Raw genomic sequence first — 144,179 nt, 5'->3', positions numbered from 1 at the left:
TTTGCTTCTAGATTACTGTTTTTTCTCCTACTGTTTCCCACCCTGTACCCAGAATGATGTTTTGCAATTAAAGTGAGATTATGGCACTCCCCTGATTAAGATTTTTGCCTGGTTTCTCATTATTTTCAGAATAAAATCCAACTCTGTTATTTGGTCTACAGAACCCTACTTTGTTAGACACTGGCACGGTCTTTTTCTAACACTTTTCCCTGCACACTGTCTTCTAGATTGGCCTTCTATTTTCCTTTAAGCTTCCAAAGGTGTTCTCATCTTAGCACCTTACACATTTTATCCCTTCTCTCCCGCTCTTGGAATATTCTTTCTTGCTACACCCAAGGCATGCTTCTCTCCCTTTTTGTGGCTTCCCTCTAAGTGTTACCTCTAAGAGAGGCTTTTACTGGCCACACTCTGATGGAACCTCTAGGATTTTCTCTGTCTTCTGTGCTTATTTTCTATCTGATTCCTAGAATTTTTAAAATGATTTATATATCTCATAAAATATACATTTAAATATAAAATACAAAAGATAAATATACATACACTAAGTGAATAGTTCAAAAATGGAAGATCATCTTGAACATTATCTTGAGGCGAAGATACCAATTTACTTATTGTTCAGTTCATGGTACAGGATATCACAACCTGCCTAGAATAGCTCTCTTTTTCTGAACCATTTAGTCACCACTTTTGTCCACCAACTAAAGATTAGCCTGACTGAATAGCAGCACTAGTTTTGCTTGTTTATGTAATTGAATTATATAATATGTACTCCTTAGTGTCTGTTTTTTTTTAATATAGCAGTTCTTGGGTAATTCCATTGCTGTGTAATATTTTGTTGATTGATAAAGCACAAACTATGTCTTCATTCTATGTTGAATAGATATTTCTGTTGCTAACAATTTTTGGACACCGTTGATAATTCTGTCATGAACACTCTTCCATATACCATTAGATTTATATATTTATACATATCTGTTGTGTATATAATTGAGAGTAGAATTGCTGAGATAAAATTGCATGCATAATTATGATTTACTTCTTGACTTTAAATTTTTTTGAAGTGTATTTTGTTAATTTCCAAAATTTAAAGATATTTTAGTAATAGTATTTATAACATCCCTTACTTCCACTATGGCTGGATCATATAGTCTTTATGATATTGAATCTTTTTATATTTCCTAAGTCTTGATTTATTTCCCACCACATGTCACTTCAAACGACTATTAACTATTCGACATGCTCTAGGAAAATGTGTCTTCCAGTTGGTATATATGATACATATATGTGTATTGTATATGTACATATGTGTGTGTATATCATTTTACATTATAAGATTCCATTTGTTAATTGTGTTCTTCAAATGTTTTATGTCCTTACTCATTATTTGCTCTTTTTTTAAAAGTCTGTTTAGATTGAGTGAAAGTATTTGTATAATCACATTTAAATCTACCACTTTGTTTTATATTTCTTTTCTATTTGTCCAAGCTGGTTTGTGTTTCTTTTCAATTATTTCCCATCTTCTTTAAAGGTATTTTGATCATTCATTATCCTTCTATTCTCTTTGTGATAAAATATTTTTAAAGTATTCCCTTAGATGATACCCTCCTTACACAAAAACTTTATTGAGAGTAGTTATAAATGCTGAATTGATGGTAGCTGGACTCCACAAGGAGTTTTGCACATTGTTATCTTTGGGGTGTGAATAAAATCAGTTATTAAAAATTAACTTAAAATTATATTTTTTTTGTGCTTCAAAGACCATCATCAAAAAGTAAAAAGTTTGGTCACCCAGAATGGGACAAAATATTTAAAAACTATATATCTGATTTGACCCATAATATATAAATAGTTCTTAAAACTTAATAGTAAGACAAATAGCAAAGTTAAAAATGTTCCAAGGATTGGAGTAGACATATTTTCTAAGAAGATATATGAATGATCAATAAGCACATATAAAGATTCTCAACATCTTTAGCAGTAATGAAAATGCTATCCAAGACCAGGATGAGAGATCATTTTATATGCACTAAGAAGTCTGTAAGAAAAAGACAGATAATAAGAGGTTTGGCAACAGTGTGGAGGAATTGGAACCACGTTATACTGCTGACGGTAGTGATGAATGGAACAAGTAATTTGGAAAAGAGTTTAGCAGTTCTTCATAAACATACAGTTCTCACATGAGCCAGCAATTCCACTTATAGTATCAACCCAAAAGAAAGGAAAACTTATTTATGCAAAAACATGTGTAGCAATATTCACAGTAGCCTCAATTGGAAACAATCAAAAGGCCAATGAACTGATAAATGAACAACTAAATTATGATGTATCCATATTACAAAATATTATACAAGTGTAAAAGGAAATTAAATATTAAAACACACAACAACATGAATTAAACTAAAAACCATAAAAAAAAAACAAAAAATTAGGCTAGGTGAAATGTCATTTACACAGTACCCTAGACTGTATGATTCCATTTATATGAAATATCTAGAGAGAATAATCTATAGAGAAAAAAAACAAATTGGTGTTAGACTATGACTAGGCAGTCATGGGAGGTGATTTTGGTGTCATTGCAGTTTCTTTCATGTTGATAAAAATGTTCCAAACTTATATACTGGTGATGACTTCATGACTCTGTAAACATAGTAAAAATATTTGGAATTTTTGCCATAAATAGGTGGGTTTTATGCTATCAAAATTAAATCTCATTTTCAAGTCTGTTACAATAATGATAATAAAAATTAATTTTTCAGCAAGAAAATAGTTATATTCTGAGACATTTTAGATATTTAATTAAAACAGTTCATTATATTATTTCAAGTTTGTTCTTCCTTTCTACTACGGATTCATTATGTCAAATTTTTAAGAAATTTTTTTTATATTATCTATATCATTTTAAAATTATTTTTGTTTAGAAAATTGTTTCACTAACTGGTTACTCACTAGATGTATGGGGTTCAAATACAATTTTTAAATAACAGATAAAAAATAAAAGCAGATTTTGGATTGGTTAAATCATTTAAATGCTTTCAAAATTACTCTCATAAAAAGGATGAAACTTATGCTATTGACAAAAAAACTATCTATTAATACCACCTAGTGAAAAATATTGTTCTACTCACAAAGGATCATTAATTACTGTCTTCAGTGCATTCAGCAGGTCTGTACTCGACATTGTGTTGAAGTCCACTCTAACAGCTGCTCCCTTGGCCTTCATGTGAGCAATGTTATCAGATTGATCAAAAAACAATGGAATGCCCACCATAGGGATCCCATGGTAGATTGCCTCGTAGATGCCATTGGCTCCACCATGAGTTATAAAAGCTCTGGTTTTTGGATGACCTAGGATTGGATGAATTTTAGCAAAATTATTCATAGGAATAAAATGAGATGCACAATGAAAGGCTCTGAAAGTGACAGTGTTTTCTAGATAACACATTGAACTAATTTGCTATTACTTTTCAGACTTCAGAGGAAAAAACAGGTACTTGTGTTGGAGATGTAACTGAAGGCTATATGGTGTGTGTGACTTCAGACTGCAAAACTTAATACAAGATTTTCAGTTGGACTAATGAAAAAGGGCATTCTAGATTTTAAAAATGTGCACAAAAGAGGACAGCAAAGAGATGGGCATGAAATGAAGTGTTATTTTAAATACAGTCACAGAGTGTGATATGTGGGGTGTGCAAGGCAGCAGGCAGTGGGTTGGTGGTGGTGCTAGGATTGAGGAGAGACAGGTCACACTTCGTCATGAAATGTGTCATTACTTTAAGATTAAGATTAGGAATTTAGTCCTCCAGAAAATACAGAGTCACTGGTGATAGAAGAGCTATTATGTTTAGTGGTATTTGAAATAACCCTGCAGGAGAGGAGAAAACAAGTGTAAAGCTGTAGAAATAGGAGACAGAGGGACAGCCCAGGAAGATATTGAAAAATTCTGTGAGATATAATAACACCTGAAATAAAGATTCTCTCTGATTCTGACCGTGAAGAATGTGAGTGTATATCATAAAATGCCAACAATTATAGCAAATTTCTCCCCCTAGGACTGGAAAATACATATAAAGAAGTTACATTTTGTTTTCCTTAACAAATATTCAATAAGCTTGTTTCATGATGAACTATTAACACTCTAATATGCCGTTACTAATATATCCATTATTTGTTCAACAGAGTTTTACCTAGAAGGTCATTCTGGGGTATCCACTTGTACAGCCGAGTATTGAGACCTAAGGCATCTGGTTTATTCCCATCAAATCTCCAAAGAACCTGTTACAGTAAAGAGAATATCTTATTCCATGAGTGGAACTCAAAAGCTGTAAAATGTTAGAACTGTAAAAAGAGTAGAAATGAGATCAAGGGATGATAGTAAATAAATCTATTCAAAGGCCAATGTAAAAAGAATACCCACATTTTATTTTCTGAACTTTAATGATTTAGGTATATAAGAAACCATTATTTTCCAAAATAATACCTTAGAAAAATAAGATTATCAATGAAAAGTTCAAGTATTTAAAAAATTGTTACGTTTTTTAAAAGAAGAACTACCTGCGGCCAACCATCATATGAAGAAAAAAAGTTGAACATAACACATCATTAGAGAAATTCAAATCAAAACCATAATGAGATAACATCTCACACCGGTCAGAATGGCCATTATTAAAAACTCAAAAAATATCATGATGTTGGCAAGGTTGTATGGAAAAGGGATTCTTATACTCTGTTGGTTGGAATGTAAGTTAGTTCAATCATTGTGGAAGATAGTGTGGTGATTCCTCAAAACCCTAGAGGCAAAAATACCATGAAACCCAGCAATCCCATTACTAGGTATATAACCAAAGGACTATAACTTGTTCTTTCATAAAGATCCATGAAAGTATATGTTAGTTGCACTACTATTCACAATAGCAAGGACATGAAATCAACCTAAATGACCATTATGGACTGAATAAAGAAAATATGGCATATATGCACTACAGAATATTATGCAGCCATAAAAAGAACAAAAATATGTATTTTGCAGGGATAAGGATTGAGCTGGTGGCCATTAGCCTTAGCAAACTAACATAGGAATTGAAATCCAAGTGTAACATGTCCTCACTTATGAGTGGAAGCTAAAAGATGAGAACACATGTACACATAGACGGCAACAACATACACTGAGATGTGTTGGAGGGTGGAGGATGGGAGGAAAGAGAGGATCAGGAAAAATAATAAACGAATATTAGTCTTAATACCTGGGTGATGAAACAATCAGTACAACAAACCCCCATGACACAAGTTTACCTATGTAAAAAACCTGCACATGTACTCCTGAACTTAAAATAGAAGTTAAAAATAAAGGTTAAATTAATTTAACTTAAAAAATAAAAATATTCTTAAAAAAGTATAAAAAATTATAGGGAGTCATTGCAATTCTGGTGTAAAAAAACAGTAACAATTTAGTAATGACCTATATGTTTATTTTGTTTTATGTATTTTATATTAGTTTTCATCTCCAAATTTAATTGTAATGTATTTGTTTCTTTTTGAGTAATATGAGTAGTTTCAATATATCTACTTGTCTGGAGGTTATTATATTAGAGCCTGTTGTCCTTTGATTGACAAAATAGCAAGTCTATAAAATAAGCTACTTACAAGAAATAAATAAATGCTGCAAGGGTTTTATGTATAACTTCATTGGAATTACAAATTATCAAGCACTACTTCCAAGAAAAATTTCAAGTGACAATTTTTGACACAAATTCAGAGTATTACCAACCAGTATTGCTAATTTTGGATTTTTTTGGCATAGAAATGAGGAACATGTTGGTATCATGAATAAAAATAAAGCTTTTCAATAACCTCAAAACTGTATTTTGCTGAATTTGGTCAACAGATTATTAACACTCAGACAAGGTGCTACAAAGCTTTGACAACAGTGATTAATATGTTCTTCTATAGCCAAGACATTTTTATGTTTAAGTTACTAATTTTGAAACTTCAAAGCAATCCTCATAAACTGAACAATAATTTTCAGTGTTTAATTTAATTTGCTACATCAGTGTTAAAGCAACTCAGGTTTCAGCAAAATTTAGAGGCCATTACAAGAAAGCTTTATCAGATAAGAAATTATAAAGCAATTGACAAATACACAAAGGTCCCTGGTTTATTCTATATAGAAGAAAATATATTCCTACTATGTTCTATGGAGGGGGCATCTGAACCTGTTCCCCTGCCTGGCTTCCTTCTGTTTGTCTCCTTCCTATATTTCCTTCTGCTGCCTCTATTGGGAGGGGTTGTTAATCTGGTAGTTAGTGCTGAGTCCTTGTGGGGCCACATTTTATACCGGACAGGATCCACCTTCAGGTCAGGATCCATCTGTACCCTTTCCCTTTCATCTTCCTGCTTCAGATATTGGCTGGGCCCAGTCCAGCAGGGCAAGCTGCTTTTTCTCTTTCTCTAAATCTACCTGGCTGTGAGGGTACTTGGACTAGTTGTCTGTTGGCCTAGGCCACTCTTTCTCTGAATAGTAACCTGAACATCATTCAGATAGGCCTATTCCAAAATGTAAAGGAAGTACCTGAAGCTGGATAACACGGCAAGCCTCAACTGCATGATGCATGTCAGACTTTTTGAAATACCTGCTATTGTTATTGTGCTACTGAAGTCACCCAATAAAACCTAACTTTTTCTGATAACATCTGTAGTGTGTACAGTGCAGTGCCCTCAGGAATCCTTAAACAAAAGGGTCAAATGACAGGGGCAGAATTTGGTGATAACTCTTACCTGACCCCAATAACATGACAATATCAATACTTCACCTACATTTCTTAAATAAATGTATTCCTGGTCATATTATTAATGCCAAATTTATTATCAATGGAAAACAGCCTCTATTATTATAGCATCATCCATCTATATTTTTGATTTTGAACTAATATCTGAGATAATTAGTTCTTTCCCAAAAGCTAAATTTTTAGGCCTGAACTTTCTTTTTTATTTGTCATATTCATAAAGTTTATTTTAAAAAATTGTTAAAAACTTACCATACAGGAATATTTATTAATATACTTAAAAAGTTTGTTCCCTATGCTGAAGTAAAATACATTAGTGACATCTTCCAGGCACCATGTTTATAAAAGTAAAACTTCTAGGTCCTGAAATATACGACAGTAGAGTCTATAGTTTACTAGTTTACTTTTTTTGAGACAGAGTCTGGCCCTGTAGCCCAGGCTGGAGTGCAATGGTGTGATCTTGCCTCATTGCAACCTCCGCCTCCTCGGTTCAAGCGATTCTCCTGCCTCAGTCTCCTGAATAGCTGGGGTTACAGGCACACACCACCACTCCTGCCTAATTTTTTGTATCTTTAGTAGAGATGGGGTTTCACCATATCGTTCAGGGTGATCTCGACCTCCTGACCTCGTGATCCGCCCGCCTTGGCCTCCTAAAGTGCTGGGATTACAGGTGCGAACCACCGTGCCCAGCCTATAGTTTACACTTTTAATCACAGGATTAGAATTCATTCTTTTTACTCCCCTACTCTCCACATGTGCCAGTTATTATTCCTATATTAATGACATTCGATCATGCTATACTACCACAGATCCTTAAATACAGTATACGCTGCATAATGACCAACAGAGCCAGTCTTCTCTATTTGTTGCCATGTATTTCATATAAGCATTTGACTTAAAGTACAAACAGAAATACTACATTCCTTAATTGTAAACATTCACTAAGGGCTTCCAGAGTACAACAAGCAATAGAGGTGGCCCAAGAGTTAGTCAAGTGTTCTTCACCCATTGGATACTGCTGAGATTAGGAAAACTCTTTTGAAGAAAATTATCATAATTCTTACTTGTATTTCTACAAGGATGCAGTTGTGGATATATATTTTTAGTTGAAAATACCTGAAAGTCATTTTAAAGACTACATTAAGTACCATTTTCACTTAACTGAAATATATTGAGTTAAATTCAGCAGTAGGTATGACTGTTAATATCAGAAATTAAAAATAACTGTGGGTCTCAAGTTGCCTTTTGTGGATACATATGGAGTACTGAGTTCCCACTGATGCTAATAGGAACCACTCATGCATTCCAAAGGTAGTAACTCCCCCAGGGCCACATGCAACCCCTAAGTCTGAGGCACAACTATTACTTCTGTCAGTGGATGCTATACAAGCATATTTAAGGCTGTATTTGGCTATAAAGAGTTCAATCTACTCTTTAATATTCTTTCTATGTAGATCACAAATTTTAACAGCCTCTTTCAGTAGTTTTCCACACCAGTAAGGCACTTTATCTTACCTTTTGTGGGATCTTGGCAAGGGCTGTTGCAATTACATTGGCCCTTTCTGCTGTCATGTTACTGACCATTGACCCCAGAGAAAACACCACAACACCATATTCTCCAGAGCTCTGTACAAACTCCTCCATTTGCTGTGGAAAAAAAATGTTTCATCACAAAAGAGTATCACCACAGCAGGCACTACTGAAAGAATTGGTACAAAATATCAAAGAGAGAAAATCCAGTATTTTGAGGAATTATTGGAGTAAATAATATTTTTTGACTGACTCAATCACTGTTTCGTTGCAAGAAGATGTATGAGATATTTGGCCTGTGTTAAGGATATTTGTGTAAATATGTGTGTGTATGTAGGTATGTGTCTGTATGTGTGTAATGGAGAAAAGAAATGGAGCTATTACATTGTAGTCAGGGAGATAATGTTAAAAAATATACCCAGACTCTTCACTTGTAATACTATTATTACTAATATAAGTCCTTGGAAAAGTGGCAACACAAGGGTTTAATTCTATATTTTTGTTCTACTAAATCACTTGTGTTTATTTCAGGCAGGTTTTCTGTAGAATTCTTTTAATTTGAAGCCATTAGTGGTTTACTTCCCTAACTATGAGCACTGAGGAAAAGCTACTTACAGTTGGGATAATTTTATATCTACGTTTACGTTACTCTACAATGCTTTATGCTTCATTTAAAATTTGTCAGTTTTCCGGTAGTTTTTCAAAAAATGAAATAAAAAATAAAAGTTGGTGGTTAAGAATCACTGACATTCTGGAGTCTAGTATTGTGATTTGGAATATTTATTAATCAGTCCTTAGAGTCTCATTTATAATACAGAATTGTACAGTTTGTAGTTAGTAGTTGAATAACTGTATTTTTCAGGTTATTGCTTAGGTGGAGCACCTATTGCCCTGAAATCACACTGTTAAATTGCTGTGCTGTTTATAACTGCATGTGAGGAACTCTCATCATCACTTTGTTGTGTCTCAGAGGCAGCACTTGCACCAGAATAGAAGAGGCCACCAGGCCTTTCTGCAGGGGAGAGCTTGTCTTTCTTTTGAGTAGCTCACGCACACCACATTACACTCCTGGTGAAGATGTGCTTGGCTGCAATTGATTGAGAATTATTCTGACTTGTGTTCCCCAATGTATGCCAATATTTAAATTTAAATACTTTCAGATTTAATCATTGGGGTAAAACTTTTCCAAATGGTTTTTTAACAAAACAAAGAAAAAAGGTGTCTAAATATTAACTGTGCACCACATATTACAGAGCTTTTCCTAAAATATGATTTTTAATCTTAAGTTAACATGATAGTCCCTGTACTACTATTCCACATAATACTTGGGGCATCTAGGTATTGTGTGTGATTGCAGTTACCTGTAGCCACATTTAATGTAACTCGTGTTCAGTGTTTCACCTCACTAGCTTGATGCCAGAGCCTTATTTTTCTATGCAGTGTTGAAGGAATCTAACCTCTGTTTAGAGATTCATCACTGATATTGACTGGTTATTTCTCCTTTTGTGATAATATTATAAAAATAATACAAAATTAATGTAAGAAATTTTATAAAAGTATGAAAAGATTTTTTAAAATACTTTTTTTCTAAAATTTCTATCTAGAGATATTATTTATAGAAAATATGTATTTTTTTATTATGGATTTTGTCCTATTTATATAGGTCAATGTACACATGTGACACTTATTTAGAAAATTTTAATGTTATTGTATATACATTTTCTCCTGCAAAAACTTACCATCTTGTTATATTTATAATTTTCTAATTCACTGTATTTGTATTATGGCTGACAGCATAATTGAACATTTCATTGATAAAATTATTTTAGTGCTATTGTAGGCATATAAGTTTCTAATCATTATTTCATGTAAGATGTTGGATTACTTCCCATGTTAATTTTGTGAAAGTTTTCCATAATGTTTCATAGGTACACCTTGATTAATTTTTTTATTTCACATGACTATATTATAAAATTAATAACAGTATGTATTTTTAAAACACCTGATACATTTTGTCAAGTGTCTTATTCTCTTAAAATATATAGAAATTATCTGAGAATTTAATATATAATTGAAAAGAAAGCAACCTGGGTTAGCAAATATTTTACATAATAAACAATTAAAGAACTGGTTTCACAACCATTGACTTGCATTCAAAGCTTTCTGCAAGTTAATAACAAGAGCTAGTATTAGTAATTACCACTAATGTACTACCAGTCAACCTTTTTTTCTTGTCCTTCTACACGTCCTACTCTCTTCCTCCTTCTATTGGCACTATCAGTTTCCCTTAGTGTGAGTGGGGAAATCTTTCAAGAGTAGGGTAGAGTGGTATATATTTTTCATTAGTCTTACCTCATCGTTTGTCTCTTGAGAAACTGACTATATAAAGCCCATACAATTTGCATTAAACGTAGATACTGAGTTTTAACAATGGAATAAAATCTCAGTTTTATGCAAGCAAAAATGATCTTTTAAGAGATTGCATAATAATGCATTGAAGAAGCCTTCTTTGTACATATGTCTTAAAATGTGATGTTAATTTAAAATATATGAGGTTCTTCTATTCCTTCAAAAATAATATAATCTTATACGCTAATGGAATTTTTTTTTCGTATTGAAACTAAAGGCACTATTCAGACACAAGTGGTAGAAATTATTTGGTCTTTATTATACATGCATTGTTCATTATCTCTGTGCTTCTCTGTCAGTCACCTATGATGTCAAGACAAGTTCCCCCAGGAAGCTTTACTGAGTTGCTTGTCATAAGGCAGAAATCATCTGCTCTAATAGGGTATGTTTATGCTCTAAAATGTAAAATTCTGGGATCTCAATGCAGAATGATTTAAATGCTTTATTAAAATCACGTGAACCCTCTGTTTGCACATATTTGAGGCACACATTTATATTGTTGAGGAAGTGTTTTAAGCTGGAATACTGGTGAAGATCCTTATTACTTATGGAAGAATTTTAGAATCTCAACTAGCTTATCTTACTGTCACAACTGGTATGTCTACTATTAATAAAGTCCACAGGGTATCTGTCATCTATGACTTTGCAAGAGAATATAACCTTGATGTGCTGAATAATCTGGTTCTCTTAAATGAGGAATGATATCTCAAGTGACTTGCACATATTTAGTAGTTAGTAGTATTAGTAATAATCACAAAATAACCATAATTGCAAAATTAATAACATTTCTGAGTCACTGACTATATGCCAGAGACATTTTAAGCGTTTTGTCTGTGTTAATATTTTTTTCCACGCAACACAATATGAAGTTGGCACTATTTGTGTAAATGTGGGCATAATTATTTCTATCAACAATCTAGTCCACTTTTCCATCATCTGCTACCTGAATCCATGGAAAATTTCCTGAATGTTTGGGTCTTTACAGTCTGGCCCTTCTGCAATTTAATCCATTGAATATCTTGGAGCCTTTTCTTAAAAAGAGAATCATTTCATATATCCTTATTTCTTAACTCTTTTTTTGGACTTTTTCAATGTTCTTAATAAATATTTCAACTCCCAATACGTATCTGGCTCTAATTTACCTCTTAGCATTGTCTGATTCTTAATCATTCCCTGCAAACTAAACCTGAGGACTTGAGAACTGTCCTGACCACTTTATCTGCTTTCCCTTTTTGTCTGCCTCTCCCCGTCATTCTTTTCCCTATTCCTGCTTATTGTTCAGCTCTCATCGTACTCATCAGTGACTCCAGGATACTTTCTATTATCTCCACTGATGCTTTCTTAGCATTGGGTTTTTCCTTGAGAAAATAGTTTTTATATACTTTTCATTACTTACTTATATTCTATATTTCAAAGTAGAATGTAAGGTATGTAGGGACAGAAACTGTGTCTATTTTTTTTCTCTGAAAATTCTGCACTTACCTGTGTTTTGTGCTAATCTCTTTGTAAATATTCTTTGAATGAATGACCAATACCTTCTTAGATGTTGCATAATCAAGACTTTAATTTAACCAACCCTATTTTCAAAGTTTCCTTAGTATTCCTATTTGTAATATGCATAAAACTCACATGCTTATGAAGGTATCAACATGTACATGAGTTTCTAATTGGTATCTGCTTTACCCCACCTACTTACCATCTTTTTTCAGTGTAAACCAAACACTCTGAATGAAGCCTATAGAGTCATTTCTACTGAAACTTTGAAGCCAACAAAATAAAACCAACGAAAGTATGTTTACCTTAGGTAGGGGTTTGGCAGGTTTGCAGTGGAGTCCTCCAACAAAATCAACATTTGGTAAGAATGGATGAGGAAATTTAAAATTCCAGGAGTTTCGCATAAGCCATATGTCAGCTTTCCTCATTGTCTCAGATAAGGTAGTGGGTCTTCCTGATAGGAATAAAGAAAAGAAAAAGTGGATGACATAAGATAATTACTTTATGTAATTTTCTGAAAGGGGTTAGAATAATGTAGGCAAAAATGTTGGTAAAGTTTGTGTGCTTTGAAAAATGTATACATATAAGAATAATTTATTTTTTATGTATTCTATATTTTGCCCATGTTTATAAGAAAGGCAAAGTGGTGGGAGAATTGTGAGTTTAAGCTACATCTCTCATGTCACGTCAGTATACTCACAATTATTAAAATAAGTCATAGAGAATTAAACATCAATTTATTTTCTCTTTAAAGCTTCAATAGTAGCCACTGGATATTTAAACAAATCTTTGAGCTCCATAATCAATTAATTCTACAGTAACCATAGAAACAATTTTCTAACTAATAGTCTAGTTTACACAACTCATTAAGCTAATCCTTTTATCTTTGGTTCTTCAAGTTAACTGTGGACTATTGTGAGAGTATGGCTGAAATCATTGTACCAACTACTCATTTGGATTCGAGCTAAGTTCTTAATAATATTAAGTAAAGATATTTGTAAATTATAGCTAGAAATTTTTGAGAAATTATTGAAATAGAAATCTATACTCAATCTTAATCTGTCTCATATTTTTAAATAAAGAGACACAGTTTCAAATAAACTATATAGATATAACAACCTTCACACTTCAACAAGATGATTGGACTTTAAATAAATGATTTCCAATTCTTTAGTGAAGGAGTATAGAAACATTTGAAACTTCAAATTACCCTTATTGATTTTTGCATCTGAGATATAGACATTATCTCTCTCTACTGTGAAGGCAACCTCCTGATAACATGGGAACATCTTTTAATTTCTAAATAAGAAAACTGAGGTTTACAAGGAAAAATTTTTGCAGTTATATAGATAGTTGTAGAAAGATGTGTAATTACTCATTCTAAATCTATGCATTCAGTTAGATGTTACTTGATGGATCTTGCTGTTTTTAAGATCTGAAACATTCTATGATAAAACAGATATGTAATTGCTTAAAGTCTTAGGTGTACTAATATATAGGTATATGATTTCCTGGGGTGTTCTGTATGAGTGATGGTCACAGCATTTTCACTGACCCTATAATTAAGCTTTTCTATAATATTTGTGAGATTGATAGACCATCTTGTATTTTCATTTCATAAATTCATTTACCAAAAACTCCACTTCCTTGACTTTATGGCTTTGTACAAGTTCTGCTTCAAAGACACAAAGAAGTTAGAGCTTCATGCTACCGATTGAAAAAATTCTTACCTAAAACTTCACTGTAAAAGTGATCCCACTTCTTCATATCAAATATTTGGTACCAAAAGTCAAAATAAAGCACATAGAGCATATTTTTTACCCTCTCCATGAAAGTCATTTGATCACTTAATTTTGACATAACAACAGGTACGTAGGAAGGAGGGAAAATAAATCCTCCACTATGCCTTTCAAATGAGTAGCCAGGACTGAAGCTGTGACTGTACACCAAGGGTATGTTAAATAGCTCAGCCAGCAGCTCACCACAGGGAAAAGAAGGATCTGCAAAAACGACATCAAATCTTGACTCTTGTAGTTTTTTCATAAGTTTCTTATTTGAAACTAAATCTTTACAGAAGTTTCTAATTATGTTATTATATGTCCACATGATTTCTTGTTCTTGTGAAAAATATAACCAAAATGTATCTTTTGAAATGTAAGGCCATCTCTTAATCAGTTGCATCGTGATATTCTCCAACTCAGTTTTAGTTAAAGATGTAGGATAAACTTCGAGTTTAAGAGTGGATGAGTCATTGGGATCAAAAAGAATGGAAGCTGAAGATGCCAGTACAGTCACCTCATGACCTCTCTGAACAAGTTCTTTCAGGATTGTCTTCATATTCATCCAAGGGCTGTACTCTGCGGCCCACACCAGCACTTTTCCACAACTCCCAGAGCTAAAGTAACAACTGAGCTGTATCAGCAGAAGAACTGAAGTTTCAGTTCTTTTCAGAGCCATCCTGGTGCAATGTGATAATTCTTTTCCAGTCACTGTTTCTTTCTCATACTTATATACAGAGATAAATCAATCAAGTTAAAATATAACTCCTTCAATTCAAAGTAAATACATTATATGAGCATCCTGAGTACATGGATGGCAAGGAGACAAAGTTCGATTACTTCATATTTACTCAAGAATGTTTGATGTTTCTTTTATGTTTATATTTGCTGTCATCCACCTAAGTTTAATGACCTTGCAAGTATCCTGTTTTATATAATGTATTTTGTAATAGTGTCAAGAACAGTGGCAAGTGAGAGAGTCCTGCAGGCCCCTTGACACAGAATAAGAGATGAAGTAATTATACAATGCAAATAGAATTTTTGAATATCGTGGTTCAAGGAATATCTTGTAAAACTTTGTTGAACTATAATTCACATACCATATGATTCATCAATTATTATTTAAAATTAAATATTTCCAAGTAAGTTCACAGACTTGTGCATCCAACATAACAATCAGTTTTATCTAAAAAAAATCCTGTATATTAAATATCATCTCCCCACCTGAATTTCTGCATCCACCCTGCACTGGGCAACCAATAATCTAATTTCTGCCTCTACAAATATGCTTATTCAGGATCTTTTTAAAAATAAATGAAACTATATAATATGTGGTCTTTTGTGGCTGGCTTCTTCTATTTAGTTTAATGTTTTTAAAGGACCATCCATAGAATAGTGTATATAAGGACTTCATTTTTATTTCCAAATAGTATCAGATGCTACTTATAAACACAAATTATTTATTCATTCATCAGTGGATGGACATTGATTTTCTTGCACTTTTGGCCGTTATGCATAGCGTTGATATTTTTATTGCCAAATAGTATCAGATGCTACTTATAAACACAATTTATTTATTCATTTATCAGTGGATGGACATTGATTTTCTTCCACTTTTGGCCGTTATGAATAGCATTGATTAACATTGATGTACATGCTTTCTTTGGACATGTTTTTATTTTTCTTGGGTATATGTCTAGAAAGGCAATTATTGAATTGTGTGGTAAATATATGTGTAAACTTTTGAGGAATTGCTAGACTTTTTCACAGTGGGTGAATAATTTTCTATTCTCACCAACAATGTATGAGGGTTTCAGTGTCTCCACCAACTTGCCAAACCTTGTCTTGCAAATAACAGAAAAGGTTATTTTTTATTTTAATTCATAAACACACTCTAACAGACACAAACAAAGGAAAGTTTCCTTCCACATATTGGAGGGAAAAGTGAATAAATTAACGACTAACTTACCTAATACTTCACTGTAAAACTGATTCCACTTCTTTTTGTTAAAAGTCTCAAATGCAAAGTCAAAATGAAGAAAATGGAAAAGATCTTTCACCTTTCTCTAAATGTATTTTGGTACTAAGTTCTGATATGACAACAGTTACATCAGAAGGAGGTAATGAAAGTCTTCCACAGAGTTCTTGGTTCATACTGCCAGTTGTAAATTGATGATAGTAGACCAAATGTATAACAAATGTTTAACAGATTAAGCTGTTCAGATAGCAGCTCACTAATGAGAAATGACATCTGCAAGAATGACATAAATTCTGGAATCTTGTTGTTCCTTATAAGTTTCTTGTTCAAAACAGCATACTCACAGAGCTTTTGAACAGTATCAGAAAATTCATAATATGTGTTTTTTGCATCTTTGAATCATATGCCAACAATGTACTCTTTGGGAACTTGTATGTCCACATCTTGATCAATTTCATAAAAATGAAATCATGTTCATTCTCAGTAAAAGATGTGGGATAAACCTCAAATTTAACAGCAGCTTGTTGGAATCAATGAGGATGGAAGCTGAAGGTGACAAGCACAGTTACCTCATGGTGTTTCTGAGCAAGTTCATCAAGTATCATTATTAAATTGATATAAAGACTGTATTTCACTGGCCACACCAGCACATTCTTACGGGACTCAGAGCTGGAATACAACAGTCAGCATAAGAAACAAAAAAGCCCATTTCTTAGACAACTGTTAAAATGCTATCTTTCTTTATAACTTTCTCTAACTTGGTACATATCAATGTCAATCAATGTCATAATGATTTAAGTGTTGACAATAGAGGTTTTGGAAAGCAAGAGAATAAAGAAAAGGATGAATGATTTTGTGTTTGTATGTGTGAATAATAAATTTCAGTCTTATTGTAAATGTGTCTGTCTCCAGAACAAGAGATAATTTAGTTGTATATAAAGAGTTTCTAGTATAAGAAAGCATCATTCTGTCAACAATGAGGCAGTGGTGTGATCTATTCTTATTTATCTAAACATTCTCAAATAGACCATCTTCATTTTCTCTATGTAGTTTCACACTTATTATATTAGCTTCATTTCATATTCCTTGACACTGTTTTTCTGACTGTAGAAATTCATTTTATTTTTATCCAAACAGATATGTTTTAAGTACAATTACAGTTACTTTGCTTCATTTGAAAATATTTTGTCTAAATCACAATATTTTCCTTTTCTGAATATTTGCAACATTGCTTAGTTTCTCAGTCTTAGAAAGCATTTATCTTCTAAACGCCTGCTACTGAACTTGTTTCACAGATTGCCTTGTAATTCAGGTAAGTTCTACTTTAAAAAGTCTCACCAGAAATTTACATCAAAGTAGAATTAGGAAGGAAAAGATGCATGTCACAAAATAGAGAAATTTGTTTTTATTCTATTAATAATCTGTTAACCTGAAATGAGGTAAATCTTTCTTGAAAGGATGTTTGAACACAGTTTGTGAGCAAATATTGCCAGCAGAGTGGCAATATTGCTCAATATTTTTAATGTCCTTGAGTGCATGCATTATGTGTCACCCAGATTTCCCTTTTGGGAATATAGAAATTACTTTCCAGATGATTAAGTGATTAAAAACTGACATACCTCACCTATAAGCTCTCTCTCAGTACATCTCTGCTGAAAGCTATCTAGCATGTAGTGACTTTTCCAAGACAGCCCATATCCAATGCCTGGTCACGTGTAGGACTCTAAAGGCCCATTCTCCTCATTTCAATTTGGACCAACTCTGAAGGGCTAACCACAAGCCTCCTCATCTAGAAAGCAAGCAGACTCAGTTTTTCAGCATCTCAGGGAGCCTGCAGTGGTGATCCAGTTCCTTCAGAGAGTCTGTGAATTTTCTCAGCTTTCCTGGTGTGTTCCTGCTGTAATCCTTGGAGAAACAGTTCATGACATGAGTCCCAACACACTGCTCTATCCATTCGAGTAGAAGCTGCAAACTAGTCCTGCCTCCTTTTCATCATCTTAATTGTATACATCTGTAGCATCCTTCTATGTCATTTTTCTATCTTTGTTGGTTTAAAGTCTGTCTAGTAAGAAGTTAGAATTGCAACTGCTGCTTTTTTCTGTTTTTTTTTTTCATTTTCTTGTTAGATTATTTTCCATTGGTTTATTTTGAGCCTATATATGTCACTGCAGGTGAGATGGGTTTCTTGAACACAGCATATCAATGGTTCTTGGTTCTATAATCAGCTTGCCCTTCAGTGTCTTTTGATAGGGGCATTAAGCCCACGTATATTTAAGGTTAATATTGATATGTGTGGACTTGATCCTGTCATAATGATGTTAGCAAGTAATTTTGCAGACTTGTTTATGTGCTTGCTTCACAGTGTCACTAGTATGTGTACTTCAGTATGCTTTTGTAAAGGCTGGTAACGCTCTTTCCCCACCCCCCGCCATATTCAGTGCTTCCTTCAGAAATTTTTGCAAGGCAGGTCTGGTGGTAACCAATTTTTTCAGCTGTTGCTTGTCTGAAAAGGTTCTTATTTTGCTTATGAAGTTTCATTAGGCTGGATATGAAATTCTAGATTGCAATTTCTTTTCTATAAGAATGTTGAATATTGGCCGCCAATCTCTCCTGGCTTCCGGGATTTCAGCTGAGAAGTCCATTGTTAGTCTGATGAGCTTCCCATTGTAGGTAATTTGGCCTTTCTCTCTAGCTGTCTTTTACATGTTTTTTTTTATTTTGACTTTGGAGAATCTGACAATTATTTGTCTTGAGGATGAGCTTCTCATTGATTATCTCACTGGGGTTTTCTGCATTTCTAAATTTGGCCTCTCTAGCTAGATTGGAAAAGTTCTCATGAATGATAACCTGAAATATACTTTCCAGGTTGATTTCATTGTCTCCATCTGTTTCAGATACACCAAATACTCATAGACTCATTCTTTTCACATAATCTCATATTTCCTGGAGGTTTTGTTCATTTATTTTTATTCTTTTTTCTATATTATTGCCTGCCTGTCTTATTTCATGAAGCCTGTCTTAAAGCTCTCATAATTTTTTTTTCAGTTGTTTTATTTTGCTATTATTTTTCAGTTGGTTTGTTTGTGATTGCATTATAAAAGTCTTGTGGTGTTCTTTTCAACTCTATGAGGTCAGTTACATTTTCTCTTTACAGGCTACTTTGTCTGTTAGCTTCTGCAATGTTTTATTATTATTTTTAGCTTTCTTGCATTGGGTTACAATATACTCATTTAGCTCAGTAAACTTTGTTTATATCCCTGTTTTGAATTTTACTTCTGTCATTTCAGCCATCTTAGCCTCAGCCCAGTTCTAAACCCTTGCTGGAGAGGTGATGCTGTAATTTGGATGAAAGAATGCACTCTGTCTTTTTGAGTTTTCACTGTTCTTGCACTGATTCTCTCTTATTTTTGTGGGCTTATCTGCCTTCAATTTTTGAGGTTGCTGGCCTTTGGATTTTTTTTTATTTTATTCTATTTGATTGCCTTGACGGTTTGTTTGTGATATAAGGTGGATTCAGCCAACTGACATTGTTTGTAGAGGGGGCAGAGTTCAGTTCCCAACTCCTGGACCGTATGCTTTAACTCTGATGGACTTGCATTGAGCCCCAGCTTTGTTCTCTGGCTTTTCAAGGCTTTAAGTCTACTGCACTAGGGTGATCAAGGTGCAACAAGTGCAGCAGAGTGCTAGTGAGTGCAGGAGCGTCTGCCTCTTTCTGAGTGTTCACAACAGTGGCAGAAGGAAAGCAGTTGGAAGGGGAATGGAAGACCCCTGCTGGAGACTGTGTGATGTTACACTGGAGGTGGTGTTTGTTTAGAGTGGGGTGATTGCCAGCACAAGTCTGGGTACCTTCTCTGTGCCCTGCAAGCAGAAGTGATCACTCAGGGTATGGAAGGATCCCCTGTCCTCTATGCAGCATCAGAAAAAGGTGGGCACTGGCTTGACAGGGATCTCTGGTTCTGTGCCCATCAAGGCTCTCTTTGCAATGCTGCAAAGGCTATCAGTGTGATTTGAGTGAATGTGGTGGGGGGTCATGGAGGGACGCACTGCACTCCTGTGTGCTGGTGGGTCAAGTACAGCAAAATCCACCCATGCAGACATGCACTCAGCAAAGTGGTGTGAGGAGTTTCTCAGGGGAGAGGCTCAGTCGAAGCTGCAGTATGGGAGGGAACATGCAGACTGGTACACAGTTGTAGGGACTGCGTCACTGGAACTCTCTGTCAGTCAGGCCTGGTCCTCTGTTGCAGAAACTATGGTGTGTTTCTGGCTGCCCTGTAAGTAGGCATGGCAAGGCTGGGGCCCCAGGAGAGGGTAGAAGATCAAGGAGTCTCAAATCAGACCAGCCTCATCTGATGTGCAGGATCACCATGCAGGGATCAGGTCTGACTGTTACCCAAGGGCTAGGGTCTTTTATTCATGAAAGTTGAACTTACAGAGATGGCCACACAGCTGCAGATTCTCCTGCACCCACTGCTCTGGGCTCCACATCAGTTGGCTTGCTGCTTTGCTACTTTGTTTGTTCCTGTGGCTTCATCTCAGAGAGATGCAAGCCAGCAATGGCTCAGTGTCTTTGCTCCTTTGTTTGTCCAAGGGAGTCAAGGAAAGTTTCACTGCAGATGCAGTGGCTGAGAGGCTTTCTGTTGCCCCAGTGGCTCTCTCCAAGGAGTTGCCAAGTTGCTACTAGCTGGATAGATTGGGCAGGTGTTGGCTAGAGACCCAGGCCTGGAAGATCTGCATGATGAGGACATACAGGAGCAGGCAACCACATTACACTCTGATCATTTTTCTGTAGGGCTGCTGTGTTATGCTAGGGGCCACTCCAGTCACTATTCACCTCAGATTTTTTAGTACCTGGAGGTATCACCAGTGAAGGCTGAGAAACAGGAAAGATGGCAGCCTGCCCTTTTCTCTGGTAGCTCCAACCCAGGGAGATATGGACCTGTTTCTGCCACAAACATACCTCGAAGAGGTGGCTGGAGATCCCAGTTGGGAGATCAGACCCCTAGTCAGAAGGAATGGTATCAGGGACCTGCTTAAGGTAGTCTAGCCACATTTTCATAAAGCAGCTGTGCTTTGCTGGGGGTACACTTCAGCCCTTGGTTGCCTTGGACACTCCAAAGCTAGAAGGCTGGAATGGCTAAGTTGCCCAAACAGCAAAGATGTCAGCCTGCCCTGCCCCCTGGGGTCTCTTTACCAGGGATGCCTGGAATCTCTGTCAGCCTGTGAATACTAGTGATGGTAGCCAAAAATCCCCGTGGGGAGTCTCCACCCGGTAATGAGGTCGAGGGTCAGGAACTCAATTAAAAAAGCAGTCTGGCCCCATTTTTATATGGCTGCTGTGCTGTTCTGGTGTATCATTTTCACCCCAGTCAGCATGGGTTCATCAAAGCTTACAGACTGGAATTGATAAGTCACTCAAACAGCAAAGATGCCGGCCCGTAACTCTCTCTGGGAGCTCTGTCACAGGGAGTTTTCAAATCTCTGTAGACACAAGAACACTGGTGGGAGTGGTTGGAGTCCCCTGTTGGGAAGTCCCACCCAGTGAGGAGGAACAGGATCTGGTACCTGCTTAAAGAAGCAGTCTGGCCATGTTTTTATAGAGCAGATGTGCAGCAACTGGGGAATTCCTTCCACCAAATGTACATTTGGACTCTCCAAAGCTCGAAGGGCAGAACAGCTAACTTCCACAAACAGCAAAAATGGCAGCCTGCACTGCACACCATGCCTCAGTTGAAGGTGCTGTGTGGTATATAAATTATATATAAACAAAATATACAAAAAATTATTTGAACCATGTTTTGTTATTTTATCTTTAGTTCTGTGTCAAACAAAATGCACAAACATGGACCTCTCATGACTACATTTCTGGAGACTTTTCTAAAATAAATTACATAAGACAAGTGATGTGTCCATACAAGAACATTGATATTAGCTCAAAGATAGCACTTATAAACATAAAGGGACATTAAACACACTTGTGTAAATAGATCATCTACCTTCATTTATCTCCTTGACATCTACATACTCAGACTGTTAATCTAATGATAATATATTTCCTTTGAATTGTAAAAGTTACATTTGAACTTCGTGATTGATTTATCCATGGATATAACCATAATAAATGACAGAAAGAAACAGCAAATGGAAAAAAGCATTACATTGCACCAGGATGTGTATGAAATGGACTTCAATTTTGCTGCTGATACAGCTGAGCTGTTACATTAGCTCTGGAAGCTGTGGAAAGGTGCTGGTGTGGCCCACAGCATTCAGCCATTGGATGAATATAAAGACAATCCTGGATGAGCTTGTCCAGAGGGGGCATGAGGTGCCTGTACTGACATTTTCAGCTTCCATTTGTTTGATCCCAACAGCCTACCTACTCTTAAACTTAAGTTTATCCTGCATCTTTAACTAAAACTGAGTTGGAGGACATCATCATGCAACTAGTCAAGAGATGGGCAGCCCTTCCAAAAGACACATTTTGGTCATATTTTTCACAAGTACAAGAAATCATGTGGACATTTAATGACATACTTAGAAAGTTCTGTAAGGATGTAGTTTAAAATAATAAACTTATGAAAAAACTACGAAAGTTAAAATTTGATGTTGTTCTTGCAGATGCTATTATTCCCTGTGGTGAGTTGCTGGCTGAGCTATTTAACATACCCTTCCTGTACAGTCTCCACTTCTCTGCTGGCTACACACTTGAAAAGCACAGTGTAGGATTTCTGTTTCTGCCTTCCTACATACCTGTTGTTATGTCAGAATTAAGTGACCAAATGACTTTCATAGAGAGGGTAAAAATATATGATCTATCTGGTTTATTTTCAATTTTGGTTCCAACCGAATATTTAATATGAAGAAGTGGGATCAGTTTTCCAGTGAAGTTTTACGTAAGTAATTTTTTCAGTTGGTAATATGGAGATGTAACTTTCCTGTGCCTTTGAAGCTGAGCTTATATAAAGCAATAAAGTCAGGGTCCTTTTTTTTTTTTTTTTTTTTTTTTTTTTTTTTTTTTTTTTTTTTGGTGGAGTCTTTCTTTGTCTTCCAGGCTGGAGTGCAGTGGTGCAATCTAAACTCACTGCTGGGATTACAGGCATGTGTCAGCACACTTGGTTAATTTTTTTGTATTTTTAGTAGAGATGGGGCTTCACCATGTTGGCCAGGCTGGTCTCAAACTCCTGACCTCAAGTGATACACCTGCCTCAGCCTCCCAAAGTGCTGGGATTACACGCATGAGCCACCACGCCCAGCTGGTAGTGGAGTATTTCGTAAGTGAATTTATGAAATGAAAACACAAGATGATCTATCAATTGCACAAATATTACAGAAAAGCTTAAATTATAAGTTCAGTTAAAACCCTGTGGCCATTGCTCATACAGAACATTCTAGGAAGTCATAAACCTGTAAATTAGTGCACCTAATATTTCTTTAAACAATCACACATCTGTTTTACTATACATATTTTTATCTTAAAAAAGTCGGACCCGTCCACAAACATCTTACCGAATGCATACATGTATATTGAGTAGTTACACAATTTTCTACCACAACTATCTATGTAACATTGCAGAAATTGTTTTTCCTTGTACACCGCAGTTTCTTTATTCTGAAATTAAAATATGTCCCCATGTTACCAGAAGGTTTCCTTCACAGTTGAGAGAAATAGTGCTTCTGTCTCAAATGCAAAAACCAATAAGGGCAATTTGTAGTTTCTAATGTCTCCACATTCCTTCACTAAAAGATTGGAAATTATTCATTTTAAGACCAATCATCTTATTGAAGTCTGAACATTTTTCTATCTATATAGTTTTTTAAAAAAAATACTATGTCTGTTTACTACAAAATATGAACCAAATTAAGGTTGGATACAAATCTCTATTTGAATAATTTCTCAAAATTTTCTAGCTGTAATTTTCAAATATATTTACTTAAAAGCTAATATGGTTAATACCTTAGCATAAATCAAAAGCAGTAGTTGGTACAAGGATTTCAGCCACACTCTCAAAATAGCCCACAGTTCACTTGAATAACCAAAGATAAAAAGATTAGCTTAATGAACTGTGGAAACTAGACTATTTCTTAGAAAATTATTTTTATGGGTTAGGCAGAATTAGTTGATCATGGAGCTCAAAGAGTTGTTTAAATGTTTATATGCTACTATTGAAGTTTTAAAGCATAAAGAAATGGATGTTTACTTCTCTATAGATTATTTTAATAATTGTTTGTGATTGTGAGTATTCCGATGTGACATTAGCGATGTAGTTTACCCTCAGTTTGCTTTTCTTATAAATACACATGGGCAAAATATATAATACATAAAAAATAAATTATGTTTATATTTGAATATATGTTCCTGTATTTTAAAGTACAGACACTTGGTCTACATTTTTGCCTACATTATTCTAATCCCTTTCAGAAAATTACCTAATGTAATTATCTTGTGTCATCCACTTTTTCTTTCATTTTTCCTCTCAGGAAGACCCACTACCTTATCTGAGACATTGGAGAAAGCTGACATACATATGGCTTATTCAAAACTCCTGGAATTTTCAATTTCCTCATCCACTCTTACCAAATGTTGATTTTGTTGGAGGACTCCACTGCAAATCTACCAAACCCCTATCTCAGGTAAAGATAATTTTGTTGATTCGGTTTTGTTAGCTTTGAATTTTTAGTAGGAATGACTCTACTGTCTTCCTGCAGAGTGTCTGACTTAGAAAGAAAGATGGGAAGTGGGTGGGGTAAAGCAGATAGCAATTAGGAACTCTTGTACTTGTTGATTTATCGATACCATCACAAGTACGTGAGTTTCATCATTATTATAGATACAGAGGGATACTAAGGAGACTTTGAAAATAGGGTTGGTTAAATTAAAGCCTTGATTATGCAACACGTAAGAAGGTATTGGTCATTCATTAAGAGAATGTTTATAAAAGTTTAACAAAAACCACAGGCAAGAGGAAAAAAAATAGACACAGTTTCTGTCCCCACACACATTACATTCTATTTCAAAAGATAGAATATGTACAAGTAATAAAAATTGTGCAAAAGCTATTATCTCATGCCAAGATAGCATCAGTGGAGATAATAGAAAGTATCCTGGACTCACTGATAATGAAGCTGACAGCTGAACAATGTGCAGAAATTGGTGAAATAATGAGGAGGGCAGAAAACACAAAAAGAAAAAAAGGTAACGTGTTCAGGAAAGTTCTCAAGACTCCAAGTTTAGTTTGCAGGGACAGGCTGAGTGAGAATCAGATGATGCTGAGAGGCAAGTTAGAGCCTGATACTTATTAGGAGTTAAAATATTTATGAAGCACCTTTGGGGACTACTAAAAAGAGTTAGGAAATGAAGATATATGATAAGATTATTTAAAAAAAGGAAACAAAGAAAGAGCAGATCATTTGGGAAATTTTGCATGGAATCTGGTAGCAGATGATGGAAAAGTGGACTAGAATGTTGGACTAGAAGTAATTATGCCTACATTTGCAGTAATAGTACCCACTTCATATTGTGTTTTGTGGAAAAAATGTTAATACACACAAAACACTTAAAATCTCTCTGTTATATAGTCAGTGATTCAGAAATATTAATTTTGCAATTATGGTTATTTTGTTATGATTACTAACACTATTAATTACTTAACATGTGCAAGTCACTTGAGATACCATTCTTCATTTAATAGAACCAGATTGTTCAGCACATCAAGATTACGTTCTCTTGAAAAGTCGTGGAGGACAGATATATTGTGGACTTGAATAAAAGTAGGCATACTAGTTTTGCTAGTAAGATGCGTAAGTTGACATTCTAAAATTCTACTGTAAGTTATGAGGATTTTAAGTATTCTATCTTAAAAAGAAAATAGTTACTCAACAATATAAATGTGTACCCTTAATAATATTTGCAGCCAAACCCAGTGTTCACTTGATTTTACTCAAGGATGTAACTCATTCTACACTGAGATATCTGACGTTTACATCTTAGAACAGAAACATGCCCTATTAGAGCAGGTGTTTTCAGCCTTATGACAAGCAACTTAGTACAGCATCCTGGTTGAACTTGTGTCTAGACGCCAAAGCTCCCTACAGAGAAGCATGGAGAAAATGAATGATGCACGTATTATAAAGACCAAATAATTTCTATCACTTGTATCTGAATAGTAATAAACTTAGTTTACAATAATTAAAGAATTCTGTCTACTTAGAAGATGATGTTCTTTGTAAAGGAACACAAGAACCTCATACATTTTAAATTAGTATCATACTTTTAAGACATAGGTAGAAAGTAAGCATTCTTTAATACATTATTAAGTAATCTCTTAAGATTCTTGTCTACATAAAACTGAGAATTTATTCCATGGGTAAAATACAATATCTATGTTGAATGCAAATTGTATGTGCTTTATAACTTTCTAAAGAGACAAAAGCTGAGGTAAGACTAATAAAAATTCTATGCCACCCTACCCTACTATTGAAAGATTTCCCTATTCATATTAAGGGAAAGTGATAGTGCCAATAGGAGGGGGAAGAGAATAGGAGGTGTAGAAGGATAAGAAAAATGATGACTAGTAGTATAATAGTGATAATTACTAATAGCAGCTGTTGTTATTAACTTGCAGAAAGATTTGAATGCAAGTCAATGGTTGTAAAGTTGGTTCTCTAATTGTTTATTATGTAGAATAATTGTTAACCCAAGTTGTTTTCTTTTAAATTAAATATTAGATTCTCATAATATATGTTTATATTTTAAGAGAAAAAGACATTTGGCAAAATATTTCTAGTGATTTAAAAATGCACATAATCATTGGTTTAATAATATAGTTTCATGTAATCATACTGAGAAAAAAATGAATCAGGATGTGCACATTTAATATTTATGGAAAATATTCATAAAATTCACATTGGAAATAATCCAACATCTTAAATGAAGGAATGACTAAAAACTTATACTATATGCATACTATAGCCTTACAATAATTTTATCAATCAAATATTCAATTACACTGTGAGCCGTAATGCAAGTAAAGTGTAGTAGAAAATGATAAATATAACAAGATGACAAATTTTTTGTAAGAGGAAAATGTATATACAATAAGGTTAAAACTTTCTAAATAAATGTCATGAGTGTACATGTGTAAATAGAATAAAAGCCATGATGAGAATATACATATTTTACGTTGGTAATATCTCTAGATAGAAATTTTAGAAATATTTCCTTTTCTTTTTGAAACTTTTCATACTTTTGTTAAATTACTTACAATGATTTTGTATTATTTTTATGAAGTTGTCACAGAGTCTGAAACAACCAGTCCACATCAGTGATGAATCAGTAAACAGAAGTTAGAATACTTCAACACTGGGTGGATGAAGAAGGCTCTGGGCATCAAGCCAGTGAGAGTAAACCCTGAACACGAGTTACAGTAAATGTGGCAACAGGTAACTGCAATCACACAAAATGTCTAGATGCCCCATGTATTATCTGGAATAGTAGTACAATGACTCTCACATAAACATTGATGTCTTAAGATTAAAAATCATATTTGAAAAAAACATACAGCAATATATGGTCTTCACAGTCAATATTTGGATTTTTTTGTTTGTTTTATAAACAGCAGTTAAAAAAAGTTTTACCCTAATGATTAAAACTGAAAGTTTATAAATTTAAATATTGGCATAGATTGGAGAAAGCAAATCAGAGTAAATATCAATCAATTTTAGCCAAGTACATCTTCACCAAGAAGTGTAGTGTGAGTGAGCTACTCATGAGGGTGACCAGATCTCCCCTGTGGAAAGCGCTGGTGGCCTCTCCCATTATGGTGCAAGTGCTGCTGCCTCCGAGACACAACAAAGTGACAATGAGAGTTCCTCACAGGCAGTTATAAATAGAACATCAATTTAACAGTGTGATTTCAGGGAAAAGTTATTCCACCTAAAGAATCACCTGAAAAATATGATCATTCAACTATCTAACTATATACTGTACAATTCAGTATTATAAATGAGACTCTCAGTACTAATTCATAGAAATTCCAAACCACAACCAGATTCCAGAATGTCAGTGATTCTTAACCACCACTTTTTACTGTTACTTTTTTTCTTTTTTGAAAAAACACTGGGAAACTCTGAGAAAATTTTAGTGAAGTGTAAAGGATTATAGAGGAAGATAAATGTAGACAAAAAATCACCCCAACTGTGAGTAACTTTTCCTCAGTGTTTATAGTTAGGGAAGAAAACCATTGATAGCTTCAAACTAAAACAATTCTATAGAAAATGTTGCAGGAAGTGAGGGACCCCGAACAGAGGGTCCAGCTGAAGCCACGGCAGAACATAAATTGTGAAGATTTCATGCACATTTATCACTTCCCCAATCAATACTCTTATAATTTCCTATACCTGGCTTTAATCTCTTAATACCATTATCTTCATAAGCTGAGGATGTATGTCGCCTCAGGACCCTGTGATGATTGCATTAACTGCACAAATTGTTCATAAAGCATGTGTGTTAGAAAAATATGAAATCTGGGCACCTTGAAAAAAGAACAGGATAACAGCAATGTTCAGGGAACAAGGGAGATAAACATTAGGTCTGACTGCCTGGGAGCCAGGCAGGACAGAGTCATGTTTCCCTTATTACCAAAAACGGGTAAGAGAAATATCACTGAATTCTTTCCCTAGTAAGGAATATAATTAACAGCACTGGGAAAAGAATGCATTGGGGGGGCGGGGCTAAAATGTCTGCTCTGGGAGTGTCTGTCTTATATGGTTGTAGATAAGGGATGAAATAAGCCCTGGTCTCCTGTAGTGCCCCCAGGCTTATTAGGATTAGGAAATTCCTGCCTAGTAAATTTTAGTCAGACTTGTTGTCTGCTCTCAAACCCTGTCTCCTGATAAGGTGTTATCAATGACAAGTGTGTGCCCAGTGGGACATGAAACTTCATCAGGAATTCTATTTTCACCCTGGCCTTGTGACCTTGCCCTGCCCATTTGTCTTGTGATATTTTATTGCCTTTGAAGCGTGTGATCTCTGTGACCCACACCCTATTCGTACACTCCTTCCCCTTTGAAAATCACTAATAAAAACTTGCTGGTTTTGCGGCTCAGGGGGCATCACGGAACCTGCCAACATATGATGTCTCCCCCGGACACCCAGCTTTAAAATTTCTCTCTTTTGTACTCTTTCCCTTTATTTCTCAGACTGGCTGATACTTAGGGAAAATAGAAAAGAACCTACATTTAAATACTGGGGGCTGTTTCCCCCAATAAGAAAACCTGCCTGAAATAAAGATATGTGATTTAGTAGAATGACAATATAGAATTAAAGCCAAGTAGTGCCACTTTCCAAGAACCTATATTAGTAACTGTAATATTATAAGTGAAGAGTCTGGGTATAGTGTTTTCTAACATTATCTCCCTGACTACTATGTAATAGCGCCATTTCATTTCTCTCTTACACACACACACAAACATGCACACACACATATTTACATAAACACACTTAGTAGAGGCCACCTGTCTCATATTATACATCTTCTTGATAAGAAACTGAGTGATTGGGTCAGTTAAAAGACATAATTTCCTCCAATAATTCCTGATAATACTTGATTTTCTCTCTTTAGTAATTTGTACCAATTCTTTCAGTAGTGCCTGCTGTGCTGTTACTCTTTTGTGATGGAACAAATTCTTTTTTCACAGGAAATGGAAGAGTTTACCCAGAGCTCTGGAGAAAATGGTGTTGTGGTGTTTTCTCTGGGGTCAATGGTCAGCAACATGTCAGAAGAAAGGGCCAATGTAATTGCATCAGCCCTTGCCAAGATCCACAGAAGGACAGATAAAGTTCCTTATTGGTGTGGAAAACTACTAAAAGAGGCTGTTAAAGGCTATAAATAATCCAATTATAGAAATTTCCTTCCTGGAAATGTAGCTCTTGGGAAAGCACTAATTATCAGATATTAGTTCAAAATAAGAAATGTACATGAAAGATGCTAAAGTAATACAAAGAGTATAATCATGGGTAGTAAATTTGGTACTAATATTGTGAACAGGAAGAAATATATTAAGAGGTGTAGGTAAAGTTTTGATATTATCATGATATTGAGGTCACATAAGAGATATCACCAAATTATTTCCCTGTCATCTGATCCTTATGTTTAAGGATTCCTGAGGAAATTATACACACTATAGATGTTATCAGAAGAAGTTACATTTTAATGGGTGACTTCACTAGCACAATAACAATAGCAGGTATTTCAAAATGTCTAACATGCATCATGCAGTTTAGGCTTGCCATATAATCCAGCCTCATATACTTCCTCTACATTTTGGAATAGGCCTATCTGAGTGATGTTCAGGGTACTATTCAGAGAAAGAATGGCCTAGGCTGACAGACTTAGTCCAAGTTCTCACCTAGCCAGGTAGATTTAGAAAAAGAGAAAAAGCAGCCTCCCTTGCTGGACTGGGCCCAGCCAATGTCTAAAACAGGAAGATGAAAGAAAAAGGATGGAGATGGATCCTGACCTGAAGGTGGATCCTGTGCTGTATAAAATGTGGCCCCACAAGGACTCAGCACTGACTATCAGATTAAAATTCCTCCCAATGGAGGCAGCAGAAAAAAATATAGGAAGGAGTCAAACAGAAGGAAGCCAGGCGGGGAACAGGTTCAGATGCACCCTCTATAATACATAGTAGGAACATATTTTCTTCTGTATAGAATAAAACGGTGACTTTTGTGTATTTGTCAATTACTTTTTAGCTCCCTATCTGATATAGTCTCCTTGCAATGACCTCTACTGAAGTTTTTTGCTGAAAACTCAGTTATTTTAATACTGATATAACAAGTAAAAGTAAAACACTGTAAATTATTTATCAGTTTATGAGGATTGCTTGGGAATTCCAAAATTAGTAACTTAAACATAAGAACGTCTTGGCTATAGTAGAACATATTAATCACTGTTGTCAAAGCTTTGTAGCACATTGTCTAAGTGTTAACAATCTGTTGACCAAATTCAGAAAAATATGATTTTGAATTTATTCAACAGCTATATCTTTATTAATGATACCAGCAGGTTCCTCATTTCAATGCTGAAAAAAAAACAACGAAAATTAACAATACTGATAATACTCTGAATTTGTCTCAGAAATTGTCCCTTGAAATTTCTCCCGGAAGTAGTGCTTGATAATTCATAATTTCAAAGAAGTTATACATGCTACCTTTGTAGCATTATTTCATACAATTAGCTTATTTTATCAACTTGCTTTTTTGTCAATCAAAGAACACCAAACCCTAATATAATAACTTATAGACAAGCAGAAATACATGAATTACTTCGTATATTACTAAAAATGAATAAATTAATATTTAATTTGGAAGATGAAAACTAGTATAAAATACATAAAATAAAATAAACATATAGGTCATTACTAAATTGTTACTGCTTATTCTCACTAGAATTATAATGACTATTTAAATTTTTTCATACGTATAATTTTTTAGAATTTTTATGTGCTTAAAATTAAATTTATTTTATTTTTTAAATTTTATTTTAAGTTCAGGGGTACAGGTGCAGGTTTGTTACATAGATAAATTTGTATTATGGGGGTTTGTTTTACAGATTGTTTAATCGCCCAGTCATTAAGACCAGTACCCATTAGTTATTTTACCTGATCTTCTCTCTTCTCCTGCCCTCCACCCTCCAATACACCCCAGTATGTTGTTCCATGCTATGTTTCCATGTGTGCTCATCTTTTAGCTTCCACTTAACAGTGAGAACATGTGGTTCTGTTTCTATGCTAGTTTGCTAAGGATAACAGCCTCCAGCTCCATCTATGTCCTGTAAAATACAAATCTTGCTTTTTTATGGCTGCATAGTATTCCATGGTGTATATGTATCCCATTCCATTTTCTTTATTCAGTCAATCATTGATGGGCATTGAGGTTGATTCCATATCTTTACTATTGTGAATACTACTGCTATTAATAAACATGTGTATGTGCCTTTATAAGAGAATCATTCATCATCCTTTGCGTATATACCCACTAATGAGATTGGTGAGTTGAATTGTATTTTAGCCTCTAGGTTTTTGAGGAAGTGCCACACTGTCTTCCACAATGGTTGAACCAACATAAACTCCCACTAACAGAGTATAAGCATTCCTTTTTCTACACAATCTCGCTAGCATCTATTACTTTTTAAGTTTATAATAGCCATTATGACTGGTGCAAGATAGTATCTATTGTGATTTTGATTTGCATTTCTCTAATGAGCAGTGATGTTAAGCTTTTTGCATATGATGATTGGCCACACATAGGTCTTCTTTTGTAAAGCATAGCAATTTTTTAAATACTTGAACTTTTCATTGATAATCTCATTTTTCTAAGCTATTATTTGGAAAATCCTGACTTCCTTATATACTTAACTAATTATAGAAGTTAAGAAAATGAAATGTTGGCATTCTATTTACATCAGTCTTTGAGTAGTTTTATTACCTAACATCCCCGATCTCATTCTTAATCTCTTTAGAGTCCTAACATTCTCTAACTTTGGAGTTCTACTAACGGAATAAGATATTTTCTTTACTGTAGCAGGTTCTGTGGAGATTTGATGGGAATAGACCACATGGCTTGGGACTCAATACTCGAGTGTACAAGTGGATACCCCAGAATGACCTTCTTGGTATGACTCGGGAGTAGAAATACTGAATATATTAGTACCAGCTCATTAGAGTGTGAATAATTAATCATGAAATAAGCTTATTCAAAATGTGTTATGGAAAAAGATAAATAAAATGAAACTTCTTTATATTTATTTTCCAGTCCTATGGGGCACATAATAAGCTATAATTGTTGGCATTTTATGATATACATTCACATACTTTATGGTCAGAATCAGAGTATTTTTATTTCAGGTGTTATTATTTCTTGCAGAATTTTTTATTAACATCATAGATTGTCTCTTTGTCTCCTATTTCTATAACTTTACACTTGTTCTTTCTTTTTAGGCAAGGTTATTTCAAATGTCACTAAAAATAACAGCTCTTCTGCTATCACCAGGAAGTCTGAATTTTCTATAGGATTAAATTCCTAATCTTAATCATAAAGTGATGACTCATTTCATGATGAAGTGTGACCTGTCCTTCCTCAATCCTAGCACCACCACCACCCCACTGCCTGCTGCCTTGCACATCTCACATATCACATTCTGTGACTGCATTTAGGAGAACACATTATTACATGTCCTTCTCTTTTCTTTGCTTCTTTTTATTTTGCACATTTAATTTAGATTGCACTTTTTCTTTAGTCCAACTGGTAATCTTGTTTAATTTTTTTTCAGTCTGAAGTCACACACAACATATAGCTTTCACTTGTATCTCCAGCAGAAGTATGTGCTCCTTCCTCTGAAGTCTGAAACACAATTTTAATTTAGTTCAATGTTTTAGCTAGAAAACACTGTCACTTGAGTGTTTAGTTGTGCATTTCTCATTTTATTCCTATGAGTAATATTGCTAAAACTTATCCAATCCTAGGTCATCCAAAAACCAGGGCTTTTATAACTCATGGTGGATCCAATGGCATCTATGAGGCAATCTACCATGGAATCCATATGGTGCACATTCCATTGTTTGCAGATCAACCTGATAACATTGCACACATGAAGGCCAAGGGCACAACTATTAGATTGGACTTCCACACAATGTCAAGTACCAACTTGCTCAATGCATGAAGCCAATAATTAATGACCCTTTGTGAGTATAACAATTTTTTTACTAGATGGTATTTATAGATATACCTTATCTTCTCAATAGTATGAGTTTCATCCTTTCTTCAAGAGACTAATTTTGAAAGAATTTAAATGATGTAACCAATCTGAAATCTTCTTTTATTTTTGAGCAGTTATTTAAAAACTGTGTTTAGAACTCCATACATTTAATGGGTATCCAATAGTGAAACAATTTTTTACACAAAAATAATTTTCAAGTAATATAGATAATATAAAAAAGACAGTTTTAAAAAAATTATATGATCAATCCACGGTAGAAAGGAAGGATAAACTTAAAGAAATATAATAAAATGTTTTAATTAAATATCCAAAATGTCTAAAAGTATAACTATTTTCTTGCTGAAAAATTCATTTTTATTCTTTTCATTATTGTAACAGGCTTGATAATTAATTTCCATGACTTAAAATCCACCTATTTAAGATTTAAAATCCCAATATATTTAGAATGCTTATGAGTCATGAAGCCATCTGGAATCACATAATTTAGGATGTTGTGTAAATGACTTCTTTCACTGAGCATAATTTTTGGGTTTTTTTTTAATAGTTTTTAGATTCATTCATGTTGTAGTGTGTATTAATACTTCATTTCTTTTTACAGTAGTATAATATTTTATAGTATGGATATGCCATATTTTATTTGTTCACTTATCAGTTCATTGGCCTTTTGATTGTTTCCAATTGTGGCTACTAAGAACATTGCTACACGTGTTTTTGCATAAACATGTTTTTCTTTCTTTGGGATTGATACTGTAAGTGGAATTGCTGCCTCATGTGGGAACTGTATGTTTATCAAGAACTGCTGAACTGTTTTCCAAAGGTCTTGTTCCATTTGTCATTCCCACCAACAGTGCAAGAGGGTTCCAATTCCTCCACACTGTTGCCAACACATGTTATTATCTTTTTGTTATAGCCTTCTTAGTGAGTGTGAAATGATCTCTCCTTGTGGTTTTGGATTGGATTTTCATTACAGCTAAAAATGTTGACCATTGTTATATGTGCTTACTGACCATATATCTTCTTTGGAAAAATGTGTATTCCAATCCTTGGAACATTTTTAAACTTTGCAACTTGTCTTATTATTGAGTTTTAAGAACTATTTATATAGCATGGATATAATCTTAGATATACACTTTTCAAATATTTTGTTTCATTCTGGGTGTGCTAACATTTTACCCTTTTGATGATGGTTTTTGAAGCACAAACATTTTAATTTTAACAAGTTAAATATTTAATAATTTATTTATTTATACTCCAAAGGATACAATGTGCAAAATGTCTACCCACTCCAGCTACCATAAATTCAGCATTTATAACTACTATCAGTAATGTTTTCATGTAAGACAGGCATCACCTAAAGGAATATTTTTAAAACAGGTTGTACAATAAAACAGGTTGGACCAATATAAAAGAAATATAAAATAAGGTGGTTTATTTAAATGTAAATATACAGATACTTCCATTAAATCTAAACAAACTTTAAAAAGAAGAGCAAATAATGAGTAATGGCATAAAACATTAGAAGAACACAGTTAACAAATGAAAACTTGTAACATGATACACACACACACATGCATGCATATATATATGTATTATATATATCAACTAAAAGACACATTTTCTTAGAGCATATTGAATTGTTAATAATTATTTGAAGTGACATGTGGTGGGCCATACATGAAGACTCAGTAAATTTGAAAAGATTCAATATCATAAAGAATATATGATCCAGCCTTAGTGGAAGTAAGGGAGATTTTTAAAAATATAACTAAAATATCTTTAATTTTGGAAATTAAGAAAATACACTTCAAAAAAATTTAAAGTCCTGCCTCAGCCTCCCCAGTAGCTGGGATTACAAGCATGCACCACCATGCCCAGCCAATTTTGTATTTTTAGTAGAGACAGGGATTCACCATGTTGGTCAGGCTGGTCTTGAACTCCCGAGCTCAGAAGATCCACCCGCCTTGGCCTCCCAAAGTGCTGGGATTACAGGTGTGAGCCATCGCTTGAACCCGGGAGTTGGATGATGCAGTGAGCCAAGATCATGCCATTGCACTCCTGCTTGGCCAACTAGAACAAAATTCTGTTTCCAAAAATAATAATAATAAATAAATAAATAAAACTTAAAAAATTAAAAATTAAGAAAAAAACAAAGTCAAGAAGTTAATCATAATTAAGCATGCACTTTTATCTCAGCAATTCTACTTTCAATTATATACCCAACAGATATGTATAAATATGTAAACCTAGTGCTATATACTACATGGACAGGAAACAGGAAATACTGGGTAGAAGAGGTCTGTTCCCCAGTAAAGGTCCCACCCTCAAGCCTGAAAACTAAATGAGAACAGACATTCTGTTTTTGAGGCCCAAAGTTGCCTTTGGGCCCACCATGCCCCCCTATTCTGTACCCATGTAAACCCCAAACCCCCGGCACAAAAAGAAGAGCAGAAGAATGGCAGAATGGTGCATCAGAGAGAAGAGAATGAATTTCTGAATGTAGAGAGTAGTTCAGCTGGGGACAGTTGGAGAGGAGAGGAGATTAGATGCTGGATGGCTAAACTCCAAGGGAAGATCATCTTCCCACTTCACCACCATTCCAGCTCCCCATTCATCCATCTGAGAGCCACCTCCACCACTCAATAAAAACCCCTGCATTCATCCTTCGAGTCCATGGGTGACCTGATTCTTCCTGGACCCTGGACAAGGACCTGAGTACTAACAGGGCACTGGACTGGTTAACACTTAAGCCATCAGTACATTGCAAGGCTAAAAGAGTACACTAACACATACCCACTTGGGCTTTGGGAGTTGTAGACACCCACCCCTGGATGCTGCCATGGGGCCAGAGCCCAGGGGCGCTCGCCCAGGCTCCTGCACTTGCCTGTCTGCGTGTTCCCCCTCCCGTAAGGGGCTTGAATGTGCATGGGGCCTGAACAGATGAGCCACACAGCTGTCGCACATCTTGAGGGGGAGGCACAGAACTCTTGCATTTCATATACAAGAATGTTTATGACAGAATTATTAATATTGTCCAAAAATTATTAGCAACCCAAATGTCTATTGGTCATAAAATGATGACATAATCTGTGTTTTAGCAATCAACAAAATACTAAACAGCAATGGAATTAACCAACAACGGCTACACAAAAATTTTAAAAAATAGACTCTAATGAATATATGTCACATAATTCAATTACATAAACAAAGGAAACTAACATATGATATTTGAAGTCAGGCTAATATTTAATTGGAGGACAAAAGTAGTTAATAAATGGTTCAGGAAAGGAGAGTTATTCTAAGCAGGTTGTGATATCCTACACCATCATCTGAGCAGAAGGTAAATTGGTATCTTCTCTCCAAGATAATGTTCAAGATGATCTCACACTTTTGACCTATTCACTTAGTGTATGTATTTTGATCTTTTCCTTTTAATATTTAAAGTTTTATTTTATAAGATATATAATGTATTTAAAATTCTGGGAATCAAATATCAAAATAAGCATAAAACAATAGAGAAAATCCTAGAGGTTCCATCATAGGGTGGCCAGGAAAAGCCTATCTTAGAGGTAATACTTAGAGGGAAACCTCAAAAAGAGATAGAAGCATGCCTTGGGTTGTTGAAAGAAAGTGTTCCAAGAGCACGAGACAGGGGGCAAAATGTGTAAAGATGCTATGATGAGAACACTTTTGGTACTTTAAAGAAAAATAGAAGGCCAATGTCTCTAGAAGACATAGTGTGTATGGAAAAAGTGTTAGGAGAAGAGCTTGTCAGTGTTTGACATTGCAGGTCCTGTAGACCAAATAACGGAGTTGGATTTTATTCTTAATATGATGAGTAAGGCAAAAATCTTAATCAGGGGAGTTGCAAAATCTGACCTTTAATTTCAAAAATTTCATTCTGGCTACTGGGTAGGAAACAGGAGAAAAATGGTGGGGTAGAAGCAGAGTGACTAGCTATGAGCATTTCACTGACCATGGCACAATTCCTTTTAGGAACTTAAAAATGGTAATTCTCAAATTGTATTTTCACTATCTTTCCTAAAGCACTTAAAATTGCTCACGATGTTGAGCACATTCTCATATGCCTGTTTGAGAACTAAAAGAGTGTAATTGGATTGTTCATAACAGAAAGGATAAATGTTTAAGGAAGGATGCCTTATTCTCCATGATGTGATTATTTCACATTGCAACCTGTATCAAAACATCTCATGCAACCCATAAATATATGCACCTAGTAAGTACCCACAAAAACTAAAAATTAACAAATTAAAAAATAATAATAATTGCCGTTCTAACTGGTGTGAATGATATCTCATAGTGGTTTTGATTTGCATTTCTCTGATGGCCAGTGATGATGAGCATTTTTTCATGTGTTTTTTGGCTGCATAAATGTCTTCTTTTGAGAAGTGTCTGTTCATGTCCTTCGCCCACTTTTTGATGGGGTTGTGGAGGGGGGAGGGATAGCATTGGGAGATATACCTAATGCTAGATGACGAGTTAGTGGGTGCAGCACACATGTATACATATGTAACTAACCTGCACAATGTGCACATGTACCCTAAAACTTAAAGTATAATAAAAAAAAAGAGAAAGCAAAAAATAATAATAATAATAATAATAATAAAATGGCTCATATTTGCTTTGCCTGAAAGAAATTAGTTTTCCTGACTTTCCATTTTACTTCAAAAAATTTGTCAATGATAAAATTCCAATTTAAAAGCCAAAGTTTCTATGATGACTCAAACTAAATTGTACAAATTCTATGTCAATTATATGTCATTTACTCTGAATCATTTGGCACTGTAAAAACCTTTCACGGGCCAGGTGCAGTGGCTCACGCCTGTAATCCCAGCACTTTGGGAGGCCGAGGCAGGTAGATCACCTGAGGTCACGAGTTTGAGACCAGCCTGGCCAACATGGAAAAACCCTGTCTCTCTCTACTAAAAATCCAAAAAGTAGCCAGGCATGGTGGTGTGCGCCTGTAATCCCAGCTACTCAGGAGGCTGAAGCGGGAAAATCTCTTGACACCACGGGAGGTGGAGGTTGCAGTGAGCTGAGACTGCACCACTGCACTCCAGCCTGGGCAACAGAGTGAGACTCTGTTTCAATCAATCAATCAATCAATCAATAAAATAAAATAAAATAAAAACCTTACATGGATTTGATATGCTCAAGAAAATAAACTTACTTTCAATTTTGGTATCTCTATGTTTATCCTTCAGATATAAAGAGAACAACACTATGAAGTTATCACGAATTTGACATGATCAACCAGTAAAGGTTGAGCAGTCTTCTGGATTGAATTTGTCATGCGCCGTAAAGGAGCCAAGCAACCTCGGGTTGCAGCCCAGGACCTCACACGCTTACAGTAACACTCCTTCAATGTGATTGGGTTCCTGCTGTCCTGTGTGGCAACTGTGATATTTACCATCACGAAATGTTGTATGTTTTGTGTCTGGAAATTTGCTAGAACTGGAAAGAAGGGAAAGAGATTAGTTGTATTTGAAGCTTGAAGCTGGGAAACCTGATAGATGGGACATCTTCAGTTTATTCCAACAAGAAAGATTATGATGCAAGATTCCTTTCTTTCTGTGACAGAAAATCTCTTCAAAACATACTTACTTTGTCAACTAAAAATTTGTTTTTCAAAGATTTAATACCTGTTTAATGGTTAGAAATACTTTTTGTCAAGAAGGAAAATACTGGCAAAAATATTAAATAGTATAAAGCCATATGAGCTGATATTAAAATTTGTCAAGCTTATATTGAAATTCATTGCCCTCATTCACAAGTTACATGAAAAATTTTTTACTGAGCTTAACTACATTTCACATATTGTGCTTAAACACAAGCATATTAAGAAGTCCACTGACAGTATCGGTTCTATTTTGCAAATACTCAGATTACTTTGGCTTCATTTTGAGCAGGATTTTCATATTTTAACTGTCGTTAAAGGAACTATTAAACAATTGAATTGTATAAAAAATCTCTCTCTTCCTTTTGATATTTTGAGATGAGTAGTGCTGCTTGGCCTTTATGGTGCATACTGCTTCAGCGTCAGTTTTTTCCTAAAATTTATAGCAAAAATGTTTATTGTTTTAGAGCTTTAGTCATTTCCCAGTGGAACGTATGTGGAATTAGAAATATAGCAACCACTACCTGCTTCCTACAGTAATACTGAACTATTTTACAAAGTCTTTGATTCTATGGCCAATTCAGGCTTTCCATGTGATATCAACAAAATCAATACACCTTTGTCCAAAAAAGAAAATTTAAAATGGGGAAATGAGTGAGTGGTGGAGAGAACACCAGACTAAAAATCAGGAGAGTTGGGGTCCAGTCCCACTCTTCTGCTGAGCCAGTCTTTCACCCTGAGCCTCAGTTTACCCATTGTTTCTGGTCATTTAAAAATATTCATCTGTTTGATTGTATTCTCATATTTTAAATTATTTCAGTAGATTTTAGGGAACAGGTGGTGTTTGATTTGATGGATAATTTATTTAGTTGTGATTTCTGAAATTTCGGCACACCCATCACCCGAGCAGTGTACACAGCACCCAATGTACAGTCTTTTATCCCTCTTCCCACTCCAACCTTCTCTGAGTCCTGAGAGTCCATTATATTATTCTCATGCCTTTGAATTTTCATAGCTTAGCTCCCACTTATAAGTGAGAACATCCAATGTTTAGTTACCTAATCCTGAATTACTTCACTTAGAATACTGGTCTCCAACTCCATCCAGGTTGCTGTTAATGGCATTATTTTCTTCCTTTTTATGACCGAGTAGTATTCCAAGGTGTGTGTGGGGGGGTATATATATATACACACATACATATCATATTTTCTTTATCCATCCATTGGTTGATGGGCATTTAGGTTTGTTCCATATTTTTACAGTTGGGAATTGTACTGCTGTAAAGATTTATATGCATAAGTCTTTGCAAATAAAGACTTCTTTTTTTCTGTGTAGATATCCAGTAGTAGGATAGCTGGGTAAAAATGTAGACCTACTTTTAGTTCTTAAGGAATGTCCATACTGTTTTCTATAGTGGTTGTACTAGTGTATATTCCCACCAGCAGTGTAAAAGTGTTCCTTTTTTACCACATCCATGCCAATATTGTATTATTTTTTGGTTTTTTTAAATGATGTCCATTCTTACAGGAGGACAGTAATATTGCACTGTGGTTTTCATTTGCATTTCCATGATAATTAGTGATGTTGAGCATTTTTTTATGTTTGTTGTCCATTTGTATATTTTCTTTTGAGAATTGTCAATTCATGATCTTAGCCTAATTTTTGATGGTATTATTTGTTTTTCTCTTGTCTGTTTGAATTTTCGTAGATTCTGAATATTAGTCCTTTGTCAGGTACATAGTTTGTGAATATTTTCTCCCACTCTGTGAGTTGTCTGTTTGCTCAGCTGATTATTTCTTTTGCTGTGCAGAAGCTTTTTAGTTTAATTAAGTCACATCTATTTATCTTGGTTTTTGTTGCACTTCCTTTTGGGTTCTTGCTCGTGAAGTCCTTGTTAAGCCAATGTCTGGAAGAGACTTTCTGATGTTATCCCCTAGAATTTTTATTGTTTCAGGTCTTACTTTTAATTTTTTCATCCATCTTAAGTAGATTCTTTTTTATAAGTCGAGAGATGTAGATTCAGTACCCTTGTACTACATGTGGCTTGTCAATTATCCCAGCACCATTGGTTGAATAGGGTGTCCTTTCTCCACTTTATGTTTTTGTTTGCTTTGTCAAAGATCAGTTGGCAATAAGTATTTGGCTTTACTTCTGGATTCTGGATTCTGTTCCATTGGTCCACATGTCTGTTTTTATACCAGTGCCATCCTGTTTCAGTAGCTACAACCTTGTAGTGGTTTGAAGTTGGGTAATGTGTTACCTCCAGATTTGTTCTTTTTGCTTAGTCTTGCTTTGGCTATGCAGACTTCAAGCCAAGAATCAAATCAAGAATTCAAGCCATTTCACAACAGCTGAATCAAAAAGAAAAAAAATAAATAAAATACTTAGAAATATATCCAACCAAGAAGGTGAAAGACCTCTACTAAGAAAACTATGAAAACTACAAAATACTGTCAAAAAAAATCATAGATGACACAAACAAATTGAAACATCTCTCATGCTCATGGATGGGTAGAATCAATTTTATGAAAACGACCATACAGCCAAAAGCAATCTATGAATTCAATGCAATTCTCCTAAACATACCATAATCATTCTTAACAGAACTAGAAAAAACAATCCTAAATTTCATATCGATTTTATTCTCATTTTGACCTTTAATAGCAAATACAAGTTCTTAATTTTAGTTTGTGATAATACAGGAAATGCATTCTAAAAGGACTTAGTGAATTTTCAATCTTGATGAACATACAGGCACATATATATGTCCATTTCTTTTGAAACAAGACACAGCATCACTTTACAATCTAATAGCTATGTTGGGAAATTCAATGTGTTTATTGAAGACAGTTTGAATTTATAATTATTATTCTACATAACTATACTTTAAATGATCAAGTCTAATTTTTTTCTCTTTTCCACAGTCTTTTGATCTTTCCCTCCTATAAATATAATTTGGCAACACTACATTTTTTAGCATAACAAAAATATATCTACAAAGAATACGAAAAGTTTATAAATTTTGTGGAAAATAGATAAGTCAAGCCATAAACCTCCTTTAATCTGTACATCAGGGAAGCACTATATGATCAAAGTGGTCCAGATTGACAGAAACCCCGTTGTCTTTGTTAATCAGAAGTCTTATCACTAAACAAGTCTCTCAACAAATATTCTTCGGCCTAAGGCATGATTTAAATATATGTCACTATATAAACATGTGTGTATATATACACACATATATATCACTATATATATATACACACATATATGTTATATATATCACTAAATATGTAGATTTGTATTTGTATACATATATATAAATCATGTCATACACACACACGCATGCACTAAAACAATGATATTAAAGAAATTATAGGAAGTGTGTATAACAGAATATTTTACACAAATCATCCAGGTATTGATACATTTATAAAGGAAAACAGGAATAACAAGGTGGCAAAGGCTAAAAATGTTGTTTTATCATTCTTATAAGCCTGAAATAATTCACAGTAAACCTGTTCTACAACACACTTAAAAGGTGGGTATCTATTGTTTAGTGAGTACTACAATCACCAACTAAAAAGGAGAAACATTCCAATATAAAACTTAATGAAAATATAAACAGGCACTTCAAAGTAAAAATTCCCAAAAACATATAAAAGATTATAAAGTAACTGATGCTCAGGAAAATAGAAACAATGCCAATAAATTAGTGCTCTAGAGATTTGCAACCTATAAAAACCTGAAAAATCTATTTTTGAGGGAGTATAATGCAAAATAACCTTCTAAAATAAAATGTCAATATACAGTTTGAAACTGAAGTTCTGCATCTATAAATCTATCATGCAGAAATCCTTCCATATAAGCACATGTATGAACAGAATATTTCCTCCAGCACTTACTTGGCTCCAGTCAATGAACACACATAGCTCCAACAAATGTGAGTGTAGTCATTGCAGAGAACAGTTTATTCTACTGCTAAATAGAAAAAGTAGTTTCCAGAAAAAAAGGCTTACTTGTACTTGTAATGAAATAAAATAAAATGTATGTAAACTTGTACAACGAAAAAAAATCTAGAAGGATACACGTAAATACAAGGATGGGAATTTTAGATTTTATTCTACAGAATCCTGCAGTATTTAACTTTTTACAGTATTTTCATGTGTTATTTATGAGGTTTAAAAATGAATTTGTGAAATAAACATAAAATCAATACATGAAGTTTGAAAAATTAACATCTCATTATTAATTCATTAGTGTTATTCAAAAAACTTGAATTGATCATGTTTCTCACATGCTATTTTATTCATTTGCAGCTTTTTTTAGAACCCTTATTCCGTGTTTAAAATACCTACGGATACATATAATACAACGTTTAAAAAATTGCAAGAACTGTAGATATTTAAATTCACATAATTTTCATATTTTTTCTTTTATTATTTTTAATATTTTATGAATCTTACAATAACTTAACAACTTCTACTGTCTTCTTCAAAAGGTTATATTGGTTGTGATTTTTGTGACATGACTATAAATACTTTGACAATTTTCCTGTCAAGTAATATCCCCTCCCTTTGAAGTTTGGCAGACCTTGTAGCTGTCTCAACAAAAAGGATGCAGTGGAAATAATGCAGCTTATCTTACAAAGTTCTGTTGGAAACACAAAGTGTTCTCTCTCTCTCTTTCTCCCTCTCTCTTTGGATCTTTTGTTTGTATGTTTCTTTTTCTCTCTACACCTCCTCAACTCCATCTGTAGTCCCCGTAATAAATGTCAATTTGGTAGAGAGACACAGATATATGCCCAAGAAATCCTGGTAGTCCACTAGCACTTTGAGCCCTTCAACTTGAATCATTAAGTATGTAAGTGAATGATCTTCAGATAATTATAGACCAAGGCACCGTAGGAAAGTAGCTACCTAAGAAACTCTATGGAAGGAACACATAACTGAGCTCAACCAACACCCAAACTCTGAGCGACGATAATAAAATGATTACAGTTGTTTTAAGGCCTGACATTTGGAAACAATTTGTCATGCAGTGATATATAACTGGAATAATAAATCTACATATTTTAAATTATACATTTGTAATAAAATTACAATTAATATATAGCTACATGAGTGGAAAATAGGGAATATTATATTTTGAAAATATCTGTACCTCAAATAGAAGACTCAGCATAACATAGTGGTTAAGAGCCAGCACTCTGGATCCAGACGCCCTTGATTCAAGTCTCTGAGAAACCACTACATAATGATGTGGGGTTGGACAAGTTACTTGGACTTTATTTGCTTCAACTTCCTCACCAATGAAATGGCAGTGGTGGTCATAGTATTATCAACCTCATGGGGTTGCTGAAAGGATGAATTCATTAATATTTCAAGCACAAAAAACAATTGTATATACAGCAAAGTAAAATTTTTTTGTAACATTGAATGTGGCAAAGTTTCTAGATATGACACCAGGAGCAGGAGCAACCAAAATAAAATTGATAAATTGGGTTTCATCAAATTAAAATTTTTCACACATCAAAGAACACCATCAATAAAGTCAAAAGAGAAACCAGAGTTTGAAGTATCTATTTGCAAGTTACATATCTGATAAGTGACTTATATAAAAAAAAAAAGAAAGCTTACAGCTCAATGTTAAAAAGACAAATAACATAATCAAAAAATGTTTAAAAATCTAAACAGGAATTTTACCAGGGAATATGCAAATGTCCAATAAGATCATGAAAAAAATGTTTTATGTTGGATTACATAGTTAAGAGAAATACATAACATCTTCCCAATCACAAGTAACTTTTCCTTTGTGCTCATAGTCAGGGAAATAAATTCTCATGACTAAACAGAAAAGCTGCCTGGAATAAATACAACTTATTTAGCAGAGCTGTAACAATATAAAATTAAAGATAAGTAAACAAATAACACTAGTCTTCCTAAGAATCCATACTAGTGATTAAAATGTTATAAATGGTCTGGTTTCCATATTTTTTAACAGTATCTTTCCCACTACTCTGTAAAGATGCTATTTTAATTCTTATTATATATACTAAGTCAAATACACATGAAGGAAGAGAAAGACCCTCTCATATTATTTTATATTGTTTTATCCTCAGTACCTGTTTTAAGAAAAAAACAAATAAGTGAAATCAAAGACAGGCAGCCCAGTGCCAGGCCCAAAACCAGCCCTAGGCCTGCCTGGCCTAAACCTAGTAGTTAAAAATCAACTCATAACTTAGAAACCGATGTTATTCATAGATCCCAGACATTATATAGAAGAACATTATATAGAAGAACTGCCCTATTCTGTTTCTCTCTGACCACCAGTGCATGCAGCCCCTGTCACGTACCGCCTGCTTGCTCAAATCAATCACGACCCTTTTATGTGAAATCTTTAGTGTTGTGAGCCCTTAAAAGGGACAGAAATTGTGCATTTGGGGAGCTCGGATTTTAAGGCAGTAGCTTGCTGATGCTCCCAGCTGAATAAATCCCTCCTTTCTACAACTCGGTGTCTTGAGTTTTGTCTGCGGCTCCTCCTGTTACATTTCTTGGCTCCCTGACTGGGAAGCAAGGTGACTGACAGACAGCTGAGGCAGCCCCTTAGGCAACTTAAGCCTGCCTTGTGGGGTGCCCCTGTGGGGGACTCCAGCCCGCCTGAGTGACATGATCCAAAGAGCCCTCCTGGGTAGGAAATTGCCCCGGTGGAATGCCTCACCAGAGAAGCATGTAGCAGGCCCTCGCAGAGGATTAACACAGTGGCTGAACACCAGGAAGGGACTGGCACTTGGAGTCCAGACATCTAAAATTTGGTAAGACTAGTCTTTGGAACTTGCCCCACTCCAACTGAGTGGAAGCGTGGCCTGATCACCCACGGTGTGCCTGTATTGGCACCTTTGTTCTGGTTTTGACTCGGCTTGACTTGGTAGGACTAGTCTTTTGAACTGGCCCCACTCCACCTGAGTGGAAGCGTGGCCTGATCACCCAAGGTGTGCCTGTATTGGCACCTTTGTTCTGGTTTTGACTTGACTTGAATTGCTGGATACTTTGGTTTCGGTTTTTGGCCTGGCTTGAGTTTCTGGATACGCTGATTTTGGTTTTGATTTTGGTTTGGTGTAAACTGCAAAAGTGTGTGTGTGCCCTTTTACCTGTTCTTTGTTTTGTGGTGTGTGTGTGCCCTTTTACCTGTTCTTTGTTTTGTGGTGTGTGTGTGGTGTGAGCGTGGTGTTTTGCCTCGAAAAAACATGGATCAGGTGCAAAGTAAGCCCACCCCACTGAGAACTATGTTAAAGAATTTCAAGAAAGGATTTAATGGAGACTATAGAGTCACTAGGACTCCAGGAAAACTTAAAGTTTCGTGTGAAATAGACTGGCCAGCATTAGAGGTAGGTTGGACATCAGAAGGAAGCCTGGACAGGTCCCTTGTTTCAAAGGTATGACACAAAGTAACCTGTAAACCAAGGCACCAAGACCAGTTTCCGTACATAGACAGTTACAGCTGGCTTTAGACCCCTTCCCCCGCAACAGTAGTTAAGAGAACAGCAGCATAAGCAGCTGGCAGAGGCAAGGAAAGACCAGCAGAGAGAAAAAAAAAGGCCATCTATACCAATTCTAAGTTAATTTAGACTAAACAAGGTCTTATTAATAGCAAAGGATAATTGAAATCCCAAACTTACAAGGTTTTCAACAAAAGTGAAGTTTGCTAAAAGTTAACAGTGTAACACATATGGTAAATTCTAATCTTGTGGCCCTAGACAGTCTAGTCCAAAGACATCAAAAAAGTTTGCTTAAAAAAAAAAATGGTTATCTTCAAAAAAAAGAAGGGGAGGCAAAATTTATGTAAAAAGAGTGTTATAATGGTTAATTCTTGTTCTGAAATAAATTGGTTGTTTCAAGAAAAAAAATGTTTGTAGTAAGTCAAAAAGTTGAGACATGTTGAAGAATTGTCAGCAGAAGTCGTGAAAAAAAGTTATAAAAAAATTTATGCAAAAAGGTTTTATAATTTAAAAGTAATTTGGCCTCTTGAATACTATTGAAGAAACAGTTTATGTGCAAAGTATATACAAAAGTAAAATATACCTTTGGTAAAAAGATTATAAGGAGGCATAAAAATGTGGATTTTTACCTACATTAAAAGGTTAAAAAAATTATTGTTTTAAAAGTTTAAGCAAGTTTTAAAACATTAATTGTAAAGAAAATTCTGTGTGTAAACATATTAGCTAAAGTTAAAAAGGTATCATCCAGTTTTTCTGTGAACTAGACATAAAAGTAAAAATGCAACAGGTTTTTTTTCTTAAAGCATCAACCTGCTCTTTAACAAAAATTATAAAATGTTAAAAAGAGTCTATAAAATCTTACCTTATGGTCAAACATGAAAAATTAGATAAATATGTCTTCAAGGTTTTATTAAAATTAAGTTTAATATTAATAGCACACTAATATAAAGGTAAAATTTAGCTTATCTGGTATAAAAATCATACAAGAAGCATTATTAAATATAAAATGGTGTTTAGCTTTCTTTGGTCTAAAAACTAATGAAAATTGGTGCTAAAGGAAACATTCATTTTACTGGAAGATCACAGAAGTTAAAGACTTAAAACAAACTTCAGCAGTTAAGACAGCATACCAAGATACAAATGCCTGGATGAAATGGATCAAATATTCCATCTGCACGTTAAACAAAAGCAACTGTTATGCTTGTGCACATGGCAGGTTAGAGGCCCTGATTGTCCCCCCTACCACTAAGGTGGTCCTCCAGTTCACCAGGCGTAGGCTGCATGGTAACTGTTTTCCAGGATTCTACAGCCTGGAGTAATAAGTCATGCCAAGCTCTCTCTGCTATATCCTGAAGTCCCTGCGGGTCAGCCTCCGAGGGCCATCCAGCTTCCGTCTCCCAACACTAAGTTCACTTCGTGTCTCACAGCAGGGAGGAGACAGCATTCCTTAGAGACCTGAAAGGATTCAGTGAGCTTAAGAATTTTCGAAAGGTTATCAATCAGTCAGCCTTTGTTCATCCCCGAGCAGATGTGTGGTGGTATTGTGGTGGACCTTTACTAGGTACTCTGCTGAATAACTAGAGTGGCACTTGTGCTTTAGTCCATTTGGCTATCCCTTTCACCCTGGCATTTCATCAACCAGAGGAAGAAAAGAAAATAATAAGATATCATAAAGCGAGAGAAGCCCCTTATAGGTCTTCCAACTCTCATATCTATTTAGATGCAATTAGAGCCCCGCAAAGAATACCAGATCAATTTAAAGCTTGAAATCAAATAGCTACAGGATTTAAGTCAATATTTTAGTAGATGACAGTGAATAAAAATGTAGATTAGATAAACTACATCTATTACAACCAACAGCAAAGAGCTTTTCATGAGTTTAAAAAAAAAGCTCATGTCGGCCCCAGCCCTGAAGTTACCTGACCTGACAAAACTCTGTGAAGTCTGTGTGTCAGAAAGAGAAAAAAATGGCAGTTGGAGTTTAAACTCAGACTGTGGGGCACTGGCCAAGGCCAGTGGCCTATCTCTCAAAACAACTAGACAGGGTTTCCAAAGGCTGGCCCCCATTGTCCAAGGGCCCTGGCAGCAACAGCCCTGTTACCACAAGAAGCAGATAAGCTAACTCTTAGACAAAACCTAAACATGAAGTCTCCCCATGCTGTGGTGATTTTAATAAATACCAAAGGACACCATTAGCTAATAAATGCTACACTAAGTAGATACCAAAGCTTGCTCTGTGAAAATCCCCACATAACCATTGAAGTTTGCAACACCCTAACCCTGCCACCTTACTCCTGGTATCAGAGAGCCTAGTTAAACATAACTGTTTAGAGGTGCTGGACTCAGTTTATTCTAGTAGGCCCAACCACCGAGACAATCCTTAAACATCAGTAGACTAGGAGTTGTATGTAGATAGGAGCAGCTTCACCAACCCCTGCAAAGTGACTCTGAAGAAGACTACAAGCCCTGCTCCAGTCACACCCGGAAGCTGACTGGTCCACGCACGGCTGAAGCATGAGGAAACTCATCGCAGGACTCATTTTCCTTAAAATTTGGACTTGTACATTAAGGACTTCAGCTGAACTTCCTCAGACCGAGGGCTGTTCCCAGTATATACATCAAGTCACTGAGGTAGGACAAAAGATTGCTACAGTCCTATTATTTTATAGTTATTATGAATGCCTAGGAACTCCAAAAGGAACTTGTTTGTACAATAACACTCAGTACAAAGTAGGTAATCCAGGAAGTGACCAGCCTGATGCGTGTTATGACCCACTGTAAGCCTCCCATGATTAAGGACTGATCCTTTTCTAAGTGACACAAGTAAAGTAATAGCTAAAAAAAAAAAAAAAAAAAAAAGAAAGATCCCCAAAAATGTAATCTTAAAATTTGACACTTGTGCTGCTATTAATAGTAAGCAGCATGAAATAAGATGTGGTTCTCTAAATTGAAAAAACTAGTTACACAGTAAAAAAATAAGTATATCTGTCAAGAATCATATTTTTGTAAGATGTGTTAATATTGGTCTTGTGTCATTTAGACTACTTAAAGAAAGATAAAAAGGATCCTGTTTGACTCCAAAAAAAAAAAAAAAAAAGGTCAGCCCCTTCCCTCCTGCATGAGTAGGAGCTGCAACCTTTTAAAATTGATAATCACAAACCCCTCAGACCCAAAGTAAAATAAAGAAAAATATGTAACATTAGACATTAATAGAAAAAGACTAGATCCTAGTGTAAGCATCCTAATAAAAGAAGAAGTTCAAGAACACTATCCGGAACCAGTATTTCAGACTTTCTATGATGAACTAAATGTGCCAGTACCTGAGATTCCAGGAAAAACTAAAAATTTGTTTTTGCAATTAGCCGAACACGTAGCCCAGTCTCTACAAGTCACCTCACGTTATGTCTGTGGAAAAACCGTAACAGGAGATCAATGGCCATGGGAAGCCCCAGAATTAGTTCCTACAGACCCAGTTCCTGATGAATTCCCAGACCAAAAGAATCACCCTGATCATCTCTAGGTTCTAAAAGTCTCAATTATTAGACAGTATTGCATAGCTAAAGAAAGAAAAGGATTCACTCATCCTGTAAGGCAGCTTAGCTATCTTAGACAAAAGCTGTATAATAGTACCACAAAAACAGTTACATGGTGGAGTTCCAATTACACAGAAAGAAATCCATTCAGTACATTTCCAAAGTTGCAGACTGTTTAGGCCCAACCAGAATTCTACCAGGACTGGATGGCCCCCACCAGGTTATACTAGATATGTAGACACAGAGCTTATGCTAAGCTGCCTGATCAGTGGAGAGGTAGCTGTGCAATTGGCACCATTAAGCCTTCTTTCTTCTTACTGCCCATAAAAACAGGTAAACTTCTAGGCTTCCCAGTCTATGCTTCCCGCAAAAAAGGAAGCATAGCCATAGGTGATTAAAAAGATAATAAATGGCCCCCTGAAAAAATCATACAATACTATGGACCTGCCACTTGAGCACAAGATGGCTCATGAAGATACTAGACCCCCATCTAAATGCTCAACCGAATCATACAGTTACAAGCTGTTTTAGAAATTATTACTAATAAAACCGATCAAGCCTTGACTGTTCTTGCCCGGCAAGAGACTCTGATGAGAAATGCTATCTATCAAAATATACTAGTTCTCGACTACTTGCTAGCAGCTGAAAGAAAAGTTCGTAGAAAATTTAACCTTACTAATGGTTGTCTACACATAGATGATCAAGGACAAGCAGTTGAGGATATAGTTAAAGATATAACAAAACTGGCACATGTACCCATGCAAGTGTGGCACGGACTCAATCTGGAAGCCATGTTTAAAAATTAGTTCCCAGCAATAGGAAGATTTAAAACTCTTATAATAAGAGTAATAATAGTAATTAAGAACCTACTTACTGCTCCTTTGTTTCCTACCTGTACTTCTTCAAATGATAGAAAGCTTCATCGCTACCTTAGTTCACCAAAATGCTTCAGCACAAGTGTACTATATGAATCACTATCAATCTGTTGCACAAAAAGACATAAGTAACAAAAATAAGAGTGAGAACTCCCACTAATAAAAAGTGAGAGTCTCAAAAGGGGGGAATGAAGGAAGAGAAAGACCCTCTCATATTATTTTATATTGTTTTATACTCAGTACCTGTTTTAAGAAAAATCAAATAAGTGAAATCAAAGACAGGCAGCCCAGCACCATGCCCAAAACCAGCCCTGGGCCTGCCTGGCTTAAACCTAGTAGTTAAAAATCAACTCATGACTTAGAAACTGATGTTATTCATAAATTCCAGACATTGTATAGAAGAACATGGTGAAACTCCCTGCCCTGTTCTGTTTCTCTCTGACCACCAGTGCATGCAGCCCCTGTCACGCACGACCTGCTTGCTCAAATCAATCATGAACTTTTCATGTGAAATCTTCAGTGTTGTGAGCCCTTAAAAGGGACAGAAATTGTGTATTTGGGGAGCTCAGATTTTAAGGCAGTAGCTTGCTGATGCTCCCAGCAGAATAAAGCCCTTCCTTCTACAACTCGGTGTCTGAGAATTTTTGTCTGTGGCTTGTCCTGCTACACACACACACACACGCACACTGGCATGACTGTGCATTAATAATAGAGGAAATGTATCTTGTGGCACATACCTCCTTCCAAAGGAACTGAGTGATGAGGTTTGTTTAAAAAATTGACACTACTGAAAACAGTATGGAGGTTTCTCAAAATATTTAACGTAAGATTACCATATGATGCAGCAATCCCTCTTCTGGATATTTATTCATAAGAATTAAAATCAGGATCTCAAAGAGATATTTGCACATCCATATTCATAACAGCACTATTACAAAAGCTCAGACCTTGAAACAATCCCAGCATCTATCTGAGCAAAGTGTAGGAACAACCGGGTCCGACTGGTCTAAAATGAAAGGAAAGGTGAATGTGCTGTGTTGTAACTGGGAGGAAATGGGAGGAAAATCCTCAAAACTCACCCCATTGGAATTCATGTTAAAGAACTTTAAGAAAGGCTTTGCGGGTGTGGTGGGGGGTGCGGTTAGGGAGTCAAGTTAACCCATTGAATGCTGAGAGCTCTCTGTGAATTAGAATAGCCCTCTTTTGGTGTTGGCTGGCTGGCTGAATGTACTTATAGATAGGGACACAATTGGCCCTGTGTTTAAGGTGGTGACTGGAGTCAGAGGACAGTCAGGGCATTCAGACCAAATTTCCTTATATTAACTCATGGCTGAATGCAGCCCTGTTTAGCAGCTTATTGCAGAATGCTCGCAGTTCAAGCCGAGAGAAATCAGCTGTGCTGGCAGCTACAAAGACAAAGTGAAAACAGAGTTAAAGGGAAAGTCACAGGAGCTTGTAGCCTGAGCTGAGCTGAAAGTGAAATCTTCTCTGGCAAACACAGAGACAAAAAGAAAGCCACAGGAAAACCCGGTTTTGCAAGAACCACTGGAGGGAAAAGAGACCCTTCCTCCATATGCTCCAATCTACCCCCCTTTACCCAGAGTTACTGCCTCTGAGGAGTCAAGCTCAAAGGGATACATGCCCCAGTCTCACCTGAGATGGAAAAATCTGAGCCCTCACTCCAGGAAGTTAAGGTGAAATGCTAGGAAAATAAAGCAAACTGTCTCCAGTCAGATCATGTTTGGGCTATGCAAATACCTCTCTGGGAAACAAGAGGACCCCGACTAGGACCCAAATGAGGCAGCCCAACTACAGCAGCTGCCCAGATACCAAGAGGCACTCCTGCAAAGTTTAAGGGAAGGCGGGAGAAAGGCAATCAATATAGGGAAAAATCTCATAGGTGCTTCAGGGTGCATATGAAAGCCCCAGCCAGTTTTATAAAAGACTTAGTGAGGCCAGCACATGCTGAACACGGCATTTGTAGAGCAGGCCCAGGGGGATATCAGGCAAAAATTGCAGAAAATGGAAGGTTTTGCAGGCATGAATGCTACTCAGTTTATTGAAGTGGCCACAAGTTGTACATTAACGGAGATCAGGAGGCAAAGACAGAGGCTAATCAAAGGCTTAAGAAAAAGGCTGATTGGCTGGCAGCAGCTCTCACAGGGAGGGAAGCTGGCTTTGCAAGGTGGCGTGATGTGGGCATGGAAGTGGGCGTGGAAGAAGCCAGTATGGATAGGGATTTGAGAGCTGGCCAAGGCTGGAAAGAGATCAGTGTGCACAGTGCAAAAGACAAGGACACTGGAAGGATGAGTGTCCAGAGAATAATAATAAGGAGAAGGGTCAGGGCCATCGTACAGGAAGGCCACCAGCCAGGGGCTGCCACACCCAGGAGAAACCAGGCACTGATCTGATCAGACTGGCAGGGCCTGAAGGATATGAGGACTAGGACAGACCAGGCTGCTTCTCTTTGGGCCCTGAGAAGCCCATGGCCAGACTGGAAGTTAGAGGCCAGCTAATGGACTTTATGGTAGACACCAGAGCTAAACACTCGGTAGTGACCCAACCTATAGGGCCACTATCCAAGAACTGTGCAACTATTGTGGGAGCCACTGGAGTCTCTGAAAAGAGGCCCATCTGTTGGTCAAAGAGGTGTGTTATAGAAGGATGAGAGGTCCAACATGAATTCTCATCCCAAACGGTTCTGTTCCTTTGCTGGGAAGAGACCTACTTCAAAAACTACAGGCACAGATTACATTTGGGCCACAAGGGAATGTAACTTTAAATCTACCTCACCCGGAGGCTATGATGTTAACCCGTACTGTACCATAGGCTGAAGAATAGAGACTATATGCAAAAAAGACTCTGGAACCAAGAGTAAATGAAATGCCTGAGTTGCTTACTAAAATTCCCAGAGTTTGGGCTGATAGTAACCCACCTGGACTGGCTGTAAGTCAGGCACCAGTGGTGGTAGAGTTAAAACTGGGAGCAACTCTGGTTCAGGTCCAACAGTACCTGCTACTCCCTGAGGCCATACTGGGTGTCCGCAAATATTTAGAGAGGCTTCATAAACATGGAATCATAGTCAAATGCCAGTCACCATGGAACACCCCTCTCTTGCCAGTGCGGAAGCCATCTGGTGGATATAGACCAGTACAGAATTTGTGTGTGGAAAACTAGGCCACGGTGACCATCCACCCAGTGGTGCCAAACCCATATACTTCAATGGGACATATTCCAGCAAGTGCCACTTGATTTACAGTCCTAGATTTAAAGGATACATTTTTCTGTCTCTGGCTTGCACCAATTAATGAGCCTATTTTTGCTTTTCAATGGGGTAAATCACAGTACACTTGGACAAGACTCCCATAAGGATTTAAAAACTCTCCTACAATCTTTGAAGAGGCACAGGCCTCAGACCTTAAAGCATACACCCCACCAAATAGTGACTGTGTCTTGCTCCAGTACATTGATGATCTTCTTCTAGCAGCCCCAACCCGAGAGGACTGCTTCGAAGGGACCCAAGACCTCCTGCACTTGCTATGGAAGGCAGGATATAAAGTGTCAGGGAACAAGTCTCAAATCTGCTCTGAAAGTGACCAGTATTTAGGCTTCTATATAAGCCAAAGGAAAAGATGGCTTGGTAGTGAACAGAAGCAGACCATTTGTGCACTTCCTACTCCAACCACCTGGTGACAAGAGAGTTCCTAGGGCCAGCAGGGTCCTGCTGCATCTGGATCCCAAATTTCTCACTCATGGCTAAGCCATTATATGAAGCCAGCCACAAAGAGGGGAAAAAGGAGCTCCTCCTCTGGGTGGCTGACCAGGAGAAGGCCTTTAAGGAAATCAAAGAAGCCTTGACTCAGGCCCCAACTTTAGGACTGCCAGATCTAACTAAGCCTTTCTTTTTATATGTCCATGAGCGAAAGGGAATGGCCGTAAGAGTTCTAACTCAAGCCATAGGATTGTGGCATCACCCGGTGGCATACCTATCCAGGCAATTGAATTCTGTGGCACCTGGATGGCGTCCTTGTTTTAAGACACTAGCTGTCACTGCTTGGCTGGCACAGGAAGCTAATAAGCTGACTTTAGGACAGCAAGTGACAATCCAGCACAATGTATTATACCATACATACTATAGGTACCTGGGCACAAGATAGGTCAGGGGGTACTGTACCCCTATTTACATGCTTAATCACATCATAAGGTTGCGGGTGGTACTTGAAATCATCACTAATGAGACAGCAAATATGTTAGACTTGCTGGCCCAGCAAGCCACAGAAATAAGGATCACCATCTATTAGAATAGACTGGCTTCAGACTGCCTCCTAGCCCAAAAAGAAGGATTATGTGGAAAGTTGAGCCTGATGAATTGCTGCCTAGAAATTAATGATAACAGGAAAGCCATCATAGAAATAGCTGCCAGGATGTGGAAGATAGCTCATGTCCCAGTTCAGACCTGGAACCCAGATGGTCTCCAGATTCCCTCTTAGGAGGTTGGTTTTCATCCTTTGGTGGTTTTAAAACATTAGGGGTAGTGTTGGCTATATTAAAAGGTTGCTTAATGTTCCCTTGCCTCTGAGGCCTCCTCATCAGAAACATCCAATCAACCATAGAATCCATCGTTAACAGAACCACCTCCACTCCACTGATGGCTCTAAACAAGTATCAACCCATACCAAACAGAGAAGAACTGACTTGTAATGAGGAATCAAATGATAGTGATGCCTTCTATTAAATTCCATTTACAGGAGGCATCAAAGGGGAAGATGAGATGGGAAATGAAAGAAAGAAAGAAAGAAAGAAACAAAGAAAGAAAGAAAGAAAGAAAGGAAGAAAGAAAGAAAAAAGAAAGAAAGAAAGAAAAATAAAATTAAAAAGAGAAATAAGCTTTCCTGTATTAAGCTAACTTGTCCCAGACGCAGCAATGGGTGCAGCCCAGACCCAGGGAAAGTCTTGATAGTACTATCTAAAAAGCCAGGAGATGCACCAAAAAAATGTGGTCTGTAGACTCTCCCAACACTCCTTCAACATAGGGAGAAGAAAAACAAATTTTCCTTTGTTTTATGGTATGAGTTTATAGATTCTTTTTCTCTGTAACTAGTAACTTCAAGTATTCTGTTTTGTCTAAAAGGTACTGCGAAGGTCATGAGACGCCTGAGAAGGCCTGAACTACAGCTGTCTGGGCACCTAGTGAAGGTTATAAGGCAAACCAGTGCAAGGCTCTTTTGAGCAAAACCTAGATAACAGACATCTAGGTTGCAAAGCAACAGTCATGTGTAATCCCGAGTTATGAACTGTCACAATTTGATTAATTGTTCTCCCTCTGTATCTCTGCTTTCATGCCACTGTAAGCCTGCATCAGGTTAGCCCACCCCTTTTGGAAAGTGTGTATAAAAATCAAGTGCTGTCTTTGTTGGGGCCCAATCTTTGGATGTTAAGTCTGCTGAGTCTGAGTGCACTCAATAAAGATATCCTCCTGTATATACCCCAAGGTCTCTCTCTGGTACTCCTGATTCCTGCAAAAAGATGTCAATTTATAAACAATATACATGACAGATGATAAAACAGCACAAAGAGTGTTGCTGATTGGTAATATTTTGCCATTAACATTGTGATTAGAAAAAAATACATAATTAGGGGGTGTAATATGGCATTTTGGTATTATTATGATAGTGGTGGCAGGTAACAGATATCACCAAATTCTGCCCTGCCATTGAATTCTATTATTTACAGGATTCCTAAGTGCACTGTACACACTACAAATGTTATCAGAAAGGAGTTATACTTTATGAGTTGCTTCACTAGCGCAATAACAATAAGCAGGTATCGAAAAAAATTGAAATGTATCATGGAGTTTAGGCTTTCCATGTAATCTGGGGCTCTTTACTTACCCTAATTTTGAAATAGGTCTACTCAGTGTATTTTTCGGAGGGCTATTTAGAAAAAAGGAAGCCCAAACTCACCCACCCTGAGTCTAGGTACCCACTTAGCCATGTAGATTTAGAGAAACAGAAAAACCAAACTGCCCTGGTGGACTGGATTTGGCCAATATCTGATAGGAAGATGTAATATAAAGAAGGGGGATCAAATCCTGCCCTTAAGGTAGACAGAATCTGTCAAGGCTTTAGAGTGTACCATCAAAGAGTTAACAGCCAACAGAACAAAATTTAGCGTCATCACAATTTTTCAAGTTTTTCAACAGCCCTATTATTTATAAACTGCCCATCACTATTTTTACATAAAATCATTTCCAGTGGTAGTAAATGTGCTAATATTCTCGATATATGTGAAAAATATCCCTTAAAATTTTTTCTTGGAAGAAGCACTTAATAATTTGTAAATCAGAAACAAATTATATGTACTTTCTAAGTAGATTAGTGTATTTCTCATACATAGATGATGGCATAGATTTGCTTTTTTAGTAATTGTCAGATATCAGACTCTAACTTACGGAACAAATGAATATAAGTAAACTCACTCCCATTTGATTGTTTTGTAAATGAAAAACGTAATATTAAATTTGTGAGATGAATGTGTATGTAGTAAATACATTAATAAAAATGTGTAGATCATTAGTAATTTTTTACTCTTCTTTATACTAGAATTATGTCTGCCTAGCAATTACTTAAATATTTGAACTTTTAATTTATTATCACAATTCTCTAAGTCACTATGTATGAAACATCATGATTGTATTTAACTTGACAATATAAAAATTAGTCAAGAAAATATAGTTATTCCATTTACTTCAGTCTTCTAATAGTTCTCATTACTTAACTTGTCCTCGTTTCCTTATTAGCCATATGGAAGGCATTTGACTAGGTGATCTCAATGTTTTTAGAATTCTAACAGATATGCTATCATTTCAATTTCACTCATAGAACAAGGTACATACTTTTTTAAAACTTTTAAGTTCAGGCATACATGTTCTGGTTTGTTGCTTATGTAAACTTGCGTCTTGGGGGTTTGTTTTACAGATTATTTCATCACACAGGTGTTAAGCCTAGTACCCATTAGTGATTTTTTCTTCTCCTCCCTCCACCCTCTAAAAGGCCTCAGTGTGTGTTGTTGCCTTCTATGTGTCCACGTGTTCTCATCATTAGGCTCCCTTATCTATATAGTTCTATGGAAATTTGATGACAGGAAATCAGATACCTTAGTACCAATATTCACCTATATAGTGGGTAGTCCAGAATGACCTTCTCGGTAAGACTCTGAGGATCAAATATGGAAAACTTTGGTAACAGCATATGAGGATGAAAATGGTTCAACAGAAAACACACTGTTGAAATAATAAGTGATTCACCATTTATTATTAAAAAGTCAAAAATAAAATCTAACTTCTTTACATTTATCTTCCAGTCCTAGGGAAAATATAATAAACTAAAAGAGGTTGACATTTTATTATACATAGTCACATTCTTTATGGCCAGAAACAAACTATCTTTATTTCAAGTGTAGTTACCTTTCACAAAATTTTTTTTCAATAATTTTCTGGGTTGTCTGTCTCCTAATTCAATCATTACACCTACCCTTCCTCCTAATGTATAGATGTTACAAATGCAACTGAAAAATGACAGTTCTTTTTCATGATGATCTCCTGCATTTTCTATGGGAGTAAATCCTCGGTCTTTATCATGGAGTGTTGGTAACACATTTCAAGATGGAGTGTGGCCTGTCCTTCCTCTATTCAAGCACCATCACCACCCCACTCCCTGCTGCCTTGGATACTATGCCTTATCATACTCAGTGACTTCATCATTTCTCTAAGAGAACAAGTTCTGGCATGCATCCTGCTTCTTTTGTCGGGGAGGGTGGTAATGGGAAATGGGTGACACACAATTATCTTTATCCACAGTGTTCTCTATTTGTCCACGTGACAATATTGTATTAATTCTTCAAGTCTCAAGACGCATACCACATCTTAATGTGTAGCCTTCACTTATTGCCCCAGAGGACTTGGTGCATCTTCCTCTGTGATCTGAAACCAATTTTAATGCAGTTTTACTGTTGCAATAATTTGTTATCTAGAGAACACTGCCTGTTTCATTGCCTCATATTGTGCATTGCTCATTTTATTTCTAAGACTTACAATGCATAATTTTTCAAAAAATAATCTATTCTTAGGTCATCCACAAACCAAAGCTTTTATAACTCATGATGGATCCAATGGAATGTATGAGAGAATCTATCATGGAATCCCTAGGGTGGGGCTTCCTTTATTGCAGATCAACGTGACAACTTTGCTCACATGAAGGCTAAGGGGGAAGCTGTTAGATTGGACTCAAAAACAACATAAATTACAGATTTGCTCAATGCATTAAAGGCAGTCATTAATGACCCTACACGAATGTAAATTTTTTAACCTCATAGCATGTATACATACTTTCTCACATGAAGGCCAAGGGAGCAGCAGTGACTCTGAATATGAACACATTGCTGAGTACACATATTTTTTGTAACACTTAAAGGCCATGACCAATACACCATTGTGTTGCAATGTGTTTTTTTCGTTTGTTTTAGTGGAAACATTTGTCAGAGGTTTTAGGATAGTGCATAAGTTCTAAAATAGCCAAAAAGTAAAATAAGAGGAATTGCTAAAGATGGTAACAGAAGGATTATAAGAAAGATTGAGGACAAAGTTGAAGCAGAAAACCATAAATATTATTACAGTACTGACTAATTTTCAGCACACTTATGTTGTCTTTCAGAATGAGAACTCATCAAATGTTCATTTTTAAACATTTTTTGTCTATATTGAAGGTATACAAAGGGATATTATGGAATACAAATACATATTTAAAAGGTTACCATAATAAAACAAATAAACATATTCATGATCTCATATTAGTTATTCATTTCTTTTGTTTTTAAAGCTTTCCTAAGATGATTTATTTTCAGTAATCAGCATGACAATCAATCTCTAATCCCCATTATATTTAATGTTCTCCAGATTTTTACACTACATTTTGATCCCATCACTGATAATTTGTAAACAACTAGAGCTTTCAAATTTGCCTTCAAAAGTTATTGAAAAGAGGAGATATTAGTATAAATGTAGCCTTTTATTTGTTCTTACAGCGGTGGTTGATTTGCTTATTTTGAAGAATTATAAAATCAAAAAATAATTGACTTGAAAGATATGAGTTGGAATACTTCTGTTTAATAACCAAAATGTATTAAACCAGAAATATGTGGTTTAAAAATTATTTTAGTGCATACATTAATTTCAGTTATGCTATTACTATTATATTAGTAATAGCAATAATTTTTAGTAAGCATAATGCTGGTATTGAAAAATGAAGATAACTTTTAATTAGTTGATACATATTGAATGTGTATGACACACATTGTCTTGGTTCTTTGTATTATGTAACCCAATTGTATGAAAAAATATATCAGAATTAGTGCCCTCTTCTGAAAAACACAGTTCTCCAACTGTGTTTTTTTAAATAACAAAGGGAGAAGTTACCTCCATTACTATTGCTACAGTGCCATACTTTAGCACTTTTTGGTTTTGACTTGGTAAGCGAGATACTTATATGCATCCTTATTCTTTGTCTATTAGTCCATAATTATTTCAACACTAGAAACAAATGGAACTACAATGCCTCAAAGTAAAATACTGAAAGCCACTTAGATTCTAAAATCCCAATACAAGAAAAACAGTAATAACAGTGAACATTTACTGACAATCACTTTATGACGAGAATAATTCTACCAAGTATTCTAAGAATCATTACATTACTACTCACAAAAATCAGGCAAGAAAAATGCGATTCTTATTCATTCAATTTAACAATAAAAAAACTTGGAACAGATACTTTAAAAAAAAAAAAAAGGACTGGTAGATATCAGGTAAGGATTCAAACTAAGGCCATCCACTTTCATACTTTTAACCGTGAATCCATTGATGTAATGTTAATACCAACTCTTGGTCAGTGCCAATTTCTTATGAGCTTTGCCCTGACATGTACCTGACCTTGTCAGATTTGTCTGCTATCTCTAGACTTTGATATTACTTTGAAACTTGTATGCCAGGTCCATTAAATTTTTTTTTCCTGGATAATTCAATCTCTGTACTCTCAAATGATTTTTTTTTAACCCTTTGGACTTATCTGATTTCAATTTCTAGGCTACAAATACTTGTTCTCTCTTAAATTATCTCTTCATATCTTGAAATCTTATGCATGAAACAAATTCTAGCCCATAAAACAAAATCTCTATAACCACCATGAAATAAAATATTTTATTTTTTATCCACTTTTGTGTGGCATTCATTTTTAACATCTACACAAAAATTTCACATATTTATCTGTTCTGGTTCATTATATAAGTTGATGTCTGTTTGATTTTCCTTTAGCTGTAAAAAAATGTTATGTAGTTATCAATCATTTATTATGATCAGTCTCTGAAGCCATTGGACCAAAAACTCTCCTGGATTGAGTTTGTCATGCACCACAATGGAGCCACCTACCAACAGTCTCACCTGGTTCCAGTACTGCTCTATGGATGTGCTGGACTGCATGGCAATTGTTACTCTCTTTGTCATAATATGTTGCTTGATTATCAAAAGTTGTTAAGGCAAGAAAGAAAGAAAAGAGAGTACATCTGTTTGAGATCTAAGGCAGGCAGGCATGATACAGAAAATCATGCCATTTAATGCCACCACTATGTATCAAGTTATGGAGTAAATTCTTTACTACATTTTTCAAGACCTGTGCCTTCTTGATTTGTTTGAAATTTTTAATCTTTGTTAAACATTAAGTAAGGTACAATTTTAATTTCAGAAAACCTGTAATAATTCAATTTTAATGCTTATCTACGTATATTTTTTAAACTGAAAATAAAATGAGATTCACTAGAAACTCAGTCTGTTTACTTGAGAAAGGCAGAAAGACTAGCTATACTGTGCATTTTAAAAAACCTCTTCTTTTATATATATATAATATATCATAAATTTATATATTTTATATATTATACTTTTATATATAATAAATATATTTATATATTGTATTTTTACTGTTTTATTTCAACTTTTATTTCAAGTTTGGAAGCACATGTGCAAAATGTGCATGTTTGTTACCTAGATAAGGAACCCTCTTCTGTATAAACAAATACAATTATATGGAATATATGTGTCCCTGTCAGAAAAAAAAAAAAAGAAAAACGGAGCAAGATCCTTGTTAAAAATTGCAAGACAAATTTTATTTTGACTACTGAAGTAGGGGACAGACACTACAGTATGAACTGAGCTCAACTCCAACTAAGACAAAGGTAACTGAGACTTTTAAAGAAAATCCATTTATGAATAAAAAGGAAATATGAGGAAATAAAAATAAGGAAACCAAAAAGAGAGTAGTGGGCTATATGGAAATAGAAAATTACATAAAAATTAAGTGTAAAATGATTATTAGACAAGGTGAGTTAGACAGGGTAATTTTGCAATTTGGCAGGATCACATTTTATTGAGCAAAGCCTCAGCATGAAGGCTAGGGTCACCTTCCAGGACAAATCCATGACATAGTGCACATATAAGCTGGACCAAACTTGGCCAACTCTCTTAGCGTGGTGTTTAGGCAAGTTCTTCATGTTAAATAGATGTTTCCAATTCATATCCTTCGTGTAATACAAAATATTTTCTCTTGAAAATTTTCTTTGTTTCAAAACTCTAGATGGTCATAACTGGCTTCCTATGTAAAACTATGCAACCTAGTAAAATCTTTGGTTAGAAAGACTAAAGATGTTTTCCACATGAGGCCTTGAATACACTTGAGTTACTATTTTTGCTTTAGTAATGACCATTTGTAATTGGATGGTAATACACAAAAGAAAAGAAGAGGCTAGTTCCCTCTAGTTAGGAATTATAGATATTGTCCAGCAAGTTTAGTCCAGTCCCTCTAGATTATAATGTTACATGATTTCTCTCCTGAAATATGATCTCACCTTTCTTGCCCTCACCTTGTCAAGTATGATATTTCCAACCACTTTAATACCTGGAATACTGAGGATATACAAACTAGAAATGTATACTATTATTTTAATTATTCTCTCCTCTTAACATATTGAAAACTAAATTGTAGGTGGAATAAAGAGCCAAATACCATGTGTAACAATTTTTAAAATCTATGCTGGAGAAAACATAGTAAATGGCAAAAGCTCTCCAATACCTACATTCAAATATTGTTCATTACAGCCTTTGGACTCAGAACAAGGTTTGAAAAGCAAATAACAGAGAAGAAGGGAACAAACTTAAGAGCTGTTCTTCCATCTGACAAGAGATGTGTCTAAAACAGTTGAATGAAAGAGAGGCATAATGATTATTTCTCACACATGAAATAGATTTTTATAGTACTCTTCTCTATGAGAAAATATTGTAGCAATAATTGGTAATAAAATGAATTATTATAATGTCTAGAAAAGAGATATACACTAAATATTTTACTTCACTAAACTTTGAACATATAGTCTTGCCACTAGAAAGAAACAAATAGCCAAGTACAAGAAAAAAAGTGTAACGTATTAGTGCTTTTTATAGTAATGTCTTCTTTATAAAGGGGAAACCTTATAGACAAATATTAGTCTGGGGAAATTATGTAGCTCAACATGTACTACCCAAACTAAATTTTAGTCTATTTATATTTTTTTTATGAAACAACTTCTGAAAATGCATCAAGGACCTTGCCAAAATAGATCTTCTTTGCAATTCATAGACCATATAGCTAGATAAAATAATCTTTGTCTATTCATGAGCTATCAAAGAATACTTTCATTTGTTTTAATATTGAGAAATCTTTTCACATAAAGTACTATGTACACATATAGTTAGGAAAGTATGTGAATATGAAGGTTTTACTTGATAGAGACTCGTAAAATCACATAGTATATTAAATTCCAAAAATTTCAATATTGTGCATGTGTCTGTTTCTTTGAGATTGATTCTACAAGCTTTTAAATATCTCAGCAGTTAACAAAATTTAAACACAGAAACTCTAAGTAGTCACATGGAATCATTGAATTGAAATAACATTCTTCATCCTCATGAAAATTTTTTCTATAAAATTTTGAATATGCTGCTTAAAGACTGAAATATGAAGCACTACAGAAGTTGAAGACAAAAATGAAATAATTGTGAATTTAATGATGAAAATAACATATGAAGCTGAGTCTATCTATGTCAAGGACAAATGTTTTATGTATAAATTTTCTGAATTAATATCTATGCAGAATGCAATGTTTCTTAAAAGATAAAACAAATATGCGAATTAAAAGTTTCTTTCTTATATTCCTGAAGTATATTCTTTAATAGTCTTAAATATATTCTTTAACATACAAATTCTTAAAACCCAATAATAATTGTAAAAATTACTGAATAACAGTAAAAAGCAGGGTCTTGGGGGGGTTGTGTCTTCTGGCATCTACCACCTCACAACCACTCCAGTGTTCTTTATTGATGAAGCTTAACATTCAACTAGCTGGCAAAGGAGGAATGTTTACAGAATCCTGATTCAGTATCATAAAGTTATATTTGCACCCAGGGGACAATAAATTGAAAACTTGTAAGGCATAAAATTTCAATTTTTTCATTTGTTATCATTATAAAAGTTGTGTTCCTTCAGACACTGAATCTTGGTAAAATTTGGATGAGTAGGAGACATGGCTTTCTTTTGAAAATAACATTTTTGAAAGTGGGGGAATGTAGAGGTTCTGAGAAAGATGAGCTTAGAGTTGGCCCACTGGGTTCTCCACCTCCCTGGTGGTCACTTCCCTAATGTCCAAATATATAATAAGAATTGACATGCTAGCAGGTTGGATTTTTGATTTCAGTAGTAGCTAGCTCAGACTTGGTTAGAGGGAGTTTTGTCATGCTGAGCCCATGAATACCCTCAGCCTATCACCACTCTATTCATACTCCCAACAAATCAACACTGGCCTAGCCAGGTATTTGATGCTTTACCCAAAAATGGATATTAACTTTCACCAATTCAAAGCATATCACGATGTCTCATTGAGTTCATTGCAAGTTCCTAATTATTAGTCTGATTAATCACTTTTTGGATTTATGATCCAGTGAGAATTTCGTTCATGTCCTGTACTGATTTTTTCAAGTTACATTTTTCTATAGATTCTTCTTGGTATAGAGACTTTATTTAAGGATGAATTTGTTCTTCATAAAAGATCTAGAATCCTGATTCATCATGACAGTGGCTCAGAGTGATTGGCAAAAAACAAGGTTGATAAAGGTCGGATAAACAAGTAAAAATTAATGAATAATCCTCGGTCAGATAAGGTGAACTTTGCTGTTGGATTAATCCATCATAATGAGGACATGCAGGTTGCAAGAGTTAAGACAGAATGAAATACACTTGAGACAAACACATTGAATAGGTCATAAACGCTTGGACAAAGCATGTAATGAGTAGCTAAGACCAAGAAAACAACTAGAAACAAGAAAGCTTTGGAAAAAAACAGGTAATCAGGAAATTTCTAATGTAAGGTGTTAGCAAGCAATGCTTTTAGGTTTTATCTGTTTACTGACAATTTCTAGAGCATTAGGTAATTCCTCTTTTGGGCTCTATCAGTCAAGCATTTGGTTTCATTTTATTTCATGTAATCAACCTTCATTTCATATGTAATTAGGGAGCCCATTTCTGATTTCGGAAATATCTGATTATTTTTGTATTCATCCTTCTCACCTCATCCCATTCTTGTTTTATATTAGTGACTCTTCCATCTCTGAACATCTGAATCATACTTATCTAAAAATCTCATTTTGTCTAGGCATGGTGGTTCACATCTGTAATTCCAACACTTTGGGATGTTGAAATGGGAGGATTGACTCCAGGAGTTTGAGATCAGCCTGGATAACATAATGAGAGCTCATCACTACCAAAAATTAAAATACTAGTTGGGTGTGGTGTCATGCACCTGTGGTCCCAGCCACTTGGGGGACTGAGGTGAGAGAATCACTTGAGCTTCAGAGGTTGAGGCTCAAGTGAGTTGTGATCATACCACTGCACTCCAGCCTGGACAGCAGAGTGAGAGAGTCACTTGACCTTGGTAGGTTGAGGCTGCAGTAAGCCCTGAACACACCACTGCATTTCGTTCAGCCTGGACAATGGAATAACACCTTATCTTAAAAATATATATATATAAATTAAAAATCAAAGTCTCATTCTGATTGTTTCCCCTATTTATGATCCTTGGGTGAAAATCTTCCAACTGCGTGTCACTGGTTATTTCCTCATATGGTTTTCTTGAGGAAATCTTCAACATGTGTTGATTTCTGCAACATCCCTCATATTCTCTAATGTAAGAGAATCCCTTCACAATATTTAAAATTGCCTCTGCTGTAGTCTAGGGAGATCTCCAGTTACACACACATTTTATTATTATTATTTTTTAACAAAAGTCACTGCACTCTGTAAATTTTTGTTCCTTGCTTCAAGGTACTATGTCTCATTTGGTTTCCTCCCAAAAGTCACTTTTTCATAATTTTCACAAGCATCTATTCATAGAATTCCTTCCAATTTTAACAACTGGTGGACATTCTTCCTTCATTTTATATTAGGCTGTATATGTCTTTTGACATCTTTTTTAATGCATGTATATGTGTCTGGAGCAGAAGAAGTGGGAAAAAGTTGAGTCGCTTATGATCACCTCACTATACTATGTTGTTTAATTTATTTGACGCTAGCTTTTAGGACACCTATTTCATATATGAAAATCTTTGAGCAAATATTTTAAAATGCTTAATGAATGTTTCAGTAGTTGTAAAAATATAAATTCACACAATTTTTAGGATTTTATTTTGTTTTTAATGTCCATATGTAATGAATTTCATAGTTGCTTAGAGGCTTCTGTTGACCAACTCAATAGCTTAAACTTGTGGAATTTTGAGACATCTCTGCAAATACTTTGACATTCTTATTAAACTGTGGTCCCTCCCCTTGAAATGTGGCAAGGCTTGTGGTTTGCTTAGCAAATAAATTATACTGAAAGTGACAGCATAATTTTGAAGACTGTGTTAGAAAAGGCAGTACATTATCTCTGTCTCTGTTTGTCTGTCTGTCTGTCTCTGTCTTCTACTTATACCTTTTCCTCTCCTTCTCTCTCCTTCTCCCTCTTTCTCTTTTTCTCCCTCTACACACTTTGGAGCCCAGTGTCACACACAAAGTCCTGACGATAAAGGACAATTTCAAGGAGATATGCAAAGAGGAGACTAAAGTCATGATTATTCAGTCTCACAGGAATTTGAGTCTCTTGACATCAATCACCAAGTATGTGAATGAATGACCTTCAGATGATTACATCCCCAGCCACCATATGGAAGTATCAGCCTGAGAAATACTCTGTATGAACCACCTGACTGAGGCTACCCAACACTCAGGCTATGGGAGTTGTAATAAAATGCTTGCTGTTTTTCAAAATCCCCACAATTGAGGGTAGTTTGTTATAAAGTGATAAATAACTACAAGGATATTTCTTTATTGTATTATGTTTATTATACTTTAAGTTCTGGGCTACATGTGCAAAATGTGCAGGATTGCTACATAGGTATACATGTGCCATTGTGGTTTGCTGCACCCATCAACCTGTCACCTATATTAGGTATTTCTCCTAATGCTATTCCGCCCCTAGCCCCCCACCCCATGACAGGCCCCATTGTGTGATGTTCTCCTCCCTGTGTCCATGTGTTCTCATTGTTCAGCTCCCACTTATGAGTGAGAACATGCGGTGTTAGATTTTCTGTTCTTGTGATAGTTTGCTGAGAATGATGGTTTCCAGCTTCATCCATGTCCCTGCAAAGGACATGTACTCATCCTTTTTTATGTGTGCATAGTATTCTATGATATATATGTGCCATATTTTCTTTATCCAATCTATCATTGATGGACATTTGGGTTGGTTCCAAGTCTTTCCTATAGTGAACAGTGCCACAATAAACATATGTGTGCATGTGTCTTTATAACAGAATGATGTATTTTAATCCTTTGGGTATATGCCCAGCAATGGGAATGCTGAGTCAAATGGTATTTCTAGTTCTAGATCCTTGAGGAATCACCACACTGTCTTCCACAATGGTTGAACTAATTTACATTCTCACCAACAGTGTAAAAGCATTCCTATTTCTCCACATCCTCTCCAACATCAGTTGTTTTGTGACTTTTTAATGATCACCATTCTAACTGGCGTGAGATGGTATTTCATTGTGGTTTTAATTTGCATTGCTCTAATGATGAGTGATAATGAGCTTTTTCTCATATGTTTGTTAGCTATGTAAATGTCTTCTTTTGAGAAGTGTCTGTTCATATCCTTCACCCACTTTTTAATAGGGTTGTTTGATTTTTTCTGGTAAATTTGTTTAAGTTCTTTGTAGATTCTGGATATTAGCCCTTTGTCAGATGGACAGATTACAAAAATTTTTCCCATTCTGTAGGTTGCCTCTTCACTCTGATGATAGTTTATTTTGCTGTGCAGAAGCTCTTTAGTTTAATTAGATCCCATTTGTCTATTTTGGCTTTTGTTGCCATTGCTTTTGGTGTTTTAGTCATGAAGTCTTTGCCCATGCCTATGTCCTAAATAGTATTGCCTAGGTTTTCTTCTAGGATTTTTATGATTTTAGGTCTTATGTGTAAGTCTTTAGTCCATCTTGAGTTAATTTTGTATAAGGTGTAAGGAAGGGTTCCAGTTCAGTTTTCTGCATATGGCTAGCCAGTTTTCCCAGCACCATTTATTAAATAGGGAATGCTTTCCTCATTGCTTGTTTTTGTCAGGTTTGTCAAAGATCAGGTGGTTGTATATGTGTAGTGTTATTTCTGAGGCCTCTGTTCTGTTCCATTGGTCTATATATCTGTTTTGGTACCAGTACCATGCTGTTTTGGTTACTGTACCCTTGTAGTATGGTTTGAAGTCAGGTAGCATGATACCTCCAGCTTTGGTCTTTTTGCTTAGGTTTGTCTTGGCTCTGCAGGCTCTTTTTTGGTTCCATACGAAGTTTAAAGTATTTTTTTTTTCCAATTTTGGGAAGAAAGTCAATGATAACTTGATGGCAATAGCACTGAATTTATAAATTACTTTTGTCAGTATGGCCATTTTCACGATATTGATTCTTCCTATCCATGAGCATGGGATGTTTTTCCATTTATTTGTGTCCTGTCTTATTTTCTTAAGCCGTGGTTTGTAGATCTCCTTGAAGAGGTCATTCACATCCCTTGTAAGTTGTATTCATAGGTATTTTATTCTCTTTGTGTCAATTGGGAATGGGAGTTCACTCATGATTTGGCTCTCTTTTTTTTTTATTGGTGTATAGGAATGCTTGTGATTTTTGCATATTGACTTTGTATCCTGAGACTTTGCAGAAGTTGCTTATCAGCTTAAGGAGATTTGGGGCTCAGACAGTGGGGTTTTTCTTAACATACAATCATGTCATCTGCAGAGACAATATGACTTCCTCTTTTCCTATTTGAATACTTTTTATTTCTTTATCTTGCCCGATTTCCCTAGCCAGAACCTCCAATATTATGTTGAATAGAAGTGGTGAGAGAGTGCATCCTCACCTTGTGCCAATTTTCAAAGGGAATGCTTCCAGCTTTTGCCCATTCAGTATGATATGGGCTGTGGGTTTGTCATAAGAAGCTCTTATTATTTTCAGATATGTTCCATCAATACCTAGCTTATTGAGAGTTTTTAGCATGAAGTGATGTTGAATTTTGTCAATGGCCCTTTCTGGATCTATTGAGATAATCATGTTTTTTTTGGTTTGTTTTTTGTTTTTTTCATTGGTTCTTTTTATGTCATGGATTACGTTTTTTGATTTTCGTATGTTGAACCAGTCTTGCATCACAAATATGAAGCTGACTTGATCATGGTGGATAAGCTTTTTGATGTGCTGCTGGATTTGTTTTGCCAGCATTTTATTTAGGATTTTCAAATCCATCTTCATCAGGCATATTAGCCTGAAATTTTCTTTTCTTGTTGTGGTTCTGCCAGGTTTTGGTATCAGGATGATGGTAGCCTCATAAAATGAGTTAGGGAGGACTCCCTCTTTTTCTATGTTTAGAATAGTTTCAGAAGGAATGGTACCATTTCCTCTTTGTACCTCTGGTAGAATTCAGCTGTGAATCCATCTGGTCCTGGACTTTTTTTGGTTGGTAGGCTATTAATTACTGCCCCAATTTCAGAACTTGTTTTTTCTTTCTCCTTTCTTGATGCTTTTAGGGGTTTAATTATGGAATAAGATGAATTCAGTTGACTATCTTTGATTCTAGTTCACTCCTGGGTTTAGAGGAGCCCCTTCTGATTACTTTCTCCATGACTGTGTGTATTTTGTTAAATGTTCTGGCCGTGGGTCTTCCTCAGGTAGGAGCCATAGTTGGCACACAAAACCATACCTTTGACCTATCAGCCCTAATCTGCTGTTTTTGTGCTTCCCAAAGTTCAGATGAAAGTGGGAACGCTAGGTGGGTTGGAAGTTCTTGCAGATGTGACCCATCTAGCTATGGAAGGTGGGGACAAGTGAAGTTATTTGCCATGCTGTTGGTGTGTTACTGGGGCAATAGGAGTCTGCACTGCCTGGTGACAAGTGGCAGTGGTGGGTGGAATGTCACACATCCTGCCATACTTGGGTTTCCTGGGATAACAGGAGGCTGCACACTCTACCTGAACTCACACAAAGCAAGACTACTGGGCTGGAAGCTCTAGGAGGTATTACCTGCCTGGTTACCAGTGACAGGTTCAGGTGGAGCATGCTCTGCTGTTCAGGTGTTTCCTGGGACAATAGGAAGCTGAGCCCTCCAGCTGAGTTCACACAAAAAGGAGGCCACTTGGCTGTAAGCTCTAGCAAGCGTTGCCCATCTGGCTAACAGCAGCAGAATGGGTGAGGTTGTGTGCCATGCCATCAGGGTGTTTCCTGGGACAACAGGAAGCTGCACCCTTCTGCTGCATTCAGACAGAAGTGAGACTGCTGGGCCGGAAGCTCTAGCAAGGATGATAGCAATACAAGTTGATTCTTAATTAATTAAAGCGCATTGAGAAGCTGATCCAAAAAGACAAACACTATTAAATCTCTCAGACTTTAAAAATACAGTCATATTCAAGGAGTTAAAGGGTGCAGCTCGCCAACATGGCACATGTATACATACGTAACAAACCTGCACGTTGTGCACATGTACCCTAGAACTTAAAGTATAATAAAAAATATGTATATACATAGTCATATTCATTTTTCACAACATAGCATATTGTGACAGGTCTTTCTTGATTTACTAAGTTTACTTATTATCTTCTGAAGTATATTTTCATAACTGAATTTTACCTAGCTTCAGCCTTCCATTAACGTTGCATTCATTCTTAATATTTGTAAACCACCATATTTTCTAGAAATTGGTGACTATATTCTAAAATCATTGTAGCCATGAAATCATATGAATACCTGCTTGGCCTCTCCGGATAGGGTCAAGTTTCTCACATAAGCAAAATTTACTTATTTGGCATATACAATGTGAACATAATCTTAAAACCTGACTTTGGCTTTTGGTGTTATTAATAAGGCTTTTAATCCAATTTTTGTTTTTTTTTACAGAAGTGATACAGCTATACTGTAATCCTAGCATTCCTGAGTTTTGTATATAGCTTGGAAATAATATTTATTGTCAAATATTTTTAAATACTTCACTTTCTTCTATTTATTAACCTTAGCATCTTTTTTCCATTTTTTCCCTGTGAAGTGTCATTCACTCCATCAATTACTATCAGAAAATCTGTTATCATCTTGCCTATTTATGCAAAGCAAATGATTCTCCAACTGTTGACTCTAATCCTTCCTCTCAAATAGGTTCTGCTAAATAAATGACCCTGAGTCTCTGAGACATTTGTTGTATCAAAGCACAACAACATTAACAGTAAAACAAAAAATATTGTGAAATATGAAATATCTGATCTTTTCTCCCTCTCTCAAAAATTCTGTCTGCGAGGTGTGGTGGCTCACGCCTGTAATCGCAGCACTTTGGGATGACAAGATGTTTGGATCACCTGAGGTCAGGAGTTTGAGACCAGACTGGACAATGCGGTAAAACTCTGTTCCTGCTAAAAATACAAAAATTAGCCAGGCATGGTAGCACGTGCCTGTAATCCCAGCTACTCAGGAGACTAAGGCACAAGAATTGCATGAACCAAGAAGGCAGAAGTTGCAGTGAGCTGAGATCGCAGCACTGCACTCTGGCCTGGGCAACAGAGCAAGACTCCGTCTCAAAAAAAAAAAAAAAAAAAAAAGAAAATCTATCAATGACTACACTTCCAAATTTGCTTGTGGTTCTCTTCTTAGCAAAATGAGACTATTAAAATTGATCAGGGTTTTAAATAGCATTCCTTTGACTTTCTAAGCACCTATTTAAAAGTCTCAGCTGAAGCATAGCTTCATTTGAAAAAAATTAAATGCAATTGACTTTCTGTACTAAACATTCTTCTTTACACACTCCTCACCATGGAATATCTCTAATGGAGCCCTTTCTTTAATATAGAAATAAATGCGATTCAACTTGTTTAAATATAAACATGTGAGCTACTTGAGCATAGGAACTACATCACATTCTCTTTTATTCTCTACATACCATTAATGAGTGGATTAGGTAAGTGCTGTAAATTGTGCATTAAATGTGTAACATAAAAAAAAACAGAAGCATAGATAGCTGAGTAGATAGATAAATTATTATCTAATTCATATCTTGAAACTCTATCACTTTACCCAACAATGAGTCTCCAAGGAAGTTATAATTATTTACATAGAGAAGTATTATTACTAAATTAATCACTGAAGAAAAACAAGTTGCAGCAAGATCGTAATTTTCCCAAACGTAACATTCATTTTTTGTATCACATTTTACCTAATGGCATTATCAGTGTTTTGACCATTCAGGTAGAAACCATATCAGTGTCTTTGTTGATACAACACTTTCAGCATCAGATGTAGTCAGTAATCACAAATTCAAATTATATTCCTCACATTCACTATTATCAATGCAAGCCACAGCCCTATAATCTCATACTTGGTTTCCTAATATATACTTGTAATTATTTTTCCTAAATTTACACTCTTCTGTTTACTTGCCAATCTTTGTTTAGCTGTCAGAGTGGCTTGCTAAAGAAACAAAACAAAAATGACCTTTTGACTGGCTTTCCTTAAAACTAGATTAAATTATTTTGCCTGTAAATTAAAATAGAAACCTGTATACATCACACAAAGCTACACAAGACCTCCAATTTCAACCAAAATTTTTCTTTTATAATCTCTGGTATACAATTTACTCTAAAATTCATACTTGTGGGAATAATTTCCAAATATCAGGACTTCTCTCCTTCTGTGATTTGTTTCCTTTAGCCACTCTGTCTAGAGTCTACCAAAGTTTTCATCTCACCATATTATGTGATCTGTCACACCAGCTTTTTCTGATTGCTCCATAGATGGATAATGGTTTTCTCTGGGCTTCTGATCATATTGCACCATTTACATCACACATCATAATATTCTTCAGAGAACAAGCATACCTTATTTTATTGCACTTTGTTTTATTATGGTTTACACGTATTTAGGTTTTTTTTGTTTGTTTTCTTTTTTACACAAATTGTATGCTTGCGGCAATTGCACATCATGCAAGTCTATTGACATCATTTTTAAAATGGCAAGTAACAAATTTATATCTCTGTGACCCATTTTGCTAATTTTCACAAAATTTCAAGCTTTTTCGCTACTATTATATCTGTCCTGGTGATCTGTGATTGGTGATTTTTCATATTACTGTTGTAATTGGTTTGCAGCATCACAAATTATGCCCATATAAGAAGTCCAACTTAATAAATGGGTGTCTCCTGAGTGCCCCACATACCAGTTGTTTCCTAGTCTCTCTCCCACCCCTCAGGCCTATTTCCTGAGACACAACAACACTGAAATTAAGCCAGTTAATAAACTTACGAAGGTCCCTAAGTAGAAGGGAGAGTACCACATCTTTCACTTTAAATCAAAAGCTAGAAATAATTAAGGAACATGAGGAAGGCATGTTAAAAGCTCAGAAAGACTTAAAGTTAAGCCTCTTGCATCAAATAGCCAAGTTGTGAATTAAAAAAAAAAACAAAAAAGATAAAACAAAGTTCATGAAGGAAATTAGAAGTGTTACTCCAGTGAATGCCCAAATGGTAAAAAAGTAAAACCGCATTATCATTCATGTGAAGAAGTTTTAATCTGGATATATCAAACCAGCCACAATCATGCCTTAACCCTAACACTAATCCAGAGCAAGACCCTACCTCTTTTTCATCTATGAAGGCTGAAATACATGAGGGAGCCAAAGAGAAAAATGTGAAAAGCTAGCAGACATTGGCTCATGAGGCTGAGAAAAAAAAAAAAAATCTATCTCTATAACAAAGAAGTACAAAGTAAAGTAGCAAGTGCCAATGTAGAAGCTGCAGGAAATTATCTAGACAACCTAGCTAAGATCATTGATGATGGTGATTACACTAAACAACAGAATTTGAATGTTGACAAAACGGTCCTTTATTGAAAAAATATGTCATCTGAGACTTTGATAGCTAAAGAGGGGAAGTCAATGCCTGGCTTTAGAGCATTAAAAGACAGGCTGACTCTTTCGTTAGTGGCTAATTCAGCTGGTGAGTTTAGCTGAAGCCAATGTTCATTTATTATTTTGAAAGTTCTAGAGTCCTTGAGAATTATGAGTTGAGAGCCCTTGAGAATCTGCTTTGCCTGTGTACTATAAATAGAAAAACAATGCCTAGATGACAGCACATATTTTAAAAGCATGACTCACTGAATATTTTAAGCTGACTGTTGAGATCTACTCCTCAGAAAATAAAATTTATTTGAAAATATTACTGCTTAATGAAAATGCACATGGACACCCAAAAGTTCTGATAGGAATGTACAAAGAGATTAATGTTGTTTTCATGCCCACCAACATTGCATCTATTCTACAGCCCACTAATAAAGGTGTAAATTTACTTTCAAGTTTTATCATTTAAGAAATACATTTTATAATGCTATTGTTGTCTTAGATTGTGATTTCTGTGATTAATATGGGCAGAGTAAATTGTAAACCTTCTGTAAATAATTTAGTGTATTAGAAACGTTTCTATTTGAAATATTTCTGATTCATAGGAGCAGGTCAACGTATAAATATTAACAGGAGTTTGGAAGAACTTGATTCCAATCCTCATGGATGACTTTGAGGAGCTCAAGACTTTATAACTGCAGATGTGTTTTATTCCATTTCTTTCATCAATGTTTTATCATTTTTATTGTAAAGATCTTATATTTTCATGGCTAAATCTATTCCTACACAATTTCATTTTTGTAGCTTTGTAAATGTGATTTATTTTCTTTGCCTTTTTTAAACATTTAGATATTGGAATACAGAAACACAACTGATTTTTGGGTGATGATTTAGTATCTTCTGCCTTTACTGGATTTGTTGATCAATTTTAAGAGCTTTTGGTGGAGTCTTTAGGATTTTCTGTGTATAAAATCATGTCATATGCAGAGAGGGATAATTTGATTTTCTCCCTTCCAATGGATGCCCTTTCTTTCTTTCTCTTGGCTACTTGCTCTGGCTAGAAATTCTAATGATATATTGAATAAGAGTGGTCAACGTGGACATCTTTGTCTTGTTCCAGATCTTAGAGACAAAGCTTTCCAACTTTCCTTTTTTAGTCTGATGTTACCTGTGCATTTGTCATATATGGCCTTTATAAGTTTGAAGTGTTTTTAGTATACTTGTTGAAAGTTTAAAGTTTTCATCATGAAGAAATGTAAATTTTATCAAATGCTTTTTGTGCATCTACTGATAAAATTATATGTTTTTTCTTAATTCTCTTGATATAATATATCACATTTATTGGTTTGCATATGCTTAACCTTCTCTGTATCCCTGGGATAAATCCCAGTTCCTCATCGTGTATAATCTTTTTGATGTGTTGTTGGATTTGGTTGGCTAGAAGTTGAGTATTTTTGCATCTATGTTCATCAGGATTATTGGTCTATAAGTTTTCTCTCTCTCTCTCTCTAGCTCCTTCTTTCTGGTTTTACTATCAAGGTAATCATACTCTTGACAAATCATTTTTAAAGCATTTACTTCTCTTCAATGTTTTGGAAAAAATATTTGGGAAAAATGGATTAATTTTTTAATTATACTTTAAGTTCTTGGATACATGTGCAGAACATGCAGGTTTGATACATAGGTATACATGTTCCATGGTGGTTTGCTGCACCCATCAACCAGTCACCTAGGTTTTAAGCTCCACATGAATTAGGTATTTGTCCTAATGCTCTCCCTCCTCTTTCCCCCCAACCCACGACAGGCCCCAGTGTGTGATGTATCCCTCCATGTGTCCATGTGTTCTCATTGTTCATCTTGCACTTAGCAGTGAAAACATGAAGTGTTTGGTTTTCTGTTCCTGTGTTAGTTTGCTGAGAATGATGGTTTCCAGCTTGGTCTGTGTCCCTACAAAGGGCATGAACTCATTCTTTCTTATAAATGCGTAGTATTTCATGGTAAATATTGCCACATTTTCTTTATCCAGTCTATCATTGATGGGCATTTGGGTTGGTTCTAAATCCTTGCTATTGTGCATAATGCTGCAATAAACATACTTGTGCATGTGTCTTTAAAATAGTATGACTTGTAATCCTTTGGGTAGATGCCCAGTAATGGGATTGCCGGATCAAATGGTATTTATAGTTCTAGATCCTTGAAGAATCGCCACACTGTCTTCCGCAACAGTTGAACTAATTTACACTCCCAGCAACAGTGTAAAAGCATTCCTATTTCTCCACATCCTCTCCAGCATCAGTTGTTTCCTCACTTTTTAATGACTGCAATTCTAACAGGTGGGAGATGGTATCTCATTTTGGTTTTGATTTGCATTTCTCTAATGATAATGATGATGAGCTTTTTTTCATGTTTGTTGGCTGCATAAATGTCTTTTGAGAAGTGTCTGTTCATATCCTTTACCCACTTTTTGATGGGGTTGTTTGTTTTTGTCTTGTAAATTTGTTTAAGTGTTTTGTAGATTCTGGATATTAGCCCTTTGTCAGAGGGATAGATTGCAAAAATTTTCTCCCTTTCTGTAGGTTTCCTGTTCAGTCTGATGATAGTTTATTTTACTCAGCAGAAGCTCTTTAGTTTAATTAGATCCCATTTGTCAATTTTGACTTTGTTGCAATTGCTTTTGGTGCTTTAGTCATGAAGTATTTGTCCATGCCTATGTCCTGAATGGCATTGCCTAGGTTTTCTCCTAGGGTTTTTATGGTTTTAGGTTTTACGTATAAGTCTTTAATCCATCTTGAGTTAGTACTGAAACTATCGGTTCATGGTTTTTTGTTTTTGTTTTTTGATGTGAGTTCTTATTACTGCTTCAGTCTTGTTACTCATTATTTCCCTGTTCATGTTTCTATTTATTTTTAATTCAATCCTGGTTGGTTGTATGTGTCCAAAAACTTTCCTTATCCTTTAGTTTTTTTAATTTGTTGGCATGAACTTGTTTATAATAGTATCTTATAATCCATTGTATTTCTGTGTATCAGTTGTTATGTATCCTTTTCATCTCTCATTTTATTTGAGTCATCTCTTTGTGTAGTTAACTTAGCTGAAGCTTTTTAAATTTTACGTATTCAATAAACAGTTTTGTCTTGTTGATTTTTAAATATTTTAAAAATCTCTATTTTTTCTCTATAATCTTTGTTATATCCCTTTTCTACTATTTTTTAGTTTAGTTTCTGTTTTCAGATTTCTTGAGGTACTATAGGTTGTTTATTTAAGATATTTCTGCATTTTTAATGAAGACATTTATTGGCATATATTTATTGTTTTAGAACTTGTTTTTTCTATATCTTCTAGGTTTTGTTATATTGTCTTTCCATTTTTATTTTTGTCATATATTTTAAAATAATTTATCTGTAGACTCAATGGTTGTTTATGAGCACATTTAATTTATGTATAGTTGTACATGTTCCCATATTCTTTCTTTTATTGATCTCTAGTTTTATTCCACTATGGAAAAAAATTGACACCATTTTGATTTTAAAAAAATTTAAGACTTATTTTGACCTAAAATATGGTCTATTCTAGAAGATGTTTCATGTGCTGTTGAGAAGATTACATACTCTGCAGCCGTTGGATGGAATGTTCTGTAAATGTCCGTGTTAGGTTTATCTTACCTAGAGTGCAGTTTAACTCTGAGGTTTTTTCATTGATTTTCTGTCTGAAATATATTTTTATTATTGTAGGTAAAGTGCTGCACTCTTCTACTATTATCATATCACAGTCAATCTCTCTCTTCAGCTCTATAAATTTTGCTTTATATATTTGGATGTTCCAGTGTTATGACCATATATATTTACAATTTTATTCTGTTGCTCTATGGAGCTCTTGATTATTATACAATGGCCAACTTCTTATCAATCCTGACTTAAAATATATTTTAACTAAGTATAACTACTACTGTATTTTTTTATTGTTTACAATGACATGAAACAAATTTTTCTATTTCTTTTCTTTTAGTCTGTGTACACCTTCATAGGTGAAGTGAGTTTCCTGTGGCAACAATACAGTTGAGTTTTAATTATTTATCCATTCAGTCACTCTATGTCTTTTACTTGGATCATTCAATCAATTTCATTCGTAATATTACTAATAGATAAAGATTTACTACCTCCATTTTGTTAATTGTTTTCTAGGTTAGTTTCTGTATATCCTTTCTCTCTCGCTCTGTCTCTCTTTCTCTCTCTCTCTCTGTCTCTCTTTCTCTCTCTCTCTCTGTCTCTCTCTCTCTGTGTCTTCCTTTCTCTCTCACTCTGTCTCTCTCTCTCTGTCTCTGTCTCTCTCTCTCTCTGTGTCTTCCTTTATGGTTAAGTAATTTTCTCTAGTAATATGTTTTGATTCCATGCCATTTGTGTTTGTTGTGTCTAAGTTTGGCTTCTTAGTTAATGAAAGATTTACAAAAATATTTTATTGTTAGATATTTAAAACTGGTGACAACTTTGAGCACAAAGAAAAATAAACAGAACTCTGTATTTTGACATAATTTTGTCTTCCACATATTGACTTTTTGATGTCTCAATTTATATCTTTTCATATTTCCATCTCTTAATTGTAGTTATTATTTTCTTTAATAACTTTGTCTTTTTATCTTCATGATAAAGATATAAATGGCTTATATACCACAATTATAGTATTAGAGTATTCTGAGTTTGTCTTTATAATTGGTTTTACTACTGCTTTTTATGCCTTCAGATGTATTCTTATTACATGTGAGTGTCCTTTTCTTTCCAATAAAACAATTCTCCTTTGTATTATTTCTTGTAAGATTGGTCTGATGTTTATGAATGCCTTATCTTTTGTTTCGGAAAATGTTATCACTCTTTCAGGTTTGAAGAATTGCTTTGGTAGGCACAGTATTTTTGCATGGCAGATTTTTTTCAGCACTTTAAATGTATATCTTATTGTCTTCTTGCTCACAAGTTGATTTATTTATTTATTTATTTTGAGAAATTTGATGAAACTTGAATTGGGACATTGTTTAATATGGTATAAACCTTTTCTTATACTGCTATCAATGTTCTTTCTTTGTATTTGCCTTTTAACAATTTAAATAGGATGTGCCTTTGGGAAATACTCTTCGGATTAAATTTGATTAGGGTACCTGGATACTGTCGTCTTTCTCTAGATTTACAAAATGTTCCATCATTATTTTATTATATATGCCTTCTAGACTTTTTATTTCTTATCTCCTTTAAGAACTCCTATTATATGGAGGTAGTTTTCTTAATAATGTTTGATACTTTCCATATGCCTACTTCACTAATTTTAATTATTTCTCTTTTTTTGCTCTTCTGATTGGGTAATTACATATGTTTTATCTTTAGGATTGCTGATTCCTTACTCTGTTTGACCAAGTCTGCTGTTGAAGTTTTCTAATGAGTTTTTCAATTCACTTCACATATTTTTTATTAATTGGATTTCTTTTTATTTTTAAAACATTTCTACTTCTTTGCAAAATTTATCATCATTTTCCTGGATTATTCTCTAAAGTGTGTTTTTTTTCAACTTTCTATTCATATGTGCTGTGATTTCTGAACTTTTAAAATAGGTGTGCACTGAATTTCTTGTCAAAAATTTTATGGAGCATCTGAACCTTAATTCTGCACTGTAACTTAAAACTAGACTTGCAGTGATTTCTAGGTCTGTGAGATACTTAAGCAATAACTGGAGCTTAATCTCAAACGTTATACTTGTTTGCAGGTCATAGAAAATCTCCGTATGAGTATCTGGGAATTATAAAAATACCTGCCAAAGATTCAGGCCTTCCTTTGGATTTTGGCCCCTGCAGTGTTATGGAACTGGTCAGACTCCTCAGCGTGGCATTCCTGCTAATAGGAACACCAAGCAGTTGCTGAGATGTGTGTGCCTGTCACTGTGATTAGTACTTCCACTCTTGTTTCCAATTCACCCCAGGTCATTCAACTCTATAGCCACTCCTAATGCCTCTCCTGAGGTAGGACAAAAGTGGGCTTCCCAAACCAAAAAGATTCACAGATCCATGAAGAAACTGAACATTCACTTCAAATTTCCTCCTCTGATCTTGGCAACTGCAGGTAAAATAAAGTTCTGTCACAGTGGTGTCTTCTTGGTGTGTGGAAGGGGTGCCATAATCCAAAAAATTATTCATTTTACAGATCATGAGTTTTCCCATGTCTATGAGTCTTGGGATTTTCTTCTTCTCTTTTTAGCTCTAGTGAATTCAGTGTGGCTTTTTGTATTTACATAGTTACTAGCTCTATTTTTGTGTGGGAATTAATGTTGGAAGGTGTTATTTCACCATTTTACTGACATCACTCCTCAAGGAATACTTTTATGAGTTTGCAAACCATTATGATTTTAGAATTAGCTATCTACCAAATATTAAAAGAGCTGTATATTTATCATTTAAGTGTTCTGTATAATTATTTGTGTACTGTTTCTAGTAAATAATTACTATGTATTGAAGCTATGTGTTTCCAACACAAACTTTCTCGTAGAGACTGGAAGTACATGGCAGAATATAGGGACAATATAACTATACATATCACAACTTCTTCAGATTTTTATTAAAGCATAAGTAAACTATACTATTCGACATGATATTGCATCTTTATGATGCAGAAATTATTTTCTTTGTAGGAAATGAAAGCATTTGTCCAGATCTCTGGCAAAGATGACACTGTGGTGTTTTCTCTAGGGCCAGTTGTGCAAAACCTTATAGAAGAGAAGGCTGATCTCATTGCTTCAGACTTGGCCCAGATTCCACAGAAGCTGAGTATAACCTCCAATCCTTATAAGCAGCCATTTACACAGTGAAGAAAATGTGGCTTTCCATTTGGAACTTGAATCTCATTTTCTGCTTTGCATTAACAGGCACTACTTCTACATAGAATAATTTAAAGCATTATAGTAGTGTATGTGGGCTCAGCTAATCATTTGCCTATGAATGCTTGAAGTTACTTTGGAAATACTTCTCTTTGTTGTCATTTGTTTGTGACAAAATGAAAATAAAATATTAAGTTCCTATCTCACATTTTAAGATTTTAAATCTTAAGTCCTGTGCTGACTACTCAAAAACAACAAATAAAAAAACCCTGATGTGTACTAACTCCAAGGAACATAAAAAGGGAGGGCTGATATTACAAAGATAGAGAAGAATTATGCCCAAGAATATCCTCAACATATTTGATTGTATAGGAACTCCAGTGTACTTGGGTATAAAAGTAGAAGCTTAGATTCACGTAGTCTTTCTTATGAATTAGACTTTTCAAGAATTAAAAGGCAACTACAATTTTGATATTATAGTCTAGTAGTCAGTTAATTTTAACTTTCTTGTTATTGCAATTCTAGATTTCCACTCTTTGGGTAGTACTATTTATACACTATCCAATGACTTTTTAAAAATGTAATGTTTAATTAAAGTTCATAAAACTCAATAAAAGCATGTATGCTAATTAGGATTGTGAAATTAGTTTTGCCTATTAAATTGGAATATCTATGTATTCCTATGTTTTCAAATGCAAGATTTTCACATAGCTTTCCCATAAAAAACAAATTATGTGACAAAAGGCATAAAGATAAACAAAATTCAACATTGAACACAAATTCTAAGTAACTTCTTTTTCTTTTTTAATTAAAAATAAATTAATGTATAAAATCAAGGAGCAAAGGAGACATGAAAAAAAGCAGAAAGTAAAGACAACTAACTATCCAAAAACAAACAGCAAAGTCTAAAGCAAAGTTTTTCTATGAGAAGAAAAGCATGGAAAAGACTCATCCCCATGATTCAATTACCTCCATCAAGTCCCTCCTACAACATGTGGGAATTGTGGTAGTTATATTTCAAGATGAGATTTTGGTGGGGACACAGATAAACCATATCAGGCCATTATGATCACCTGTTTTGGTTACAAACACACATTTTTAATAGTCTTTCTAATTTTAAGGTCTTGACTTTACATGCCAATATTAGTCGACACAGTTGCTTGCTAAAGGAAAATCTTGATTTCATAACTGTCATTTTTTAAAAGTTGTGTAAGTAAATTTTGGTCATGTATTAAAATCCAAATCCATAGTATGACAATTAAGACTGCCTAAGGTCTTCATTCCAAATTAACTGTCTTTTTTAATAGCTTGCCCTCAACTTTCTCTGTGATCCATACACATTGGGATGCTCTTCATATATCCATGACCTTTACTCATTCTGTTCTTTATTGGAAAATCCCTTCTTTACCACACACTGCCTAGGTCCAATCAAAGCTTTCATCTCATATCATGTTACCTGCCTAATTAAGTTTTTCTAATTATTTCATGTAGAAGTACTTGTGTTTTTTCTCTGGAAATCTAAACACATCCTGTATTACTCATGTGATTCATATCAAAATAGTCTTTATATTATAGCTATTCAATGTATTATCAGCTAATTAGTTGGGGTCCACATAGGTGAAGCAATGTAAAATATTTGTTTTCCAAAACCACCTTGTACCTTTGGGTTTTGTGTGGAATGAAAGAAAGTGTGTGTATGTTTGTGTTTTGTGTGAATTAGAAACTTTAAAGATTTTGTTTTTTTTTCTGTCATTGAAAATATAGATTAGTACAGTTATATTTCATGTATTTTTATTTTTTAAAGGTTGGAACAAATTTTTCTGGATACATCATTTTTTGATTCCAATAATAAACATCAAGTTTCAAAATAAAGAGTGGCCGTTCATATTTAATATTTAATTTTTAACATCTGTGTATATTTATTTCAATTTGGAGCCCTGTAAACTCTTAATCTCTGTGAGCAGTGCGTCTGGGAGCTACCATCACAGTTTCTGAGAAGTGGGCTTCAAGTATTCTGCACCTGCAGCTCTACTGTGCTGGTTGTGCATTCTGTGGGAAAGTCCTGGTTGGCCTTGTGACATGAGCCATTAGCTTAATGTCAAAAACATTCCAGATAAACTCATAGAAAGGGGCCACAAAGTAACAATGTTTACTTACTACAGGCTTTTCTCATTGACTACAAGAAGCCTTCCTCATTGAACTTCAAGGAGGTCCATGTGGCACATGACAAAGATAATCTTGAAAATTCAAATGATGAATTTTTTGACCTAGCTTATTATTTTCTTTTATTTTTTATTTGAGACAAGCTCTTGCTCTGTCACCCAGGCTGAAGTGCAATCATGGCTTGCTTCAGCCTTGAATTCTCAGGCTCAAGTGATCCTCCCCACCAAAGCCTCCCAAGTAGCTAGGACTGTAGGCACACCCCAGCACACCTGGTCAATTTTTTTGTAAAATGTTTGTACTGAGTAGGTCTTGTTATGTTGCCCAGGCTGGTCTCAAACTCTTGGCCTTAAATGATCCTCTCACCTTGCCTCCCAAAGTTCTGGGATTACAGGTTGAGCCACTGCATTTGGCTTGTAGACCCAGTTCTCAATATCTTTCCTGGCTTATCATCTGGTAATCGGAGGTAAAACTAAATATATTCTTTAATTGAATTGGGTGGAATTTTTAAACCACTATGTGAGTGTTGTCTACAGTCAGGCACTCATGAAACAGCTGCAGGAAATGAATCATTACAGTGTAATGGTTTACTGACCCTATAATTTTCTCTGGGGAGCTAGTGGCTGAGTTGCTTGCAGTCCCTTTTGTGCTCACACTTAGGAGGCAATAGGGAGTGATGCTTCAGGAAACTTCTAGATCCACCTTCCTATGTACCTGCGCACATTGTAGGACTAACAGACAGAGTGACCTTTCTGGAAAAAGTAAAATATAAAATATAAAAAGTAAAATATAAAACGTAAAATATGAAAAATGTAAGTTTTCTTTACCTTTTGTATCCAGGATTATGACTTTCATTTTTGGTAATCATTTTATAGTGAGGCATTAGATAAGTGTCTTTTATTTTAAATGAGTTATCAAAATAAATAGAAAAGAGTTAAATGAAATCTATGTAAATATAAATAATACATTTTTATATAGCTATCCTACATGCAAAACTCTAACAGTGATACCAATGAAAGAATAATCAAAATCTAATTGGGAATAGAAGTAATACATTTCTTAAAATAGTTACACTTTCTTTAGAGTCAGTTAACCATTTTTCTTGATACTTGTTAAGAGTCATGCCAAAAACAATACCCCCACCCCAGAAAAAAAAAAAACAATATTAATATTTTGGAAGACATATGGTTTGTCATACATAATCTCCAAAGCCCACAGGCTGGAATTGCTAAGTCACCCAAACAGCAAAGATGGCGGCTCATATCTCTGTGAGCTCTGTCCCAGGGAGTTTTCAAATCTCTGCGGGCCTAAGAACAATGGTGGAAATGACTGGAGTCCCCCGTTGGGAGGTCCCACCCAGTGAGGTGGAACAGGATCTGCAACCTACTTGAAGAAGCAGTCTGGCCATGTTTTGGTAGAGTAGCTGTGTTGTGCTGGGGAATTCCTTCCTTCTGTGGTCGATTTGGATGCTCCAAAGCTCAAATGCCAGAAGAGCTAAGTTGCACAAACAGCAAAGATGGTGGCCCACCCCACGCGGCTGAGAGTTCCATTCCAGGGAGGTCCAACACTGCTATCACGGCTGGTTGAAATTCCAAGCCAGTGGATCTTATCCTGTGAGGTGCTGTGAAAATGGGGCCCGCAGACTGTCACTGCTCAGCCCCCTGAATTCAGCCTCCCACTTTGCAATTCTAACCTTCCACTTTGCAAGAGCTACAGCTACTTTTGCCAGGAAGCCCTGAAAGCCAGAGTATCTAAAGGCATCACGTCTCTACACGTGCCTGAGTGGCTGCTCTGCTGAGACTCCACATACCTTTGTGTGTCAGACTGAAGACCTGGTTAAGTGGGTTCATGAGGGGATCTTGTGACCTGAGGGTTAAAAAAATCTGTGAAAGAAGCATGTTATTTGGGGTAGCACATTCACTCACCACTTCCCTGGGTGAGGAAATTTTCCTTGGTTCTGTGTTGCTGCCAGGTTGGCAGTCATCCTGCCTTACTTTTCTTCATTCTCTGTGGATCAAGTTGTTTCCTTAAACAGTCCCAATGCGAGTGCCCGTATGTTTCCGTTGAAGGGGCTGTATTTACTCGCCCCTTCTGTTCATCTTTGTGAGAGCCATGCATATTACTTACTTCCGGTCAGTCATCCTGGCCACTCCTCCAGCTTAAAATATTTTTAGAGTATATCTCATATTAAGTGTTTTCACTAATACAAGGCATACTTCTGAGATGTTGCAGATTTGGTTCTAGAATACTACAATAAAGCAAATATTGCAATGAAGCAAATCACACAATTTGTTTTGGTTTCTAAGGCATATAAAAAGTTATGTTTACACAATGCTATAGTATATTAAGTCTGCAATAATATTAAGTCTAAAAAAATACATGCCTTAATTTAAAAACACTTAATTGCTAAAAAGTGCTAATGATCATCTGAGTCTTCAGTCAGTGCAACTTTTGTTGATGAAGATTCTCACATCAATGTTGATGGTTGCTAACTCATTTTGGTGGTGGCCGCTAGTAGTTGGCATGGCTGTGGCAATTTCTTAAAAATAAGACAACAATGGCATTTGCCACGTACATTAACCCACCCTTTCACAAAAGATATTTTTAGCATGCAATGCTGTCAGATAGCATTTTACCCATAGAAGATCTTCTTTCAAAATTGGAATTAATCCTCTCAAACTCTAATGCTGCTTTATAAAGTAAGTTTAAGTAATATTCTTTTTTTTTTTTTTTTTTTTTTTTTTTTGAGACGGAGTTTCGCTCTATCGCCCAGGCTGGAGTGCAGTGGTGCGATCTCGACTCACTGCAAGCTCCGCCTCCCGGGTTTACGCCATTCTCCTGCCTCAGCCTCCCGCGTAGCTGGGACTACAGGTGCGCGCCACCATGCCTGGCTAATTTTTGTATTTTTAGTAGAGACGGGGTTTCACCGTGTTAGCCAGGATGGTCTCGATCTCCTGACCTCGTGATCCACCTGTCTTGGCCTCCCAAAGTGCTGGGATTACAGGCGTGAGCCACCGCGCCCGGCCAAGTTTAAGTAATATTCTAAGTCTCCTGTTGTCATTCAACAATGTTCATAACATCTTCACCAGGAGTAGATTCCATCTCAGGAAACAAGTTTCTTTGCTCTTCCAAAAATAGTAACTCCTCACTTATTTGTTTTATCATGAGATTTCATCAATTCTGTTACATCATTAAGTTCCACTTCTAATTATAGTTATCTTTCTAGTTTTATTATATTTGCAGTTACTTATTCCATTAAAGTTTTGTTATAGGACCAACAGTTTCATATGCTTACTGTCCAATAATAGTGCAATTACACTGAGACGTCAGATTTGGCAGCAAAGAAGGAGTTTAATAATTGCAGGGCACTGAGCAAGGAGATGAGAAGAGAACCCCAAATCCAGCTCCTCAAGGAGTTCTGGGCTGGAGGTTTTAAGGAGATCATAGATGGTGATGGGCTGGAAAATGATTAGTCAGGGTAATAGGGTAAAGTCATCAGAACAAGAAACTACATTATTTGCTGAGTCAGTTCCTTGTGGGGTCCTCTAGATCAGCTGGCATCAGTGAAATCTCTCAGATCAGCTGACATCAGTGAGATCCTTCAGACCAGCCGAGTCAGTAGTTTTAGCAGTATGCTGGACCTGAAGGAATACCTCAAAAGGAAAGTTGATCATTTCATAATGTTTAAGTTAATATTTATAGAAGAATTAAGAGGAACTATAGTCTTGTAACAGGGTCTGCATAATTCTAGGACAACAGCCAAATAACTGTGAGGAAGTGAGTCAGAGAACAAGCTAACCTAATGATTAATGCTGAATGTATTACAAGCTTGGTTTACTTTTCTCTTTTTCTTTCTTTATCTTTGATTACTTTAACAAAGTTTATAAAGATAGTGTCATCTTGAAACTCTCAATATCTTACATGATGGTTGTAAGAATCAACATGTATATGCTATATCATAAATGAACCTTTAAAATATTATGTTACATAAAAGAAGCCAGTCACAAAATACCACATATTGTATGATTCTATGCATTAAAAATTGTCCAGAATAGGCAAATCTATAGAGATAGAAATTCAATTAGCAATTACCTAGGACAGGGGAAATGCAGAAACTAGGGGTGGAGAGAAAAAGGTTAAGGACTATAGGGCTTATTTTGGGGAGATAAAAGGGCTCTCCAACTGATTGTTATGGTAGATGCACAATTCTGTGAATATACTATGAAACATTAAATTTTACACAATAATTGATAAATAGTATGATATTTAAATTACATGTCCACAAAGTTTACAAAAATATGTGGACCATGTTTAGTCATTTTATCTTTAGTTTTGTGTCAAATGGACTGCAGAAACAGGATCTGTCACTGCTACTGTTCTGGACACTCTTCTAAAATATATTGCATAAGACAGATGGCATGTCCATACAAGATCCTTGATATTAGCTGAAGGATAGCACTCATAAACATAAAAGGGAAATTAATCACATCTGTGTGAACAGATCATTTACCTTCATTTGTCTCCTTGCCATCCACATGCTCAGACTGTTGATTTAATGATATTGTATGTACTTTGACTTATAAGGGTTACATTTTAACTTCTTGGCTAATTTATCTTTGGACATAACCATGAGAAATGACAGAAAGGAACAGCAACTGGAAAACAAGCATTGCATTGCACCAGGATGTCTGTGAAATGGACTTCAGTAATTTTGCTAATACAACTGAGCTTTTGCTTTAGCTCTGGGAATTGTGGAAAGGTGCTGGTGTGGGCAGCAGAATATAGCCATTGGATGAATATAAAGACAATCCTGGATGAGCTTATTCAGAGAGGTCATGAGGTGACTGTACTGGCATCTTCAGCTTCCATTCTTTTTGATCCCAACAACTCATCCGCTCTTAAAATTGAAATTTATCCCACATCTTTAACTAAAACTGAGTTGGAGAATTTCATCATGCAACAGATTAAGAGATGGTCAGACCTTCCAAAAGATACATTTTGGTTATATTTTTCACAAGTACAGGAAATCATGTCAATATTTGGTGACATAACTAGAAAGTTCTGTAAAGATGCAGTTTCAAATAAGAAATTTATGAAAAAAGTACAAGAGTCAAGATTTGACGTCATTTTTGCAGATGCTATGTTTCCCTGTAGTGAGCTGCTGGCTGAGCTGTTTAACATACCCTTTGTGTACAGTCTCAGCTTCTCTCCTGGCTACACTTTTGAAAAGCATAGTGGAGGATTTATTTTCCCTCCTTCCTACGTACCTGTTGTTATGTCAGAATTAACTGATCAAATGACTTTCATGGAGAGGGTAAAAAATATGATCTATGTGCTTTACTTTGACTTTTGGTTCGAAATATTTGACATGAAGAAGTGGGATCAGTTTTATAGTGAAGTTCTAGGTAAGTATTTTTTTCAATCGGTAACATGAAGCTCTAACTTATTTGTGTCTTTGAAGCGGAGCTTATATAAACCCATAAAGTCAGGGTAGTGGGGTTTTGGTAAGTGAATTTATAAAACAAAAATACAAGATGATCTATTAATCTCACAAATATTATAGAAAAGCTTAAATTACAGGGTCAGCTAAAACCCTGTGGCCATCACTCACACAGAACACCCCAGGAAATCATAAACCTATACATTAGTGCATCTAAGACTTTAAGCAATTACACATCTGTTTTACTATACATTGTTTTACATCTTAAAAACAGTAAAATCCATCAAATAACTTCTTACTGAATGCGTAGATTTAGAATGAGTAGTTACACATTTTTCTACAACTATCTATATAACTACAGAAATTGTTTTTTCTTGTAAACTTGTTTTCTTATTTAGAAATCAAAAGATGTTCCCATATTACCAGAAGGTTTCCTTCACAGTAAAGAGAGACAATGTCTATACCTCAGATGCAAAAATCAATAAGGGCAATTTGAAGTTTCTAATGTTTCTATACTCTTTCACTAAAGAATTGGAAATCATTAATTTAAAGTCCAATCATCTTGTTGAAGTGTGAAGGTTGTTATATCTACATAGTTTTTTGAAACTATGTCTCTTTATTAGAACATATGAGACAAATTAAGGTTGAGTACAAATTTTTATTTCAATAATTTCTCAAAAATTTCTAGCTATAATGTACAAATATATTTACTTAAAAATATTATTAAGATCTTAGCTTGAATCTAAAAGAGTAGTTGGTACAAGGATTTCAGCCATACTCTCAACATAGTCCATAGTTCACTTGAACCAAAGATAAAAGAATTAGCTTAATGAGTTGTGTAAACTAGACTATTTCTTAGAAAATTATTTTTATGGGTAGAGTAGAATTAATTGATTATGGAGCTCAAAGAGTTGTTTAAATGTCCGTATGCTACTATTGAAGCTTTAAGAGAAAAGAAATTTTCTGTTTAACTTTCTATGGCTCATTTTAATAATTGTTTATGATTATGAGCATACTGATGTGACATTAGAGATGTAGCTTAACCTCACAATTCTCCTACTACTTTGTCTTTCTTATAAATACACGTGGGCAAAATATGTAATACATAAAATTAAATTATATCTATATATGAATATGTGTATATATTTTTCAAAGCACAGATATTTGCCTACATTTTTGCCTACATTATTCTAACCCCTTTCAGAAATTTACCTAAAGTAATTATCTTGTGTCATCCACCTTTTTTTTTTTCTATTCCTGTCAGGAAGACCCACTACATTATCTGAGACAATGGGGAAAGCTGACATGTGGCTTATTCGAAACTCCTGGAATTTTCAGTTTCCATATCCACTCTTACCAAATGTTGATTTTGTTGGAGGACTCCACTGCAAACCTGCCAAACCCCTGCCTAAGGTAAACATGCTTTTGTTGGTTTTATTTTGTTGGCTTTGAATTTTCAGTAGAAATGATTCTATAGTCTTCATTCAGAGTGTTTGACTTACACTGAAAGAAAGATGGGAAATGGGTGGGGTAAAGCAGATACCAATTAGAAACTCATGTACACGTTAATACCATCACACGTATATGAGTTTTATGAGTATTACGAATAGAGAGGAATACTAAGGAGACTTTGAAAATAGGGTTGGTTAAATTAAAGTCTTCATTATGCAATACCTAAGAAGGTATTGGTCATCCAATCAAATAATATTTACAAAGGGATTAGCACAAAACACAGGTAAGTGCAGAATTTTCAGAGAAAAAAATAGACACAGTTTCTGTCCCCACATACCTTACATTCTACTTCAAAAGATAGAATATGTGCAAGTAATAAAAATTATATAAAAACTATTATCTGAAGGAAAAACCCAATACCACGAAAGCATCAGTGGAGATAATAGAAAGTATCCTGCAGTCACTGATTAGTAAGATGAGAGCTGAACAATATGCAGGAATAGGTAAAAGAATGACGGGGAGAGACAGACAAAAAAAAAAAAAGAAGCAGGTAAAGTGGTCAGGACAGTTCTCAAGTCCTCAAGTTTAGTTTGCAGGGAGAGACTAAGACTCGGATGATGGTGAGAGGCAAATTAGAGCCAGATACGTATTAGGAGTTGAAATATTTATTAAGCACATTGAAAAACTACTAAAAAGATTAAGAAATAAAAATATATGAAAAGATTCTCTTTTTAAAGGAGAGCTTTCAAGATATTCAATGGATTAAATTGCAGGAGGGCCAGACTGTAAAGAGCCAACCATTCAGGAAATTTTGCAGGATTCAGGTAGCAGATGATGGAAAAGTCAACTAGGAAGTTGATAGAAATCATTATGCCCACATTTACAAAAATAGTGGCAACTTCATATTGTGTTGAGTGGAAAAATATTAACACAGACAAAACGCTTAAAGTGTCTCTGGAATATAGTCAGTGACTCAGAAATATTCTTAATTTTGCAATTATGGCTATTTTGTTATTATTACTAATACTACTAATTACTTAACATGTGCCGGTCACTTGAGATATCATTCTTCATTTAATAGAACCAGATTGTTCAGTACATCAAAATTATATTCTCTTGCAGAGTCATAGTTGACAGATACCCTGTAGACTTGATTAAAAGTAGACATACCAGTTTTGACAGTAAGATGAGCTACTTGAAATTCTAAAATTCTACCATAGGTAATAAGGATCTTCACCAGTATTGCAGCGTAAAACACTTCCTCAACAATAGAAATGTGTTCCTTTAATATTTGCAGACAAACTTAGTGTTCACTTGATCTTACTAAAGCATTTAAATCATTCTTCATTGAGACCCCAGAGATTTACATATTACAGCATAAACATACCCTATGAGAGCAGATGATTTTTGCCGTATGACAAGCAACTTATTAAAGCTTCCTGTGGCAACTCATCTCAACATCATAGCTTCCTGACAGAGAAGCACAGAGATAATGAACAATGCATGTATAATAAAGCACAAATAATTTATACCACTTGTATCTGAATGGCGCCCTTAGTTTAGATTCCAGAGAATTCTGTCAGCATATAAGATTATATTTTTTATGAAGGAACACAATAAACTCATATATCTTAAATTAATATCACACTTTTAAGACATATGTACAAAGCAAGAATTCTTTGTTACGTTATTATTTAATCTCTTAAAAGATCATTTTTGTCTACATAAAACTGAAATTTTATTCCATTGTTAAAACTCAATATCTATGTTGAATGAAAATTGTATGGGCTTTATATGATAACTTTCTCAAGAGACAAAAGCTGAGGTAAGACTAATGAAAAATCTATGCCACCCTACCCTACTCTTGAAAAATTTCCCCACCCATACTAAGGGAAAAACTGATAGTGTCAGTAGGAGGGAGAAGAGAATAGGAGGTGTAGAAGGACAAGAAAAGGGATGACTAGTACTAAAATAGTGATAATTACTGCTACTAGCTGTTGTTATTAACTTGCAGAAAGATTTGAATGCAAGTCAATGGTTGTGAAACCGGTTCTTCGTTTACTATGTAAAATAATTGCTAACCCAGGTTGCTTTCATTTCAATTAAATATTAAATTCTAAGATAATTTCTTATAAGAGAATAAGACATTTGACAAAATGTATCAGGTGTTTTAAAAATGAATATTGCTATTAGTTTTATAATATGTTCACGTGAAATCATACAGAGAAAAAAATTAATCAAGGTGTACCTATTAAACATTATGGAAAACATTCATAAAATTAACATTGGAAGTAATCCAACATCTTAAATGAAGGAATGATTAAAAACTTATACTATGTGCATACAATAGCATTACAATAATTTTGTCAATGAAATATTCAACTACACTGTCAGCCATAATACAAATAAAGTGAGTTAGAAAATGATAAATATAACAAGATGACAAGTTTTTGCAGGAGGAAAATGTATACACAGTAAGATTAAAATTATCTAAATAAGTGTCACATGTGTACATTGAGCTATGTAAATAGGACAAAAGCCATGATGAAAAAATATATTTTACATAAATAATATCACAACATAAAAATTTTAGAAAAATTTTATTTAAAAAAATTTTTTTCATGCTTTTGTAAAATTTCTTACATTAATCTTATATTATTTTTATTATGTTATCACAGAAGAAGAAACAACCAGTCCATATCAGTGATGAATCTGTAAAGAGGCTCGATTCCTTCAACAGTGGGTGGATAAATAAGGCTCTGGGCATCAAGCTAGTGAGGTGAAACACTGAACACCAGTTACATTAAATATGGCTACAGGCAACTGCAATCACACACAATACCTAGATGCCCCAAGTATTACCTGGAATAGCAGTACAATGACTCTCATGTTAAGATTAAAAATCATATTTTAAAAAACACTCTGTAATATGTGGTCTGCAGAGTTAACATTTGGACTTTTTTTCTTTGTTTTGTGAAGAACAGTTAGGAAAAGTTTTACCCCAATCATTAAATCTGAAAGTATTTAAATTTAAACATTGGCATATATTGGAGAACGCAAGTCAGAATAATTCTCAATCGGTTGCAGCCAAGCACATCTTCACTAGGAATGTTACGTGGTGTGTGTGAGCTACTCAAAAGAGAGACAAGATCTCCCCTGCAGAAAGGCCTGGTGGCCTCTTCTATTCTGGTGCAAGTGCTGCCTCTGAGACACAACAAAGTGATGATGAGAGTTCCTCACATGCAGTTATAAACAGCACATCAATTTAACAGTGTGATTTCAGGGAAAAGTTATTCCACCTAAAGAATCACCTGAAAAATATGATCATTCAACTATGTAACTATATACAATTCTGTATGATAAATGAGACTCCTGGACTAATTCATAGAAATTCCAAATTACATTACCAGACTCCAGAATGTCAGTGGTTCTTAACCACCAGCTTTTATTTATTTTATTTTTTTTAGTTTTTGAAAAACTACCGGAAAACTCTGACAAACTTTAAGTGAAGTATAAAGCATTGTAGAGAAACATAAATGTAGATATAAAATTATCCCAGCTGTGAGTAGCTTATCCTCAGAGCTCATAGTTAGGGAAGTAAACCACTAACAGCTTCCAACTAAGAGAATTCTACAGAAAACCTGCCTGAAATAAACACAAGGGATTTAGTAGAACAACAATATAGAATTAAAGCTGAGTGGTCCCACTTTCCAAGAACCTATATTAGTAACTTTAGTATTATAAGAGTCTGTGTATAATATTTTTAACATTATCTCCCTGACAACAATGTAATAGCTCCATTTCTTTTCTCCCTTACACACATGCACACAAATACATACACATACACATATTTACACAAATATCCTTAACAGCGTCCACCTATCTCATATTATACATCTATTTGCAAAAAAACTGAGTGACTGGGTCAGTTAAAAAATATTATTTACTCCAATAATTCCTCAAAATACTTGATTTTCTCTCTTTAGTAATTTGCACCAATTCTTTCAGTAGTGCCTGCTGTGCTAATACTCTTTTGTGATGAAGCAAATTCTTTCTTCACAGGAAATGGAGGAGTTTGTACAGAGCTCTGGAGAAAATGGTGTTGTGGTATTTTCTCTGGGGTCAATGGTCAGTAACATGACAGAAGAAAGGGCCAACGTAATTGCATCAGCCCTTGCCCAGATCCCACAAAAGGTAAGATGAAGTGCCTTACTGGTGTGGAAAACTACTGAAAGAGCCTGTTAAAGTTTGAAGTAATCCAATTATAGAAACTTCTGATAAATGTGAAGTTGACCAAAAGTTGAAAAATTAGAACAAGGATAATCTTGGAGAAACTATGATAAGTTTGAAAATTGTGGTTGCATTTTTTTTTTTAAAATGGTGTTAAGTATGAACATTCCCCTATGTAAATATGCTGACAATAAATTGTATGGAGAAAGGTATTTAAAAAGTGTTTGGAGACTTCTCACCTCCTGTCCATAAAATTTTGAATTGTGTATGGGATCTACATAGAAAGAATATTAAAGAGTAGATTGAACTCTTCATAGCTGAATACAGCCTTAAATATGCTTGTATAGCATCCACCGACAGAAGTAATAGTTGTGCCTCAGACTTAGGGGTTGCATGTGGCCCTGGGGGAGTTACTACCCTTGGTATGCATGAGTGGTTCCTATTAGCATCAGTGGGAACTCAGTACTCCATATGTATCCACAAAAGGCAACTTGAGACCCACAGTTATTTTTAATTTCTGATATTAACACTCATACATACTGCTGAATTTAACTCAATATATTTCAAGTAAGTGAAAATGGTGCTTAATGTAGTCTTTAGAATGACTTTCAGGTGTTTTCACAAAAAAACATATATCCAGAACTGCGTCCTTTTAGAAATACAAGTAAAATTTTTGATAATTAGCTTCAAAACAGTTTTCCTAATCTCAGCAGTATCCAATGAGTGAAGAACACTTGACTGACTCTTGGGTCACCTCTATTACTTATTGTACTCTGGAAGCTCTTGGTGAATGTTTACGATTATGGGATGTAGTATTTCTGTTTGCACTTTAAGTCAAATGCTTGTATAAAACACGTGACAACAAATGGAGAAGATTGGCTCTGTTAGTAATTATGCGGTATATTCTCTGTTTAAGGATCTGTGCTAGTGTAACATGATTGAATGTTATTAATTTAGGAATAATAACCAACACATGTGGGGAGTAGGGGAATAAGGAGAATGAATTCCAATCCTGTGATTAAAAGTGTAGACTATAGGCCAGGCACAGTAGCTCACGCCTGTAATCCCAGCATTTTCGGAGGCCAAGGCAGGCGGATCACGAGGTCAGAAGTTCGAGACCAGCTTGGCCAACATGGTGAAACCCGTCTCTACTGAAAATAGAAAAAATTACACAGGCATGTTGGCACACACCTGTGATCACAGCTACTCGGGAAGCTGGGGCAGGAGAATCACTTGAACCTGGGAGGCAGAGGTTGCAGTGAGCCAAGATCACACCATTGCACTCCAGCCTGGGCAACAGGGCGAGACTCCCTCTCAAAACAAATGTAAACTATAGATTCTACTGTAGTATATTTCAGGATCTAGAAGTCTTATTTTTATAAAGATGGAGTCTGGAAGATATTGCTAATATATTTTACTTCAACATAGGGAACAAACTTTTTAAGTATATTAATAAATATTCCCGTATGGTTAGTTTTTTACATTTTTTAAAATAAACTTTATGGATATGACAAATTAAAAAAAAGAAACTTCCTGCCTAAAAATTTAGCTGTTGGGAAAGCAATAATTTTCTCAGATATTAGTTCAAAATCAAAAATATACATTAGCAATGCTAAAATAATACAGAGGGTGTTTTTCATTGATAATAAATTTGGCATTAATAATATGATCAAGAATAAATTTATTCAAGAAATGTAGGTGAAGTTTTGGTATTATCATGATATTGGGGTCAGGTAAGAGATATCACCAAATTCTGCCCCTGTCATTTGACCCTTTTGTTTAAGAATTCCTTAGGGCACTGTACACACTACAGGTGTTATCAGAAAAAGTTACATTTTAATGGGTAACTTCACTACCACAATAACAATAGCAGGTATTTCAAAAAGTCTGACATGCATCATGCAATTTAGTCTTGGCATGTAATCCAGCCTCTTGTACTTCCTGTACATTTTGGAAGAGGTGTATCTGAGTAATGTTCAGGGTACTATTCAGAGACAGAACAGCCTAGGCTGACAGACAACTATCCCAAGTACCCACATAGCCAGATAGATTTAGAGAAAGAGAAAAAGCAGCATGCCCTGCTGGACTGCACCCAGCCAATGTCTGAAGCAGGAAGATGAAAGGGTGGAGATGGATCCTGCCCTGAAGGTGGACCCTGTGCAGTATAAAATGTGGCCCCACAAGGACTCTGCACTATCAGATTAACAACTCCTCCCAATGGAGGAAGCAGAAGGAAATATAGAAGGGAGTCAAACAGAAGGAGGCCAGGCACAGAAACAACTTCAGATGCCCCCTCTATAAAATATAGTAGAAATTTATTATCTTTTATATAGAATAAGCCAGTGACCTTTGTGTATTTGTCAATTACTTTTTAATTTCTTGCCTGATAAAGCTTTCTTGTAATGACCTCTTCCAACTTTTGCTGAAACCTGAGTTACTTTAACACTGATGTAGCAAATAAAAGTTAAACACTGTAAATTATTGTTGAGTTTATGAGGATTGCTTGGGAGTTTCAAAATTAGTAACTTAAACATAAAATATCTTGGCTATAGCAGAACATGTTAATCACTATTGTCAAAGCTTTGTAGCACGTTGTCTCAGTGTTAATAATCAGTTAACCAAATTCAGCAAGATACAATTTTGAGTTTATTCAACAGCTGTGTTTTTATTCATGACACCAACAGATTCTTCATTTCTATGCTGAAAAATATCCAAAATTAGAAATACTGATAATACTCTGAATTTGTGTCAAAAATAACCACCTGAAATTTATTTTGGAAGTAGTGCTTGATAATTTATAATTCCAATGAAGTTGTGCATAAAACCTTTGCAGCATTAATCTATTTCTTATAAGTAGCTTATTTATGGACTTGCTATTTTGTCAATCAAAGGACAACAGGCTCTAATATAACAACCTACACACAAGTAGATACATGTGAACTACTTCCCAAATTACTCAAAAAGAAATGAATACATTAAAATTAAATTTGGAAAATGAAAACTAATATAAAATACATAAAACAAAATAAACACACAGGTCATTACGAAATTGTTACTATTTTTTACACTAGAATTATAAGGAATAGCTAAAATTTCTATACATTTTTTAGAATATTTTTAATTTTAAAAAATTAAATTAATTTAACTTTTATTTGTAACTTAAGTTCAAGCGGACATGTGTAATTTTTTTACATAGGTAAACTTGTGTCATGGGGGGTTATTGTACTGATCGTTTCATCACCCAGATATTAAGGCTAAAATCAGTTAATTATTTTTCCTGATCCTCCCACCCTCCACCCTCCACCCTCCAATACACCACAGTGTATGTTGTTCCTGTCTATTTGTCCACATGTTCTCATCTTTCACCTTCCACTTATAAGTGAGGACATGACATATTTATATTTCCATCCCTTTGTTAGTTTGCTAAGGATAATGGCCTCCAGCTCCATCCATATCCCTGCAAAATACATAATTTTGTTCTTTTTTATGACTGCATAATATTCTGTAGTGTATATGTACCATATTTTCTCTGTTCAGCCCATAATCAACGGGCATTTAGGTTGATTCCATGTCATTGCTATTGTGAAAAGTACTGCAATTAATATACCTGTGCATGGGTCTTTATAAAAGGACCATTTATAGTCCGTTGGTTATATACCCAGTAATGGGATTGCTGGGTTTCATGGTATTTTTACCTCTAGGTTTTTGAGGAATCGCCAGTCTTCCACAATGGTTGAACTAACTTACATTCTCACCAACAGATTATAAACAAGCCTTTTCTATACTACCTCACCAGTATCATGATATTTTTTGAGTTTTTAATAATAGCCATTCTGACTGGTGTGAGATGCTATCTCATTATGGTTTTGATTTGCATTTCTCTAATGATGTTAAGCTTTTTTTTTTTTTCATATGATGGTTGGCCACATGTAGGTTTTCTTTTAAAAGGTGTAACAATTTTTTAAATGCTTGAAATTTTCATTGATAATCTGATTTTTTCTAAGGTACTATTTTGGAAAATCATGATTTCCTTATATACCTAACTAATTATAAAAGTTGAGAAAATTAATGTGAGTATTCTATTTACATTAGTCTTTGAGTAGTTCTTATTTACTAACATCCCTTGATCTCATTCCTACTCTTTATACAGCTCTCACGTTCTATAACTTTTGAATTCCACTCATGGAATAAAATATTTTCTTTATTGTAACAGGTTCTGTGGAGATTTGATGGGAATAAACCAGATGCCTTAGGTCTCAATACTCGGCTCTACAAGTGGATACCCCAGAATGACCTTCTAGGTAAGACTCTGGTGAACAAATACTGAATATATTAGTAACAGCACATTAGAGTGTTAATAGTTCATCATGAAACAAGCTTATTGAATATTTGTTAAGGAAAAACAAAATGTAACTTCTTTATATTGATTTTCCAGTCTTAAGGGAGAAAGAATACATTATAATTTTTGGCATTTTACGGTATACACCCACATTCTTTATAGTCTGAATCAGGGGAATCTTTATTTCAGGTGTTATTATATCTCACAAAATTTTTCAATAACTTCCTGGGCTGTCTCTCTGTCTCCTATTTCTACAACTTTACACCTGTTTTTTTCCTCTCCTGCAGGGTTATTTGAAATGCCACTAAAAATAATAGCTCTTCTATCACCAGTGACTCTGTATTTTCTGAAGAATTAAACTGCTTATCTTAATCATACAGTGATGATACATTTCACGATGAAGTGTGACCTGTCCTTCCTCAATCCCAGCACCACCACCAAACCACTGCCTGCTGCCTTGCCCACCCCCTATATCACACTCTGTGACTGCACTTAAAATAAGAGTTCACTTCATGCCCATCTCTTTGCTGTCCTCTTTTTTGTACATTTTTAAAATCTGGAATGCAATTTTTCATTAGCCCAACTGGAAATCTTGTATTGTTTTGCAGTCTGAAGTCACACACACCATATAGCCTTCAGTTACATACCCAGTACAAGTACGTGTTTTTTCCTCTGAAGTCTGAAACACAATTTTAATTTAGTTCAGTGTTTTAGCTGGAAAACACTGTCACTTTCAGAACCTTTCATTGTGCATCTCATTTTATTCCTATGAATAATTTTGCTAAAATTCATCCAATCCTAGGTCATCCAAAGACCAGAGCTTTTATAACTCATGGTGGAGCCAATGGCATCTACGAGGCAATCTACCATGGGATCCCTATGGTGGGGATTCCATTGTTTGCCGATCAACCTGATAACATTGCTCACATGAAGGCCAGGGGAGCAGCTGTTAGAGTGGACTTCAACACAATGTCGAGTACAGACTTGCTGAATGCATTGAAGACAGTAATTAATGATCCTTCGTGAGTAGAACAATATTTTTCACTAGGTGGTATTTACAGATAGCTTCTCTTGTCAATAGTGAGTGTGAGTTTCATCCTTTTTATAAGAGACTAATTTTGAAAGAATTTAAATGATTTAACCAATATGAAATCTGCTTTTATAAGTTATTTAAAAATTGAATTTGAAACACATACATCTAAAGAATAGCCAGTTAGTGAAACAATTTTCTACACAAAAATAATTTTAAAAGGATATAGATAATACAAAAAAATACATTTCTTAAAAATTTGACATAATTAATCCATAGAAGGAAGAATAAACCTGAAATAATATAATAAAATATTTTAATTAGATATCTAAAATGCCTCAGAGTATAACCATTTTCTTGCTGAAAAATTAACTTTTATTATTATTGTAACAGACTTGAAAATGAGATTTAATTTTGATAGCATAAAACCCTCCTGTTTATGTTATAAAATCCAAATATATTTAGTATGTTTACAGAGCCATGAAGCCATCACTATTACATAATTTTAGAACATTTTTATCAACACAAAAGAAACTGCAATGACACAGAAGTCACTTCCTATGACCGCTTAGCCCTGGTCTAACTAATTTGTTTCCTTTCTCTATAGATTATTCTCTTTAGATATTTCATATGAATGGAATCATACAGTTTAGGGTGTTGTGAAATGACATTTCACCTAGCCTAATTTTTTGTTGTTTTTTTTTTCTGGTTTTAGTTTCATTCATGTTGTTGTGTGTTTTAATACTTCATTTCTTTTTATAGCAGTTTAATATTTTTTAGTAAAGATATGTCATATTTTAGTTGTTCACTTATCAGTTCATTGGCCTTTTGATTGTTTTCAATTGTGGCTATTAGGAAGATTGCTACACATGTTTTTGCATAAACATGTTTTCCTTCCTTTAGGGTTGATACTATAAGTGGAATTGCTGCTTCATGTGGGAACTGTATGTTTATGAAGAACTGCTAAACTGTCTTCCAAAGTACTTGTTTCATTCATGACTACCACCAGCAGTACAACATGGTTCCAATTCCTCCATACTTTTGCCAAACCTGTTATTCCCTGACTTTTTGTTACAGCCTTCTTAGTGGGTGTAAAATGATCTCTCATCCTGGTCTTGGATTGCATTTTCATTACAGCTAAAGATGTTGAGAATCTTCATACGTGCCTACTGGTCATTCATATATCTTCTTTGAAAACAGTCTATCCAATCCTTGGAACATTTTTAAACTTTGCTATTTGTCTTATTATTAAGTTTAAGAACTATTTATATATTATGGGTCATGTCAGATATATAACTTGTAAATATTTTGTCCCACTCTGGGTGCACTAAATTTTACTTTTTGATGTTGGTCTTTGAAGCACAAAAAATATAATTTTAAGTTAAATTTTTAATAATTGATTTTTTCAAACCCAAAGATATCAATGTGCAAAATTCCTTGTGGAGTCCAGCTACCGTCAATTCAGCATTTATAGCTACTATCAATAATTTTTTTTATATAAACAGGGTATCATCTAAAGGAATACTTGAAAAATACTTTATCACAAAAAAAGAAGGATAATGAATGATAAAAATACCTTTAAAGAAGATAGGAAATAATTGAAAAAGAACACAAACCAGCTTGGACAAATAGAAAAAAAATATATAAAGCAAATTGGTAGATTTAAATATGATTATACAAATACTTTAACTCAATCTAAACAGACTTTAGAAAAGAGCAAGTAATTAGTAAAGACATAAAACATTTGAAGAACACAATTAACAAATGGAATCTTATAATGTAAAATGATACACACAAATGCACATACATACATACACAATAAACATATATGTATCATATATATCAACTTGAAGGCACATTTTCCTAGAGCATGTCGAATAGTTATCTGAAGTGATATGTGGTAGACAATAAATCAAGATTTAGTACATATAATAAGGTTCAATATCATAAAGACTATATGATCCAGCCATAGTGGAAGTAAGGGAGGTTATAAAAACTATAACTAACATATCTTTAAATTTTAGAGATCAAGAGGTGAATCACAACTATGTCTCCACTTTTATCTCAACAATTCTACTCCCAATTATATACCCAACAGATATGTATAAATAAATCTAATACCATATAGAAGAATATTTATGACAGAATTACCAATACTGTCCAAAAATTGTTAGCAACCCAAATATCTATTATTCATAAAATGAAGACATAATCTGTGCTTTATCAATCAACAGAATACTACACAGCAATGGAATTACCCAACAACTGCTACATTAATAAAAGACACTAATGAGTACGTATTATATAATTCAATTACATAAACAAGCAAACTAATGTATGCTATTCGAAGTCAGGCTAATCCTTAGTTGGTGAACAAAAGTGGTGACTAAATGGTTCAGAAAAAGAGAGTTATTCTAGGCAGGTTGTGATATCCTATACCACAATCTGAACAGTAGGTAAATCGATATATTCACCTCAAGATAATGTTCAAGAAGATCTCACATTTTTTAACTATTCACTTAGCGTATGAATATTTATCTTTTGTATTTAATATTTAAATGTTTATTTTATGAGATATACAATGCATTTTAAAATTCTAGGAATCAAATAGCAAAATAAGCACAGAAAATAGAGAAAATCCTAGTGGTTCCATCATAATGTGGCCAGTAAAAGCCTCTCTTAGAGGTAACATTAGAAGGATGCCACAAGAAGGGAGAGAAGCATGCCTTGGGTTGTAGCAAGAGAGAATACTCCAAGAGCGGGAGAGAGGGGAAAAAATGTGTAAGGTGCTAAGATGAGAACACCTTTGGGAGCTTAAAGAAAAATAGAAGGCCAATCTAGAAGACAGTGTGCAGGGGAAAAGTGTTAGGAAAAGAGCTTGCCCGTGTCTAAAAATGTAGGGTTCTGTAGACCAAATCACAGAGTTGGATTTTATTCTAAAAATAATGAGAAGCCAGGCAAAAGTCTTAATCAGGGGAATGCTTTAAACTGACTTTAATTGAAAAAATCGTTCTGGCTACAGGGTGGGAAAGAGTAGGAGACAAAAGAGTAATGTAGAAGCAAAGTGACTAGCTATGAGGCACGTCACTCACCATGACACAATTACTTTTTCGGAACTTAGAGATGATAATTCTCATGTTGCATTTTCACGATCTTTCTCATAGCACTTAAAAGGGCTCATGATGTTGAGCACGTTCTCCATATGTCTGTTTGAGAACTAACAGTGTAATTAGATTGTTCATAATACAAAGGATAAATGCTTAAGGGATGAATATCCTATTTTCCATGATGTGATTATTTCATATTGTATCAAAACATCTCATATACCCCATAAATATATACACTTAATATGTACCCTCAAAAACTTAAAATTAAACAATTAAAAACAAATTAAAAATGCCTTATATTTTCTCTGCTTCAAAAAAAATTAACTTTCTCAGCTAACATTCAATTTCTACTTTAAAAATATTTCTCAATGAGAGAAGTCCAATTTAAAAGCCAAACTTTCTATGATGACTCAAATTAAAATACACAAATTCGATGTCAATTCTTTGACATTTATTTTGAATTATTTGGCCCTTTAAAAGCCTTTCATAAACTTTATATGGACAGGCAAATTAACTTACTTTCAGTGTTAGTAAGGGAGGAGACCATGCTTCATATCGTCTTATGCCCAATTTCTGCCTCCAAAGAAAGAAGTAAAAACTAAAAGGCAGAAATGAAATCCACAAGCAGACAGCCCAGTGCCACACCCTGCGCCTGATAGTTAAAGATCAACCCCTGACCTAACCAGTTATGTTATCTATAGATTCCAGACATTGTATGGAAAAGCATTGTAAAAATCCCTGTCCTGTTCTGTTCCATTCTGATTACTGGTGCATGCAGCCCCCAGTTATGTACCCACTGCTTGCTCAATCGATCATGACCCTCTCACGCAGACCCCCTTAGAGTTGTGAGCCCTTAAAAGGGACAGGAATTGCTCACTCAGGGAGTTCAGCTCTTGAGAGAGGAGTCTTGCTGATGCTCCCAGCCGAATAAAACACTTCCTTCTTTAACTCGGTGTCTGAGGGGTTTTGTCTGTAACTCTTCCTGCTACATTAGTGTCTTTATTTTTATCTTTCAGATATAAGGAGAATGTTATGAAATTATCAAGAATTCAACATGATCAACCAGTGAAGCCCCTGGATCGAGCAGTCTTCTGGATTGAATTTGTCATGCGCCACAAAGGAGCTAAACACCTTCGGGTTGCAGCCCGTGACCTCACCTGGTTCCAGTACCACTCTTTGGACGTGATTGGGTTCCTGCTGGCCTGTGTGGCAACTGTGATATTTATCGTCACAAAATGTTGTCTGTTTTGTTTCTGGAAGTTTGCTAGAAAAGCAAAGAAGGGAAAAAATGATTAGTTATATCTGAGATTTGAAGCTGGAAAACCTGGTAGATGAGACTACTTCAGTTTATTCCAGCAAGAAAGATTGTGATGCAAGATTTCTTTCTTCCTGAGACAAAAAAAAAAAAGAAAAAAAAATCTTTTCAAAATTTACTTTGTCAAATAAAAATTTGTTTTTCAGAGATTTACCACCCAGTTCATGGTTAGAAATATTTTGTGGCAATGAAGAAAACACTAGGGAAAATAAAAAATAATATAAAGCCGTATGAGCTCGTATTGAAATTTGTTGAACTTACATTGAAATTTGTTGTTCTAATTCACAGTATACTCACAAAAAAATTTACTCAGCTTAACTATATTTCACACATTGTACATAAACACAAGAACATTAAGAAGTCCACTGACAGTATCAGTACTGTTTTGCACATACTCAGAATAATTTGGCTTCATTTTGAACAGGATTGTATTGTTTTAACTGCTGCTAAAGAAACTATTACATAGTTAAATTGTACAGAAAGTCTCTCTTCCTTTTGATATTTTAAGATGAGTAGTATTGCTTGGCTTTTATAATGCATGCAGCTTTATTCTCATATTTTTCCTAAAATTTATGGCCAAATGTTTACTGTTTTAGAGCTTAAGTCATTTCTCAGTGGAAATTATGGGGAATTAGAAATACAGCAACTCTTACCTTCTTCCTACTGTAAAATTGAACTATTTTGTAAAGTCTTTGGTTTCATGAGCCAATTCTATTTTTTCTAGATATTTAAAAATATTCATCTGGTTGACTTTATTCTCATATTTTTAATTATTTCAATAGTTATCTGGGAACAGGTAGTGTTTGATTAAATGGATAAGTTCTTTAGTGGTAATTTCTGAGGTTTTGGTGCACATATCATGTGAGCAGTGTACCCTGCACTCAATGTATATAATCTTGTATCCCTCACCCCCTCCCACCCTCCCCTCTGAATCCTGAGAGCCTATTATATTTTTCTTGTGCCTTTGCATCCTCATAGCTTAGCTCCCACTTATAAGTGAGAATTTATGATGTTCAGTTTTCTATTGCTGAATTACTTCACTTAGAATAATGCTCTCCCACTCCTTACAAGTTGCTGTTAATGCCATTGCTTTGTTTCTTTTTATGGCTTAGTAGTATTCCATGGTGTATATATATAGTATGTATATGTGTGTGTATATACTTGTATATGTCTATGTGTGTGTGTATATATATATATCACATTTTCTTTATCCACCTGTTGGTTGATGGGCATTTAGGCTGGTTCCATATTTTTAAAATTGCTAATAGTGCTGTTGTAAACATGTATGCGCATGGGTCTGTTTCATATAAAACTTTCCTTCTGGGAAGATACACAGTAGTGAGATTGCTGGATCAAATGGTACTTCTACTTTTAGTTCTTATAGGAATCTTCATATGGTTTTTCACAGTATTTGTACTAGTTTGCATTCCCACAGCAGCATAAAACTGTCCCCTTTTTCCCACATCCATGCCAACATTGTATTACTTTTGGATTTTTAAATTAGGCCATTCTTGCAGGAGTATAGTGGTATTGTGTCTGGAATTGGTAGGTTCTTGGTCTCACTGACTTCAAGAATGAAGCCGCAGACCCTGGTGGTGAGTGTTAGAGCTCTTAAGCTGGCGCGTCTGGAGTTTGTTCCTTCTGATGTTCAGATGTGTTCGGAGTTTCTTCCTTCTGGTGGGTTCTTTGTCTTGCTGGCTCAGGAGTGAAGCTGCAGACCTTCGCGGTGAGTGTTATAGCTCTTAAGGTGGCGTGTCTGAAGTTGTTCATTCCTCCCGGTGGGCTCATGGTTTTGCTGGCTTCAGGAGTGAAGCTGCAGACCTTCTCGTTGAGTGTTACAGCCCATAAAAGCAGTGTGGACCCAAAGAGTGAGCAGTAGCAAGATTTATTGCAAAAAGCAAAAGAACACATCTTCCACAGCGTGGAAGGGGACCGGAGCGGGTTGCCACTGCCGGCTAGGGCAGCCTGCTTTTATTCTCTTATCTGGCCCCACCCACATCCTGCTGATTGGTAGAGCCCAGTGGCCTGTTTTGACATGGTGCTGATTGGTGCGTTTAGAATTCCTGAGCTAGATACAAAGGTTCTCCATGTCCACATCAGATTTGTTAGATACAGAGTTTCTACACACAGGTTCTCCAAGGCCCCACCAGAGCAGCTAGATACAGAGTGTTGACTGGTGCACTCACAAACCCTGAGCTAAACACAAGGTGCTGATTGGTGTGTTTATAAGCCTTGAGCTAAATACAGAGTGCTGATTGGTGTATTTACAATCCCTGAGCTAGACATAAAGGTTCTCCAAGGCCCTAACAGAGCAGCTAGATACAAAGTGTCGATTGGTGCACTCACAAACCTTGAGCTAAACACAGGGTGTTGATTGGTGTGTTTATAATCCCTGAGCTAGACATAAAGACTCTCCACGTCCCCACCAGACTCAGGAGCCCAGCTGGCTTCACCCAGTGGATCCCACACCGGGGTCGCAGGTGGAGCTGCCTGCCTGCCAGTCCTGCGCCATGCGCTTGCACTCCTCAGCCCTTGGGCGGTGGATGGGACTGGGCGCCCTTGAGCAGGGGGCGGCACTCGTCGGGGAGGCTTGGGCGGCACAGGAGCCCGTGGTGGGGGTGGGAAGCTCAGGCATGGCGGGCTGCAGGTCCCCAGCCCTGCCCTGCAGGAAGGCAGCTAAGGCCCAGTGAGAAATCGAGCGCAGCGCCAGTGGGTGGGCACTGCTGGGGGACCCAGTACACCCTCTGCAGCCGCTGGCCCGGGTGCTAAGCCCCTCACTTCCCGGGCCGGCAAGGCCGGCCAGCTGCTCCGAGTGCGAGGCCGGCCAAGCCCACGCCCACCCGGAACTCCAGCTGGCCCACAAGCGCTGCACGCAGCCCTGGTTCCCGCTCGCGCCTCTCCCTCCACACCTCACTGCAAGCTGAGGGAGCCGGCTCTGGCCTTGGCCAGCCCAGAAAGGGGCTCCCACAGTGCAGTGGTGGGATGAAGGGCTCCTCAAGTGCCACCAAAGTGGGAGCCCAGGCAGAGGAGGTGCCGAAAGCAAGCAAGGGCTCTGAGGACTGCCAGCATGCTGTCACCTCTCAGTATTGCATTGTGCTTTTGATTTGCATTTTGCTGATAATTAGTGAAGTTGAGTATTTTTTCATACGTGTTGGCCAATTATATATCTTCTTTTAAGAATTGTCTATTTATTACCTTAGCCTACTTTTTGAACGGTTTTGTTTTTCTCTTGTGGATTTGTTTTAGTTCTTTGTAGATTCTGGACATTTGTCCTTTGTCAGATGCATACTTCCTGAATATTTTCAATTACTCTGTGAGTTGTCTGTTTACACAACTGATTATTTCTTTTGCTGGCAGAAGCTTTTTAGTTTAATTAAATCACAACTGTGTATCTTTGTTTTAGTTGCATTTGCTTTTGGATTTTTGGTCATGATGTTTTTACCTAACTCAATGTCTAGAAGAGTTTTTGAAATGTTACCTTCTAGAATTTTTTATTGTTTAAGGTCTAGATTTCATTATGTGATCCATCCTGAGTTGATTTTTATAAGGTGAGAGACAAAGATGCAGTTTCATTCTTCTACGTGTGGATTGCCAATTATTTCAGCCCCGTTTGTTGAATAAGGTGTCATTTCCCCACTTCATGTTTTCGTTTGCTTTGTCAAAGATCAGTTAGCTGTAAGTATTTGGCTTTATTTCTGGATTCTCTATTCTGTTCCATTGATCTACATGCCTGCTTTTATACCGATACCATGTTGTTTTGGTAACTTTGAATATGCCTTTTAATATGATGGGTAATGTAGAGAGGAGGTGCCAGCTGGGCTTCCTGGGTCAAGTATGGACTCAGAAAGCTGTGAAACTCACTCATTTACTGCAGGAGGACTTACTTCGATCCTGGATGAATAATATTGAAGATAAATGCTTAAAATATTCCTAACACCAGGATTTGTGCATGTGTTTTCTTCCCCAAGAAAGCTATAAACAATGAAAATTTTGCTGTAAGTTTCCCTGTGTGCTCTCTTACTCTCTCCCTTCCCCATTCCCGAAAACTAAAGTGAAAAAAATGTTAACTGCCTGTTTTTCTGTAACCAGTGGGCCTTATCTATACTCCTAATTCCAGTTCCTTGTAAACATCCTTTGTAAAGTCCCGTAAGATCCTGTCTCCTTTGCCATATAGCTGCAAGGTCATAAAGTAGATAAAACCTAAGTTGCAATTCTGGTTTTCCTCAAGATCTAAGACATGTTACAAAGAGTTAATTGTCTTTGTTTCTCATCTGGTAACATCTACCCGCTGCACATATTTCCCACCTTAAAGAGTTTAAAAGGCAATCGTATAATCCAACTCTGCCTACACTTTCGGGACACCTTCCACACTCTGGAAGCTTTGTACTCTTGCTCTGCTCGATAAAACCTACTGCTCATTCTCGGTCCGGGTCTCTATCACTTGCCGTGGTCAGCTGCCACACCAGTTTTTGGTGTGGCTAGGCAAGAACCTTAGGCATTACAATGTGATGCCCCCAGATTTGTTCTTTTTCTTAGTCTTGCTTTGGCTATGCGGGGTTCAAAGCTGAGAATCAAATAACAACTCATCCATTTTCACAATAGCTGCAAAAAAAAAAAAAAAAAAAAAAAAAAAACTTAGAAATATACCTAACCAAGAATGTGAAAGGTCTCTACAAAGAAAAATACAAAATTTTGCTGAAAAAAGTCATAGATGACAGAAACAAATGGAAATACAGCCCATGCTCATGGATGGGTAGAATCAATTTTGTGAAAATGAGCATATTGCCGAAAGAAATCTATAAATCCAATTCAATTCTCATTAAAATATCATCATCTTTCTTAGCAGAATGAGAAAAAACAATCCTAAGTTTCATATGGGTTTTATTATCATTTTTGACCTTTAATAACAATTGTAAGTCCTTAATTTTAGGTTGTGATAATATAGAAATTGCACTTTAAAGGGACTTAGTGAATTTTCAATCTTGCTCAACATACATGTACATATACATGTCCATTTCTTTTAAAACAAGACACAGCATCAATTAACTAGCTAATGGATATGTTGTGAAATTCAATGTGTATTTTGAAGACAGCTTGAAATAATTATTATTATTCTACATAACTATAAATAATCATTTTTTTATTTTCCACAAAGCCTTTTGATTCATCCCTCCTATAAATATAATATGGACGTATAAATTTTTAGCATGTTAAAAAATATATACAAAGCATAAAAAAAGTTTATAAATTTTGTGGAAAATAGCTAAATCAAGTCATAAATCTCCTTTAATCTACACATCAGGGAAGCACATTATGATCAAACTAGTCCAGATTGACAGAAATCTACTTGTCTTTGTCACTAAAAGTTCTTATCATTAACCAATTCTCACAAAAAATATTCTCCAGGGTAAGGTTTGATTAAAAACAAATATATATGTATATTTATAATTATATACACATAGATAAATCATGTAATATATAGACACACACTAAAACATTAACAAGATAGAGAAATTATAGAAAATTTCATACAATTCATCCAGGAATTAATACAGATATAAAGAAAAACAGAACTTATATAGTGTCAAAGATTAATAATGTTGTCTTATCATGCTTATAAACCTGAATTAATTCACATAAAACCTATCCTATAACACACATAACAAAAGATTGGTATCCATTGTTCAGTGAGAACTACAAATCACCAACCAAAACAGACAATCTAATAAAAAATTGATGAAAATATGAAGAAGCAATTCAAAGTAAAAATGGCCAATAAGATATAAAAGACTAAAAAGCTACTGACGCTCGGAAAAATAGAATTAATACCAACAAATTAATGCCATAGAGAAGATTTGCACCCCATAAAAACCTGAGAAATCTATTTTTGAGGGAGTATAATTTGAAATAACACTCAAATAAAATGTAAATATGCCATTTGAAACTGAAGTTTTATATATAGAAATCTGTCATGCAGAAATCCTTGCATATAAGCGCATGAATGAACCAAATTTCTCCAGCACTTAAATGGCTTTCAGTCAATGAACATATGTCCCTCCAACAAATGTTCGAATGTAGCCATTGCAGAGAACAGGCTGATTATCACATTACTAAACAGAAAAAGTAGTTTCCAGAAAAACAAATAAGTATTTTTTTGTAATGAAATAAAATATATGTAAGCTAGTACAAAGAAGAAAGAATCTCGAAAAATACATGTAATTCCAAGGATGAGAATTTAAATTTTTATTCTATACAAATCTGCAATGTTTAACTTTACACAACATTTTCATGTATTAATTATGAGATTTAAAATTTAATTTGTGGAATAAACACATTAATTCAAGACAGGAAGTTCCAAAATGTAATATCATATTATTAATTCGCTAGTGTCATTCAAAAACTTGATAATGTTTCTCATATATCAGCTCTTTTATCCACTTATAGCTTGTTTTTAGGACATTTGTTCTATTTTAAAAAATGTATGAATAAATACGATACAATGTTTAAAAATTGCAATAATTGTAGAAATCTAAATTCATGTAATTTTAATATTTTTTCTTTAACTATTTTTAACATTTTATGAATTATACAATAGTTTAATAACTTCTGCCTTCTCAGGAAGATTTTATTTGTTGTTATTTTGAGACATGACTATAAATCCATTGACAATTTTCCTAACAAGTAATATCCCCTCCCTTTGAAGTTTGGCAAACTTTGTAGCGGTCTCAACACAAAGAATGTAATGGAAATAATGCAGCTAAACATTCAAAGCTCTGGTGGAAACACAGCATGTTATCTCTCTGTTTCTCTTTCTCTCTTTCTGTTTCTTCTTTTCATGTCTTTTTTTCTCTCACTATTACTCAACAACTCAATCTGTAGTCCCCATAACAAATGACAATTTTGTAGAGACATAAATATATGCCTAAGGAATCCTGGTAGCCCACTAGCACTCTGAGCCTTTCAACATGAATCACTAAGTATGTAAGTGAATGATCTTCAGATAATTATAGACCCAGGCACCATAGAAAAGTAGCTACCTAAGAAACTCTGTGGAAGGAACACACAACTGAGCCCACCTAACACAGAGACTCTGAGAGGTGACAATAAAATGATTACAGTTGTTTTAAGGCCCCACATTTGGAAACTATTTGTTATGCAGTGACACATACCTGGAATAACTATTCCACATATTTTAAATTATAAATTTATAATAAAATTACAATTAATATATATCTACATGAGTGGGAAACTGTGATACTACACTTTGAAAATATCTGCACCCAGAGTAAGAGAGTCAACATAACATGGTGGTTAAGAGCTCGCACTCTGGATCCAGATGGGCTTGATTCAAGTCTTAGAAACCACTATATGATGACGTGGGGTTCAGCAAGTTACGGAGACTTCATTTGCCTCAGCTCCCTCACCAATGAAATGGCAACAGTTGTCATCGCATTATCAATATCATGGGGTTGCTGAAAGAATGAAGTCATTAATATTGCAAAGCACTAACAATTGTGTGTACAACAAAATAAAATTTGCAATACTCTGATTAGACAAATAAAAAAATTCCACAATAATAATTTTAGTGTTCATATAATTGCATAATATATTATAGTTTCAAAACATGTTATGTTTCTAATGTGAATGATTAAAATGACAGCATTTACTATTTCAAGCATATGGGAATTAAATTTGTAGCATAAACCAAGGGCTGACAAACTATGGTCTCTTGGTCAAATCTGGTCAGCCATTTGTTTATTTAAAGAATAATTGATATAGGAATTTTACACCACAAAATTATACAATTAAACCAGTTAATGTGCATTATTCATTGGCGTTTAACACATTTGCCAGTACCACTACTATCTACATCCAAAGTAATTTTTTCACTTCAAAAGGGAGCTTTATACCCATTAGACAGTCATGTCACATTCTCCCATTCTCCATGCCTTGCAACCTGGCATTATGTGTTGGCATCATTCTATAGCCTATTGGGTAATACTTTTTAAAAAATCCAAATAGGTATATAACTTCAACAAAGTGTTTTATTTTTTCTTACTTCTAACATGTCCTATTTGTTTCTAAATAGTAATTCTATGATGTATAAAATTAAACTTTTATTTCTAATTGCTCTGTTATTAAACATATTCAGAGGTATTTTGATTTATATTGTTATGAATTCTTTCCAATTTTATATTGAAGTCTCTTTCTTGAGAATGGCCATAAACCAACATCCTGGAAAGCTCTGATGGAGGTGAGGAAAGGAGTTTCAGATGTATGAGTCAGGTAAACTATATTGAAATGAGAAAGGAAGAACAAAATGCGTAAAATAGAAGAAATGTATTACTCATAGCTCCTAAGTGACGTTAGGGATGATGATAAGAAACTGACAGAAAGTCCGGAGGTGGCAGAGAGCTCAGTCAGCTGTCTGGAAGTGGAAGGGGGAACCCCTGTGGGAGAGCTTTTATTAAGGACCTTGGATATTATTTCCTAGGCTTCTCTGCAGGAGTAGAAGAATGGCTGGATTAAGGGAATACACATGAAGGGGAAAATTATTATATGACTCTGGTATTGATCAATAGGTTATATCATGGTCATCACCTCTGTGATATATTGCATTTCTGGGCCATTAGGGTGAGAAACAAGTAGACTCTATCTCAAACAACTACACGAGGAAGGGAAGTTATAACAAAGCCAAAAGTGACAAGCTATGACTAGGTCTTAAACAACTCATGTTAAGCCTAAAAATGAATACTGAGGCAGAACAAACTTATGACATGAAGGTAGACAGACATTTTAGAAGAAAACATGTCCTAGCCGATTCGAGATTGGTAGCATAAAATGAATCAGCTCCAAAATGTAACAAGAATAAATAGTGAAAATTGTTTTTAGAGACAACTATTTAATGATATTAGGAGAAGTTGACTGCAGTGGCATGCACCTATATTCCCAGCTACTCAGGAGGCTGAGGAAGGAGGATTACTTGAGCCCAGGAGTTCAAGGCCAGCCTGGAAAAATTTGTGAAACCACATCTCCTCACCATTTTTCCAGTTTAGGAAAAAAAATAGTGCAACTCACAGCCAGCACTCATCTAATTTTACATAAATACACTCTTTGAGGCTGAAACAAATCTGACTCATTTTCAGTGTGAACATACATTATAAAAACTCTTCTTGGAGTTATTTCTAAACAGAGCTAACATCAGAATCATCTGAATCATCTATTTTAGAAAAACTGAATTTATCAAATTAATCTTCAGCCAACAACTGCTCAAGAACAACGTTAACATCCTGCTATATTTTCCAGGATTTGACATCTTCAACGATCGAAAATGTCTATATTTTGTAAATGGAAATAGCACTAATACAATAGAATGCTAAATATTGAATGTGGTTTCTTTTGTTTCCAAAGTTGGTATGCTAAATCAATGAAAAAATAATAACTAAAGCTAGATATTTTGTGACAAAATTATCTCGAGGTAAATGCTGCATCTGCAAGTACTGCCAGCAAGTATTATCTGGGCAAACAGAGAAAGGATTTAAAAAATAAAATTAATTAACAAATTTAACAATATACTGGGAATTGCCCTCAAAACGTGCAGCAAATACACATTTATTAAGGAACACACTAAGGGTTGTTTAAAACAGCAAGAGCTTGTGGCATTAAACAATGACTTGCTTGCTAGCCTACCCTCCCTCAGTGCGACAGAAATTTTACTGCAAGCTGTCGAGGACAAGACCATTGGACTAACCCTCTGTGAAACTACTACAAGAGGGCTATATTATCTTTTCGGGAGGGAATAAGCTTCCTAAATTTTTCACACACAGACACCTCACCTATGTGTTACAGAGGCTAAATTTTTGGCAAGAGAGGCGAAAAAAGTTTCACTTCTTTCATTTAGCCATTGTCAAAACACAGAAGTTTTACTCAGGCACAGCGTACTAAGAACGAGTACCAAATAGTCATTACCATAGTTCTTTTATAGGATGGAGGTTCCATGAGAGAAGAAGCAAATTAAGTCTATAGGCTAGCACCTTACTCTTAGTGGCAAAAACAGAAGTGTGCCCCTGCCCGTGCCCCTAGCTCTGGAGCAAAGGTTGATGATACCTTTTTCCCAAGGAAAGAGGCAGACCATTAAACAAAGAGTTCTAAAGCTTTCATGAGAGTAACTCACTTTATATGAAAGAATGTGAAGGAAATTCAAGCCTAAGCATGTTGTCAAAATATGAAGGGTTTTTTGGTAACAGTTAAAGAAGTTGGTAATTTCATGAGTAATGCAAATGAGACCATAAGAAAGCTAATTAATCAGAAAAAAAGATAAAGATAGAAAAAGAACAGTGTTTCCTGTGTTCATATCACCCTGAAATGCCTCAGAATCTATCACGGCAAAAGTGCCTAAATGCTATTAGATCAGACTATGAAGTAATTTATGCCCTAAGGGCAACACCAAAAGAAAAAGATCAATCAGCTAATAATTTGTGAAGATTAAGAGGTAGACCGAGCATGTAAAACAAAACAAAACAAAAAACAGAAAAGAGTCAAAGAGTGTTCCTATTAAAACCACTGTTATTCAAGGGTTTGTGAAAATGACCAAGGGTCCACTTTCTGAGTAGAAACACCAAGGAAATAACACTGCAAGGTAAAGGGACTTCATTAAAATAATCCATCTCCTCACCAAACAAGTTAACAATTAGAATTAAAAGAAGATGGGGGTATAATTTCCAGAGTAACTATAATATATTATCTAAAATATTGAGGGTTTAACAAATTTTAACAGGTGTATAAAGAAATAGGAAAATGGGACCGCTATATGGGGAAAATAAGCAATAAAATATGCCTGTGAAAGGGATGAGTTGGGTTGGATGCAGAGGCTCACACCTGTAATTCCAGCACTTGGGGAGGTCGAGTTGGGAGAATGGCCTGAAGTCAGGAGTTCAAGACCAGCTTGGCCAACATGGTGAAATCTCGTCTACTAAAAATACAAAATTATCCAGGCCTGGTGGTGCATGCCTATAATCCCAGCTACTTGGCATGCTGGGACAGGAGAATTGCTTGAACCTGGGAGGTGGAGATTGCAGTGAGTCAAGATCATACTACAGCACCCCAGCCTGGGCAATAGAGTGAGACTCTGTCAAAAAAAAAAAAAAAAGATGAGTTGTAGATTTAGTAGGCAAAACTTTAAATTACACATTATAAATATACTCAAAGACCTAAAGGAAATCACATATAAAGCTGAAAATTAAGGTATAATGATGTCACATTCAATCGAGAATATATAGAAATAAATAGAAGTTATATATTTTTCAAAGAACCAAGTGAACATACTGAAATGAAAATATAATAACAGAAATAGACAATGCACAAGCAGGATTCTGTTTCACATTTGAGGAAGAAAAATAAGGGCCAAAAAATGCTGAAGAGAGATCAATAGAGATTATATAATCCAAAGAACAGAGAAACAAAGAATGAAGAGAAATAAACAGAGCCTTATAGACTTTTGGGACACACTTAAGCACACTAACTTATGCAAAGTAGGAGTACCACGTGAAGAAGAGAAAGATTCACTGGAAAATATTCAAAAATAATGCCCCAAAACATCCCATAAACTATCTTAAAAACACTAATTTACAAATTTCAGAGGTTCTATAAATCCTTAGTTTAGGGTAAACACAAAAAGATCCAAACAGAGACACAATAATAATAGGTTGAAAACTAAAGGAAGAAAATTATAAGGCACAAAAACAAAAACAAGTAACCACATATAAGGGAACTCAGGTAACATTAATAGCTGACTACTCATCAGAAAAAATGCTGCCCCTAAGGCAGTGGTATGCCATATTCAAAGTACTGAAAGAAAAAACTGCCAACCAAAATTTCTTTATACTACAAAATCATCTTTAAAAATTAACGGTGAAATAAATACATTTCTAAACAAACAAAAACAGAAAGTTATTGCTAAATAATTTGTCTCACAATAAATTCTAAAGAAAGTTTTCCAGGCTAAAAGTAAATAAACACAGAAAGTAGTGCAAATCCACATAATAAAAAAGTACACCTGAATAATTATGTAATTTTAACAGATAATATAAATTCATATTTATTCAACTTTCTTAATAAATTTAAGAAGCAAGTGTGTAAAGCATATACACATATTTGTAATGCTGAACATTTAACTTATACATATATATTTGTCAATAACAGCGGTAAGGAGGTATGTGGATGCAAAACTCTACTGCAGTAAGGAATGACACCAAGAGGAGAGAGAGATAGGGAAGGATAGAGGGCAGGGGAGGAGGAATGTGGGTCGGTGAAGGTGCCTCCACAGGGACTTGCCGCCATTAACCCTGCTGCCTCCAGCACAGCCTCAGCTTCTCACAGCTGATGCAGCCAGGGCAAGTCCAGGCATTGAGAACACATGAGGGTGGCCCTTCTGAACCATGCTCCTGGGGAAAATCAAACACTAATGCTCTGAGATATCTAAGGTAAGGTACTCAACTCTGTAGGGTATTACATAAATCCTAAAAGAATGCAATAAAGTGGTAATGTCTCAGGAACCTGCCCCACCTCTACCTAGAGATAAGTCTTCTTGTCCCATAGTAGAAAGCTAGTGTTATACACAGATCAAAATAGTAAAATGTTCAACACATAGACAATTAATAACTTCAGTTTTTGTCAAGAGGAAATGGGTGAGGCGTTAAAAAGTTCCAAATTTTCACCTGGCCCAAATGACAAAATGAAATGGTGCCTGAGGGTAAACCCAAAAGCATTAGATAATGAAAGTAAAGACTACTTGGTCCTCATATTTGCTTTTAGTCAGATGCCCCAAAAGTGAAGTGTGAGCAAAATTCAAATGTTCCCTTCTGAATGCTAAAAGGGAAGAAACAAAAGCAATGGAAAGCCAAAGAGCGTATCAATTTGTGCAAGGGAAGGGCTGGGATTTTTAAAAATTCATTAGAAGAGACCTTTTGCTTGACGAAGCTAATAGTCTTTGACCAGATGACAAGCTTACATTATTTTACGAGATGAGTGTGATCCAAGATTCAGTAAACAAATCAGGACATACTAATGCAAATACTTTCAAGATGCCTGAGGGTCGACTAGGAGAAGACTGAGGTAATCTCTGGGAAAACACAAGATTTATAGACTGCAGTTTTTAGTGAGAGGACAAGAATTTAAAGCTCATAAATCTGCTTGTACCTGAATCCCTAGTTTTTAATGCCATGTTTGAACATGAAATGGAAGAAAGCATAAAGAATTGAGTGGAAATAAATGATTTAGACCCTGATGTTTTTAAAGAAATGGTGAGATTCCTTAACACAGTGAAAGGATTAAACCTTGACAAAATGGCTGACAACTTGTTGGCAGGTGCAGACAAACATGCACTGGGAACAGCTGAAGGTCTTGTGTGAGGAAGCTTTGTGTAGTAATCCCTCAGTAGAAAATGTTGCTGATACCCTTGTCCTTGCAGATTTGCATGTTGCAAAACAGTTGAAAACAAAAGCCATAGACATTATTAATAGGTGCAGTGTACTTCAACAACTTGGGTGTAAAGATTAGAAAAACTGAAACAGCAACCAAGCAACCAATGTAATGGAAACATCAGGGTGGAAGTCCATGATTCAGTCTCACCCTTACTTAGCAGCAGAAGCCTCCTGAGCACTAGCATCTGCACAGTGTCCACAGTTTGGTATTCCACACACACGGCTAAAACAGTCCTAAATCTTCCGTGAACAGTTGAAAAATGGAATTGACTTTTAGTCATTCAAGTCTGGAAGTATTCTAAAAATAAACCATAAACCGTAAGGAAGAGTTGTTTCTGTTATTTGGTCCACAGAACAGAAGCTAAAAAAGCATATTGCTTGCATTTCAGATGGATAATTAATGGTTTATTCTTCAGGTTTAAGTTAGACTGATTAATTCACTTCAAGGCCTTAGATTATTTTCAGTGACTTCACTTGTTTGTAAAACGCTTTAATTTTTTTTTATTGTGACTTATCATTTTGACCAATGCTATGCAGGATTGTATAAACTAGCTTTATAATGTAGTACTATTGATAACTGAAGATATTAAGTTTCAAAAGGATTTTTTATTTTGAAAAAGAAAAGTGAATTTTATAGGGTTTGTCCTATGCTGTCTCAAGGTTTAAGATTAAATTCTTTTTAAAAGCACTCGTGTTGGAGTTTACCAGCAATGTCTTCAATCTAAGTTCTATATATATGAGAGAACCCATTTACCTTCAAAGTAAGTTACGGCAATACACTGCTTCAATTCTAATTTATTTTTCATTTCAGGGGGCAAATAAACAATGAGTTGGCCCAGATTTTTAGTGAAATTTGTGATGTTTGCCTTGTATGTTAACTGTCCAACAAACTGTGGGTTTATCAAAGTTTACAATGATTGAGAACTGAATGAGGTTAAGATATCATGAAGAAAGCATGTATTGTGTGGAAGTAATTTTTTCTAATTTATAGTGACCTACATTTATATATACATGTTAAGAGTAAGGATGACCAAATGTAAATTTAATGAGTGGGCCAATTAACAACAATATGTATATCTATATATATAGATATATATACACTTTGACTTTTACTGTGTAACTTTTGTATGCTGAATGGTACATATTTATTTTTGCTTTTGAGAGAATTAATAAGGTAGAATAATTGTGTCTTAATTTTTGAAAGAAATTTTTAGAAGGAGGCAACTGGGATGTTTATGATAATAGATAAGATATTCTTGATTGTATTAAATGGTTTTGGATTGCAGGTATTCATTATTGAATTTACTCCTGTTTTTTCACACTTTGGAAAATACACCTAATAATAAATGAATCTTGGATAGTCTACTCTCCTTCAAAAACTGAACTGAAGGCCGAGGCGGGTGGATCACCTAAGTTCAGCAGTTCGAGACCAGTCTTGCCAACATGGAGAAACCCAGTCTCCACTAAAAATACAAAAAATTACTCAGGCATCGTGGTGGATGCCTGTAATCCCAGCTACGTAGGAGGCTGAGGCAAGAGACTTGCTTGAACCTGGGAGGCAGAGGGCAGAGGTTGCAGTGAGCCCAGTCTGCACCATTGGACCCCAGCCTGGGCAACAAGAGTGAAATTTCATCTTAAAAAAAAAAAAAGAGAGAGAGAGAGAACTGATACTTGCCTGTGGGAGACGCATACAAAAAGAGAGAAACCTTAGAGCATATCAGGTCACACACCATGAGCATTCCCATCCACCTCTTATTTCTTCTTTGTGTTTCAGTTACTGTACTAACATTATGGATGATACAGAAATTCTGCTTAATATGAATAGTTATAAGCAATTTATAATTTGAAAAAAATGACACCAAATGATAACTTGAATTTATAAGAACAAAAAAGAATGGTAATGAAGAGGTGCAGTGTGACATTTTGGTATTATCATGATATTGGAGGCAGGTGACAGATATCAACAAATTCTACCCTGTCATTTAGTACTTTTGCTTACAGGATTACTGAGGGATACACACTATGAATGTTATCAGAAAGGAGTTATGTATTAATGGGTAACTTTACTAGCACAATAACAAGAAGTAGGTATTGAAAAAAATCTGAAATATATCATGGAGTTTAGGCTTCCCATGTAATCTGGGCCTTTTTACCTCCTTTAATTTTGAAATAGTCCTATTCAGTATGTTGTTCAGAGGGATATTCAGAGAATGGAGACCGAAGACTCACCTTCATGACTCTAAGTACCCACTCAGCCAGGTAGATTTAGAGAAATGGAAAAACCAAACTGCCTTAAGACTGGACTTTGCCAATGTCTGAAAGAAAGAAGTAACAGAAAGGAGGGGGATCTAAGGTAGATCCTGTGCAGTATAAAATGTGCCCCCAAAGGACTTTGCTTCTAACATGTATATTGATGCTACCTCCCATCTGAGAAAGAAGGGGGATATAAGCAGGAGTCAAGGTGAGTCACAGTGGCTCATGCCTATAATACCAGCACTTTGTGAGGCCTAAGTGGGAGAATCCCTTGAGCCCAAGAGTTTGATACTAAACTAGATGACTTAGAGACAGCCCATTTCTTGAAAAAAAAAAAAAATAGCAGGACATTGTGGTCTAATGCCTGTAGTGTTAGTTACTCAGGAGTCTGAGGCAGGAGGATTGATTGAGCCCAGTAATTTGAGGTTGAAGTGAGTTATGATTGCACCACTACATTCCAACTTCAGAAACACAATGCGACCCTGTCCTGAAGAAGGAGGAGGAGGAGGTGGAGGAAGAGGAGGAGGAGGAGGAGGAGGAGGAGGAGGAGGAGAAATAAAGTGATATGGAAGAGAGGCAGGGAACTGCAGGGAGGAGAAGGGTGGGTCCCTGGCAAGAGCTCCACCCTTGACATGTGCCCAGGGACCTAGGTGAGGACAGGCACTCCTGCTCTTATGCCCAAATGTTGCATTTCCCAAGACCACACTGCCCTGCCGTGCCCCCATCATGTACCTATAAAAAACCCTGAGACTCTAGAAGGCAAGCACACAAGTGGCTGGACCTCAAGAGGAGTGGATTAGCGGAAGAAGAAACAAACGGCTGGACGTCAAGAGGACGTCCAGGCGAGCATGCAGGCAGGTCATCAACTGGCAGAACAACGCGAAGTTTTGCTGGAGTGATTGGAGAAAAGCCTGACTCCAGGGGAAAACCGTCCCCTTTCTGGCTCCCCCATGTGCTGAGAACTACTTCTACTCAATAAAACCTTGCACTCATTCTTCAAGCCCACGACAATCCCATTCTTCTGATACACCAAGGAAATAACCCCAGATACAGAAAGCCTTCTGTTCACAAGCCATCTAAGAACTGCTAAACTAAAAGAGCATCGCATACAGTGCAGAAGGAAACCAGGCAGGGAGAGAGGTTCAGATGCTTCTTCCACCATAAAATATAGTAATAACCAGCTTTCTAACATGTACAACACAACTTTGATATTTTAATATTTATAAAGCAATTTTTAGTTTTATATCCTGTATAGCATTCTTATAGTCACCTATACTAATTTTTTGATGCAAATGTGTAGTTACCTTTAAAACTCAGATAGCAAGTAGATGTTAAAACTTGTAGATTATACTCTAGTTTATGAAGATTGCTTGATTGCTAGATTATACTCTAGTTTATGAAGATTGCTTGGTAATTCCAACATCAGTACCACATGTTGGTACTAGGCATGTACTACATGGCTTAGCTATAGCAGACCATATAAACCACTGCTGTCAACGCTTTGGATTGTACCATTGAAGAGTTAAGAGCCAGCAGAATGAAATTTAGCGTCACCACAATTTTGGAATATTTTCAACAGCCCTATTATTAATGAACTGACAATCAGTCTTTTCTACATTTAAATAATTTCCAATGGTAGCAAATGTGATATTATTCTGGATATATGTGATAAATGTCATTTGAATTTTTTTCTTGGAAACAGTGCTTAAAAATTTATAATCAGAAAAAAATTATATGTGCTTTTTAAGCAGATTAATATATTTCTCATACATAGATAATTGATAGATTTGCTTTCTTTGTAAATCATCAGATATGAGAATGTAACTTATGAAACAAGTGAATGTAAGTACATTTACTCCCATTTCTTAGCTTTAGAAATGAAAAGCTTAACATTATATTTGGAAGATGAAAGTGAATGTAGTAAATGCATTAATAAAAAAGGTGTTGACCATTAGTAATTTGTTACTCTTCTTTACACTGGAATTATGTCTGCCTAATGATTGCCTAAATATTTCAATTTTTCATTTATTATCTCAATATCTAAGTCACTATGTATAAAACATCATGATTTTATTTAATCTGATTTAATATAAAATCAAGTCAAGGAAATGTAGTTGTTCTGTTCACTTCAGTCTTCTAGTAGTTCTCATTACTTAACCTGCCTCGTCCTCGTTTCTTTATCACCCATATGGAAAGCATTTAAGTAGGTAATCTCCATGTTTTTAGAATTTTTTTTCTTCCTTTCCTTTTCTTTTTTCTTTTTTTTTTGACGCAGAGTCTCTCTCTGTCACCCAGGTTGGAGTGCAGTGGCACGATCTCCGCTCACTGCAACCTCTGCCTCCTGGGTTCAAGCAGTTCTCTGCCTCATCCACCCAAGTAGCTGGGATTACTGGCGCCCACCACCACGCCCGGCTAATTTTTTTATATTTTTATTAAAGACAGCGTTTGACAATCTTGGCCAGGCTGGTCTTGAACTCCTTACCTCATGATCCACCCGCCTCGGCCTCCCAAAGTGCTGGAATTATAGGCGTGAGCCACCGTGCCTGGTTCCTTTTTAGAATTCTAACAGACATGCTCTAATTTGAATTTGACTCATAAAACAAGGTTCTTTCTTTCTTTTTATTTTTTTTTAATTTTTAAGTTCAGGGGTACAAGCGCAGGTTTGTTACATAGGTCAACTTGTGTGTTGGGGGTTTGTTGTACGATTATTTCATCACCCAGGTATTAAGCCAAGTACCCATTAGTTATTTTTTCTTGATCCTCTCCCTCCTCAAACCCTCCACTCTCTGAAAGGTCCCAGTGTGTGTTGTTGCCCTCTATGTGTCCATGTGTTCTCATCGGTAGGCTCCCTCATCTATATGGATATATGGAAATTTGATGACAGGAATTCAGATACCTTAGTACAATTACTCAGCTGTAGAAGTGGGTAGTCCCGAATAACCTTCTTGGTAAGACTCTGAAGAATATATTTTGAAAAATTAGGTAACAGCTAATCAGGATAAATATAGTACAACAGAAAATTTCTGATTCACCATTTATTATTTAAAAACTCAAAAATAAAATCTTACTTTTTTTCATTTATGTTCCAGTCCTGCGGAATAATATAATAAACTATGACAGTTGGCATTTTATTATACACAGTCAAATTTTTTATGGCCTGAAAAAAACTACCTTTATTTCAAGTGTAGTTACATCTCATGAATAATTTTTCAGTAATTTTCTGGGTTGTCTGTCTCCTAATTCAAATGCTACACCTACCCTTTCTCCTAATAGCTAGATATTTCAAATGCAACTGAAAAATAACAGCCCTTCTGCTGTTATTTTTAATAAACAGCCATAGAGTGACTGCATTTTCTATGGGAATAAATTCCCAGTCTTTATTATGAAGTGGTAACACATTTTGTGATGGAGTGTGGCCTGTCCTTCCTCTCTTCAAGCGTCACCACCACCCCACTCCCTGCTGCCCTAGACACCATGATCTATCACACTCAGTGACTCCATTATTTCTCTAAGAGAACATGTTCTAGCACGCATCCTGCTTTTGGGAGGGCTGGAGTGAGGGATATACAGTTTTCCTTATCCACAGTGTGCTCTATTTGTCCACTTGACAATCCTGTATTCATTCTTCAAGTCACATACCACTTCTTCAATGTGTAGTCTTCACTAATCGCCCCAGAGGACTTGGTGCTTCTTTCTCTGAGATCTGAAAGTAATTTTAATGCAGTTTTACTGTTACAGTAATTTGTTATCTAGAGAACACTGCCCGTTTCATTGAGCATTGCTCATTTTAATTTTAAGACTCATCACGAATAATTATTCAAAAATTTAATCTTAGGTCATCTAAAAACCAAAGCTTTTATACCTCATGGTGGAGCCAATGACACCTATGAGAGGATTTACCATGGGACCCCTATGGTGGGACTTCCTTTGTTTGCAGATCAACCCGATAAGTTTGTTCACATGAAGTCTGAGGGGGAAGCTGTTAAGAGTAGACTCAAAAACAATGTCAACTACAGATTTGCTCAATGCATTAAAAGCAGTCATTAATGACTCTTCATGAATGTAATTTTTTTTAACTACATAGCATGTATTGATAACTTCTCACGTGAAGGCCAAAGAAGCAGCAGTGACTCTAAACGTGAACACAATGCTGAGTACATTTATTTTTGGTAACGCTTAAAGGCAATCATCAATAAACAATTGTGAGTATCACAATCTGTTTTTTTGGTGGTTTTAGTGGAAACATTTGTCAGAGGTTTTAGGATAGTACATAAGTTTTAAAGTAGCTAAAAAGTGAAATAAAAGGAATTGCTGAAGATGGTAACAGAAGGATTATAATGAAGACTGAGAACAAAGTTGAAGAAAAGAAGCATGAATATTATTACTGCACTGACTAATTTTCAGCACAGTTATGAAGGCCTTTTAGGATGAGATCTCATCAAATGTGTCTTTAAATTTTTTTTTTTTTGTCCATTGAAGGTATAGAAAGTGATATTATGGGATACAAATACTTAGTCAAAAGGCTACCATAATGAAGCAAATAAACACGTCCATCATTTCACTTTAGTTACCCATTTTTCCTTGTTTTTAAAACTCTTGTAATTTATTTTCAGTAAATTAGCATGACATAATCAATCCCTAATTCCCATTATATTTAATGCTTTCAAAATTTTTATGCTAACATTTTGATCCCATCGCTGATAACTTGTAAACAACTAGAGCCTTCAAATTTGCCTTTAAAGATCATTGGAAAAAGAACATACTTTATAAATGTAGCCATATTCTCTGTTCTTATGGTTGTGGTTGCTTTTGCTTATTTGGAAGCTTCATAAAATCAAAAAATAATTGGCTTGAAAGAGATAGATTGGAATATTCCTGTTTAATAGCCAAAATGTCTGAAACCAGACATGTAGGATTTCTAAATTACTTCAGTACATAAATTAATTTCAGTTTAGCTGTTACTATTATATTGGTAATATTATAAATTTTAATACATATAATGCTGTGTTGAAAAATAAAGATAATTTTTAATTAGTTGATACCCACTGAATGTATATGAAATGACATGTATTATATTGGTAGTTTGTATTATGTAACTTCTTGGTTATAGTTTTTCCCAATTGTATTAAAATATATATATCAGGATTAATTCCCTCCTCTCAAAAACACAGTCTTCATACTCTGTTTTTTAAATATCAAAAAGAGAAGTTACCTCCATTGCTATTGCTACAGTGCCATGCTTTAGCACTTTTTGGTTTTGACTTGCTAAGCCTTGTACTTGTATTCATCCTTATTCCTTGATTATTAGTCCATAATTATTTCAACACTCGAAATAAATGGAACTACAATGCCTCAAAGTAAAATATTAAGCACCACGTAGATTTTAAAATCACAGTGCAAGAAAAACAGTTAATAATAGTGAACATTTACTGAGAGTCTCTTTATGATGAAAATAATTCTACCAATTATCCCAAGAATTATTACATTACTACTCACAATATTCAGATAAGAAAGATATCATTCTTATTCATTCAATTTAACAATAAAAAAAACTAGGAACAGATACATTTTCAAAAAAAAAAAAAGGCTGGTAGATATCAGTTCATGATTCAAACTAAGGCCGTTTACTTTTACACTTTTGATCACTAATTCACCAATACAATGTCAATACTAATTCCTGATCAATGCCAACTTATCAGCTTTGCCCTGACATGAACCTGAACCTTGTCATAGATTTGTATCCTTTCTCTAAACTTTGATACTATTTTGAAATTTGCACACCAGGTTCATTACAATTTCATTAATGGCTAATTCAACCTCTGTACTCTCAAATGATTTCTTTTTATCCTTTGGACTTAACTAATTTTAATTTCTAGGATAGAAATACTTGCTCTCTTAAATTCTCTTTTCACATCTTGAAATCTTATGCATCCAACAAATTCTAACCCATAAACCAAAATCTCTGTAACCACCAGGAAATAAAATATTTTATTTTTCCTCCACTTTTATGCGGCACTAATTTTTAACAACTACACAAAAATTTCACAGATTTATATTTTATATTCCACATGTTTATGTCTATTTGATTTTCCTTTAGCTGTAAAGAGAACGTTATATGGTTATCAATCATTCATTATGATCAGCTTATGAAGCCCATGGACCAAACAGTCTTCTGGATCAAGTTTGTCATGCGCCACAGAGGAGCCAAGTACTTGCTGCGAACAACCTCACCTGGCTCCAGTACTGCTCTCTGGTTGTGCTGGCCTGCGAGGCAGTTTTTACTCTCTTTGTCATAATATGTTGCTTGTTTGATTATCAAAAGTTTGTTAAGACAAGAAAGATAAAAAAAGAGAGAGCAGCACTGTTTGAGATCTAAGGCAGGCATGATAGGGAAGGTCATGACATTTAATGCCACCACTATTCATCAAGGTGTGGCAAAATTCTCCTCTATATTTCACAAGACTTGTGCCTTCCTGATTTATTTAAATATTTTGCTCTTTGTTAAACATTAAGTAATATACAATTTTAATTTCAGAAAACCTAAAATAACTCAATTTTAATGCCTGCTTATGTATATTTCTAAGCTGAAAAAAAAATGAGAGTCACTGGAAACTCAGGCTGTTTATTTGAGGTCAGGAGTAGTGTGTTTCTAGAAACACAGTGCAGTCTCTCTAGATTATAATGTTACATGATTTCTCTCCTGCAATAAGATCTCACTATTTCTTGGCCTTAATTTGTCAAGTCAGACATTTCTGACTTCTTAAATACCTGGAATACTGAGGATACACAAACCAGAAATATATATAATCATTTACTTACTCTCCCCTCATAACATGGAAAAGTAAATTGTAGATGGAATAAAGAGCCAAATATCCAGTGCAATAATTTTTAAAGTCTATGTTGAAGAAAACATAATAAATGGCAAAAAACTGTCCAAATCCTGCCTTTAAATATTGGTCATTACAGCCTCTGGATTCAGAAAAAGGTTTGCAAAGCAAATCACAGAGAAGAAAGAAACCAACTTAAAAGCAGTTCTTCTGTCTGACAAGAGATGTGCCTGAACAATCGGATGGAAGAGAGGCATAATGATCATTTCTAACACATGAAAAAGATTTTTACAGTAATCTTTTCTATGAAAAAAAGTTTTAGCTACAATTGGTAATAAAACAAATTATTTTAATATCTAGAAAAGAAATATACACTGAATATTTTACTTTATTAAACTTTGAACATATAGTCATGCCACTAAAAAGAAAAAAATAACAAAATGCAAGAAAAGAAAAAAAGTAATGCATACATGGGCTTTAATTATAGTAACATCTTTTTTTTAAAGAGGGAAAAACTTACATATAAATGTTAGTCTGAGGCAATAATGATGCTCAACATGTACTACAAAAAGCTAAATTCTAATCTATATTTTCTTAATGAAGTATCTTCTGAAAATGTATCAGAATATACTTTGCTAATAAAGTATATTCTGAAAATAGATCTTCTTTGAAATTCTTAGACCATATATGCAGATACATGATTCTATGTCTATCCATGAGTGAACAAATAACTTTCACTAGTTTTATTTTGAGAAGTCTTTTCACATAAAGTGATATGTACCTATATATTTAAGAAAATATGTGAACATGAAGATATACTTGATGGAGAGTTATAAAAATGTCATAGTAAATTGAATTACAAAAGTTGCAATAATACGATGTGTCTGTTTCTTGGAGATTGATTCTACAAGCTTTTGAATATCTCAGCAGTTAAAACATTTAAACAGAGAAACTCTAAGCAATCACATAGAATGATATAATTGATATAACATTCTTGATATTTGCGATTTTTTTAGAATTTTGAATATGCTACTTAAAGACAGGGATATTCAAGCACCACAGAAGTTGAACACAAAAATAAAATAATTGTACATTTAATCTTCAAAATAACATATGAAGCGGAATCTATCTATGTCAAGGACAAATGGTTTATGTAGGAGTTTTCTGAATTAATTTCTATGCAGAATGCAATATTTCTTAAAAGATAAAACAAATGTGCTATTAGAAGTTTTCTTCTTACATTCTTTAAGCATATTATTTAGTATTTTTAAGTATATTCTTTTACATACATATTCTTAAATTCCAACATTAATGATAAACATTACTGAGTACCTAAAGAGTGGGTCCTTGAAAGGGATGTGCCCTCCTACATGAACCATGTCACTATCACTCCAGTGTCCTCTATTGATGAAGCTTAACATTCAACTAGCTGGCAAAGGAGGAATGCTTACAGGATCCTGATTCAGTATCATAAACTGTATTTGCATCCAAGGGACAATAAATTGAACACTGGTGAGGCATAAAATTTCAAATTTCTCATTTGTTGTTATCCTAAAAGTTGTACCCTTGGGCACTGAATCTTGGTAAAATTTGGATGAGTAGGAGGCATGACTTTCTTTTGAAAATAACATTTCTGAAAGTGGGGGCATATAGAGGTTCTGACAAAGATGAGCTTAGAGTTGGCGCACTGAGTCCACAGTTCCACTGGTGGTCACTTGCCTGATGTCCAAATGTATAATAAGAATTGAGCTACTAGCAGGTTGGATTTTTGTTTCAGTAGTTGCTAGCTCAGACTTGGTTAGAGGGAGTCTTGTTGTGCTGGGCCCATGCATACCCATCACTTGTCATCACACTATTCATACTCCCAACAAACCAGCACTGGAGTGGCCAGTTATGTGGTGCTTTACCTATGATGGATATTAATTTTTACCAATTAAAAGCATATGAAGATATATCATTGATTTTATTGTTAGTCCCTAATTATTAAACTGATTAATCACTTTTTGTGTTTATGATCCAATCAGAGTTTTGTTCATGTACTGCACTCATTTTTTCAAGTGATATTTTTTATTAGATTCTTCTTTAGTATACAGACTTTATCAAGGATGAATTCGTTATTCATAAGAGATCCAGAATCCTAAGTCATCATCACCATGGCTCAGAGTGACTAGCAAAGAAACAAAATTAATAAAGGTCAGGTAAACAAGTAAAAATTAATGAATAATCCTTAGATAAGGTAAACATTGCAGATGGATTGATCAATAATAATGAGGACATGCAGGTTGCAAGAGGTAGAACAGAACAAAATAAAAATTGAGACAATCAGATTGAATCAGGGCATAAATACTTTTAACAAAGCATATAATGTGTAGTTAAGACCAGGAAAACAACTAGAAACAAGAGAACTTTGGGAGAAAAACTAATCAGGAAAGCTTAAATCTAAGGTGTTAACAAGCAATGCTTTTTGATTTTAATCTGTTTACTGGCAATTTCTAGAGCATTAAGTGATTCTTCTTGAGGGCTATATCAGTCAAGCATCCAGTTCTACTTTCTTTCATGTAGTCAACCAACATTTCATAAAATTAGGGAGCACATTTCTGATTTTAAAAATACCTAATTATTTTTGGACTCATCCTTCTCACCTCATCCTATTCTTGTTTTATGTTAGTGACTCTTTCATCTCTGAACATTTGAACCATGCTTATTTAAAAATCTCATTTTGTAAAGGCATGATGGTTCATATCTGTAATCCCAACACTTTGGGATGCTGAAATGAGAGGATTGTTTGGGTCCAGGAGTTTGAAATCTCATGGACAACACCACGAGAGCTCATCACTACAAAAAATAAAAAAAAAAAAGTAGTTGGGTGTGGTGACATGCACCTGTGTTCCCAGCTACTCAGGTGGCTGAGGTGAAAGAATCACTTGAGCTTAGTAGGTTGAGGCTGAAGTGAGCTGTGATCACACCGCTGCACTCCAACCTGGACAACTGAGCAATGCCTTAAAAAATAAATATAAAAATTGAAAATCAAAATCTCATTCTGATCGTTCCCTCTATCTACAGTCCTTGAGTGCAAATCTTCCAATTGTGTGTGACTGCTTAGTTCCTCATGTAGTTTTCTTGAGGAAATCTTCAACAGGTGTTGCTGTCTGCAACATCCCTCATGTTCTGTATTGTAAGATCATCCCTTCACAATTTTTTCAATTGCCTCTGCTGCAATCTAGGGAGATCTCTAGTTCCACACATTTTTTTTCCTTATTTATTTCATAACAGGACTTCACTGCACACTGCAGAGTAAATTTTGTTCCCTACTTTTAGGGACTATGTCTCATAAGTTTTCCTCCCAAAAGTCACTTTGTCACAGCTCTTAGAAGAATCTATTTGCACAATTCCCTTTGATTTTAACAATCAGTAAACATTCTTCCTTCTTTATTTTATTTTATTTTATTTTTTCTTTTTGAGACAATCTCACTCCGACGCCCAGGCTGGAGTGCAGGAGCACAATCTCTCCTCACTGCAACCTCTGCCTCCTAGTTCAAGCAATTCACATGTCTCAACCTCCCAAGTAGCTGGGATTACAGGCACCCGCCACCACATCTGGCTAATTTTTGTATTTTTAGTAGAGACAGGGTTTCACCATTCTGGCCAGGCTGGTCTCGAACTGCTGAGCTCAGGCGATCCACCCAGGCGATCCACCCACTATGGCTTCCCAAAGTGTTGGTGAAAGGAGAGGCCAGCTGGGCTTCCTTGGTCGAGTAGGGGCTCAGAAAGCTGTGAAACTCACTCATTTCCTGCATCAGGACTTACTTTGGTCCTGGATGAATAATACTGAAGATATATGCTTAAAATATTCCTAACATCAGAATTTATGCATATGTTTTCTTCCCCAAGAAAGCTATAAACAGTGAAAATTATCCTGTAAGCTTCCCTGTGAACTCTCTCCCTCTCTCCCTTCCCCCTCCACTAAAACTAAAAGGAATGTTAAAATGTTTTTCTGTGACCAGTGGACCTTATCTATGCTCCCAATTCCAATTCCTTGTAAACAGACTTTGTAAAGTCCTGTAAGATCCTGTCTCCCTTGCCATGCCGCTGCAAGAAAGTAGATAAAACCTAAGTTACAATTCTAGTTTTCCTCAAAATCTAAGACATGTCACAAAATAATTTACTGCCTTTGTTTCTCGCTCTGGTAACATCTTCCCTCTGCATGTATTTCCCGCCTTAAAGAGTTTAAAAGGCAACTGCGTGTTCTAATTCTGGCTACCCACTCAGGACCCCTTCCCCACTGTGGAAGCTTTGTATTGTCACTCTGCTCAATAAAGCCTACAGCTTTTTTTTTCCCCCTCTCGGTCCAATTATTTGCTATGGCTAAGGCAAGAAGAACTTTTGCCATTATACTGGGATTACAGGTGTGAGCCACCATGCCTGGCTCTTCCATCATTTTATATTAGGTTATATATGTTGTTGTACATCATTTTTCTTCTGCATGTGTATGTGTCTTCAGTAGAATAAGTGGGAAAGATTTGAGCCACTTATGATCACCTCAGTATTCTACTCCGTATGATTAATTTGAGGCCTGTTCATAGGAAACCTATTTTGTATTTAAAATATCTATGAATAAATATTTTACAATGCATAATAAATGTTCCAGTAGTTGTAAAAATTTAAATTCACACACGTTTATGATTTTACTGTGTTTCTAATGTCAATATATAATGAATTTGCTAGTTGCTTAGTGGCTTCTGTTGACTAACTCAACAGCTTATATTTTGGTGATTTTGAGACATGGCTGCAAATACTGTGACATTCTAATCAAACCATAGTCCCTCCCCTTGAACTTTAGTAAGGCTTGTCGCTGTCTCAGCAAAGAAAGCATGGTGGAAGTGTCAGCATAATTTTGAAGACTGTGTTCGAAAAGTACATTATTTCTGTCTGTCTCTCTGTCTCTGTCTGTCTTTGTTTTTATTTATATATCTTTCTTTCTCTCTCTCTGTCCTTTTTCCTTCCCTCTTCTTTTCTCCCTCTGTACATTTTGGAGCCCTGTGTTACAGCCAAAGTCCTGACGATAAATGACAGTTGGGGAGGGGCGCACAGAGGAGACTATGAAGTCATGATTATTCAGTCAAGAAGGAGTTTCAGTCTTTTGACATCAATCACTAAGTATGTGAATGAATGACCTTCAGATGATTACATCTCCAGCCACCATATGAAAGTAACAACCTGAGAAATACTCTGTATGAACCACCTGGCTGAGCCCACCCAAAACTCATGTTATGAGATTTCTGATTAAATGCTTACTTATTGTTTTTCAAAGTCCCCACATTTGAGGGAGTTGGTTATGAAGTGACAGATAACTAAAATCATATTTCTAAAAACTTAATTATGCATTCATAATAATATACAGTTAATATAGAGGCAAGAAAATGAAAACAACAAATGTAACATTTTGAAAATAACTGTAACCCAGAAAGGGGAGTCAGCATAGCATGGTGGTTAAGAGCTCTTGCACTCTGGATCCAGTTAGCCTGGATTCAAGTCCCTGCAAAACCACTACAGAATTATGTGGGGTTTGGCAAATTGCCTCACCTGTATGCCTCAACTTCTCCATCAGTGAAATGGAGATGGAGCAATGCCATTATCTACCTCATGTGGCTGATGAAAGGTTGGATGCATTAACTTTGTAAAGCACTACAGTTGCTGTATGTAGCAAATTAAATTTGCATTAATTATAATAAGTATTAAGTAGACAGAAAAATGTTCACAATTTGAGTCCTTACCTAAAATGCCTCATGTATTTTAAATGTATCGTATTTCAAATGTAAATCATAAAAAAGACAGAATTTGTTATTTTAATATGTCAGAATTAAATTTATGATAATTTAATTAACCAAGGGCTGACAAACCAATTGGGTCCTCTGGGCAACATTTGGTCAGCCACATGTTTACATGATTTTTTTTTAATATTTGAGGTAAAATTACAGAAAATAACATGTACTATTTTAACAATTTAAAAGTGAGCAATTCAGTGGCATTGACAATATTGTGTAATTATCACTTCTATCTAGATCCAAAATTGTCACTAACCTAAAAGGATGTTGATACACATTAGACAGTCACTCTCCATTCAAGCTTACCCTATCCTGGTAACACGGCATTTTTGTTAAAATCATTCCGTTATATATTAGAAAATTTTTTTAAGACATACAAAAATTATATTTTTTCTTAATTCTCTTGATGTTATGTATCACATTCATTGGTTTTCTTATGTTTAACCTTCCCTGCATCTCTGAAATAAATCCCAGTTCACCATAGTGTATAATCTTTTTGATATGCTGTTGGATTTGATTGGCTAATATTTGTTGAGAATTTTTGCATCTATGTTCATCAGAAAAGTTGGCCTATAGATTTTTTTTCCGTATTTTTATTTATTTTTCATTTTTTTGGCTCCTTCTTTCTGGTTTTGGTATCAAGGTAATCCTTACCCAGCCATTAAACACTATTTTTTAAAACATTAAATTCTCTTTAATGATTTGGAAGAAAAAAGTTAGAAAAATGGTTTAACTGATTTTTAATATTTTGAATGAAATGAGCACATTTTTATGTGAGTTTTTATTCCTGCTTCAATTTTATTACTCATTATTTCTCTCCTCATGCTTCTGTTTCTTCATAAGTCAATTCTGATTGAATGTACATGTCTAAGAATTTATCTATATCATTTAGATCTTTTAATTTGTTGGAAGGTGTTTGTTTATAATAATCTCTTATAATCCTTTCCACTTTTGTGTATCAGTTGTTATGTATCCTTTTCATCTCTTATTTCATTTATTTCAGTCATCTCTTTTTGTAGCTATTCTAGCTGAAGCTTTTTCAATTTCTGTATTTAAAAAAACCATCTTTTCTCTTGTTGATCTTTAAATATATTCCAAAGGATTTTTTTTAACTTCATATTTTCTGTTTCCTGACCTCTTTTATAAAAAAAGTGCCCGGGATTCTCTATCAGAAATTTTATATATATTTATTTCTTCTACTGCATTAGGTGAGTTCTGTTGTTTTTTTTAGCGGTGTTGTATTTCCTTTCATCTGTACATTGCTGTTTCCATACTTAAAGAGATATCCACATGTTCTAACTTTTATAGGTGTATTCTTGTGTTGTTCAACCTTTACTGCTTAATATTGGAATCTAATTCCTTGCCACCAGTTGCTTTTTGTTTAGGTAAGGACTGAATATTTGCCACCAGAATTTAATACTGCACCAAAACTCAGTATTTGCTCTAATGTTGTTTTCCAGTCTTGGGAGACTTATTGTGAGCATCTGAACTTAAATGCTGCACTGGAACTTAAACCCAGGCTTGCAGTGGTTTCTAGATCTGGGAGACATTTAAACAAGCCTTGGAACTTAATTTCAAGTCTTATACTTGTTTCCCAGTCATGGAAAATCTCCACATGACTACCTGGGAATTGTAAAATTTTGTCAAAGATTCAGACCTTCCTTTAGATTTTGCCCCCTGCAGTGCTATGGTTCTGGTGAGACTCCTCTGTGTGGCATCCCCGTATCTAGGAACACAAAGCAGATGCCAAGATCTGTGTGGTGATCACTGTGATTACTACTCCATCTCCTGTCCCCAATTTACCCCAGGTGGTTCAGCCCTCTGAACACTCTTAATACCATCTGTGGGGTGGGACAAATGTGGGCTTTCCCCTCAAATTTACAGATCCATGAAGAAATTAAATGTCCACTTGAAATTCCCTCCTCCCATTTCAATAACTGCAGGTGAAAAGAAGTTCCCTCACAGTGGTGTCATTTTGGTGTGTGGAAGCGGGGTGGTACAGTCCAAAAAAATTAATCATCTTACCAATCATAAGTTTTCTCATGTCTGTGAGTCTTGGGGTTTTCTCCTTCTGCCTTGAGATCTGGTGAATTCAGAGTGGCATTTTTGTATTTGGATAGCTACTGGTTGTACTTTTGTGAGGGAATTGATGTTGGGTTTCTAAAATTTTATCATTTTGTTGACATCACAAAATGTCAACAAATTGACACTTGATATTGTTGAAATAGTTTTATGAGTTTGCAGACCATTATGTTTTTAGAATTTGATGTCTACCAAATATTAAACGAGCTGGACATTTCTCACTTAAATGTTCTGTATAATTATTTGGTTGTGTGCTTTTTCTAGTAAATAATTATTACGTTCTGAAGCCATATGTTTCTAACACAAACTTTATCATTTCTATTCTAAAATGCATCTCAGAATATAGGGACAATATAACTATATGTATGACAACTTTACAATTTTACTTTAGAAGTATGTGTAAACTATACTATTCTATGTGGCATTACTTCTTTATAATGAAGAACATTTTTTCTCCGTAGGAAATGGAAGAATTTGTCCAGAGCTCTGATGAAGATGGTGTTGTGTTTTCTCTGGAGCCAGTAGTGCAAAACCTTACAGAAGAAAAAGCTGATCTTATGGCTTCAGCCCTGGTTCAGATTCCACAAAATATCAGTAGAACCTCCAATCCTTAGAAGAAGCTATTCACACAATGGAGAAAGTATGGCTTTCCACCTGGAACTTGAATCTCATTTTTCAATTTGCATAACAGGCACTAGATTTATGTAACAATTTGGAAAGCATTATGGTAGCGTATGTGGGCACAACTGATTATTTTCCTAGTGATCTTTGCTATTACTTTTGTAACACTTCTCTTGGATGTCATTTGTTTATAATAAATTAAAAATAAAGCATTAAGTCCCTGTTTCACGTTGCAGGATTTGAAATCCTAAGACCTATTCTGATGACTTCAAAAGAAACTTCTTAAGTGTAATAGCTCAAAGGGACAGAAAAATTGGGGGATAATATAAAAAAGAGAAGAATCATGCTCAGTAGTATCCTCAACATATTTAATTGTATGGGAACTCTATTCAGTGTATTTGAACATAAAAGTAGGAGCTTAGATTTATGTAGTCTTTCTAATGAACTGGAGTTTTCTATGGTTAAAAGCCAATTATGATTTTAACATTAGAGGCTAACAATCTGCATGTAATACTTTATGATGTTCAATTAAATGTATTATTACTGTAATTCTAGATTTCCTCTCTTTAGTTAGTGATATTTATACACTAGCCTAGAGGGGTTTTTTTAATTTTGTGTTTAGTTAAATTTCAAAACACTCAATAAAAGCAAGTACACTAATTAGGAATGTGAAATTAGTCTTGATTATGAGATTCTCTTTTTGGGAGTTTAGAATAACTGTGTAATCCTTTGTTTTCAAGTGTAAGATTTTCATATTGGTCTCCAGAAAAAAAAAAAGTAACTAAGGTACAAATACAAACAAAATTCAACATTGAGCAATGAAATATAAGTAACTTCTGTCTCTTTCTTTTTTAATTAAAAATAAATATATAAAATTAAGGAGAGAAGGAGGCTTAAAGAGAAAAGACAACCAAATATCCAAAACCAGAACAAAGCCAAAGCAATATTTGTCTCTGGGAAACTGTAAATTTGATAATAGAGCTAGAGTGGCCAAGTGATTTACATTTACACAGAAGTTGTGTGTCCATAAGAATATTTAATTTCCATATGCTGACTAATTAGCCAACACTGTTTTATTTTTTTGTTATTTTTATAATCTCACTCATAGAAGCTTTGAGTTTGCCATAAACAAAATAATAAATGGTATACTTAAGAGTTGAATGGTATCCACCCTTTTAAAAGGTGACTGTAAACAGTCCTACTATTTCTTTCAGTGATTACAAAGGAATCTTATATACCCCTGTCTCAAATATCATCTGAAATAGATTGGATTGTACAAATTATAATACCTCTGAAAACTCAAAATACTATTATCTTGTGGTTTAGCTTGTGGAATGCATACATTTTCTTCCTCAGGTTTTATGGAGATTCCAAGGAAAGAAACCAACTACATTAGGAAGCAATACTCAGCTCTATGTTTGGATATCCCAGAGTGATCTTCATGGTAAGATTATGACAAAGTAAAAATAAAAAATTTCATGAGGGAAAAATGTAATAACTAACACCTAATACATGTAACAAAAATTTAAAATTTATAGTCTGTTACTTTACCTTTAATTTTAAAGTATATATAATTAAAAAATGGCCATTAATTTTTTTGACTCTTACTTTCTATTTTTCAAGTAAATTTCAAGCAATGCAGGAATAAATTAATGCCTCTTTTCCTTAAGATAGCAAATTTCTTTTGTAATAATGCCCTTTGTGTTCACTTTTGTAGAAAATTCTGCCCTCTTCAGTGCGTTATTTCATAGATTTTTACCCTACATGTCTCTGAAATTCTTTTAAGATATGATAATAAAAATCTTACTTCTCACTCAGTTCCCACACTAGGTCATCCCCAAACCCAAGCTTTTATCACTCAAGGTGATATAAATGAGATACATGAAGCTATTTACCATGCAGTCCCTATGGTGGGAGTTCCCATGTCTGGTGATCAGCCTGATAAGACCTGTCATATGAAAGCCAAATAAGCAACTGTGCAGATGAACATGAATACAATTACACGGGCAGAATTGCTTAGGTCTTTGAGAACAGTTGCTAATGATCCTTTGTAAGTATTACTGCCTTAAAAGGCTTATCTACCTACCATTGATTATGTTATAATCATACTAGAAAATGTTAGGGGCCACACCTGAAGACTATTTAAAAGATATTTCCCCTCAATCTCAGGTCATTCATCATCTTACCATTGCAATAGTCCTGGAAATGATAGTGCATAGAGTTTCAATCTTCCTTCTTGGAAACACTAGATTTAAATTAAGGACCAGCTTACTAAGTATTTTTCTATGTCTTCATTTTACCCATTCTGCTAAGAATATGCTTCTTTTTCAATTTCCCCACTATAGCTCTTCAGTGCTATGCAACCAACAAAGTTCATATCACAACAAGGATCAATCTTTTATTCAACAAGGTTTTGGATTGTGTAATATATGCTATGGTTTACCTATTTCTTTTTAATGAACGCAAAACAAAACTCTCTGTTTTCCATATGTGCTCTTGTTTTGCAGTTATAAACAGAATGCTATGAGATTATCAAGAATTCACCATGATCAACCTGTAAAGCCCCTGGATTGAGCAGTTTTCTGGATCGAGTTTGTCATGCGCCACAAAGGAGCCAAGCACCCTCGGCTAGCTGCCCACAACCTCTCCTAGTACCAGTGCCACTCTTTGGATGTGATTGTGTTTTGGCTGGTCTCCGTGGCAATTACTATATTGTTTTTCACAAAACTTTTTTTGTTTTTCTGTTGAAAATTTGGTAAAATAGGAAAGAAGAAAAAGAGGAAATAGATGTTTCCAAATTTGGGAAAGGCAAGAATAGAGCAATCTTGATAATTTTTCATCCACAGATAATTTAAAAAGAACACATTACTTTCTCTCCATTTCCATATTTTCCACTGTAATATTTTATCTTAGCTATATAGCCTAAAATTTAAACAATTAATCTTGGGGGGGAGTGTCGCATTCTTTTGTTGTATTTTCCTAGGTGATTTGATCCTTTTCTAATACATTGCTGACACAAGATCACTAACAATTCTAAAATGTCCTATTCATGATATCACTATTTTTATGATGTCACTTTTTTAAACCTTAGTTGATAGGTTTATTCACAATATGCTGGCTCCTGTGTAGTGCATAAATATGAGCTGACATCAATAGATGTAAAGAAGTCAAAAGCATAAAATTCACAGGAGGCAATAGACTATACAAATCATGGAAGTGTTCTGTGATATTAGTTTGTTATTAAAAACATAACAATGTTCCCTTTTTGATAAAAATAAGCCATTTTACATAGCCAACAGTACTGGACTTAGACCATGAATTGGTAATGATAATAATGATAGTGCATTACTCTGGAAAAGGTTTAGTATATTTCTCTAGAACTCATCTAGATATTACGGCCTACATTTCTGCCTTTAGTCCAATATTTTTTGTGTCCTCAATGAGAAAGAGATAGTTATCATCAATGTGTTCAAACAAAAGGGTAAGTGATCCTTTCTTAGGGAGAGAATATGTCAACAAGGTGATCAAGTTGAACAGATTATTTTAGGAGAGGTAACGACAGGAAACATTTTATTAAAAATACTAATTTTAAGAAACTTTGATTGTTTACTTGACAAAGATTTAAATGTCTTTATTAAATATGTATTTATTAAAGTATAATTCACTAAGAGAAAATAGATATTTACTTTAAAACTAAGATTATTATGTTGTTTTTCAGTCTCAAGCTTCTAGATATATATAAGTTCATTAAATAATTGCTTACATGCAAGAATTTAAGATATTAGAAAATCTGCATGACCAAGAATATATGGTATATTATAATAAATATGTAGCAAGGTAAATCTCTACATTAAATATTTATATTCTAATAATCTTTACATCAATTTAAAAAATATGTTAAACTTATTATTTAGTGTTTTATAGTCAGTGACATGCTTATTTAATGTTTTGAGTTCTGTATTTATTAAATAAATAAATAACCTTAATTGGCTTACTGAAAATTTTAAAATACTTATAAAATTAATAAGGTATATTTACAAATGGATTCCAATTGTAAAATGACTATATAAAAGAAAATGTAAATATTTTTTCTGGTACATGTATATGACTAATACACATACTAAAATATAATAAATAAATAAATTTATTTTCAAGTATTTAGAACTTTTTACATTTTTATTTCGATGTGTATTTTTACTTTTACAATTTTATTATAATCTGGGAAGGGCTGCTTACATCTCTTTTTAGGGTAATTTTTTCTTTGTAATTAAATGCAGCAATTGGCTAAGATGCTGTGATAGGTGGGAAGCCATCTCGATACTTGAGCCTTCTAACACTCTGGGGCTCTCGGTGGTCCTTTATGAGACTCCCTGCCACTAAAGAGCCATTGCTTATAAGACTTTCATTCTTCATCATTCTGGCATTGTGTTTTGGGATCAGCAGCAATCAGAATCCAACTGGCCTTCTGTTTGTAATATGTTCTGTCCTAACCATTTCATCCTTTTCCAAGAATCTACTCAGGATTGTTATCACCTTCTTGCAAGGAACTCCCAGCCTAGAGTCCCAAAACCCATGAAAACCAAAGAAAGAAATATTGGAAAAAAAAGGATTTTTAATGACAGATTAATGTTTGTTTATATGAGTTATCAGAGAGGAAAGCAAAATTTACATTTCTAATATGCATATACAAATTTTATGTGTATCAAGTAGATTAAGACAGGAGTTTCCAACTTTTGCTACACATGAAAAAAATAGGGGAGTTTTTATTATAACAACACCAATGCCCATTTCTCATATCAATAAATAAGGAATATCTTTCAAAAGCCAAGAATTTGTATTGTTAAAAGATGTCTCGGTGATTCCAATGCATAGTGGAATATGGAAAACACTGGATTGGAGAACTACAAACCACTGCTCAAGGAAATAAAAGAGGATACAAACAAATGGAAGAACATTCCATGCTCATGGGTAGGAAGAATCAATATCGTGAAAATGGCCATACTGCCCAAGGTAATTTACAGATTCAATGCCATCCCCATCAAGCTACCAATGACTTTCTTCACAGAATTGGAAAAAACTACTTTAAAGTTCATATGGAACCAAAAAAGAGCCCGCATTGCCAAGTCAATCCTAAGCCAAAAGAACAAAGCTGGAGGCATCACACTACCTGACTTCAAACTATACTACAAGGCTACAGTAACAAAAACAGCATGGTACTGGTACCAAAACAGAGATATAGATCAATGGAACAGAACAGAGCCCTCAGAAATAATGCCGCATACCTACAACTATCTGATCTTTGACAAACCTGAGAAAAACAAACAATGGGGAAAGGATTCCCTATTTAATAAATGGTGCTGGGAAAACTGGCTAGCCATATGTAGAAAGCTGAAACTGGATCCCTTCCTTACACCTTATACAAAAATCAATTCAAGATGGATTAAAGATTTAAACGTTAGACCTAAAACCATAAAAACCCTAGAAGAAAACCTAGGCATTACCATTCAGGACATAGGCGTGGGCAAGGACTTCATGTCCAAAACACCAAAAGCAATGGCAACAAAAGCCAAAATTGACAAATGGGATCTAATTAAACTAAAGAGCTTCTGCACAGCAAAAGAAACTACCATCAGAGTGAACAGGCAACCTACAACATGGGAGAAAATTTTCGCAACCTACTCATCTGACAAAGGGCTAATATCCAGAATCTACAATGAACTCAAACAAATTTACAAGAAAAAAACAAACAACCCCATCAAAAAGTGGGCGAAGGACATGAACAGACACTTCTCAAAAGAAGACATTTATGCAGCCAAAAAACACATGAAAAAATGCTCATCATCACTGGCCATCAGAGAAATGCAAATCAAAACCACTATGAGATATCATCTCACACCAGTTAGAATGGCAATCATTAAAAAGTCAGGAAACAACAGGTGCTGGAGAGGATGTGGAGAAATAGGAACACTTTTACACTGTTGGTGGGACTGTAAACTAGTTCAACCATTGTGGAAGTCAGTGTGGCGATTCCTCAGGGATCTAGAACTAGAAATACCATTTGACCCAGCCATCCCATTACTGGGTATATATCCAAAGGACTATAAATCATGCTGCTATAAAGACACATGCACACGTATGTTTATTGCGGCATTATTCACAATAGCAAAGACTTGGAACCAACCCAAATGTCCAACAATGATAGACTGGATTAAGAAAATGTGGCACATATACACCATGGAATACTATGCAGCCATAAAAAATGATGAGTTCATGTCCTTTGTAGGGACATGGATGAAATTGGAAACCATCATTCTCAGTAAACTATCGCAAGAACAAAAAACCAAACACCGCATATTCTCACTCATAGGTGGGAACTGAACAATGAGATCACATGGACACAGGAAGGGGAATATCACACTCTGGGGACTGTTGTGGGGTGGGGGGAGGGGGGAGGGATAGCATTGGGAGATATACCACCAGCATGGCACATGTATACATATGTAACTAACCTGCACAATGTGCACATGTACCCTAAAACTTAAAGTATAATAATAAAAAAAAAAAAAAAAAAAGAGAAATAAAATTCAAAGTCAATATAGACATTAAGATTTTGCAAAAAAAAAAAAAAAAAAAAAAAAAAAGTCAAATTTTCAAAAGTCACAGAAAAGAGAGAATCTTGAAAATCACAAGAGAAAAATGACTCATCACATATAAGTGAGTTTGAATAAGAGTATCAACAAGAGCCTCAGCAGAAAACTTCCAAATCAAAAGTAAATGAGATGATATATTCAAAGTGCTGAAAGAAAAAGAAAAAGAAACCTGCTAAACAAGACTACTATTTGGCAGAATTATATCTTTCAATATTTATAGAATATTGAATACTTTCTACGATAAAAAATAAAACAACAATTGAAGAAAAGAGTCATTACAAGGCCTGACTATAAGAGACCCTGTCCTTCAAGCTTAAATGAAAGGATGCTAGATATCAAAACAAAGGCATATACAAATAGAAAGCCCTGTTGCAAAGGTAAACATACAGTCCAATGTAGAGCTTTATAATGTTGATGTATAAATTACTTTCAATTTTGGAATACAATTTGAAAGACAAAAACAAAAAAAAACTATGAATCTATCTAAATAAGTCTATCTGAAAAAAGAAATACTACACAACATAAAAAGATATAATTAGTGACACCAGTAACATAAAATGAAGATAGTAGTAGAGTTTCCATATGTGATTGAAGTCATGTTTTGAACAATTCAAAATACATTTTTATAACTGTAAAATATTGTATGTAATCTTCACAAGTAACTAAAAAATATCCCTATAGAAGATACACAAAAGAAATAAGAAAAAAAACCTTATGATTTAACAAGCACGGTGGTGTGAGGAAAGTTTGTAATAAATACCTACATAAAAAAGAAGAAAGATTAGATATAAGCAAACTAACTTTACACTTCAAGAAACGAGAAAAAATAATTTTAAGCTCAAAACATCAGAAGGAAGAAAGCATTAAAGATTAGAACAGAAATAAATAACATATAGAATAGAAAAAAAAAATCAGCCAAACTAAGAGTCAGGTTTTTGAAAAGGTCAATAAAATTGAAATGTTTGTATCCAGACTGATTTTAAGATAAAAGAGAGAAGAGTTGAATAAACAAAATCATATATATATATAAAACCTCTACAATGTAGCAACTACAACCCAATTTAGAAAAAAAAACTTGAACATGCATTTATCCAAAAAGTATTATATGGGACAAAAGCATACAAAAATATGTTCAACATCACTAATCATTACAGAAATGTAAATCAAAAATATAATGAGCTATCACTTCATAACCATTAGGAGGGTGTATATGTATGTGTGTGTATATATATATAAAACATCTCTTAAATAGGTTATGAGCTATCACCTCATAACAATTAGGATGGTGTACATATATGTTTATACATACAAATGCACATTATATACCTATATAAACATATATACTATATAACATAGATATACATATATATAACATAAATATGCACACCTATATATATAATATATACACACATAAACATAAACATTCTAAAGTTAAAGAACTCTATATTGGACTGTATATTCACCTTTGCCACATAGCTTTATACATACACACACACACACACACACACACACACACACAAATATGCGCAAAGGTCAGAAAATTAAAATAGAATTTACATATGACTCAACAATATTACTGCTAGGTAATTATCCAGAACAAATGAAAAGCAAGATTTTGAAAAGCTATTGGCACATCCAAGTTCTTCGCAACATTATTCACAAAAGACAGGAATGCAA

General features: G+C 35.0%; 2 protein-coding genes and 2 pseudogenes across 4 annotated transcripts in view; 3 read left to right on the top strand and 1 right to left on the bottom strand.

Moving 5' to 3' along the window:
- The window catches only part of LOC101139531 (UDP-glucuronosyltransferase 2B10-like), a 15,786-nt gene extending 1,112 nt beyond the window's left edge, over positions 1 to 14,674 (bottom strand). Inside the window, exons 1-5 of one of the 2 annotated variants that reach the window (XM_031009900.3) lie at positions 13,943 to 14,674; positions 12,518 to 12,666; positions 8,295 to 8,426; positions 4,185 to 4,272; positions 3,126 to 3,345 (exon numbers count right to left, since the gene is read on the bottom strand). In XM_031009900.3, the coding sequence (XP_030865760.3) occupies positions 3,126 to 3,345; positions 4,185 to 4,272; positions 8,295 to 8,426; positions 12,518 to 12,666; positions 13,943 to 14,669 (1,316 nt within the window). In that variant the 5' untranslated portion in view covers positions 14,670 to 14,674. The remainder of the gene's footprint in view (positions 1 to 3,125; positions 3,346 to 4,184; positions 4,273 to 8,294; positions 8,427 to 12,517; positions 12,667 to 13,942) is intronic. The other variant, XM_031009901.3, reaches the window with a different exon arrangement.
- Positions 14,675 to 22,134: 7,460 nt separating this feature from the next.
- LOC101136601 (UDP-glucuronosyltransferase 2B4-like) lies at positions 22,135 to 39,685 on the top strand (annotated as a pseudogene).
- Positions 39,686 to 46,031: 6,346 nt separating this feature from the next.
- On the top strand, positions 46,032 to 105,643 carry LOC101135156 (UDP-glucuronosyltransferase 2B7). Of its 2 annotated transcripts, none has more exons than XM_019025607.4 (6): positions 46,032 to 46,188; positions 90,555 to 90,703; positions 94,805 to 94,936; positions 99,186 to 99,273; positions 100,114 to 100,333; positions 104,465 to 105,488. In XM_019025607.4, the coding sequence occupies exons 2-6, from the start codon at positions 90,581 to 90,583 to the stop codon at positions 104,742 to 104,744; spliced, it is 843 nt and encodes a 280-aa protein (XP_018881152.2). In that variant the 5' UTR covers positions 46,032 to 46,188; positions 90,555 to 90,580; the 3' UTR covers positions 104,745 to 105,488. The 2 variants fall into 2 exon arrangements, with proteins under 2 accessions (XP_018881152.2, XP_004038797.3); XM_004038749.5 differs by lacking the exon at positions 46,032 to 46,188 and adding an exon at positions 86,764 to 89,255 and having other exon boundaries at positions 104,465 to 105,643.
- An 11,662-nt stretch (positions 105,644 to 117,305) lies between these two features.
- Positions 117,306 to 118,482, top strand: LOC101137697 (speckle-type POZ protein-like; annotated as a pseudogene).
- The last annotated feature ends 25,697 nt before the right edge of the window (positions 118,483 to 144,179 follow it).

The sequence above is a fragment of the Gorilla gorilla genome, chromosome 3 (assembly GCF_029281585.2).
Source record: "Gorilla gorilla gorilla isolate KB3781 chromosome 3, NHGRI_mGorGor1-v2.1_pri, whole genome shotgun sequence".
Lineage (NCBI taxonomy): Eukaryota > Metazoa > Chordata > Mammalia > Primates > Hominidae > Gorilla > Gorilla gorilla.
This window is presented reverse-complemented; position numbering and strand designations above follow the sequence as displayed.

Bases quoted from the DNA above. Each gene is read 5' to 3' on its own strand.
- LOC101135156 (XM_004038749.5), top strand. From the start codon at position 88,535: ATGTCTGTGAAATGGACTTCAGTAATTTTGCTAATACAACTGAGCTTT. The intron at 89,256-90,554 runs GTAAGTATTTTT...TATTCCTGTCAG, and splicing joins GTTTTATAGTGAAGTTCTAG to GAAGACCCACTACATTATCT. The intron at 90,704-94,804 runs GTAAACATGCTT...CTTTCTTCACAG, and splicing joins CTGCCAAACCCCTGCCTAAG to GAAATGGAGGAGTTTGTACA.